Source organism: Aulonocara stuartgranti (assembly GCF_965226115.1).
Source record: "Aulonocara stuartgranti genome assembly, chromosome: 3".
Lineage (NCBI taxonomy): Eukaryota > Metazoa > Chordata > Actinopteri > Cichliformes > Cichlidae > Aulonocara > Aulonocara stuartgranti.
This window is the reverse complement of record NC_138941.1, coordinates 76219543-76352730: the sequence shown is the minus strand read 5'-3', so window position 1 is coordinate 76352730 and position 133188 is coordinate 76219543. Positions and strand designations below refer to the sequence as shown.

At 41.3% G+C, this 133188-nt stretch overlaps 3 protein-coding genes across 6 annotated transcripts; 2 read left to right on the top strand and 1 right to left on the bottom strand.

Annotated features, from left to right (window-relative positions):
* Nucleotides 1–14858: 14858 nt before the first annotated feature.
* On the bottom strand, nucleotides 14859–43552 carry LOC309703514 (uncharacterized protein). 3 transcript variants are annotated; one of them, XM_082528403.1, is made up of 13 exons: nucleotides 43318–43552; nucleotides 41235–41313; nucleotides 35608–35723; nucleotides 30119–30259; nucleotides 25312–25354; nucleotides 24951–25127; nucleotides 24634–24853; nucleotides 24123–24263; nucleotides 23920–24029; nucleotides 23477–23570; nucleotides 18870–18939; nucleotides 16711–16757; nucleotides 14859–16548 (listed from the first exon to the last, which is right to left on the bottom strand). In XM_082528403.1, exons 1-13 carry the CDS (start codon nucleotides 43338–43340, stop codon nucleotides 16013–16015), a joined length of 1797 nt encoding a protein of 598 aa, XP_082384529.1. In that variant the 5' UTR covers nucleotides 43341–43552; the 3' UTR covers nucleotides 14859–16012. The 3 variants fall into 3 exon arrangements, with proteins under 3 accessions (XP_082384529.1, XP_082384530.1, XP_082384528.1); XM_082528404.1 differs by lacking the exons at nucleotides 41235–41313; nucleotides 43318–43552 and adding exons at nucleotides 36569–36677; nucleotides 40400–40508 and having other exon boundaries at nucleotides 14860–16548; XM_082528402.1 differs by lacking the exon at nucleotides 43318–43552 and having other exon boundaries at nucleotides 14861–16548; nucleotides 18870–18927; nucleotides 41235–41751.
* Nucleotides 43553–46226: 2674 nt separating this feature from the next.
* Nucleotides 46227–106080, top strand: LOC309703472 (protein NLRC3-like). 2 transcript variants are annotated; one of them, XM_082528318.1, is made up of 13 exons: nucleotides 50476–50575; nucleotides 51502–51771; nucleotides 53137–53258; nucleotides 53343–53486; nucleotides 57514–57542; nucleotides 79801–80085; nucleotides 81574–83386; nucleotides 84243–84416; nucleotides 84683–84856; nucleotides 85016–85189; nucleotides 87643–87816; nucleotides 102964–103010; nucleotides 103155–106080. In XM_082528318.1, exons 3-13 carry the CDS (start codon nucleotides 53170–53172, stop codon nucleotides 103709–103711), a joined length of 3660 nt encoding a protein of 1219 aa, XP_082384444.1. In that variant the 5' UTR covers nucleotides 50476–50575; nucleotides 51502–51771; nucleotides 53137–53169; the 3' UTR covers nucleotides 103712–106080. The 2 variants fall into 2 exon arrangements, with proteins under 2 accessions (XP_082384445.1, XP_082384444.1); XM_082528319.1 differs by lacking the exons at nucleotides 50476–50575; nucleotides 51502–51771; nucleotides 84243–84416; nucleotides 84683–84856 and adding an exon at nucleotides 46227–46318.
* On the top strand, nucleotides 60025–68881 carry LOC309703661 (uncharacterized protein). Its single transcript, XM_082528607.1, has 4 exons — nucleotides 60025–63262; nucleotides 63568–63621; nucleotides 63719–64066; nucleotides 64175–68881. The coding sequence occupies exons 1-4, from the start codon at nucleotides 63247–63249 to the stop codon at nucleotides 64315–64317; spliced, it is 561 nt and encodes a 186-aa protein (XP_082384733.1). The 5' UTR covers nucleotides 60025–63246; the 3' UTR covers nucleotides 64318–68881.
* Nucleotides 106081–133188: the final 27108 nt, after the last annotated feature.

The following is a 133188-nucleotide window of genomic DNA, read 5'->3' as shown; positions in this document are numbered from 1 at the left end:
TATTTTACTCATTATTCTATTCACTGATTGAGTAATACCATAAGAAATATGGTTGTCTTATTATAGGGCAATAATAAATATTCTAAAGAAATAAAATGAACTGTTTAATACTTTCCATTAACTATTTTAATAATTTAAATGTACAAAAAGTGTTTAATTCATAATAAATGTTTTAAAGCTAAATGTCCTCTTTTCTTCCCTTTTTAAAAAAAAAAAGTCTCTCAGCCTAAGTTTTAGTTTTCTATTTTAATGGCCTGTGGAACAAAATGAGTACAAATGGTAAAAATTGTAAATGGTCTGTATTTGTATAGCACTTTACTACTCCCTAAGGAGCCCAAAGCACTTGGGTACACCAAATCCTTTATACATGAATCCAGTTTAATTAATATCATATTTTATTTATATTACACATGAATGTAACCTGCCAAATAATATAACCAAACACTTGAAATAAATACATCGAGAACACCCCATGCCCCCCGTAGACTAAGCCCTGCTTACTGCAGCTATCACTGCCATATAAAGAACCATGAGGTAGATCTTAAACATGATGCTATGCTGCTGTCTCCAAAAGTTGATTCGGTTCATCTGGACTGGGAGGTCAGTTCTTTAATCATAATTATGCAAATTCTCATGACCATTGATCAACAACCACTGACCAAACCCCACTGATCAAAGACCACTGATCAATGGCCATGAGGAACATTTGATGGGTGAAACTGGGGAGCCCATGGCACACCCATGTGCCAGGAGTCTAGCCGTCCATCTAAACAAAAGGCACTTAGACTAAAACTGACATAGATATATTTATCCTGCCATGTGGCAGGGTGGCGCTGTCACTTGGTGTTCGCTCGCTCTGTGGTAGAGTATCACTTCCCGTTCCTGCTCAAACACAGTGGTGTTTCTGAGTAGCTTATTTGCTTAGCGATTTAATTAACAACTTTTAAATACATTCTTCTTTCATAGTATAATCTTCACGTGCTTCATCCGAAGCACACTTTCTGTGTACTCACTACCTAATTTATAGCCAAAGTATTCACTCACTGTCTCTGTACTGTCTCGCTAGCCTAGCTTAGCTCGTAGCCAACTCATTAGCACCATGGCTACTTCACCTGTCCCTCCTGCACTTTCTTGCTCATTGTGTCAGATGTTTAGTTACTCCTCGGCCTCCTTTAGCAGTAATGATATCTGTAACAAATGTAGCATATTTGCAGCGCTGGAGGCCAGGATTACTGAATTGGAGACTCGGCTTCGCACCCTTCATTCACCCGTAGCTAGCCAGGCCCCTGTAGCTGGTGCAGCCGAAAATAGCGTAGGCCCCGCTAGCTGTTCCCCGGCAGGTCCCAAGCAGCTGGGGAATCAGGGAGGCTGGGTCACGGTGAGGAGGAAGCATAGTCCTAAACAGAAGCCCCAGGTACACCACCAACCCGTTCATGTGTCTAACCGTTTTTCCCCACTCGGCGACACACCCGCCGGGGGTCAAACTCTGGTAATTGGCGATTCTGTTCTCAGACATGTGAAGCTAGAGACACCGGCAACCATAGTCAATTGTCTTCCAGGGGCCAGAGCAGGCGACATTGAAGGAAATTTAAAACTGCTGGCTAAGGGTAAACGTAAATTCAGTAAAATCATAATTCACGTCGGCAGTAATGACACCCGGTTATGCTAATCGGAGGTCACTAAAATCAATATTGAATCGGTGTGCAACTTTGCCAAAACAATGTCGGACTCTGTAGTTTTCTCTGGTCCCCTCCACAATCAGACCAGGAGTGACATGTTTAGCCGCATGTTCTCCTTAAATTGCTGGCTGTCTGAGTGGTGTCCCAGAAACGATGTGGGCTTCATAGATAATTGGCAAACCTTCTGGAGGAAACCTGGTCTTGTTAGGAGAGACGGCATCCATCCCACTTTGGATGGAGCAGCTCTCATTTCTAGAAATATGGACAAATTTATTAAACCCCCCAAAATATGACTATCCAGAGTTGGGACCAGGAAGCAGAGTTGCAGTCTTACACGCTTCTCTGCAGCTTCTCTCCTCCTGCTACCTCCCCAAAAACCCATCTCCATAGAGACTGTGTCAGCTTCCAAAAAGACAAAAAACAAACTAAAAACCAGCAACAAACAACTTAAACATAAACAATTACAAAGAAAGAACAATACAGTATCCACATCTGAACCAAAGAGTAAAACAGTGAAATGTGGATTATTAAATATTAGGTCTCTCTCCTCCAAGTCTCTGTTAGTACATGACTTAATAACTGATCAACAAATTGATTTACTTTGCCTTACAGAAACCTGGTTGCGGCAGGATGATTATGTTAGTTTAAATGAATCAACACCCCCGAGCCATTCTAACTACCAGAAATCTCGAAGCACAGGCCGAGGGGGCGGTGTGGCAGCAATTTTTCACACCAGCCTATTAATTAATGAAAGACCAAGACAGACTTTTAATTCATTTGAAAGCCTGATGCTTAACATTGTCCACCCCAGCTGTGAAACTCAGAAACCAGTCTTACTTGTTATCATCTATCGTCCACCTGGGCCTTACACAGAGTTTCTGTCTGATTTCTCAGACTTTTTATCTAATTTAGTTCTGAGCTCAGATAAAATAATTATTGTGGGTGATTTTAACATCCATGTAGATGCTAAAAATGACAGCCTCAACATGGCATTTAATCTGTTATTAGACTCAATCGGTTTCTCTCAAAATGTAAAAGAACCCACCCACCACTTTAATCACACTCTAGATCTTGTTTTAACATATGGCATCGAACCTGAACATTTAACAGTGTTTCCTGAAAACCCTCTCCTGTCTGATCATTTCCTGATAGCATTTACTTTTACAATAATTGATTACACAGCGGTGAAGAGTAGACTTTATCAAAGTAGATGTCTTTCTGAAAGCGCTGTAACTAAGTTTAAGAATATAATCCACCCACTGTTATCATCTCCAATGCCCTGTACCAACACAGAGCAAAGCAGCTATCTGAACGCTACCCCAACAGAGGTCGATTATCTTGTTAATAATTTCACCTCCTCACTACGTACGACTCTGGATACTGTAGCTCCTGTGAAAACTAAGGCCTCAAATCAGAAGTACCTGACTCCGTGGTATAATTCTGAAACACGTGCCCTAAAGCAGATGACTCGTAATCTGGAGAGGAAATGGCGTGTCACAAATCTAGAGGATCATCATTTAGCCTGGAGAAATAGTTTGCTGCTTTATAAGAAAGCCCTCCGCAAAGCCAGAACATCTTACTATTCATCACTGATTGAAGAAAATAAGAACAACCCTAGGTTTCTCTTCAGCACTGTAGCCAGGCTGACAAAAAGTCAGAGCTCTGTTGAGCCAACCATCCCTTTAACGTTAACTAGTAATGACTTCATGAACTTCTTCACAAATAAAATTTTTATCATTAGAGAAAAAATTACCAATAATCATCCCACAGATGTAATATTATCTACAGTTACTCTTAGTACCATTGATGTTAAGTTAGACTCTTTTTCTCTAATTGATCTTTCTGAGTTAACTTCAATAATTACTTCCTCCAAACCATCAACGTGTCTTTTAGACCCCATTCCTACAAAACTGCTCAAAGAAGTCCTGCCATTAATTAATTCTTCGATCTTAAATACGATCAACCTATCTCTAATAATCGGCTATGTACCACAGGCCTTCAAGCTGGCTGTAGTTAAACCTTTACTCAAAAAGCCATCTCTAGACCCAGCAGTCTTAGCTAATTATAGGCCAATCTCCAACCTTCCTTTCATATCAAAAATCCTTGAAAGAGTAGTTGTCAAACAGCTAACAGATCATCTGCAGAGGAATGGTTTATTTGAAGAGTTTCAGTCAGGTTTCAGAGCTCATCACAGCACAGAAACCGCTTTAGTGAAGGTTACAAATGATCTTCTTATGGCCTCTGACAGTGGACTCATCTCTGTGCTTGTCCTGCTAGACCTCAGTGCAGCGTTCGATACTGTTGATCATAATATCCTATTAGAGCGATTAGAACATGCTGTAGGTATTACAAGTACTGCGCTGCAGTGGTTTGTATCATATCTATCTAATAGACTCCAATTCGTGCATGTAAATGGAGAGTCCTCTTCACACACTGAGGTTAATTATGGAGTTCCACAGGGTTCAGTGCTAGGACCAATTCTGTTTACATTATACATGCTTCCCTTAGGCAGTATCATTACAAGACATAGCATACATTTTCACTGCTATGCAGATGACACCCAGCTCTATCTGTCCATGAAGCCAGATAACACACACCAATTAGTTAAACTGCAGGAATGTCTTAAAGACATAAAGACCTGGATGGCCGCTAACTTTCTGCTTCTTAATTCAGATAAAACTGAGGTTATTGTACTCGGCCCTGAAAATCTTAGAAATATGGTATCTAATCAGATTCTTACTCTGGATGGCATTACCTTGGCCTCCAGTAACGCGGTGAGGAACCTTGGAGTCATTTTTGACCAGGACATGTCCTTCAACGCACATATTAAACAAATATGTAAGACTGCTTTCTTCCATTTGCGCAACATCTCTAAAATTAGAAATATCCTGTCTCAGAGTGACGCTGAAAAACTAGTTCATGCATTTATTACTTCCAGGCTGGACTACTGTAATTCATTATTATCAGGATGTCCAAAAAACTCACTGAAAAGCCTTCAGCTAATCCAAAATGCTGCAGCAAGAGTCCTGACAGGGACTAGAAAGAGAGAGCATATTTCTCCTGTTTTGGCTTCCCTTCATTGGCTTCCTGTTAAATCCAGAATTGAATTCAAAATCCTGCTCCTCACATACAAGGTCTTAAATAATCAGGCCCCATCTTATCTTAATGACCTTGTAGTACCATATCACCCTATTAGAGCGCTCCGCTCTCGCTCTGCAGGCCTACTTGTTGTTCCTAGAGTATTTAAAAGTAGAATGGGAGGCAGAGCCTTCAGTTTTCAGGCCCCTCTTCTGTGGAACCAGCTTCCAGTTTGGATTCAGGAGACAGACACTATCTCTACTTTTAAGATTAGGCTTAAAACTTTCCTTTTTGCTAAAGCATATAGTTAGGGCTGGACCAGGTGACCCTGAATCCTCCCTTAGTTATGCTGCAATAGACGTAGGCTGCCGGAGGATTCCCATGATGCATTGAGTTTTTCCTTTCCAGTCACCTTTCTCACTCACTATGTATTGATAGACCTCTCTGCATTGAATCATATCTGTTATTAACCTCTGTCTCTCTTCCACAGCATGTCTTTATCCTGTCTTCCTTCTCTCACCCCAACCGGTCGCAGCAGATGGCCGCCCCTCCCTGAGCCTGGTTCTGCCGGAGGTTTCTTCCTGTTAAAAGGGAGTTTTTCCTTCCCACTGTCGCCAAAGTGCTTGCTCATAGGGGGTCATATGATTGTTGGGTTTTTCTCTGTATCTATGAAGCGCCTTGAGGCGACTTTTGTTGTGATTTGGCGCTATATAAATAAAATTGAATTGAATTGAAAATTGAATAAAACAAAAAAACAGGTACGGCCTCTCCCATGCTCCCTGGATGTGGGTGTGAATGCCAGAGCACTCTGGAATGCACACAAAGTCTTTGCAGCCTATAAGGATCAAACCTCTACCAACATGACGTTGATTATAAAACTCCAAGCATGCCTGGGACGGTCTGCTTGCCTCCACCCCGGGGGGAAGGGTAACATCTCTTGGGTCTGGGTTCTGTTTCCCCCTCTGGGGGCGAGGGTACCTGGACCCGGGGTATAGAGTATGTTTGGGGAGTGTGATTGTGTGTACATGTCCATTTATGTCAGTCCTTACGTTGGGTGAGTGCTGAGTGTTTGTATGTGTGCATGAGGGTGGGAACGCATGTTTGTGTCTGTGTGTGCCTGTTTGTCCGTGTCTATATGACAGGTCGGGTCTTAGACTCCACCTCTCTGGGAACTCCCAGGCCCTCCAAGGCCTATCTCCCCTTACCACACTCCCTGCCGGTGACTGATGCCCTCAGGGGTCGGTGCATTGGTGGTTCTTGGTGTCCGGGGCTGGGCACTCAGGTATGTACCAGCTCACTCCCGGTGGCTACCTGGTGGGGCCTGGCGCCTGTTGCTCGGTCAGGCCTCCTCCGGGGTGCGGGGGGCCCTCGGGCCTCCGGCCTCTGGGCCTTCAGCTCGGTCCAATCTGGCACACCTGGCTGCCGGCAGAGCCGGCGGGCGCGCCGGTGCAGCCCCCTCTAGCTTCTGCTCGGTGGCAACTGGGTGACGCCTCGTCTGGGGATCCTCAGCCCTTCCCATGAGGGTGGCACGGATGCCCCTCCGGTGGTCCTCCTTGGGCTCTCGCACTCTGAGGCCTCTGGATGTCTGGGACCTGGATCTCCTCCATGCTTGCTTCATGCCCTGGGGGACGGGGCTATGGCTCTCTACATCCTCTTGCAGACCATTACATGTGGAAACCATTTGAATACAAGCACGCTGATCCACACAGGTGTGCACACGGATGTTCACTGCTCGTAGACTTAAATTACGCCTTTCTTGGCTGCTACTTCAAAGCACATTGTGCGCTGTCTGTCCTGCGTGCTGCACAACAACATTGAATATTTAGTATTTACTGCTGTTTACACTTAGCTAGATTAATGCGATGGTGTTGTGTTTAGTATGTTGCTTTGGGTTTTTTTGTTTTTGTTTTTTTTCTTGTTTTCTATTCTTCTCTCAACAGGTGATCCAGGAGATTTTTTTTTCCCTTTCTCACTGTCCCTCTCCCCTTCTGTTTTTCCTTTCCTTCCTCTTTCTTTCTCCCTTTCCTATCCCTCACTCATGTCTGTCCCGTCTGTAACATCTGAAAATAAAATATAATAAATAATAAAAACAAAGATCGACCAAATGGACCAATATGGCAATGCCACGATGATCCATTTGGCAAAGTAAATCCATTGGGTATCCTTGTTGGTCTTCAGACAACAATTCTGATGGCTAAAGAACCAAATGGGACATGCAAAAAAAATAAATAAATAAAAATAAAAAATAAATAAAACTCTAAGCATATATGAGTAGATATTTCTACGCATAAATGACAATCAACAATATAAATCTAACAACAACGCTACATCCAGATGAACAGAATTACCCATATGGAAAAGAAATAGTAAAAACTTATATGTGATTACTCATGAAAGTGGCCACTTTCTCATTACTTTCATACATTGTTTTAGTAAGTATCCAAAACATACAAGTTTCATTATATAATTTTTCAAGGGATCTTATATCTGTTTTCACTCTTATATGCTTTTCATACAAGTTTCCCACAAGACAGATACAAACTTTATAAGATTTATATATATCTTTTTCATATGGGTAATTTTGGGAGATTTACTTTCCTGGATGATTGAGAATGCATCAAGGTGATACTGCTGTGCTCGGTTCATGACAAGTATTTGAGTCCAGACTTGCTGTGTGTTGTATTTAGAAAGAAACAAGCTGCTATATGGAACGAGTCAGTGCTCTGCTTCTGATGGAAAAAGGGGTGATGAAATAATGGATGATGCAGAGGAGGGGGATTTTGACAAAGAGAGTATAGAATAGAGATGGACCGATCCAATATTACGTATCGGCATCGGTCCGATACTGACCTAAATTACTGGATCGGATATCAGTGAGAAATAAAAAATGTAATCGATCCATTAAATATATATATTAAAAAAAAAAAAAATCACAAAACTTGCAACACGGCAACTCAGTTCATAACCGTAGCACGTCAGAGCAGTGTGGTCACGTGATAGAGCAGCTGCGTGTTTTTGTAGCCTCGCTACCAAACCAGCATTTCATCTCCGAGGAAGTGATCCCAGAGAGAAGTAAAGCAAGTGTGTAAGTTCATCTCTGAGTGTTTGTAAAGCATTCCTGCGTTAAGCTTAACAACCGATATATGGAGCGACTGCCCCTCTCTCCCTCTCCTGCTGCTACTTCAATCGTGAAACTGATCAATGATCAGCTGATCGGCTTTTCCGTCTCTCTTCTTTGTTTTTGGCCCACTTTGCACCAGAAAGAGGAAACCAGCGGCTGAACAACAGCAGCACGTTTAAGCTTGATAAGCTGTTGTTACAATTTATTTAATATTACTGTCTGGCTTTTAACCCTCTGGGGTCCAGGGTATAATTGGCCGTTTTTGACTACTTTTGATTTTACCTCTATATTTCACCTTTAAAATGTGTTTTTCTTGCTTTGTTTGGTATCATTATTTTCAGTACAACCTCAAATATCTGAATTTTCTTTTTCATTTTGGTATTCTATATTAGCACAGTTGATCTAAATTCAGACAAAAAATTCAAAATCCGAGTAGAAAAAAGTTAAATCTTTTACTGTAAAACCCACAAAAATGTTTAACGAATCATTTTCATAAATTGAAATACAAATAGAAATTGTACATTTCTAAAAGAATATGCACAAGTTTTGCAAACACCAAAGTTATATGGTACTATTTACCTAAAAATGCAGCCAAGGCCTCAGTCGTTTTTTTAATATAACCATTTAAATCTATTTACAGAACACTCAGCTGTGCTGCATCAAAGAAGGCACACAAATTATTTGTGCCAGTCCAAAAAATGTAGTTTGTGTTTAGTATAAGACAGAGGAGAACAGCACAGGCCTAAACCCTGCAGGTCTGACAGCAGGAGGAGCATCAGTCCAGTTTTCCATGTGGGAACAGCGTTTACACTGGACTCTACCTTTGACGGCGTTTTTGGAGCAAATGTGACATTCAGCAGTATAACTGACACACAATACAACACAATAACTACATAACACACTAACTACAGCCTCCAAACACGCTAAACGTCACTAATGTCTCACATATGAAAACTAGCTCTCTCTCTTTCTTTCGCTCTCCCGCTTTCCTTCTCAGGTGTCACTCCTAAAAACTTCCCCTTCTCCCTAAACAACCAAATGTCACATGTTGCCTTACCAGTTTTTTGATTGGCTGACATGGTAAACTCTAACACCAATAGGGAAGGGGTGTTTTTTCTTTTTCTTTTTTCACTCACAAGCGGAGCGTGTTTGCTTGCGCTGTCTGTAGAAAACCCCGTTTTTACCGTCCTTCCCGCTCTAAACACCACTGTTTTATTAAAAAAAAAACATTGCGTGTATGTTTTATCATAACTCTGGTTTTACGTGGCCCATTGACACAATTCAAAAACTAGTATATAGTTTGAAGTCTGCACTTTCGACCCAAATTGAAATGGTGAATAGCTTTAGTGTTGTTGTTTATTTAAACTTGAATATGAACTTATACAAAATGCAGCAAGAAATAAAAAAAACATTTATTGATTAAATAAACACACTATATCGGATTCATATCGGTCTCAGCAGATATCCAAATTTATGATATCGGTATCGGACATAATAAAGTGGTATCGTGCCATTTCTAGTATAGAATATAAGCATTCCTGATCATATTTACTCCAACTCACTTTTCAGAAACAACAAATACTCCAAACACTTTAAGAAAAAAAGTGTCTCTCGCTAAAGCAGAAAAAAATGTTTCTTTGATGAAACAAAGCAGAGCTCCACTAACAACTTTTCCTTTATTGAAAAGCAGCTTTTTTACTCTCTGTGTACAAACCAATCTTTATTTTAAACATAGCTTCTCAAAGCTCAACCCAAATACAGAAAAACATCATTGTCTCTCTCACACTGTGTGACTCACACCTGAACAATGAGGTTGTGTCACACCTGCCCTGCAGCTAAACTGCTCATGTGAGTTTGACTGTAAATAATAGTGGTCATATGATTTACAAGGAGAACAGGCCATGCCAAGTGTCTTCCTTGTCTGTGCCCGTCAGCATGGGACCAACTTCTCCAACTTCTCCTGTTATCAGATTTGTGAGCAGCAGCAGAAACAGAAACATAAAACCATTTGATTCCAGTCAATCAACAACCAATAATCAAGTTTGAAGACAAACAGTGATCAAAGTTTGTCCTGGAATTGGAACTGAACAACTGGTCCAAACATCACAGAGCACAAAAAAGAAACAGTCAACCTGTTGAACTAGGAAACAAAGGAAACTTACAGTTTCTTCAAGTACACACACCATCAACAAGCTCCACTCCACACCAGGGGCCCGTTCTTCGTACGTCGCTTACTACATCCAAGATCAAATGACACATCCAAGACCAGACCATCGCGCTAACCGTGAGCTCGCTAATCCGGTTCCCCAAACACACCTGCTGTTGACGATTAGTACAGCTGGACGCAGTAATGTGACATCACTGGGTGTCGTAAAAGGGGCTACGCATCGATAGTAGAAACATTGATCGGCAACCCTCTGATTGGTCGGCGAAAATGTCGAAGGGGCGTGCTCGGTATTTTCCGGCAGCAGAGCAAGAACTCATGAGTGAGGGATTTCAGGAGTTTCAGAGTTTAATTAAAATGCAAGAGAACACTGCAAAGGCTGCAAAAGCAAGGAGAGAGGGCTGGCAGAAAGTTGCTGACAAATCAAACTCGTAGGTAATTTAATAATAATAATAATAATGGATTGGGTTTATATAGCGCTTTCCAAGGCACCCAAAGCGCTTTACGATACCACTATTCATTCACTCTCACATTCACACACTGGTGGAGGCAGCTACGGTTGTAGCCACAGCTGCCCTGGGACAGACTGACAGAAGCCAGGCTGCCATATCGCGCCATCGGCCCCTCTGGCCAACACCAGTAGGCGGTAGGGTAGATCTATCATATATCTATCATATGACACTATATTGTCCAATATCATATGGTATTATATTATATTATAATATGTTATATTATATCCCCTTTCACATTAGAGCCACAACAGGACCCACAAGAACATGGGAACAAGTAAAAGTGGAATACAGGAGTATTCTACAGAATGGTAATATTTATCTCTTAGATTGCTGTTCGTCTCTTGGCAAGGTAATACTGGCCTGTAATACTCTGTTAGTTTGTTCATAACAGCAACCAAGAAAAGGGCAGAGGAAAAAAAGACAGGTGGTGGTCCTGCACCCCCTCGTCAACAAGTTGGTTAAGTAAATAATACCCTCACGGGGATATCGATATCTCTCAATGAGCACACTGTCGCGCTGAGCTAAAGGATCCTGTCTATCCCGCAATATACGCTGAATTCTGAGGACTCTCCTTATCAATCTTGCACCTTCCGCAATGGGTTGGTCGCGTATACGGACAGGACATGGCTGCGACAGGCTTCCCAAATCCACCTTCGCTTTTATAGCCGTGGTCTCTCATCTTGATTACACGAAGTAATTTACAATTACTACTCTGAAATATGAATTACATCTGTAATAATCACATACATGTAATATAATGTTAATAGTACATTTCCCTTTTTTAGGAAATGACCTGTATGTATCTGTGTGACATCAATAAAAGGATCAAGTGCTGCATTATCTTTAGTTACATTGATGTTATTTATTTATGGTGAAACAGTGGTAAAATATCGCTGTTGCTTTCGTATAAATGAAGCGGACATACCTGCGTGGCCGCGATCTAATCCTGTTTACATAAAGTAAACCTGCTCCCCAGCAGGTTTACGCTTACGGCTCTGTTGCTATGACAGCAAGTCCCGGATGAGCTTCGGGGAACCGAACGATCCAAGATCACGCGAAATCGTCAACAATCAAATCCAGCTAACTTACTTAGCGAGGTACGAAGAACGGACCCCTGGACACTAAACACGGACACACAGGTGAGCTGCTTACTGGAAGGAGGCGGGATTTAATGCCTAAAGAGTGTGAGAGGGTCACACCTTCATGTGCTGGTTTACAAATATGTCATCTGACTGCTCAGACTGAACCTGTTTACCTGGTTAAAACCTGTAAAACTGGGTTTTCTGAGCTTCCCGCTTGAAAATGACATGTAGAAAATGAATTTAGTATTTTTTTTTTCTTACACTCTGACTAAACTAAATTTAAAAGTAGAATGGGAGGGAGAGCCTTCAGTTTTCAGGCCCCTCTTCTGTGGAACCAGCTTCCAGTTTGGATTCGGGAGACAGACACTATCTCTACTTTTAAGATTAGGCGTCAAACTTTCCTTTTTTCTAAAGCATATAGTTAGGGCTGGACCAGGTGACCCTGAATCCTCCCTTAGTTATGCTGCAATAGATGTAGGCTGCCGGGGGATTCCCATGATGCATTGAGTTTTTCCTTTCCAGTCACCTTTCTCACTCACTATGTATTAACAGACCTCTCTGCATTGAATCATATCTGTTATTAACCTCTGTCTCTCTTCCACAGCATGTCTTTATCCTGTCTTCCTTCTCTCACCCCAACCAATCACAGCAGATGGCCCCGCCCCTCCCTGAGCCTGGTTCTGCCGGAGGTTTTTTCCTCTTAAAAGGGAGTTTTTCCTTCCCACTGTCGCCAAAGTGCTGCTCATAGGGGGTCATATGATTGTTGGGTTTGTCTCTGTATCTATGAAGCGCCTTGAGGCGACTTTTGTTGTGATTTGGCGCTATATAAATAAAATTGAATTGAATTGAATTAAACAATCTTGGCATCAAATTAAAGCTAACACTTGTGAGATTTGATCAGAGGTGTAAATACTACAGCAGATGTGACTGTGTCAGAGTTCCTGAGGCTGGAACATAAAAAACGTTTGTAGATTTTCTTCAACTAAGTTATTTTTTATTTTATTTTATTTAACAAGTAGGGTGACCATATTTAATTTCCAAAGGAAGAATACACTTGGCACAGTCATAATGAACTTTAATTATACTGTTTGCTTAAAGAAGTTTTTAACATAAAAATGATGCTTTCTCTGTACGGTTAATGAATGGTGAAATTTAAAAAAAAAATAAAAAACGTCTTATAGGCTTTTCAAGTCAACAAGTTAAAAAAAGAAGACTTTTGGTCACCAATTTATAGCCACTTTGAAAATATGATTCCCTTCCCATTTAACCAGGAATCAACATGTGAACATTATCTGTGCAAGTAATGATGCTGCTGAAGTGAAACCATGGAAAATTACAGCACTGTTAATGACTACATAGCCATTTGGCACATTTTGCCAACGTGATGGTGTGATGCATTTTGTAATGGTGATTTATTATGTCAGAATCAGAATACATTATTGATCTCTCTCTCTCTTTACTAGTCCCCCCTAGGGACCCCAAAGCGCTTTACACACCCAGTCATCCACCCATTCACTCTCACATTCACAGACTGGTGGAGGCAGCTACAGTTGTAGCCACAGCTGCCCTGAAGAAGTAACTATATAATTAATTGCCCAACACTGGTCATTATAAACTGTATTTTGCAGACAGAGTTACAGGACTCTCTCCCAGACCACAGACTCATAATACAAGTCAGAGCTTTATAAAAGAAAAAATAAAAAGGAAAGAAAGAAAAAAAAGATGCGTTTTCAAAATTGGAATTTAAGTTATTTTTACTTCCAATAGTGTTTACATATTTTTTTTCATTGTAAGTGGGCTAAAGCATAAACATAAATGTAAATGCTGTAATTTGATTATTTTAGTGAACCATGTAACTTGGATGGATTCAATGCTGGCCTGACGACAGTGCACACCTCTGATGTTGCTCACCGTGGTCCAAGGGATCGCTCAGAGAGTTTGTGTGTTTGCTCAGACACATGAAAAATTAGAGGGAACATTGGTTGGTGCCAACCTGCAATAGAAATGTGAGATCAACTAAATATTTAGAATTGTGTGATTTGAAATGTAAATAGATGCTGTGTTACTGTAGGTGACAATATGTCATGATATTGTATATATTATATGTTTGTTACGTCTCCTCGAGGGCAGGAGGGGATAACACAACAACTCCGGAAACTCGGTACAGGTGTTATGAAAAAGGTTTAATGGCAGCGCTCTCACAAAATAAATAACCTAGATTCAAACAACAAATGTGGGGGAGAAAGGGACAGTTAGGTTGTGCCAAAAAAAACACCAAAAAGACAAAACCAAAACTTAGCTGAGCTGAGCTATTATCCTAGAAAAGCAACAAACAGGAGAGAAAGACCCTAAACCTCAACTTAAAACAAGCTCAAAATTACATGGGTGGCACCAACCTACTTACCTAGTGTTTCTAACAAAAAGACTCTACGTGAGTAAGTGTATGGTGTCCCCAAACTTACCTAGTCCACTTTACTCCCACCACAATCATCAAACAAAAGACAGCCTGCAGAGAACCATCACACATGTCCCAAACAATTCAAAGGCAGGAAGAGAGCCACACACAGCCACAGGTGAGTCTCCTTATCAAGGTGTGCACTCCTGGATTGTCCAATCAGGGCCTCCCTCCTCTAATTAGTTGGACGTCCCCAGATTGACATCAGCCTGCAGTCTGCAACCTAAGGGAACGGCAAACAAAAGGAGAGGGAAAGAAAACATGCAGCCTGCAGACACGTAACAATGTTACACACACATAACATAACATAATGTAATGTCTTCATATTTCTGACCAGGTGATTGTGGGAAAACGTGATTAACATATTTTTCTTGTTTGTGGATGAAAAAAGCAACGCTTATAAGGCTAAATAATTACTTGTCCTGTATCGACAGACAGAAGAGAAGGACAGGGCCCAGGTCCATATCAGTACTGTGTGGCTACTACTGGCATGTCCATCGAACTGGAGGTACTCCTGGAAAGTTGAGAAAGTCTCTATATTGATACAAAAATGTGACACAACAATTTCAGATAGAAAATAGTGTGAGTGGTGAGAGAAAGATTTTTTTGTGTGTGTGTATTGTTGAGAATGTTCAGAAAAAACGGCAATTATAGATTAGAAAAAAATGGACAACAGTCATTCACAGTTATAGTTTAATGACTTTTCAAATGTCGAGTGTTTATATGAAAATAATTGTAATAAAGAGTTGGAAATACATACATACAGTCTCAAGTTTATTACATAAAACTGAAAAGCATGATAAATACAACAATCTTTAATTCAATTTTATTTAATTTCATTTTATCTCTACAGCGCCAAATCACAACAACAGTCACTTCAAATTGTAAAGTAGGACTTACAATAATACATGTAAAGAAAAACCCAACAATCATTTTACCCCCTATGAGCAAGCACTTTGGTGACAGTGAAAAGGAAAAAAAACTCAAGCAGTATCAGGCCCAGGGGCAGCCTGATAGTTTTTGCACTTGGTAAAGCAGAGATGCTGATCATTTTATTAAACATGAAAGAATTTAGACACTTTTGAACTCTTAGTGATGCAACAGTGTTTTTTCAACTTTAGAACTGGAAGCAGAGTTTGGACCCGGATGGATCCTCGAGGCTCCTCACTACGATAGCCATAATGATTCATCGAGGTGTGCATCTTCGTAGCTTACCAAAGTCGCACTTTTTTGAAAGATTTTTTAGCGCCGTGTACCACATAAAATCGGTTGGGGTCAGTAAGCACAACCAGAATTCATGCTCAAGGCACACCAGATTATAAGACGCGCTGTGGATTTCTGAGAAAATTAAAGAATTTTAAGTGGGCCTTATATAGTTTCAAATGAGGACTGAAGCCTTTGCTGTTTATTAGATCAGCCACATGTATTATGATCTCTCAATACAATCATATTCTGGCTATAACTGCACTTAAAATCTATTGAGCCAATCATTTCGGCTTATATAGCCGAAACATTTTCAAATCATGAGCTCCCAACAATGAGTGAAACAGTAAGAGCATGTAGAGAGTGTGGAAACATCCCATTAAGAAAGAGAAATCAACTTTGTTTTAATGAGCTCAGACTTGTTGAAAATGCAGAGGAGCTGGTTGTGAACTGAGCTTCACAGAAACACAACATACTGATATTCACTTTGAAGCTTTGAGTGGAAAAAGACAGAAAAAATAATGGGAGCTTCTATCTTTAAAGGACTGAAGAGCAAGAAGTTTACAAGGAATCATTTAGAACAGTTTCAAACATCAACTGACTGAATGTATGAATCTGAAAATGTGTTTCTGGGTGAAAGAGACAGACATGTACAGACTGAACTATCTGTTCAACATTCAGAGTGTTTCTCTAACAGGAGACACTCTTTACACTCCACTCAGCACAGAGTCACTGAGGAATCAGAACTATCAGGCCAGAGTGTAAACCCAGGATAAAGAGTTTCAGTGAATGTGGTGTTGAAGGTGTGGAGGTGGATCAGAGTGTCAGAGGAGACTCTGTAGAAGGACAGAGTGCCAGCAGGACAGTCCATATACACTGCTACTCTGTTAGAGACAGAGGAGGAGGAGGAGATGGATGTTCTTTTTCCATTATACCAGACAGAACGAGGACCATCATCAGAGCAGCTCAGGCTCCAGGACTGATCATTGCATCCAAACCTACAGTCTTTACTGCCTCCTTTCCTTCTGATTCTTTTGTAACTCACTGATATAAAAATGTGTCCTCTCCACTCGACCTCCCAGTAGCAGAGGCCAGTCAGACCATTTCTACACAGCAGCTGAGGATAAAAATCAAATCTGTCTGGATGATCAGGATATGACTGAACCTCCTTGTCATATGTCACCTTCCTGTTGTTGTTAGACAGTTGGAGGTTTGTGTGAACTGTGTTTGTGTCAATTGTGAGTTGACAGGAATCTGATGGAGAGAACAAACACAATCCAGCTGCAGTTATTGATCCATCATCTGTTCATTGATTGACACTTTGATGATGACAGTCAGGATGAGTGATGTGACAGTTTGAAGATGGTTGAATGTGTGTTGCTTTGTTTTCATCAATCACATTAAAAACACACTTACACTTTCTCAAACCTGGTCTCAACCATTGGCCCCCAGCAGGCTCCACCCTGAAAGGAGAAAGGAAAGAAAGGAGACCAGATCAGACCAGCACAGTCTCTTTCAGCATGCACACATGGACACTGCATCGCTCTCATACACATACTGTTAGACACTAATAAAGGAACACTCCTACATTTTCATTGTCGTCATTATCTTTATATTCCTCTTCTGTTTAGCTAAAAAGAACACCTCCTTGCCTTTGCTGCCAGCTGTTTTCTTCTCTTAGTGTCAGTGTGGTTACTGTAGATGACCTCTGACCTTTGAGTGAGTGCAGCGTTTTAATGTGTTTTAATACTACCTGAAACCTGTTCATCTTGTGATTTGTCCACATGCACACAGAGAAATTTCTGCCTCTTTCATGATATTCCAATCAGCACATTAGAAACTATTATCAGCTATCTGTCTACATTTGTGTGACTGGGATAAAGAGAGATTGAAGTGAAGGGGTAAAGTGTCTTAATATATGTCTTAACATTAAAAATGATCAAAGTCCCAAAAAATTGGTTTTCCCTAACCCTAATAAAAAAGCATTTTCATTCTTAATGAAATATAAATAAAATGACAAGTTTGATCATCATGAGAAATGTTTGAGTAGTAAAATGGACTGTTCTAATATCTGAATTTTGTGTTTTCAGACATGATACAGCTTCAGGCTTTTCCACTTGTGTGGAGGAAAGTAGGAAGATAAGAACTATATCCCCAAGTTATCATACTCCAAATGGACCATGTTCAGCATCTCCATTGCCGAAGCTGCTGCACTGAGTTGCGGCCGGAAGGTGTTTGGTTTCTGTCGTGGTGGTAACCCCCCAACCAAATGTTGGACACCAGACGTGAAGAAGGAGTCCTATCAGGCTTGGTTGGCCTGTGGGACTTCGGAGGCAGCTGACAGGTAACGGCAGTCCAAGCTGAACGCGGCATGAGCAGTGGCTCAAGCAAAAACACAGATGTTGGAGGAGCTCGGAGAGGCCAAGGAAAAAGACTTTCGGACTGCCTCACAAAAATTCTGGCAACCCATCAAGTGACTCGGGAGTGGAAAGCGGTGCTCTACCTGCACTGTGTATAGGTGGACCGCTGCTGACTTAGACTGAGAAAATTGTCGGGCGGTGGAAGGAATACTTCGAGGACGTCCTTAATTCCACTGGCACGTCTTCTGTGGAGGAAGAAGAGTCTTGGGATGACCCCCCCCCCCAACCTCTGGGGGTGAGGTCACAGAAGGCAGTTAAACAACTCCTTGGTGGCAGTTGTGGCTGAGGTGAGGCTCTGGATGTTGTAGGGCTGTCCTGCCTGACATGCCTCTGCAATGTTGCGTGGAGATCAGGGGCAGAACCCCTTGACTGGCAGACCAGGGCGGTGGTCCCCATTTTTAAGAAGGGAGACCAGAGGATGTGTTCCAACTACAGGTGATCACACTCCTCAGCCTCCCTGGGAAAGTCTATGCCAATGTGTGAGAAAGGAGAGTCTGTCTGTTAGTCAAACCTCAGACACAGGAGGAACAATGCAGTTTTCTTGATACTGCAGGTACTTGAGGGCACATGGAAGTCTGCCCAACCAGCCTGTTTGTGTTTTGTGGACTTCGACAAGGCATTCAACCGTGTCCCTTGGTGTTTTCTGTGGGAGGTGCAGCTGGGGTGTCTGGCCCATTGCTACGGGCCATTCGATCCCTATACAACTGTTGCCAGAGCTTGGTTTGCATAGCTGGCAATAAGCCAATAAGCAACAATAGAGGCCAGTGTAAAACTATACCAGCACACTGCACATATGGCAACTGCCATATTATAATGTTGCAAGCAATCCCAAACTCCAGTCTTCTGTACTCCAATGTGCAGTAAGAAATCTATTATCCTCAACAGTTCTTTCCAGGAACATCATCTGAACAATTTTCAGTATAAACTTGCTGGTCCTGTCATAACTTTTTCTGGCATCACATGTTGCACAAATCTTTAAGCCACATTTAAACTGTTTGCTTGTCATATACTGTTTGTGTGTTTCTCCAGATATCACAGGATGTCTGATTCTTGATATGGAACTCATTTTCTGCATGAATCAACAAAAAGGCTAAGTTAAGGAGAGAGGAAATGTTTTTTAACAATTTCTCCTTTTTTAGGAGGGTTTTTGCATACCTGAGAGCTTCCAGTCTCTTGTGTAGTTGCTTCTCTTCAGGGAACCGGTGCTTAATTCCTGTAAATGCATCTTAAATCATAATTGGTCCATTAAACATTTGACAATGTTCTAACTAGCAAATCAAATCAATTCATGTTACTTTAGCAGTATGAGGGCTCTGGTCCCCCACAAGCATTGTGTTTTTTGGGCCTGTTGCAGTCTTAACCTAATTCTATCTGTAATTTTTGTTTTGTCAAATGACTATCAATGTGATGGCCATCATCATGACTACATATTACTAAACACGAGTTAGTCATCCTGTTTCATTCTAAAAAATTAACCCAGTCAATCAACAACAACAACAAACTTTATTTATATAGCACATTTAAAAACCAGTGGTGTACCAAAGTGCTTAACATGCAAGAGGGTAAGATGAAGTAACAAGGAAGGATGAGGGCTATGGCAAGGTACCAAAATGTGCTAGCAGGTTGAATGGAATTAAAACACACGAAGGCAAAAGAATTGCATATAAAAGCATAAAAGAAGGCTAAGTGTAGAGGATAAAACAGTCAATTTTTTTTTTTTTTAAATTATTTATTTATCTTTGTCCCGTTTGGATCTATAGCCATCAGAATTGTTGTCTTAAGGCCAAGAAAGATGCCAAGCGGATTTATTTTATCAAGTGGATCATCGTGGCCTTGCCATATTGGTCCATTTGATTGACCTTTATTATAATTATGAGTTTTTTATTTTCAGTTGTTACCAACGGGACAGACATGACTGTGGGATAGGACAGGGGGAAAGAATGAAAGAGAGGGAGAGAAAGAAAACTAAAGGGGAGAAGAGACAGTGAGAAGGGGGGGAAGAGAGAAAAAACAAACAAACAAACAAAAAAAACAAAACACCTGGATCACCTGTATGGAGAGAAAAAAAAAACAGAAGAGAAAGCAAACAACAAAGAGCAACATAATAAGAAAGAAAAAAAAGCACCATCACAATAAACTAGCTAGCAATAGATATCAATAGTTACTAAATAATAAACGATATTGTGCAGCACGCAAGATAGACAGCGCACAATGTGCTTTGAGGCAGCAGCCAAGAAAGCTGTAGTCCACGTCTGTGAATACCCATGCGTACACCTGTGTGCATACCTGTGTGGATCAGCATGCTTGCAATCCAAAGGTTTCTCCATGTAATGATCTGCTAGGGAGTGTGGGGGAGCCACAGCCCCGTCCTTTATGGTATCAAGCAGGTATGGAGGAGATCAAAACTCCAGACATCCAGAGGCCCCCAGAGCACAAGAGACCAAGGAAGACCCACAGAGGGGCAGCCGCGCCACTGTTCTAGTAAGAGCTGAGGAGAGTCCCAGATGAGGGCTCATTCAGCAGCCGCGGAGCAGAAGCCAGGGGGAGCTGCAGTGACCTGCCCGTGAGCTCCGCCGGCAGCCAGCTGTGCCTGAGTGACCGAGCCCCAGGCCGAGAGGCCGGGGGCACCCCACCTCCGAAATGGCCCGAGCGAGCCCCAATAAGCGGCCGCCAAGGAGTGAGCCGGTGTGTACCTGGACGCCCACCCCCAGACACAAAGAACCACCAACGCACCGACACCTGAGGGAGTCCGCCACCGGCAGGGGAAGTGGTGGTGGGTGGAGATAGGCCCTCCAAGGTTTGGAGGCCTGAGATGTCCCCAGAGAGGTGGCGTCTGATACCCAACCTGACATATAGACACAGACATACAGGCACACACAGACACAAACATCCATTCCCACCCTCATGCTCTCATATGCACTTACACCACACTCAACTGACGTGGAGACAGACATAAAGAGACGCTGTACACACAATCACACTCCCCAAGCGTACTCTACCAACCGGGTCTAGGTACCCCTGCCCCTGGAGGGGGGAACTGCACCCAGACCCAGGTGGTGTTACCCTTTTCCCTGCGGTGGGGAGAGGCAGACCGCCCCGACTCCGCAGCAGCAGGGAGGCCCCACACCCCAGACCGCAGTCGGACGGCCAACTCCTCCTAGCCCCCCCGCTCCAGCAGGCCGCAGAGAACGGGGGTGAGAGAAGACTCCAAACCTCCCTCCACCCGCTCATTGTAGTGTTGATGTATGTGTGTTCTAAGGTGCAATTAAAACCCAGGAGGGCATGGAACTACCTGCCAGAGAGCAGCAGGTAAGCGCATAGTCCCTCCTGCTAGCCCTCAATGTCTACGTGTATTTAAAATTGAGAGGTGGGCAACGATGCCAGGGGTGAGGTGTACACCTTGATGGTAACTTGGACTCCGTGTATCGTGCCCACCCCCAAGATCCTATATGTATGTGTAATGAGGGTGTGAGTAATGTGAATGTCTAAGTTGTGGGATAAAATTGAGGCAGAGGCAGCCAGAAGGGGACAGAGGGGGGGGGGGGGGGGGGGGGGGGTAGCCTCCTCTGCACCCTGGTGACATACCCCTACTCCAAGGCCCTGTCAAGTCAAATTTTTTTTAAAATGAATTAAAAGCCAAAGATAAGAATAAGTGTTAAGCTAACTATCAAGCAATCGTTAACTGGTAGAAAAGGTGAGGCTAAATAAGTGGGTTTTTAACCGCGATCTGAAGGAATGGATGGAATCAGACTCGCGTATAGCGATGGGGAGGTTATTCCATAAATCGGGTGCAGCCAAGGCAAACGCGTGGTCACCTCTATTCTTCAGCGAAGATCTCGGCAGTACCAAGAGTGACTGGGAAGATGATCTTAATGCTCTAGTAGGGGTGTATGATCTAAGTAGCTCAATGAGGTAGCTTGGCGCTATATTGTTAATAATTCGGAATGGTAAGCAGCAGGATTTTGAATTGAATGCGGTACTTCACGGGAAGCCAATGCAGATCAGCAAGAACAGGGGTAATAGAGACACGCCGCCCACTACCAGTAAGGAGACGAGCAGCTGCGTTCTGAACAATTTGGAGTCTATGGAGGAGAATAGAGTTAGACCGAAGTACAGTGACTTGCAATAATCCAACCTAGATGTCACAAAGGCGTGGATAAGCTTTCCAAGGTCCCTATGTGGAACATTATGTCTGGCCTTGCTAATAAGATGCAATTGATGGAAACAAGATTTAATAACAGAGGACACTTGTTTATCGAACTTAAAAGAGCTATCCAAAAATACACCCAGGTCACTAACAGTGTCAGTGAGGAAACTGTTAAAGGAACCGAGGGAATTCACGAAGTTGGCTACGGGGGACTCTACTGTCAAAGACGGTAATTTCCGTTTTCCTGTCGTTTAGATTAAGAGAGTTACCTACATCTGTATGTCGTCGACATAACAATGATGTGTGATGTTATACTTCTCAAAGATTGCGCCTAAGGGGAGCATATACAGTGAGAAGAGCAGGGGGCCAAGGACAGATCCTTGAGGCACGCTGCAGGAGACAGGTGCAGCAGAGGAGAAATAAGGGCCAAAATTGATCGAGAAGGACCAATTAGAGAGGTATGACTTAAACCAATCTAGGGCGGCACCTCCAATGCCAACTGTGTGTTCAAGCCTCGCTAATACGATGTTATGATCTACCATATCAAAGGCCGAGGATAGATCTAATAGGACCACGATTGAAGAGCGTCCGGAGTCAGCAATCAGAAGGAGATCATTGAGGACTCTGAGCAAGGCCGTTTCAGTACTTTAACAGGGTTTGTAAGTGGACTGAAATTTATCATAAATGGCATTCGCATCCAAATATGGCTGGAGTTGTGAAAGAACGATCCTCTCCAGTGTTTTGGACAGGAATGGAAGGTTAGAGATCGGCCTATAGTTCCCAAGATCGTTATGATCAAGGTTCCTTTTTTTAAGAACGGGCTGGACAACAGCGCATTTGAAGGCTAAAGGAACAGAGCCTGCAAGTAGAGATATATTCATTAGAGATAGGATGCTGGGTCCAATTACACTGAAGCAGTCCTTAACTAAACGAGATGGAAGGATATCATAAGCAGGAGAGGTGTTCTTTGATTGGTCAATAAGTTGCTTGAGAGTATGGAGTGACACCGGCTCAAACTGTTGAAATGATGATGAACAACCAGGGGTGGGAATAAAACTTGACACTGAGGGGAGCGAGAACTTAAGCTGTAAAACTTTACGAATAAAATGAGTTAAAAAAATTTCACAGAGAGCAGGAGAGCATGCCAGTGGCATTTCAGGACAGGGGTTAACCAATGAATTGAAAACATTCATGGTCTCAACTATGTTTTTGTGTGGGTAGAGCATTTGGGGGGTTAAACCAGGGGAGATTACCTTTTTGTGAGCAGGAAGTCACACAAATGCACCCATATCCACACACACTCACTCACCTGCACATATATACAGACTTACAGAGACACACATACACACACACACACACACACTCAGTGCCCCCCCCCCCCATGGACCATGTTGGGGGGGGGGTGTTGCAGTGAGTGTTTGTGTAAACTGTGTCACAGACTAAATGGTTGCAGCGGAAGCTGGTTTTTTGGAGTGGTCTGAGACCGAGGGCAGAGATGCTACTCTGAGATCCTCCCCTTGCTAGCATGTAAAAACCGGTTTTTGACTTGCTTTCTTCACAGAATAAGTCTGAATTTGCGGGCCTGTCGAAGCACAGACCAAACAGTGGTACTTACCTGGAAATAGGTAGAAGTGTTTTGTCAGTGTGTCTCTCTCTTTGGTTGGCATCTGCTTCTGTTCAGAGGGGAAATCTTCAAATTGTTGCATGACCTTTGAGATTAAAATAAAGTTACAGTGATGTCTGACACAGCTGCTCATATTACAGAAAATATATATTGCAGTCATAGAGAGAGAGAGATGGAGACATTATTTCCATCATGTTTAGAGACAGGAGGATCATCTCTTATTTTGCCTTGTTTCAGGTCACAACAAATGAAGGGCATTACAGATTTCTAGCCCCATTGCCAGCTACGAGCATGGGAGATCAACGTGGTATGAAATGGACTAGTAATAGTAGCCAGAAAGAAAATGCAAAAATATTTAGAAAAACTTAAACATGCAGAGAAAGAATTAGGAATAAATTCAGGTTAATGACCAGATAAAATACTGGCAAACTTACTTTTTTGAATAGTTCTTCAATATCATCTTGACAGCACCCCGTGAGGATCACATCACAAATGTAATGGAAGAAATTAGAACCATATTCTGGGTTTCTATATGAATAGGTGTCTACAAAGAAACAGAAACATAATTTGCTGCATTTAATTGTGTTTGTTATTATACACTATTATTATAATAGTTACAAGAAGCAGGATAACTTACGAGGTGTGCTCGAATGAAAACCAATGAAATCCTTTTCTATGTGTACTTTTCCAACTTTGGCAATGTTTTTTGGTGGAGGGCCAGTGTTTTCTGTCCCCATGGATTGTCTGCTTGCATCTACTGTAACTACTCCTTCATTCTCTGAAACAAGAAAGATGTGTGCAAACAACTATTCCTGATCATCTTCAGGTGCTCTGTTGTCATACTAAAAGCGAGAAAAACTGCATCATGTGTATTTAACATCATTACATCTAGTAAACCATTAGTTTTATTACATTCTCCAAATTATTTTAAAGATTTCAAAAGTTTTGGATTTTCTTTGCCTGTAATTAATTTTGTTCATGGTTTTCTTGTTTCTTTAAAAAGAGACACTGACCTAAATGAGACAAACTAAACAAAATATTTCATAACATCACTACTACAAATATAACTGGTAATAATAATAATAAAAACATGTGTAACAGTAATGTTCAGCATCTTTTTGGTGCATGTCAGGCTAGTTGATAATCACCTCCTCTACAGGCCTGAATGATTATGACCTTTGGCTTGTTCATTAGTGCAGGACAGTTCTTTGTGTTTAAGCGCTCATAAATTTTATCAATTTCAAAGTTCTTCAGGTCAGAGCCACGGATAGTTCCCAAGTCACCATGAGACATGAGAACCACAAACACACTGTCTGTGTTAAAGAGCTTTCGATGCTTGGAGAAACGAATTAGAGCCTCATCAATCTCCTGTAAACAGAAAAGTTGAACATAAATTTGATATTTTACTCAGTTTGAACAGCAGCTAAGTGGAAGTGAAATAATGCTTTCTGTCTGTAGAATTTACCTGTGCAGTCAGGTCTTGGTAATATACCACTGCATAGCCCAGATTATAGAGCAGGTTGAGCACGGCTTGTGCGTCATACTCAGCACCGTGTCGGTTTGATTTCAGATCATAAAAATGTCTAATATTGATCAGCAGTGCGATGCGATTTGATATGGAATATTCAGTCACCGGGTAAATCTGAAAGAATATATAATTTAAAGGAAAGTCTTGAGATCACTGTAACAAACTTTATTTTAATTTTTTTTGTAATGCAGTCAGTTACAAATAGACAGTAATTAGCTATAATTTAATATTAACTGCAAAAAGCTAAGGACAAGAGCTCAGTTAACAGATATGAGATGAGAATTATATGGTGACTCACCTTGTTACAATCTATGTCATCTGTGCACATCGCCATGTTTAATCTATAAACACATTGAAAGATATTTGTAGCTGGAGGACTGACTCAGCATCAGTTTATCAAATGATATCCATTTTTTAGATTATTCACTATATATCACATAATTTCTCTTCTTCGGGAACAGACAGGGAAGAAGCCATGGTTCTGGGTCAGTTGACCCAGCATTTTGACATTCTGTGTTTTGTCGTCTGTTATATATTAAGTTTAACTGGTTAGTTGTAAGTTCATTTTTATTATGTCTCTGAGTTAACTTGTAATCAGTTTAATTTCTTGACCTTTGGGTTCCCTTTGTGTCTCTGTCCTCTGTGTCCTTCTCTGTGTATTTGTGTGCATCCTTGTGTCTTGTTTCCCTCTTCGGTTTCAAAATGTGCCAGTCTTGCATTACATCTTTTCCTTTTGAGTCTTGTGTCACATGTTCAGGGTGTTTAGTTTTGCTTCTTCTGTCTCGCTATGTATAATTTGCCTTAGCTTTGTTTCCCCATTTGTTTTCTGTTCCTTGTCATTCCTTGTGTATTTAAGCACTCCGTTTCCTGTGTCCAGCACCCTGATCTCCCTCATGGCTGTGTTTAGTTTAGGTTAGTTTTGTATTTCTGCCATCTCAGTAATAAAGCTGTGTTTTGAGTTTAAGCCCTATCTGCAAGTCTGCATCTGGGTCCTATCCTGTCTGATTCACAGCCAGTTCATGGTAATGTCTGCCATCCATCAGGGGTTTTTCTTTCGGTGGGGGACTTCTAAAAACACCCTCCAAACTTCAGTATTCACATGTTAGCAAGAAAACAATGATATTAAATGTAAAGTTCGGGGATAACCTGTTAAATCAGCTCTGAGCTAAGTAGTCTGAGAGATGAAACACCAGAGCCTTTGTTTTGTTTTGGGGTTTTTTCTACAGCTTGGTAATAGAGTGGTAATAGTAGGGTTCCAATGAGAAACAACATAATTATGTGGTAATTTCTAAGCAATTACCACTCAATTACCTGTAGTAGTTTTTTGTGTACCGTATTTTCGGGTCTATAAGGCGCACATAAAAGCCTTAGATTTTCTTTAAAAAGTGCGGCGCGCCCTATAGTGCAGTGCGCCCTGTGTGTTGTAAGGAGGACGTAGTAGAGAACACCATGAGAATGCTAAAGGGTGAAGTGTGGGCGTTGATCGTATATACCGGGACAATCGCACATACCTGTATAAAAGGAAAGGTAGGTGCATTATGCGGAACATCGTTGTTTTAACAACCCTGAAAATGGCAAAGAGACACGCTTATGAAGCACAGTTTAAACTGAAGGCCATCAGCTACGCGGAGGAACATGGAAATCGAGCAGCGGCGAGAGAATTTAAGATTAACGAATCGATGGTTCGACAAACACATCCAGCCCAGCCACATCACAAACATGGACGAGGTCCCGCTCACTTTCGACATCCCAGTGAGTCACACTGTGGAGAAGAAGGGGACCAGCACAGTAGCGATACGGACAACGGGGTATGAAAAGTCTTCTTTTACTGTTGTGCTTGGCTGCCATGCTAATGGACAGAAACTGCCGCCTATGGTGATTTTTAAGCGAAAGACTTTGCCTAAAGAGAAGTTTCCAGCAGGAATCATCATTAAGGCAAATGAAAAGGGCTGGATGGATGAGGAAATGATGAAAGCGTGGCTGAGGGAGGTGCATGTAAGGAGACCAGGTGTTTGTTTTTTCCACGCATCACCATCGCTGTTAATCTGTGACTCTATGCGTGCCCATCTCACAGCCGATGTGAAAAAACAAGTGAAACGAATGAACTGTGAGCTTGCTGTCATTCCGGGAGGCCTGACAAAGGAACTCCAGCCGCTGGACATCGGTGTGAACCGTCCGTTCAAAGTAAGGCTGCGAGCGGCCTGGGAGCGATGGATGACCGATGGAGACCACAGTTTCACCAAGAGTGGAAGGCAGCGCCGGGCAAGTTACCGGTACGCCACAATTTGCAAATGGATTGTAGATGCTTGGGCTAACATGTCTGCTGGCACTGTTGTTCGAGCTTTCGCAAAAGCCGCCATCATTTCCGAGGAGCCGCACGGCACGGAAAGTGACTCTGACAGTGAAGAAAGTGAACCTGGCATGTTTGATGGAGATTTAGCGCAGCTGTTCAATTCAAACAGAGGATGAGGACTTCCATGGGTTTGATTGATGACAATTACCGGTAATAAAAATGTGAGTACCAAACTCAGTTTTGCTCCCGCTTTATTTTTAAACACGCATACTTAATCAGGTGCGCCTTATGTGTGTGTTAAATACAGTAATGGCACACATAACTGAGACTGCGCCTTTTAGTACAGTGCGTCTTATGGTCGTGAAAATACGGTAATAAGAAGGAAACAGAGCCGAAAAATGCAAATTATTTTTATATATATATATATATATATATATATATATATATAAAAACACCCAGCACGCCTCTGCGGGCGGTTTATCCTTCAAGCTCGGGTCCTCTACCAGAGGCCTGGGAGCTCGAGGGTCCTGCGCAGTATCTGTATTTTATTGTACTTTCATGTCTCTCTCTCTCAGCCGTTTTCCCCTTTCCTTTGTCTCCTTGGTCTGAACTCCCATAACTGTTTTCCGTGTCTCCCCAGTCCATCCAGTTTCCTTGAGGCCTCCTTCTTCCTTGCTCCTATATGAAGTTGCGTGATTTTGTCTGTTCATGTTAGCTGTGTCCCTAATTACCCTCATGTGGATTTATTGTGTCAGTTTCTTCTGTTCATTGTCTTGTCTCTGTTCAACATTTGCCAAGATTCGGGTTATAATGTTCAAATGGTTCCCATGACTAGGTTTGATGTTCTGTATTCTCTGTGTTTAGTTTTTCCCAGTATTGTTATAGTTTAGTTCCCTCTTTTCTTTTCATTTCTCTGTTCTTTTCAGACCTAAAAAAAAAAAAAGCTGCTCTCTTTTGGTTTAAATTACAATTTTTTCTCATACCTGATTTTTGTCTATGCTTGGTTCCACTCCACGCACCAGCCATCCAGCCTTGACCGTACTGAAGATGATAGCTCTCAACCACCTCTGTCAAGCTCAGGGAGGACATGATCTACACTGTGGACATACTGTGCTGTGAGTGGTGTATTGGGAGGCAATCACCCACCAGCTGCAGATACTTCTTTCTAGTGGACGGACTACAGTCATTGGTGCAGCTCAGCTGTTGCTGTGGCCAGAAATACAGAGTGGTGTTGGCACTTCAGCCTACTTGTTCGTCACCCATCACCTTTCTGGCAGGCTTATAGTCGGAGGATGAGGAGTGGAGAGCCTAGCTAGCACTTCCCTGTGTCAACTGGAGGGTCAGGCGTGCTCCGTTGCCACCGTCGGTCCCAGGGTTGGCCTATTTTGCCCATGCTGCCAACCTCCTGGTTGTCCCCCAGAACTGTGTTTTATTGTGGAATCTTGTGCTCTAATTGTTATTCTCTTTCAGATTTGTCTCGATATTTTAAATATGTCTTCCATAACCACTTTCTTTCCTACCCGATTTTTACCATATCATGTAATATTATCTAGATATAAACTATGCTGTGAAAAATGGTCCTCAACACTCATATGTGATTCTAATGTATTCATATGTAATATTCTTTTAAATGCATCACTAATTAAGTTTGTTTTAAAATGTTATTAACATGGTTATTCATTTGTTGTTGAATAGAAGAACCCAGTTTTAAATTTTGCAGCTCTGTTTCCTGGTTATTACACAAAAACTATCATGTATTAAGTGGTTATAACAACATAGTTGCTTTCTTGTTTCACCTAACCTGTTATTTGTTGTTTATTAACAAGCCTTAATAAAAAGTGCGAGAAAAAAAGTGGATGCGGGACTGACTGTATCAGCTCCCCACTATCATATCTCACTGCTTTAAAAAAAAATCACTTATTGATTCAGGCTTATTTCCTACAGAATCAGACTGAATGGGATCTGGTGGACTCAAAATCATCACAGTAAAAAAAAAAACAAAAGTAAACAGCTAACACTGATAGATGGTCAATAATATACTTATTCATATTCAGGAAGTATATCAAAACAAAACAGAAAATTAAGTCTAAAATATTTGACTTGAGCCCTGCGACAGACTGGCGACCTGTCCAGGGTGTACCCTGCCTCTCGCCCTATGACAGCTGGGATAGGCTCCAGCGCCCCCCGCGACCCTGAAAAGGATAAGCGGAGGCGAATGGATGGATGGATGGATATTTGACTTGATCATTAATTGCAGTATTCCCCATCCAAAATAAAAAAAATGTTAAGCGTGTGAAACTTTGCTGACAGTAACTGCTGTGACCTCTTTGTGCAGAAACTATAAACATTTTTGTAACTGCAACAGTACAGATTTCCCCACAGATATGAGCATCAATTTCAATTCAATTTCATTTATATAGCACCAAGTCACAACAACAGTCGCCTCAAGGCGCTTTATATTGTACTGTAGATCGTACAATAATAGATACAGAGAAAAACCCAACAATCATATGACCCCCTATGAGCAAGCACTTTGGCGACAGTGGGAAGGAAAAACTCCCTTTTAACAGGAAGAAACCTCCGTCAGGATCAGGGAGGGGCGGGGCCATCTGCTGCGACCGGTTGGGATGAGAGAAGGAAGACAGGATAAAGACAAATTTCCTTTTCAGGACAGCATCACTGTCCTGAAAGGAAAATGACCAAGTCTAATATTTTATCTTTGTTTTTTCATTGTTTTCTTTGTAAAAAAATTCAGGCCATTTTTGTCCAAGAAATCATAAACATCTAAGGGAGCTCATTACAATTCTCTGACCTTGTTGGTCCAGGCTCATCACTGAAGTCTGGAGGTTGACCTTTGGACTGGTCACTGGTCACACATGGACAGCTGGATCTTGCAGACTCTACTCTGTCCTCCTCTTCCTCCATCATCATCTGCTTGAGGACTTCAGTCAGTCTGAGAGGTAAACCACAAACAGTTCACATTAACAGAAGTAACTGAGTTAGTCGCTGACCTCTGACCTGTCATGTAATCTAGAAACCAGGTCACATGATTCATAGCAGAGATAACTGAGCTAACCTGCTGAAATGTAAGACTTTCCAACAACAAAACACAAAAACAAGAAATGGACAGAATATTAGGCACAGCTCTGAGTGTTATGTACGCAGTTCACTGCCATCTCTGACCTCCGTATGAAACCATATTAAAGCTCTTTTATGGCCACTCAGACACTTTAGGATAACATGATGTTCACACATTATATATGTGACTGTCATAGTTTAACATGTGAACTTCGTGCATGTAACATTCATGTTGAATCAGATCTCAGCTCCACATCAGCTTTGCTGAATAATCTAAAGTTTCTTTGACATCACGAATTAGACGCTGTCATGAACACACCTCCATGTTTCAGTTTTCTCTGATACACTGAACTAAATCTTAATAATGATGATGAGCTCCTGCAGGCTGTGGCTTTATTCCTGGATATGCATGAATCACATGTTTAATCCACATTTGGACTGTTTTGTCCCCTCAGTTTGAACTGAAGTCATTTAAATATGAGTGAAACTAAAGCATCAGCTGACAGCTGTAATCAGCACAAATCACCTGTCAGAGCTCACAGTATTTGACTCTGAAAGTCATTCACAGTCTGCAGGTCAAATTCTTCTTTGCTGAATTGGAGAACTTTGTTTCTGTAAGTTTACAGAAAAGTTCACCTGCACTGATGTTCACATGAAGTGGATCCACAGTCAAACGTCTCAGCGTAGAAACACTCAGACCTGATCATTCTTTCCATGCTGTCCTTAGAAATGCTCCAGTGTGCAGCAGTTTGTGCTTTAGCTGTGAGTGTGGACGCAGTTCACGGCAGGACATATTTGAAGCATTAAATTGTTCAGGTGTGTCCACCTTTACAGAGAGAAATATGCTGCATATGAAGTGGAACACAAATTGCTAATTTTACTACTTTGGGAAATGTGACAGCAAGGTCTGAGCAGCTTTAGCTTTTATTTTACACACATGGAAGCACCTGTCTAAAACTGTCATTCTATCCATCAGGTGGTGACAGCTGTGGTTGTACAAAGACTTCTGGTCCTTTACAAGTTTACAGGAAACACTTTGTTGCTGAGCTGATGGTCTGAGTCACTCATTTTGTCAAAGTGAATAAAAACTCTCTTTAGTAAAAAGATGATTAGCTGGGGTATTTTTTGTGTCGTCATTGGCTAATGATTGATCAATAAATCATTAGCCAATGAGCAAAAGGTTTCGCGGTCACACATCATCACATCTGGTTTCTTCTAACAAAGATTGTAAGAGTTATCACTTATCTCCTGAGTTAACACTTATCTCAAGGCCTGAACCCTGAGGTCTAGATTTGTTCTTATTCAGCTAACTTCAGATTAATCTGGGTTTTCTGTGCTATGATGAACATCAATAATAAGCATCTCTAGTAGCTCGTCGGTTGGCTTGGACTGATAACAGCACTTTCTTTGTTTTTTAACCCTTTAAGACCTACCACAGAACCAAGTCTGCTAAGCTTATCTTTTTTTTTTTTGCCTGTCCCGTTTGGCTCTTTTGCCATCAGAATTGTTGTCTAAAGGCAAAGAAAGATGCCCAACGGATTTACTTTACCAAACTGACCATCCCAGCCATGCCATAATGGTCCATTTGATTCACCTTTTATCGTTTATTTTATTTTCACTTACTGAATACGGGACAGACTTGACTGGGGGAAAGAAGGGGAGAAAGAAACAGCTGAGAAGAGGGACGGGGGAGAAGGGCAAAAGACAAAAACCAACAGAACGGGCAGAGAAAAAAATGCATATATCAATCACCTGGATCACCTGCTGAGAAAGAAAAAAGAAAGCAAGCAGAAGAGAACAAGAGTAATAGAATAAACAACATCACAATGATATATGGGAATATGACAGTAAATACTAAATATTAAACATTATTGTGCAGCACATAAGATCAACAGAACACAGTGTGCTTTGAGGTAGGAGCCAAAAAGGGTGTAGTTTGTGGGTGTGATCACCCGTGTGTACACCTGTGAGCATGGACGCGTTTGTTTTTTGTTTTTTTAAAAGGTTCCTTCATGTAATAATCTGCTAGAGGGTGTGGGGGGGGGGGGGGGGGGGGGCACAGCCCCGTCCTCCAGGGCATGAAGCAGGTATGGAGGAGATCAAAACTCCAGACATCCAGAGGCCCTCAGAACACAAGAGACCAAGGAAGACCAACAGAGGGGCAGCTGCGCCACTGTCCCAGAAAGAGCTGAGGAGAGTCCCAGATGAGGGCTCACTCAGCAGCCGCGGAGCAGAAGCGAGGTGGAGTTGCAGTGACGCGCCCGTGAGCTCCGCCGGCAGCCAGCTGTGCCTGAGTGACCGAGCCCCAGGCCGAGAGGCCGGGGGCACCCCACCTCCGAAGTGGCCCGAGCGAGCCCCAGGCTCCAGGCCCCGATAAGCGGCCGCCAAGGAGTGAGCCGGTGTGTACCTGGACGCCCATCCCCGGACACAAAGAACCACCAACGCACCGATGTCTGAGGGGGTCCGCCACTGGCAGGGGAAGTGGTGGTAGGGGGAGATAGGCCTCCAAACCTTGGAGGGCCTGAGATGTCCCCAGAGAAGTGGCGTCTGATACCCAACCTGACATATAGACACAGACATACAGGCACACACAGATACAAACATCCATTCCCACCCTCATGCTCTCATATGCACTTACTCCACACTCAACCAACGTGGAGACAGACATAAAGAGACGCTGTACACACGATCACACTCCCCAAGCGTACTCTACAAACCGGGTCTAGGTGCCCCCGCCCCTGGAGGGGGGAAACTGCACCCAGACCCAGGTGGTGTTTCCCTTTTCCCTGCGGTGGGGGGAGGCAGACCGCCCCGACTCCGCAGCAGCAGGAAGGCTCCACACTCCAGACCGCAGTCGGACGGCCAACTCCTCCTCCTAGTCCTAGCCCCCCTGCTCCAGCAGGCCGCAGAGAACGGGGGTGAGAGAAGACTCCGAAAAGCTTATCTTTATAATTTTACATGCTGTAGTGCCATTTTTGGGAACATTTCAAGTTGCTATAAATGAATACAACTGTTATAGCACAAATTTTAATGTTTTTTATTTTTTTCTATATATATATATATATATATATATATATATATATATATATATATATATATATATATATATATATATATATATATATATATATATATATATATATATATATATATATATATATATATATATATATATATATATATATATATATATATATTTATTTTATACAGGAAAAATGAAAATAAATATTATAGTGCTAATTTGCCAAAAAAAACCCAGCATGTGCGTCAAAATTAACTATTTCCAGCAGTGCAATTTGAGTTCTAAGCATTCCACAAATGATACAGAAAAGCATAAAGTCAGACATGATTTTTAAAAACACCAATCAAGGCTTATAAGGCCCTGAAGGTAAAAAAAACAAAAACGAAACAAAAACAAACCTAGGACAGGCTGATGGCATAAAATGTATGGAAAAAAAACCCCCGTTGCTCTAGCTCTAGCTTACTTGCTTCCAGTTTGCGGGGCCCCGCAAGGGACATGGGAGGAAAAAAAATTAAGTTGAACTTTTGCGAGATCTTGCAAAAAAGACTGCATTCATCACAGGTCGCATTTGAAGGCCGAGTTGCTGTATCCTTTGTGACCCAACCTATCCAGAATTCATAGCACGGCGCAGCCATTGGTTTGCCAACAATGGTGGCAGCCACTTAGTTTTAATATTATTCTTTCTGGGTCACAAAATAAACTTTTATGATATTTTCAGGCGTGAATGTAGCTGTGTAAACTTCAAATATCTGCTCAGTTTATCAAGACATCACATATTTGTCAAAGTGCTCAGACATTTTCGAAGATGTCTGTTACCCACCAGCTCGAAGCTAACGGGAGGTCGAGGCCCACTACAGCCAGTGGGAACACCACACTCCCGGCACATTGTGCCTCAACCTCCCGGTTGGCTTGGAGCTGGTGGCCTCCGAACATTTGCGAGATTTCTGTAGCAGTTCTACAGGGATTTAAAAAACCGAGCGAACCCTGCATTTTAAAGGGCTAAAAGGATGTCCTCTGTTATCAGCAGGGGGAGCAACCATAATGGAAGCTCATTTATTCCCTGCCTGCATTCATGGATTTTAAATGTATTCAGATTTTTCTATAATTATGCTCATATCACAGTGCTGAATGGGTGACGTGTTTAGCACCATCACCTCACTGTGAAAAGGTCCTGGGTTTGAGTCCACTGGCTGGCCGGGTGCCTTTCAGTGGAGTTTGCATGAGGTTAGGTTGACTACAACAAACTTTAACTGCTGGGATAAACTCAGCTCTATGCAGAAACAGCCAGAAATAGACTTGGTTTAAGTAGCTGCCAGAGAGGAGGGGTGAGCTGCTGCCGCAGAGAGCCAGCTGCAGAGCAGGAGCCGTGAGCACTGCAAAGTGCTGAAGTGCAGAGACCACAGTGAAAAGCGACAAAACATTGTGAATTAAAAAAAGCCACACATGAACATCTATGTGAGGTCCTTTGGGTTACAGTGTCATCAAATGTGTGAAAATTCAGCTTCAAAAGTTTCCACTCTTTTAGATTTAAATAATAATACTCATCCTACGACATGCAGCACAACATGACTGATGGAAGAAAACATGAGCACAGACATCCAACAACATCCAGCAGTTAAATTAAATTAGTTGTAATGGGGGAATTCTAGTTAACCCTCAAATTTAGATTTAGATGGATAAAACTTCACTGTATGATTTTTGTATAACCTTTGTATGCTTAGATGAAGTATGTGTATATGTCAGGATAATCTGGTGGAAAAAAAAAACTGCTTAGTTTTGCTTAACAATGTTTCACTATGGCATGTGCTAAATGTTGACCAGTGCCTGAAGCTTCCTGAGTACAGATAGTGGGAGTCTCTGCCCAGCAACAGCCTGTGGGACAGAAACCTGTTGTAACTAAAAGATACAGAGAGCTCTGTGTGTGTGTGTGTGTGTGTGTGTGTGTGTGTGTGTGTGTGTGTGTGTGTGTGTGGGGGGGGGGGGGGTATAAAAGGGGTGCTGTGATGGGTTAGAAAGCTCATTACTATGAGCCTGGGACTTTTGATGTGTGTGTCCGTTCTCCTGCATGCAGTAACAAATACCAATAGAAAATTCCATGACATAGTCCAGGCTGGTTCCTGTGAATAATGATGGAGCAGTGATGTGAGTGCTGAGCTGTGACATGGAGAAGAGTCATGGACAGTTAGAGATGGTCATCTCACCTCTGAGCTTTGGTCTGGCTCTCATGTTCCCCACACAGAGTGCTTTTAGAGGGAGGGGCTCCCTCCTCTCTGTCCTCACACTGATCCATGCTGCTCAGCTCACACACACTTTCTACCTGCAGAGGAAACAAATCATTCATGTGCACATCAGCTGAAACCCTCCTTTCCATCATCATCATCATCAGTGTCAGCTGAATGCAGTCAGGCAGCAGTGTGAGGCAGAGGAAGCTGCCATCAGCTGCTCTGCTTCTACTATCAGTCCACTAGATGGAGCCGTGAAGCACACACGATGCATTCACTGACACACGCTGATTATTTCTATTTCTATTTTCAGTTGATGCCACACTGGTGCTTTCTGACTGTGCAGCTTTAATTTAAACTGCAGGAGAAGTTTAGCAATTACAGCTCCCCCAACTGCCTCCCCTCCAACCAAAAACTGGAGGTTACAGAGTGAAACATGCTAAGATTTTTATTGGGAGTGAACAAGAGGGACTCAGTTAGAAATGTGTATCAGAGGGACAGCTAAGTTCAAATACTTTGGACACAGTGAAAAAGAGAGACTGACATCTGCACTTGATGAAAATCATGTCTGTGTACAATTTGTACAGAGACATGATTTTCCATATAATTGTATTATATAGAAATACACTAGTACTTTTTTATATCAACGGTAATATTAAAAAAAGATTTTTAAAACATTAAGTTCATCAATAATTTTATTCATTTGTAACACATTACATCTGTTGACATGCCTGAAACTGATATCTAATTATCTTTACATGTTCTCAGTTATTAACAGAAGGCTGCAAATTTAATATAATGATTTTGGTTTGATTGACTGTGATTAATGTATTAATTAATTAATGCAACAACTACAACTTTTATTCACTCAGATATGCTGTGATGTTAAAAATAATCTGTTATGCTGAGTTTTATTCTTGGACTACAGGACTAACTTTACCTTTCTGTTCTCTCATTTAACCCTGTTCATCCTCTGTTTGGAAGTCTTTTGAATTCTCGTCTAAGACCAGCCTCTCTGCTGACTTTCATTCTACAAACAGAATGTGGTGCTGTGGAGATTTAGAGAAATAAATCTACCATGAACAAAAGAAACAAAAAAGAGCAAAGAGACTGATTTTCTTTTGGAACACAGATATATACACTGAACAAAAATATAAACGCAACACCTTTGTTACTGCTCCCATTCCCCATGGGATGGACGTAGAGACCTAAAATTCATTCCAGATACACAATATAACCATCCCTCCCAAACAGTGGTCACAAATCAGTCCAAATGTGTGGTAGTGGGCACATCTGCTATATTGAGATAATCCATCCCACCTCACAGGTGTGCCACATCAGGATGCTGATCTGACATCATGAGTAGTGCACAGGTGTACCTCAGACTGCCCACAACAAAAGGCCACCCTGGAATGTGCAGTTTTTTGCGCTATTGGGGGTCTGGGGACCCAGAACCGGTCAGTATCTGGTGTGACCACCATTTGCCTCATGCAGTGCAACACATCGTCGCATGGAGTCTATCAGATTGTCAATTGTGGCCTGTGGAATGTTGGTCCACTCCACTTCAATGGCTGTGCGAGGTTGTTGGATATTCGTGGGAACTGGTACACGCTGTCGTATACGCCGGTCAAGCACATCCCGAACATGCTCAATGGGTGACATGTCCGGTGAGTATGCTGGCCATGCAAGAACTGGGACATTCTCAGCTGCCATCTGCCCTGAACAATGTGAACCATGATTCATCTGTGAAGCGCACACCTCTCCAACGTGCCAGACGCCATCGAATGTGAGCATTTGCCCACACAAGTCTGTTACGGCGACGAGCTGGAGTCAGGTCAAGACCCCGATGAGGACGACGGGCATGCAGTTGAGCGTCCCTGAGACGGTTTCTGACAGTTTGTGCAGAAATTGTTTGGTTGTGCAAACCAATTGTTCCAGCTGTCTGGGTGGCTGGTCTCAGACGATCTTGGAGGTGAACCTGCTGGATGTGGAGGTCCTGGGCTGGTGTGGTTACACGAGGGCTGCGGTTGTGAGGCCGGTTGGATGTGCTGCCATATTCTCTGAAACGCCTGTGGAGACGACTTATGGTTGAGAAATGAACATTCAATGCACGGGCGACAGATCTGGTTGACATTCCTGCTGTCAGCATGCCAATTGCGCGCTCCCTCATTGCTTGTGGCATCTGTGGCATTTTGCTGTGAGACAAAACTGCACATTCCAGGGTGGCCTTTTGTTGTGGGCAGTCTGAGGTACACCTGTGCACTACTCATGATGTCAGATCAGCATCCTGATGTGGCACACCTGTGAGGTGGGATGGATTATCTCAATATGGCAGATGTGCCCACTACCACACATTTGGACTGATTTGTGACCACTGTTTGGGAGGGATGGTTATATTGTGTATCTGGAATGAATTTTAAGTCTCTACGTCCATCCCATGGGGAATGGGAGCAGTAACAAAGGTGTTGCGTTTATATTTCTGTTGAGTGTAGAAATGTTTCAAAAATCTTTAAGGCAGTGAAATAATGATCCCTATATTTATTATATGAACACAATCAGAGAAGAAAAGAGGTGGATCCTGAGCTGTTCATTAAAGTCAGCATTAGTTTTTCTCACATTCAGGTTTGTGAAAAATGGAGAGAGGATCCAAATGCAGGACTTGCAGACTGGTTTAAAGTGTACAGGGATTTATTATGGAAGCTAAAGTGAATTAAACAGGAAGCACACAGAAGGTGTTGACGACGAGACGAGGAACTGGGGCAAAAAAAAAAAAAAAAAAAAAAAAAAAACAAAAAACCAACCATCAGCTGTCAGCAGAGCAATGTTTAACTGAACACTTCCTCGTGTTTCAGTGTCACACTATGTGTTTCTTGCATATTAACCAAGTTATTAACATTATATTCCACTCAGTTCCTCCCATTTCCATTCTTCTCTTTTTCATGAATAAATCTGCGTTCTTGTTAAAAGAGTGCATGGACAGTCAGCATCAGGCTGCTTGCTGCTCCGCAGGTCCTCATGTCTGCTGACCATGACAGACTCAGACCTGATATTCTGGACACAACCATCTGATCGGTTCCATAGCCGTTCTGATCTTCACAGCTGAACATTTCCATTTGTCAGACTTATTTTTCTTTTGAACAGTTAATTTGTGTTTAATTTGAAACTGATTAAACGCAAGTATCGGGGCTATGTTCAGCACTTTACACCTCACACATTCATTATGGAGGCAGAGCTATAAGTGTGTTTGAGGCTGAGACACGTTACTCTGACCTTAACTTCGTGAATCAATAAGTATACTTCATTACAACAAACAGAATTTTACCATTTATCAGTTCAGCCACTTAACACATCTAAATGTGTAACTGAGACACCATATAAATGTATTTGACACAAGATTAGAACCACTAACTTAAAAAAAGCATCAAGTGGAAATTCATTCAGACTGAAAACAGTTCAAAAATGAGAAAATTCAAAGTGTTTAATACTCTGGGACTAATAATGATCAAAAGCTTCAAACACTAGATGAAAACTCAGACTCAAATCCAGTAATTAAGAAACAAAAAGCACAATAGGCAAATGACATCAAGACAAACACATGGGAATGCTGAAGAGTCCAAATAATGTCATGCCTCCATATGCAGATATACTTAACAAGCACAGGATTTCAAACAGGCTGAAAATGAGGTCTGTGAAAACCTTTATTTTTTCTAAACAGCTTTTTTGCAGTAACTCTGAACTGAGCTGGTGCTGCCTCACCTCGTGCTGTTTTTCACATCACTTTAGTAAAACCTGAATGCCGACTTCCTCAAAACAGGTTTTATTTTCTTTTTTACAGTTTAAAGGGAAGAGCAATGTTCCACCAGTGATGATCAGTATCTGATGGCTCTAAAGGTTTATACAGATTGATTTAAACCGGTTATCTCGGGAACACATGTTTCAGTGCAGAGTTACTAACTGTCAACCTGTGTGGAATCAATAGGTTCAAGATATATAGCTATACAAGTAAAAACACAGGGAAATGTAACCTGACACGCTCCTCGACTTGTGCAAAAAAGGTGGGGGGGTATTATACATTAGATGAATGTGCAGTAGTAGCATTGTATGCAGCAAGCAGCTGAATTCTGTAATCATGCGACTTCAAGCACAACAGTGGTCCAATGTTTGTCTCGAAATATGAGCTGAACATTTGGTCCAAACATCATAGAGCAGAAACAAACAGTACAGTTGTTTTTCCTCTTTTTATTCTTTTTATTTTTAAAGGCACATTGCATCCAACAATGTTGCACTACTGCCATCTCCTGGGTTTTACTGCTGCATCACTTCCATTTCCTCAGATCACCTTGATAAGTTTGGTATTCTTCAAAAAATGAAAAATCTTTCCTTTCCCTTTATCATGAATTTACTGATTAATCACCTTTTCATACTGGAATTGACTAGTTCTACCCATTTCTACCCTCATCATTCTCGTTTGATCAACATACTTCCTGCAGCTAATAAGCACATGTTTAATCGTTTCCTTAGCATTGCACCTACATAAACCAGTCAGATGTTTCCCCATCCTTAAAAAAAAAAAAAAAAAACCAAAAACAGGCCATTCATAAAACAGTGGCTTGTTTTAGTTTTTGTATTCTATAAAAATATCTCCCTTTTACTTCATTATCCCATGCCATTTTCCATAACTTCTTACTTTCTATCCAAACTATACTTTTGCTTTCAGAACAGTAAAGTTCCTAAAGACACACTGTTAAAGGAAGAAACAAAGCAAACTTACGGTTTCTTCAAACACACACATGAACAACAAGCTCCACTCCACCTGGACACTAAACATGGACACACAGGTGAGCTGCTTCCTGAGAGACGAAAGAACTCCATGTGAAGACTGTGAGAGGGCCACACCTTCATGTGCTGGTTTACAAAAATGTAGTCTAACTGCTCAGACTGGCTCAGAGTGAACAAGCTGATCACAGTGTGTCTCGTCAAACCATAAAAGAGTTTTAGCATACAGGTCAAAAGGTTATTGTCCCACAGATGATTCTGCTTGTTGTGGTTGGGACAGGTGCTATTTAGGAGAGTTTGTTTTTTAGGAGGTGGAGATGTTCTCAGAATGAGTGCATAATCAGACGCATGAAACAGCAGAAATGAGCTGAGCTTCTTTTTCTCAGCAGTGTGCACACAGTGAAAATGAGTACAAAGTAAAAAAATGAGTGTGAGTGAAATCAGCCCAAAGTAACAGAATGAAGCTCACATGTAAAGAAGCACTAGAAGAAAACCTCCAGAGCTAACTGGTACTGGTAGGACTTCTCTGGCCGGGCTCCAGAGAGGCTAGCTCCCAGGCCAGGCCAAGCTCCACCACCAGCCGCCAGGCTGGTCACAATCAGCCAGGGTTTCAGGTGAGTTTAAACAGTAACAGCTTTACTCCAATATAAGCTAACGTTTACACTGTAACTTTAAGCTAGCACCATAAAGACGGTAAAACACGTAATAACATCTACAAATGCATCTTAAAGCTGTTATATTAGCACTCGGTGTATTACTAACATAACCACATTAACATTACTGACTTTTAACAGTCATTCTATAAATGCTGTCCGTTTAAATGGTCTTACCTGTACCCACTGCATATCCACCGATTCCAGCCAGAGTGGATTCTGGAGTCTTCCCACGCTCCTGTTAGTGATCCTCCATCTGGATGGATGAGAACAACCTTCTGAACAATCTAGCAGGAGATGGTCCATATCTATGGGACTGATTTGTGCTAATAATGTCCATTGTATGGACTGATAACAGCCGAAGCGGGTGAATAAAGTCACCCAGTAGCTAGCTGTGCCATTACCCAGCATACATCACTCCCTCCATAAATGCAATAAACGATACAAAAGTAACAGCCTATAATTAATTTCTCTGCTGTATCTGCTGGTTCTCAGGTAGTTGTTTACATTATGTAATTTATTGTGTTCTGTATACGTCACTACAATGTGATTTTGGAAATATATAAATATATGGACAACAGGCTCTTCCGCAGCAATCTCTTGTCGTCAATAAGCAACGTTTAGGGAGCTCTATAGTATTCAATGAGAGGACCCTGCACATCAGTTCTTGACGCGAGAGGGGTACCCTGCGCGTCGATAAGTGAAGCAGAGGGAGCCTGACCATGCGTCACACATTTGAGGAGTTGGGAGTGAGAACGTGTTGCTGGATCGAGCTCTAACTATAAGCTTTATGAAAAAGGAAAGTTTGAAGCTGATCGTCAAAGTAGAGAGGGTGTCTGTCTCCTGAACTCAAATTGGGAGCTGGTTCCACAGCAAGTTCAACAAACAGGACAAAACCTCAAATCCCAGTAGGGGATGATGAGTATCATCACAGTGATTATCATTTCTCTGTTAACCTAGGCTTTCTGGTTCAGGATATGTGCACACTCACATAACAAGGAGCACTTTAACTCTTTAAGACCTACCATAGAACCAAGTCTGCCAGAGCTTACTTTATATTTTTATAAAGATGATGTAGAGCCATTTTCGGGAGCATTTCAAGTTGCCATATGTCAATACAACTGTTATAGCCGAAATTTTAATAATTTGTATGCATTAAGTCCATAGTAACTACATAAGTTGCAAAAAAGTGCAAAAAACTACAAAAAAAATAGGAAATCGTTTTTGGGGGTTTTTTACATGTATTTCTGCTTAGAGAAATTTAAGAGATTTATCTCTCAAAACTTTAAATACAAAAAAGTTGCAAAAAATAGTTTACAACAACAGGAAATTTATGTTGAGTGTCTTCATAGTTTTATTTTTGAGATACACCAGTTTTTATATATTGTAGAAAAAACGAAAAGCCATCCTATAATGCAAATTTGGAAAGAAAACAGCATGTGCATCAAAATATTTAAAGCAGTGCAATTTGAGTTCTAAGCATCCCAGAAACTATTCAGAAAAGCATAAAGTCAAACATGACTTTTAAAAACACCAGTATAGGCTTATGAGGCCTACAGGTAAAAAACTACATTTTCTGCAAAAATGACGTCACTTCCGGTTTCGGGCAGGTAATGGCGGAAATGCGACAGCTCACCCTGACATCTATTTCAATGTAGGAAGTGTTATGAACAGCTGATCGGATCGGCAAAGCGTGTTTCTGGAATATTATGTTTTTGTTCCTGCAAGCGCTTTTCATGCAATTTATGCAAAGCTATATGTGGAAGGAAACCGTGACCTAGAACAAGCTGATGGGTTAACAAGTACAACTACTCCGGTTTCATATGCAAAAAAAAAATTATTGCGCTAGCTTATGCGGTTCCAGTTCTACAGGGATTTAAAAATAGTTAAGCAAAACGGAAGTGACCGCTCCGACCAGCTTTAAAGGGTTAAACATCATTTCACTCATTTCACTAAATGGATGGAGCACGGCCTACAGATGAACTGGTGCTAGAAATCATAAAGAACATCAAATAAAACAGTCAAATCCAACCCTTTAGATGGAAATATCAGATTAATGCTTCAGACAATCATTAACCTGCTGAATTCATGAATATCAAGAATGCAGCGAGTAGTAATATAAAGATTTGAGCTCAGTCTGCTCAGTGTTACTGTCTATTCCTAACATATTCCTAACATGATAGCTTTAGAGCTCTAAAACTGGAATTGACACATATTGAAACACTACATGTTACTCAGTACATTCAGTTCTGTCACTCACCCACAGTCCAGCAAAGGAAACATGGAGCTCACATCAGTTTGTCACCAAAGTCTAATTATTAGGGCTGGGCAAGTGTTAGGTGTGGCTGTGTGCAGGCAAGAATTGGACCCAAAGTGCAGACTCCGGAGACAGACGTGAACTCAAAAAAAGGCTTTAATTTAATACTCCAAATATAACATAACTGAAAAAACTCAAAACAAACTTAAACTAGAGAAATAACAGAACACACAGCTAAGAAAACAGTAGATCGCGACACAGAGAAACACTGGGCTTAAATACACAGAGGGAGCAATCAGGGAATGGGTAACAGGAGGGAAACACAGCTGGGGCAAATCAGAACTGACGAGACAAAAGGAAGCGTAAACTGAACACACTGAGATAAGACACAGACCTTCAAAGTAAAACAGGAAACGCATAACACAGACTGAACAAAGACACAGGCTCATAAGCAGGCACTACAAAGGGAACAGAGACGTGGGAACAGGGCAGACACAAACACTGACTGAACACGGGGAAATAGGAACTAAAGATACACATAGATGTGAACTAGACAAGGGGATGCAGGTGATAGGGGAGACAGAGCAACTAAAGAAGACAGAGACCTAAGCCATAAGACAGAACTCAAAGAAACCACAAACTAGAAAGTATAAATAATATTATAAACTCAAAAACCCTGGGTCCACGACCCAGGCATCCTAACAGCAAGTTAACCTGTTATTATCTCGCTAACTCATTAATTGATTGACACCAAGAATTATTTTATCGCACATTAACACAGTTTTTAAAATCACGATTATTGTAAAAGTGTGTGCCCACTGGCTCTGTATATGAATTTGCCACAGGAGGGATGGGATTTTGATCAGTGCTGGCTTATGTTAACCTTACACACATAGATCTGACAGTACAGGATCTGAGGAGGTTCTGAGGTAACTGTTTACACGATGTTGTATCCTATCCAAAAGTTCTTTGCAATTTTACATTGAGAAACATTATCCTTAACACATTTGACCCACATAAAGTACTGTGGTCATCACACTGTCATTTATAATTATTTAAATAACTAAATAAATTAATCACACTAAAGCCGCCTCTACGTCATTTTGGAAAGGTCCAGAGCCTTTATACATATGCCAAGCAGACTCAGTGCGAGATAAATAATATTGTAGCCTTAGAATTTAACATTTACAGTTTAAAGAGACACACAGCTCAGTACCTTCGCTATTGTCTCTAAACATTAAGATCCATAAAAAATCAGTTTTATCAAGCTGACAGTTCTGAAGATCACGGTGCACGCTCTCATTTCACAAGTTGGCCTACATTTTCCAGTGTCACACTATGTTTCACAAAGTTAAAAACAAATCCAGCTAAGCTGCTTCTACCACAAACATTTATCTTTCAGGTCGCCTGTCTAAGAACAAAGTCTTTCTATAGTGTTAGGATAAAAAGACAAAGTAATTCCTGTTTGTGTAAATTCTCACTGAAAGCCAAAATACACACAGCAGTTGATAAACAAAATTAAATAATGTATTGCACCTCTATGGTTTAAAGATGGCATCGAAACTCAATGCATATTTTGTCTAAACAATTTGAAATTTAACTTTGAATTCACGCAAGCTAACAAAAATGTGCGTAGGTGTCGGGTTTAACCCCGAGGAAAGAGTTTGCTGGCTTTTATCAACCTTTATGCCTCTTCCCCACCCCAAAGCGCAGTTGTTAAAACACACACAATTTCCTGTTTCAGGTCGAGTGTCTAAAAAAGCACCATTAAAGAAATTTCATGCTGCATTTACAAAAGTAAATCCTGTTTGTATATATTCACACTGAAAACCAAAACACACACAGCTTTTGATAAACAACATTAAAATAATGTATTGCACATGTATTGCACATCTATGTTTTAAAGATGGCATCAGAAGTCAACGCGTATTTTCTCTAAAAAAAATTAAATTTAGATTGTCAAATACACAAACTAACGTGTGGGTGTCAAGGAAAGAGTTCGCTGGCCTTTATCCCTCTTCCCCCACCATTAACAGCAGACAAAAAAGCTGTTCATCTCCCCATTTCTTGAGATACATGGCGTGTTAAAGTCTGAAACAGTCAACAATGCACAGTTGTTAAAAACAATGTGACAATGCAACACGGTTGGGCAGTCACTTAACTAACCGTAGAAAATCTGCTTGTAAAAGACACACACACACACACACACACACACACACACACACACACACACAATTTGCCGTTTCAGCTTGACTGTCTAACAACAAAAGTCTTTCTATAGTGTCAGGATAAAGAGACAAAGTAATTCCTGTTTGTATAAATTTACCATGAAAAGCCAAACTGCACACAGTGGATGAGGAACCTAATTAAAACGCACCCCCGCTAGGAGAAGACAGAGCGTGCACAGTGGGACCACAGTGGGACTCTGATGGATCTGATTGGCTGTTTCATTCACAGGAGGTCAGGGTGTCACACAAACAGCTTTAATTGCACAACAACAGACTTTAAATCATCTACAGACAAGCCTGTGTGTTTGATTAATGAAAAAATCATAAAGAAGTGTCTACAGCTGTCCATAAAGCAGCCTCTCACACAGACTTTAATTCCTGAAAAGCTGTGTAATAAAGAGCTGTGACTGCTATGAACTGCTTGTGATCACTGCATTAAGCTCTCAGCTGAAGTTTCATTCATTTCTTTTAATGTTAATGTCGCCTTTTTAAGTGTGAGGATTTTAATGACATGTCCCTTTTAATTAGTATCTACCCAGATGGACTGCAGGTACAAGCAGGTTAATTATTGATCAGATTTATGTTGACCTTTGACCTGTGAGCTCAAGGAAAACACCCTTTTATAATTTGTTAGAGATGAGCTCTTCACCTGAACCTCTCCCACCTGTCCTGCTTCAGGTGGAGTCCCGCCTCCTTCCAGGAATCAGCTCACCTGTGTGTCTGTGTTTAGTGTCCAGGTGTGGAGCTTGTTGTTGGTGTGTCTGTTTAAAGAAACTGTAAGTTTGCTTTGTTTCCTCCTTTAACAGTTTTTCCTTTAAGAACTTTATTGTTTGTTTAGCTCGTGCTTTTACAGCCTGCTGTTGTGTTTGATCAGAGTCGAGTGTTCCAGGTTTACTGGCTTTTATCGTAACTGGTTAGATTAATTTAAATATTCTTGTTTCACATGAGATGTTTTTTTTCTGCAGATTTATGAATTTCTGTGATTATGTCACATCATTGACAAGATTAAAGAACTTGCAGAAAAACAGTTAGTGTTGTAGGTTAACTATCAGCAAGTTACTTGGTGATGGTCACAGTTTAACACGGGCAGCTGCTGCTCAGAATAATGATATGCCATTCCATTATTATGTAGAAAAAAAGCAAACATGCTTCATCTTTATTCAGCTCAGACAGCTGCTCCTGCATGCTCACCTACATAATTCACAACAACCATCGAGTCTCTGAAACTGTCACGTGTTTCAGTATTTAACATCGATGTCTTTCCTGAATTTTCACGTCTTCAGAGGGTGACCTCCAGTTATTTGAACAGATCAGTGACAGAAATATATTATTGAAGTGCACACACGAACATGATCAATGGCTTTTATTTATTAAAACAATTCCATTTATAAAACAGTTATCTGTAATCAGCTGGCTTAGCTGATTACAGATGAGGTTCATTTGGTTGTTATATATAAACTAATGTGATGATTTGTCCGTGATGTTTAAGGATGTTTGGTGTTTTAGTCTTGGATTCATGTGTTTTGTGCTGTGAATCTTTTACCACCATCAACAAAATTTATAAATAATAAAAAATAGTTTTCAGTTTCACTACCTGCCTTGTTTTGTGCATTTGGAGCCTTTAGTTGTATTTAATGACAGTCACAGTTTTCCTCTGTGAAGGATTTGTACAGCAAACCCAGTGTGGACACAAACTCTAAAACAAACATAATTATTTTAAAAAGCAGCCTAAGAGGCTTTGGTTGGGAACTGAGGACATGCCATATGTTTAAAAACTGCACTAAAAGTGCTGCGAAAAACATCAAACTTCACACTAATAATTATCTGTGTTGCTGTAGCTCTGCGTGGAACATCGTTACAGGCAAACAGACACACACTGGGAGTGAATCCACACACTTGTCACTTGAACATTAACCACAGTGAACCAGACCAGTTCAAATTTGTGAGTCACTCAAATTTTAATAACTGTCAGTTTCTGTTGAGCTGCTCAGACAAGTATAACATGCACACTCACGTGCACACTGTTGCTACCTGCATGTTTCCTCAGGGCAAAATTATTCTTCTGAAGCTGCAGTTCATAAATCCTAATTTTGTACTTATTTTGTACAAAAAAACATAATAATGTAATCTGTCTATGCCTGCAAAGTTGTAGCTGTAATGACTATATTATTTCTCCATATGCAGAATGTGGAGTCTATATAATCGATACCATAAATCACTGTTAAAATCAATCATTATATATATTATTATTTAAAAGTTGAATGTTCAAAATACTATTATAAACAAAACTCCACTCCATTACAGTGATTTCCCACTTCAAACCTTTAGTAAACAAAGTGAAGCCCTATTTTATCTTGCTCTTACCTGGAGACTACTTTACATGCATTTATTTCCTTACCCTTGGACTATAGTAGCTCACTGTTTATGTGTCTAAGCAAAGATGGATCGTCTGCAGGTTGTGCAAAATGCTGCAACTCGGTTTTTGAACAAGTCCTCAAAGTATTCGCACATGACACCGTGGCTATATCAGTTACACTGGCTTCCTGTTAAATTTATAGTTCATTTTAAGATCCTGGTGTTGACTTTTAGAGCTTTGCACGGACTGGCAACAGCTTACATCTCTGCTCTTTTACAGCCCTATGTCCCTGGCAGCTGCCCGTGCTATGAAACGCACTAAGATGAGAACTAAGGGTGACAGAGCTTTTGCCACTGTGGCCCCTAAACTATGGAAACCTCTCCATCAAAGCTTAAGAATTGTGGACTCAGTAGCTGTTTTTAAAAAAACAAAACAAAACTCAAGACTTACCTTTTTAAAATTGCTGGTGGTTAAATCTTGCCTGTTTGGTGACTTTTATCCCATGTGCAGCACTTTGTGTTTCTGATTAGAAAGGTGCTATATAAATTTTTAAAAATGTATTATTATTTATTTATATTGTCCTACACAGTGCAGGGCCCTATTTCAGGAAGCCGGTTTAGAAAACTCAGAGTGAAAAACGATACTCAGGGTTGAGTAACCCCGAACTGTCCAACTCGGAATATTCGGTTTCAGAAAGGCTGATAACAATTAGTTCAATCAACGCGGAGTTGCTTTAACCCCAAGTTAAGCGCGTGCACGAGGATACATAAAGCCCTGATTAGTGGAGCACAGATTAAGCGAGTCACCATGGAGACGGAGGGAAAGAAGGCGCGGTCAATGTATTTTACAGCGCTTGAGGCTGAAATTCCGATGGCAGTATATGCCGATAACATGCAAATTTCGCAGAAAAAAAGTAACACAGCCTCAGCTGCAAAAGAAAGGGAGCATGCATGGCAAAACATAGCCGACAGAGTCAATGCGTGAGTGTTAATTTAAACGTTGATCTAGGGATTTCCACCCATTTAACACGTTATTTTATTATATTTTATTTTTTATTTTATGTACCTGTACATTAATGCTGTGGAAAGACTTCCTGTTCACATAGTCTCCTTCATTTACTGAAGGAGCAATGATTGGAATACGAGTGCCATCTATACAGCCAATCACGCCTGGGAACCGTGAGGATAAATGTAAAATTTAAGTAGTAGTTCAAGTATCACCACATCATGAATTAAGTTTCGTTCATCCTGATACCTGCAATTTTGTGGCATCCCTCTTTGATAAATCTTGTGGCATCCCTCTTTGATAAATCTTGCGGGTCTATGACCGGGGAACACCACAAACGAGTACAGGAGACGTTTCAGTGCAACTGTAACATTCCTGACTGCCCGACAGACGGTAGCCTTGGAAACGTGCTCAGCGTCACCAATATTATACAGAAAGCTCCCGTTTGCAAAAAAACGAAGTGCAATACAAATAATATGTACAGAACTGAGAGAATGTCCGCGATGTGTCACATGAGCAATATTAGGCCTGAGGATGTTATTCAAATAAATTATAGATTGTGCTGAACAACGGTAACGTTCACACAGGAAATCATCAGGAAATGATAAAATGTCCAAATGCGCTCTAATCACTCTCTCCCGGTGGAGAGCTCTGCGGAGGATTTGGGCTTCAACATCTACTGGCTCTTCAAGGAAGGGACACGCCATGTCTGACACTTCCTACAGTCAGGTTTCTGACAAAGGGGCGGAGAAAGTCAGGGTTATTTGAAGTAAACCTGCTAGGGGGCAGGTTAGCTTCACGGAGTGTGTCGTCATAGTAACTCACTGAGGCTTCATCTGAACTCGCTTTGTGAAACCGAAAACCCAGAGTTTTTGTTAACTCAGGGTATACTTACTCAGAGTCTGCACTAAACCGGCTTCCTGAAATAGGGCCCAGCTCACAGGGATCACACTTACTCTCACAAACACAAACACTCACATCTGCAGATGAAATTTATAGTAAAATGATTAATTCTCAGGAAATATTAAAGCAGTTTTTGGAGAGAAGGAAGTTCAACTGCCTGTTTTTTTTCAGAAGTCCCAACATGATGTGATCACAGCAGCTTCTGTAGGTCTGTGGACAGTTAGATGTGCTACCATTAGCACAAGCAGACAGCTGTGCTGAGCTTTTGGACTTTAACAGCAGCTGTTGGCTCCATTTGCAGCTGACTCAGAGCAGATGCTGATCTTCCATCAGTCCTTCTGTTTCTCCCACAGAGCATCTTCCATGATTAGAGCCAGTGTGGATAACCACGTTTTAAGAGCTTTCTTATTGTGCTCTCCTTTTTCTTCCCTTCTGTCTCAGAGGGAAAGTCCTGTTCTCACTGTCCTGTGTCCTGCTGTTGCTTAAAACTTGAGCTTCCTCAGATCCATCATGGTTTAGTAAGAGGACAGAAAGCCTCCAATAAACATTTCTACATGTTTATAAAGCCCAGACTCAATTTCTGCTTTTGTTTCATCCAACCTTCCTCACACGATTTCACTTCTCCTTCCTGATCTCAGTATCACATGATTGCATTATCACATGATCATCTCCAGCACAAACAGCGCAAATCTGCTGCTCCATAGTTCACAGCAATGGACTCACAGCTGGATCAATGAGGCTGACCAGAACCTGAGAATCAGAGCAGCAGGTTTGAATTCATTTTTGTTCTCAGACATTAGAGGCAGTTTGTTCTTGAAATGTTTAACCTGCTTCGGTTACGTAAAGCCCTAAAAGTTCCCCAGGACTTTGTTCCTCTCTTTAAGTCCCTCTGTTTTATTTGAATGTTTCACCTTTTTGCACCTTCACATCCAGGTAGAAAATCAAAGTACAGCTTCTACAGTCCCTATTGTTTTCCTTTTAGTTTAAATACTTCTGAATTATACTCCAATAATTTTATTTTAGAGTTTTCTATCACTGCTGACTTTGAGTTTATTTTCAACACAAGAGGAAGTACAGAAAAAAACAGCCTAACAAACTATTTTCAGTCATTCAGCCACTTTGTAGTATGATTTGAAGCTTTACTTCAAGGACATGATAGCTCTCATGCAGGAGGCTCATGACATTTGAATGTCATGTATTTTAAAGCATTTTAGGCGAAAAGAAGAGAAAACATAAGAGAAAAAAAGTACTATTAATAAAAAAATTGGACAAATAGCAGTAATCACAGCTGGTCTGATGTGATTTATTTATTTTTTTGTGTCCCGTTTGGATCTTTAGCCATCAGAATTTTTGTCTGAAGGCCAAGAAAGATGCCAAGCGGATTTACTTTACCAAGTGGATCATCATGGCCTTGCCATATTGGTCCATTTGATTGACCTTTATTATAATTATGTATTTATTTGATTTAATTTTCGGTTGTTGCAGACAGGACAGACAAGACTGGGGGATAGGACAGGGAGAAAGAATGAAAGAAAGAGAGGGAGAGACAGAAAAATAGAGGGGAGAAGAGACGGTGAGAAAGGGGGGAAGAAAACAAAAAAACATTTAGTATCTACTGTTATCAACTGTTATCTAGTTTATTGTGATGGTGCTGTATCTATTATGTTGCTCTTTTTTTGTTTGTTTTCTTTCTAGGGTTTTTTCTCCATACAGGTGATCCAGGTATTACATGCTATTGTGCAGTACAGAAGCCAGCTGTGCCAGAGAGGACCGAGCTTCAGGCCCAGAGGCCAGAGGCCTGAGGGCATCCCACCTGCCGGAAGGAACCCAGCCGGGCCACAGGCGCCCGGCCCCGCCAATCAGCTACCAGGAGTGAGCCGGTACATACATGAGCGCCCAGCCCCAGACGACAAGGACCACCAACACACCAACGTCTGAGGGAATCAACCACCGGCAGGGAGTGTGGTGAGGGGAGATAGGCCTCCATACCTCAGAGGGCCTGAGATGTACCCAGAGAGGTGGAGTCAAAGACCCAACCTGACATATAGACACAGACGAACAGGTGCACGCGGACACAGACGTGCATTCCCACCCCGTATGCACCACCAAATACTCAACACTCACCCAACATGTAGACAGACACAAATAGACACTGCACAGACAGTCGCACTCCCCAAACATACTCTATATCCCAGGTCCAGGTACCCCCGCCCTCAGAGGGGCAAGCCACACCTAGACCCAGCAGATGTAACCCTTCTCTCTGGGGTGGAGGCAAGCGGACCACCTCCTTATCTGCAGTAGCAGGGAGGCCCCGCATCCCTGACCCCAATCTGATGGCCAGCACCTCCTCCCAGCCCCCCAGCCCTGACTGTTAACAGAATGGGGGGTGAGTAAGGACCCCAAACCTCCCTCTGCCCGCTCATATGTAGTGTTGCTGTGTGCTGTTCTAAAGTGCATTTAAAACACAGGAGGGCATGGTGGTTCCTGCCACAGAGCAGCACGGCTCCTACCGAAAACCCTCAGTGTCTATATGCATTTAAAATTGACGGTAGGGCACCAGCGCCAGAGGGGGGTTGGAGTACACCGACCATCCTCTGGATGCTGTATAACGTGCCCACCCCCAAGGCCCTATATGTATGTGTTTTGAGAGTATGAGTAATGTGGATGTCTAGGTTGCAGAATAAACTGATGTGACTGATGTGATTTTTAATTTACATCTGAGAAGTTTATAAAGAGCTATACTGAAATAAATATTTTATGATCCACAGACTGTAACATACATGTGCTCTAAATCTAGAGGTTCTGTCTGTTATTTTTGAATAAATTAAGCAGATACTTGAAGTTTTCACATCTACACGTTCACCTAAAAGCATCTTAAAACTTTAGTGACACAGAAACAGAGTTATTTAAAATCTTTACTCAAAGTTTTATCCGCTCTCCTTCACTTAGTTTCATTTGAAATGCATTCAGGGAGACTTGGCTGCCACACAAGTCCCCGCCTGATGGTCTTCGACAGCAGTAGTAAAGTATATCCCAGTATATTTAGTTAAACTCACAGACACAGAGCATTACTGGATGGACGCTTCCAATCACAGTGAATCAGTGTGTGTCAGTGAATGGATCATGTGTACTTCAGGTCTCCATTTAGTGGACTGACAGTAGAAGTAGAGCAGCTGATGGCAGCTTCCTCTGCCTCACACTGCTGTCTGACTGCATTCAGCTGACACTGAGATGAAGCAGGAAAGAAGCAGCTGATATTTGGACAGCACACATGATGGAAAGGAGGGTTTCATTTGATGTGCACATGAATGATTCGTGTTTCCTCTGCAGGTGAAGGTAGAAAGTGTGTGTGAGCTGAGCAGCATGGATCAGTGTGAGGACAGAGAGGAGGGAGCCCCTCCCTCTAAAAGCACTCTGTGTGGGGAACATGAGAGCCAGACCAAAGCTCAGAGGTGAGATGACCATCTCTAACTGTCCATGACTCTTCTCCATGTGACAGCTCAGCACTCACATCACTGCTCCATCATTATTCACAGGAAGAATCGTAGAAGGAGAAGGAAACGTAAACCTAAATCTGAACCAGAAACTAGACCTTCACCCAGCTGTGTGTCCTTAAAGAGTGACGCGTCTAAAGATCGCACCATTGATTTTAAAGTCCAGCAGTCATCTGCTGCAGAGAGGTGAGCTGTTAGTAACATCAACTCTTTGATTTAACTTTTTGATGTTGTTGGATTGTTACTGCAGTGCAAAAACGTCATTCCCTCAATCCCATTTAAACTTTCTCTTAAAAAAACAAGCCTTTGGTTTCTAGACAACTGAAAATCCGCTTAACCCTGTGAGACCCAACCCTTCAAAAAATAGCCAGAAAATTCAGATTTTGTCATGGTCCCAGGACTTCTGACCCAGTGTTTTAAGTTTTGTGTGGTTTTGGGGCATTCTGTATTCTGTCCCTTTGTTATTCTAAAGGTTTTTGTAAGTTTCCTAGGTTATTCTGTTCAGTATTGTTCATTATTTCCCCCCTCTCTTTGCCCTCTGAAATGTCCCTCTGTGTTTATCTAGTTGTGTGAGTTCTTGTGTCTTGTTTTCCCTGGTGATTCATTCCATCATGTTTACCCATGTTCCCCCCTGCCGGTCATGTCTGTGCTCTCCCTTGTGTTCCTTCACTCCCTCTTGTCTGCCTCTCCTCTACTCCTGCATCATGTTTCCCGTTTCCATGTTTTTTCTTGTCAGTTTTGCTTCTCCTGTCTTGCTATGATCATTCGTCTCAGCTGTGTTCCCCATGTGCTCGCATGTCCATTATCTTATATGTATTTAGGTCAGCGTCTCCCTCAGTTCCATGTTGCGTCCTCCCTCATAGCTGTGTGACTCTCCCTGTGTTTTCCCATATGATTTATTATTAGTTTACCCAGTTTAGTTTTGTATATTTCTGCCTTTTTTCCCATTCAGCAAATGAGAATTGTATTTTGAGTTAAGTCCTGATCCGGTGAGTTTGTGTTTGGGTCCTTCTCCTGCACACAGCCGGGTTTAAGACAGATTTTTTGGAACTGAGATGTTTAATAACCCTTATAACAAAATCCACAAAAATGTTTTTGCTATATCATGTTATTTGATATATTTTTATGATATATTTGTTATATATTTTTTTGTATGACATTTCATAGATTGGGCGTTTTTTGGCAACTGTTTTTTTTTTTTTTTTTAACAACAATGTTAATTCGAAAACAAAAAAGCTTTGTCCATAACATTTTGAAATTATGGATCGTATTAATCATGTTGATGAGATACAGCACTCAGAAACTCATGTAGCAAATATGATACAAATATATGTATTATTATAGGGTTAAGTTACTAAAATTAAATTTAAAACAAAAGCCATTCAGAAAGCCATCTGATGGTCCATGTTTAACACGTAGTATGGTTGTCATCTTTTAGATGGTCCTGAGAGTTGACCAATCATGTAAGTTGTTAGAGTCACATTGGTGAAGTTCTGAATGGGGACAGTGTTACCAGTGGTTGATAGTTGGTGTTGTAGGTCTCCAGCTCTGTCAATTAATGTTTTTTGTTAGTGGCCCTTACTTTGAGTTCATAATATGGATTTTTGTAATTTTGCCTCTGTATACAAGCACTGTGGATTTAAAATCAGAGTGGGGGTGGGGTGGCTGACAGACAGATCAGTGTTGAGGCTGTGGATGAGGGATGAGTGTAAAAGCGCATCTCTCACTTTACCATTCAATCTACGTCACTACCCTTGAAGGGTTTGTCTGGCACAGACCCACCACTAGAACGAGACAATTCTACTTGTTACGGATTCAAATATTGGGGATGGAGACAAGAGGAAAAAACCACAATAACCACACTGGTCCGGCCGGGTTGAGTCAAACGATGATTTTAATGATCACACGCGTGGGAGATGGACACCGTACGCAGGCAGCATCAGATCTCAAAATGGTGGAGCATTGATCAAACTCTTATAGCCTCTGGTTCTCCCACCTTATCATAAAAGCCTAAACATTCACATGCTTTCTCTCACACGACGCCTAAGCTACGACCTTGGCTCCCTGTTTATCTGCTCCTGCTGAGATGGGGCAGAAAACTCCAGCATGTTCTCTTCTAATCAGACAAATAAGGCGATGACTTTCTGCGAGCAGTATTTCTTATAACTCAGCAGTATAATGCATCATAAAACAATATCATTCATCCACAATCAATCAGCAGTCTAATGTAATGCAAATCAGTTTAACTAATGCAATAGTTGTCAGCTTCTTCTAATTCAGGAGAATAATGCAAACTAAAACTACATAATAATTCACAATCTTTAATTAGGGGTCTAACATGGCATAAAATAACATTATAATCCCACATACTACAACAGCAAAAGCAAGACGCAAGTCACCAAAGTTCTTTGTGTTGCTCGTGCACGAGTGAAAGAACTGTGACGAGCGCCATTACTTCTCGAACCCCATTCACTCTCAGTTAGCTCCCCTGTAGCACTGCTCTTTATTGTGGTTACATGAATATGCATAGTCTTGTTAACATATGACGTCTTACACAGGCATACATATGAACAATGAGTACCGTCTCTCTGTGTGTGTGTGTGTGTGTGTGGGTGTGTGTGTGTGGGTGTGTGTCAAGATGTGACCCTGTGAATGACTCCCAAAAGCTGGTGCTAGGAGCCGAGCGGTCCACCTAAACAAAAGGCTCTTATACTTAGTATAAATCAGTAAGAGAAAGTACAACCTCTCTCATGACCTTTGGATTTGTGAGCATGCCAGAACACTGCATCTTGTAGCTGTGTTATCTTAAATTGGTCATGTGATTTTGACGTGCAGACGTGTCTGTCGACCCCAGAGGGTTAAGAATCAGACCTCTATCATTATGCAATCGATTATAAAACTCTAAGCATATATGAATACATATTTCTAAGCATAAATGACAATCAACAATATAGACCTAACAACCCTCACCTCACAGGCTGTGGGTGGTGACCAAAAGAACGAGATTGCAGATAAAAGCGGTAGAAATGAGATTCCTCCCAAAGGTGGCTGGCCTCTCCCTTAGAGATTGGGTGAAGCGTTCAGCCATGCATGAAGGGCTCATTGCAGAGCCACTGCTACTCGACATTGAAAGGAGCCAGCTGAGGTGGTTCAGGTCTGACAGGGATGTCTCCTCAGCGCCTCCTAGGTGAATTGTTCCGGCGCATGTCCCACCAGGAGGAGGTCCCAGGGCAGACTTAGGACATGGTGGAAAGATAAATGGCGTGTCCAAATTCAGGGTCTGCATCCTTGGAGGACGCGGCCTTCGTGGTCTATGTGGGCCTTGTCCTCGAAGGTCGAGAAAGCCGGAAGTGCGAGGCTTGTAAAATTGGAAGGTCTAGCCTGCGTCGCGCTGCTCAGGTTGCCTAGCAACCACGATACTCATACCATGTCATAACTGCTTTAAGTCATACAGAATAGATATCAGAGCCTTAAACAGGCTGACTTCTGCTAAATGGGTCAAACTGGGCAGAAAGTCTACAAACACAGAACATCCTTATAGAATATGATGTAACACTATAGATCAACTTACCTCAGAATATATAAAGCATTTAAACAGTTACAGCAATATGATCAAACACAGCAGTGCTACTGATCCAAAATACTCAAAGCTTCATATAAATGAAAAACAAACATGGAAAAAAAATTTTGGTTCCATTCTGCTGCTGATAAATACTTTAGATTTCTGAATATTGAAATTGTTTCTGTCTTTCATAGTGTGTAACTTGAAGGCCCTGAGTACTTTCACCCACACTGAAAACACTGGAATGATAAAATTATTTGAACATTACCTAACAAGACTGATTCAGGACAGACAATTAGTTATTTTAGGTTTCTTCTGCTTCAGGTTTCTTCCTCTTAAAAGGGAGTTTTTCCTTCCCACTGTTGCCAAAGTGCTTGCTCATAGGGGTTCATACAATTGTTGGGTCTTCTCTTATGTATTATTGTAGGCTCTACCTTACAATATAAAGCACCTTGAGGTGACTGTTGTTGTGATTTGGCGCTGTATAAATAAAATTGAATTGAACTATTATGAGGTTTCTACAATTTTCAGATCTGTTTTGGGTCTACATGGCCGATAGACTAAAACTTTAACATAAATGAATTTACAAAAGACACACAGACGTTGTGCGTTGGTTTTTTCTAATAAGATTGTCTTATTGTGCTTTTATAGAAAGACGATGAACGATCCTTCATCAGCAGGTAGGAGTGTTTTTATTGTGATAAGTGTATCTCATTCAAATGTGTTGCAACATGTCTTTGAGACATTGTCTTTGATTAACTCTCCACACTCTGGAGTCACTGTTCAGTTTAGATATGTTTCCCCTGGTGTTCTTTACAGGCAGCAGATTGCCCATTTCTCTGTGTGTTTGGTCACACACCCCCTGCTCTGCTCCAACCCAACATGCCAGTGTCAATGCGGCACAAATTATTACTCTTTTATAAGATAAGATAAGATAACCTTTATTAGTCCCACACGTGGGAAATTTGTTTTGTCACAGCAGGAGTGGACAGTGCACAAGTTATGAGGCAAAAATTAGAATACAATAAGAATAAATACAGTACACAACTGTACAGAATAGAATAAAATAAAATACTATATACAGTAGAATAAAATAAAATAAATATACAATAAGATAAAAATAGAATACAAATACAAATACTATATACAACTGAGTAAAAATACAACGATGACAGAAAGGATTATTGCACTTAGTATTATCTACGGGGCTCTAGAGTGCGACCAATTTGACAGCATATGCAACCTAATTTCTCAGTGATGTGACTAAAGCACCAGTGCAACCAGCCGTTCAAGTACGTGTCCACAACTCTGAAAGTCTCGGTGTGGTCAACAACAGACACACATTATGCCAATATCGTGGTCTAAACCAATCAGTGATATTCAAGGGCTGGACCTCTCTGACTGGCTGTGGTCTACATATTCCTGTAGGCCTATTCGGTATGACAATATTGTGGGTATTTTGCAAGCTCATTTTGCTCTCAAGCCCCTAGTCATAGCTGAAAGGTTCTGGTTCCACAAGAGGAACTGGGGGAAGAGGAAACAGTATGTGGCGGTATTGAAAAGACTGTCAGAACATTGTGAGTTTGGCGAGTATCTGGAAGATGCTCTATGGAACAGATTTGTTTGTGGATTGAAGTGTGAAACTGTGCAAAAGCATCTTTTGACTGAGAAGGATGTCATGTTTCTCAAAGCATTTGATTATGCCGTGTTGGCAGAGGTTCAGCAGTTAAGTGGTTCTCTGAAAGGTTTTTTTACCGTTTGCTGTCGCAAAAAGGTAATAAATGCCACCACTGCATGAAAATGAATCATACTGATGATGACTTCTGGTACAAAGACCATGTATAAAACTAGAGCCAGAAGCAGCCAAGATTGGAACTGGAAAGAGAAAGAGGGAAACTCTGAACAGAAAGGTAATGCAATGAACACAGAGTGAAGGACAAAAAGAGAAAAATTCATCATGTTGCAGCAAGTTAATGTTAATAAGTGTAAAGATAATGTGAAGGAATCAGACCTGACATTGATAGTGATTTGAATCTGCATTCTTTGTCTTGAAAAGAGATATATTCACAAATCTCAGTGATGCCTGTAGTAAACGGGAAGAAAATGGAGATGGTTTTGGATACAGGGGCTACTGTGTCTTTGATTGCATGAGAACAGTACAAAAGTGTGCTGAGTCCGTTGGCGCTGCAACCCACTGGTATCATGCTGAAGACATACACTGTGGAGCCACTGGCACCAGAAGGGGCCATCAAGGTGCAAGTCAAATTGAACAAGCAATTTGCAAAGCTCCCCTTGCATGTGGTGAAGGTGGATGCCCCACCGCTGTTTGGTAGGGAGTGGTTGGGAGTTAATTATCTGAACTGGAAAGATTTAAAGATTATTCATGCCGAAGAACAAAGAGAAAATGATAACTGTGGCTGAGGCTACGTTAAAGAGACACTCAGTTGTTTTCTCTAAGACATTAGGCACAATGAAAGGGATTAAAGCCAGATTGACAATTAAGCCTAAAATTGTACCCAAATTCTGCCAACCACGTAACATACCTTATGCTCTTTGACCTTGAGTGGAGTCTGAACTGAAATGCCTGACTGAGCTTGGGGTGATCACACATAGAGCATAGTGACTGGGCCACGCCCCTGGTGCCTGGCAACAAGAAGGATGGCCTAATGACACTGTGGGGATTTCAAGGTCACTCTCAGTCCACAGTTCTGCGTGGATAAGTACTTCCACACACCGAGGACCTGTTTGCTTCTCTAAAAGGAGGTCAACACTTCAGTAAGCTGGACTTAGTAAATGCCTATCTACAGATGGAAGTAGAAGAAGAATCTAAGAAGCTGCGGACTATTTTGATTTAAAAAGGGCTATTCTGCTTCAATCATTTACCTTTTCGAGTATCATCAACACCAGCCATATTTCAGAAGGTTATGGGTCAAGAGCTTCTCGGACTACCATCTACCCATTGTTATCTGGATGACATCCTTGTCAGTGGCCCTTGTTTGGTCCAAACATGTGACCCTGCTGGAATTAGACCACGCAGAGAGACTGCAAACAGAACACAAGAGCCACTCAGTTTCACAACCCCCACCATAAAACCCCTGTGGCGTGCCATAAAAACTAAGGCTGTGTGTGTGTGTGTGTGTGTGTGTGTGTGTGTGTGTGTGTGTGTGTGTGTGTGTGTGTGTACATGACTTCCTGCCACACAATATATGCTTACAACTGTTTAGCCACATTTCCTGATTATCCAAAGGTCATCTCCCCACACCCGTATATGGCTTAACTTTAATGGTTCACCATATGCAAGCATAGGGGAGCCACTAAATGGCTGTGGGTGAACATCCTTCACAAGATAAGGAAACCAGGATCTCAAATAGAATGTGCCTAGAATGTGTTAAATATTACGGCCTCCTCACCGTTCAACAGGCTGGGGAGGAGAACAAAAGAATATCTAAACATGCTGTTTAAGATAGGTTTACAAACTGAAGCACAACAATGACAACATTTAACAAAATCACTCCAACAGCCCTGACAAGCTCACACACCCCAAAACCCTTCAGGCAGTCTTGTGCAGGCTAGAGGACTATTGTCTACATCTCAAAGGGGAGAGGTGCCAGTTTTTCCAGGAATCAGTGGAATACCTGGATCACATAATTGACACGATGGGGTCACACAAGTCACCAGAAAAGGTGACATTATGGAAGCTCCAGCACCAGGTTATGTAAGCCAGCTACGTTCTTTTCTGGAAATGCTACACTATTATTGACGTTTCATACCTGATTTAGCTACAGTATTGAAACTGCTGAATGAGCTCCTCAGTAATGAGAAGAAATGGCTGTGGACAAATCGCCTGTGAGTCAGTGCTGAGTGCTTTTGTTAGCGCATAATTACACCTTGCAGTACCGCAAAGGTATGTGTCATGTCACTGCTGATGGACTGTCACAGCTACCTGTGCCTCTTGCGCAGAAGGAGAAACAAGGACCAGTAGAGGTATTCTACGCATCTCAACTGAACACGTTACCGGTCAGTGTCACCAAGATCAGATGTCACACTATGTCTGATGTTACTTTTTCTCATGTCCCGGGAATGGTAACAATTGGATGTTTCCCAGCTGCGAAAGACGTAGATCATGTGCTGTCACCCTATCTGCTGTGCAGACAGCATCTCACGATACAGCAGGGATCCTTCATATGGGGCGTGAGAGTGGTTCTGCCACCTAAGCTGCACCCTTTTATCCTGAAAGGGCTCCACGGTCATACAAAAGGAGTTCATATATAAAAGGAGTCATATAAAATGAGTTTTTTATGTAGGAGCACAAGGAGTATGAATATGCCATGTCGATCAGATGCTGACACGCCCTGAGACAATTTCTCAGCAGTTTGCAGTGGAGCCTCCAACAAGCTCTCAAACTTCACTAACCCAGAGTGAGTTACACCATGCTTCACCCTTGTATATCTAATCAGGAAAAGACTGCTGAACAAGTTCTGAGGACCACAATACCTCTAGAAACACACCAGTCCATTGAACCACCATCATCTAAGTGTACACAGGTTACAGAAACTCTAAGACATTACCCGGTGAGGGTCACTAAGCCACCTGTTCGTTACCATGATGGATGAGCGTACTGAGAATGCATAGCTTCTCAGAGCATAGCTTAGTGGGGAGCATTATACCTCAGTGACCTCTAGTGGCCATAGGATTTATGACAACAGTATATGAGTAGATGCCGATGCAAGATAGAGTTGCCTGTGTCAAGGAAATGGCATTTTTGTGTGGCTTTTTTCTTGTCTTACTGGTAATGACAACCCAACACTGGTGATGACCTTAATATAAACTGAATATTAGTGCATTTTGGTGCCATGTACCAGTTCATACATTCAACTACAGGAAAGAGTTCATAAATAAAACAAAATCCACAGCAGCAGCTGAAGTAAAGAGAAGATTACTTTTATTTCTTCCACAGAAGAGACCCTGTAATCACCAGATAAACTCAGTAGAAGGCATTGGTTGAGTTGCCCCACTCACACAATGTTTAATGTTATGTATGAGTCGAAACATATTGTGTGAGAGAGTGATATTATACCCCTTTCGTCAAACTGACAGGTCATTAATTATTCACGAGCTCCGGAAGTAATTAAATTATTCATGAGCTCCGGAAGTAGGAAGTAATTAAGTAATAAAAATATGATATTCATAAAAATATGATATTCATAAAAATATGATATTCATAAAAATATGATATTCATAAAAATATAATTGATTATTTAGAAAGTTTCTTATATATCAAAAAATAGCATTCTCTTATTTCTTTAAGCAATAAATTTTTTTTTTTTTTTTATGCTCAAAAAACGCCATCTGGTGGCGGGTCAGTGTGTGTGTGTGTGTGTGTGCGCGCGCGCACCCGAGGCTGTATTTCTGGGCGCGCGGGGGCGCGCCCGTGTCTCCGGACCGTGCTCTCTCGGGCTCCGTGCTCATGTGTTTAAAAATGTATTAAACCATATTAAAATTGTTTAGTTAAACTTGTGCTTTTGTAACGTTCAGTATGGCCACAAACACATGCTGCATGCCTTGGGGGAAAACTTTATTTCGATTTATATGCATTTGTAGATTTAGAATAAAACTCATACTCAGAAAAAATTCGCGATCCCCTAACCCTCCTTAGAAACATAAGCAGGGAAAACTCCTTAAAAAACCCTCCGCGTTTTCTCCAAAACCCTACAATAACTTGTTAGGGTACCCCCTCTATTCCCAAAACCTTATATTCGATAACAGGGGAAATCCTGAAAAAATCCTTAGTCTTTTTTCTCAAATTCAGCGCCCCGCGGCTCCCTTCATGCTCAGCCAAACAAAGCCAAAACTCCTTTAAAAAAAAATTCTCCGCGATTTCTCCAAAACCCCCAGAATAACTTGTTAGCTACCCCTCTATTCCCAAAAACCTTATATTCGATAACAGGGAAAATCCTTAGTCTTTTTTCTTCAAAAACTTCCCTCTTACTAACAAGCTCTAAAATTCAACGCACACTCTAAGTTCTACCTCGCTCTTAATCTCCGATCCACAACTTCTTGCAGAGCACAATTTTTTTCCTGCTTGTTCGCTCCCTGCTCTGCTCCCGAATGCGCTGCTTACCTCGTTTGAAAATTCCCCCCTTAGACCAACTCCGCCTCACTGCGCCCCCGCTGCCAATCACATAACCCTTGCACCGCTCCCTTTGCACCCCGGTTAGCCAATCCGCTCCAGGCTTGATTTTATGATCTCCCGCTGAGGTTAAGACTGCCATCAGCTCCCACAAGACCTCTGACTTCAGACATATCAACAACTGGCGCCGCTCAGACTGCTTGCGAGCTCAACAGCCATGAAACCAGGGATCAACAACTACCTTCGCGTGCCCTATGTGCACATCACTCGGTAAGTGTTAATCTTCCTCTCTAACTACATTTTCGCATTTTCCTTTTTTACCATTCTGTCAAAAAGCTTTTTCATCTTCAAAAGCCATGCAAAATAGGCTCTGTAACACTTGGAATACACTTTTTAAAACATATATAAGCTCGCCTCTAACACTCAGAGCTAAAAAGTGCGTTTGTAAGTTAAACTATAGCAGCGATCATGGCCTCATCAGGTACCTCTTTTTTTTTTCTCACTCTTGTTCATATAATGTTTATATTTTTTACTGTTTTTCCCGTTTGTAAATACTCAATGTTATTTCTTTTCAGACTCTGAGATAAGCCTGCTCAACTCCTCTTTTTTTGAGTCTCTCGATCGAATTGGTAGGTTTGGTTCATTCTTGTTCCCCTTCTTAACAGCTAATTGTACAAGAAAAACAAAACATTTACCCTCTTTTTTCATTTTTATCAAACTTTCTAGATATCTCTGACTTGGACACCTTTATTGGTACGAGTTCCCCGAATTCTTCACCACCAGTGCTTGTGCGATCCACAGGAAAGAATATTCGTCTCTCCACACGGGACAGACAGCATTTGCTCTCTACGCTAGATCGCCCTGCTTCATCTGGCCCCAGTTCCATTCCCGCCGGAGCTTGTTCTCTCCCGCAACCCTCTGGGAAAAACTTGCGCCTGTCCGCCGGGGACAGGCAAGATTTGCTCTCCGAGCTCACTCCCGATGCTCCGGCCAATCGGAGCCCCAGAAACGCTTCTTATTCTCCGCCATCAGTCACACGAAATGCACCGCGCCTGCCTTTGAGACCCAATCACGGTCAGTCTCTCTAGGTTCTCGCTATTTTCTCATTTTTTAAAAAAATAAAAACTAAACCTTTTCTATTTAACTTTACTAACTGTTTGTATCTTACCCTCAAATTCTCAGGGCGTCTCAGAAGGAGGAGTAGCAGGCCCCGCAGGATCGCAAGGACAACGAGGACAACGCGAACACGCACCCGAAGGCAGCTGGCTTCAATCGCTCTTCGCGCGGTATCTCTGTTCGCTGAATTAGTTCAGCTCATCTTATAAAAACTTTGTTTTTTGTTTTTTTTTCATTTTGCTTTTCAAACATACTCTCTTTTGTGGTTTTTTGTTCTTTTAATATATTCCTGTTAAACAATAATAATAAAATAAATGGATAACCAGGAACAAGATATTACAGACCCGTTTCTTGCTTTAGAAACAGCGTTAGCTAGGTTAAATGAAAATATACACCATTCTCAGATTACATATTCACAAAACAGTGAGCAACCTGAGGTGATCAATAATAATGATCCTTTAGAATTGCTTAATTTAGCTCTTGCCCGATTAGCACCCAATGAAAGTGCCTTTCAAAATAATTCTTTGAGTTTGGGATTGGATCATGATGAGATCCAAACAGAGTCAGACGCGGTTCATTCACAAATGAGTCTGACACAAAACATCTCCTCTTCTGATCCGTTTTTAGCAATTAATAGAGCTTTAAAAGCTTTGGCCCAAATACAAAATGAGGTTCAAATACCGCCAGAGTTATTGAGTCAAATAAACAGGCTAAATCAAAATCGTTTCATTGATTCTCAAAGCCAGCATTCGCTAGTCTTTTCCCCAGACAATGCGTGTCCCAACGAACCGCTCAGCCGCAGCCCCCCGGTACAGCTGTCAACCACTTTCAATGACTCTAATCCTCATCAATTACTCAGCTCTCCCGCAGACATTGTCTCTGCGAACGAGCCACTTAACCCAGTAAACCATGATCACTCCTTTCAACAAGGGGGTAATCCAGACCAGAGTTGCGCCAGTAATTCAGCACAACCCTCTATAGTTATTAGAAATAAATTTAATAACGTTGAAATTAGAGAAATTTTGAATTTTCCTCCTCCAAACGATATACCCGACTATGCGCATTATTATCAAGGCGTAATGTCTAGTGCACGTGAAATATCAAACAGGCTTTTCTCTCACGCACGTCCAGGTGATTATATCCAGTTAGAATTGATAGGCCAGCAGTTACAAAATAATGTTTCAGTGATTTTACGTGATAATCATGATTTATCTGAATTTGAAAATTTATTCTTGAGAGCGGTACAGTCAAACTGGTCAGTAATGTGTGATGGCTCGTTGGAGGTTGTAGCTCAGATTGTTACACCCCCAAATGGCAGTGGGAAAAGATTGCTTAAACACATACTCGACAGCGAAATTGTGAAAAAGAAAAGACGTTTTTTATACGTGGTCCATAACCCCTCGAATAAGTTGTGTTTTGCTACAAGTGTTGCCCACCTTCTGCAACCCGATTTTAATAACTATCAAGCACAAACATTAGCTAGAGAAATTCAACAAAAAGCTGGTCTAAATGATCAAACGCCTGTTGGGTTTAATCAAATAATTACATTTGAAAGGTTACTAGGATGTAAAATTATAGTATTTTACCGTAACGAGCATGATCGCACCCTTTGTAAATTTCAGACTAGTACAGTGAATAGCGCAAAAGCCTTGTGTTTATTTTTATTTGACAATCATTACTACGCTATCAAAAATCTTAAAGGATTTTTGGGCACAGCGTATTTGTGTACTCATTGTTACATAGGCTTTAACCATGTGTTATCCCATTTCTGCCCTGCTCGTTGCTCAGTCTGTATGCAGCCTGACTGCAACGAGCATTTCCTCTCCCCTATTGTATGTACCGATTGTAATCGCACCTGTAGATCTCGTTATTGTTTTGAGAGCCATAAAAAACTCGTTGAGAGGCGTGAAAGGTCTGCCAGCAACTGTGACCTCTACAGGAAATGTATCAAGTGCTCAAGGCTATATTGCTTAGCAGCACATGAAAAACCTCACAAATGCCAAAAGAGAAAATGCCAAATCTGTCGTCAGGAAATCTCTAGTGATCATCAAACACATCAGTGCTATATGCAGGTTTTACAACGCGAAACAAAACATAATAATGATTTTGAAACTTTTGTTAACGAACACGGTGAGCACAGCCCTTTTCTGGTGTGTACAAAAACATCAGATGGTAAATCTTGGAGCTCTCAGGGTGAGCATTGCGTTGAAAACTTTCTTGCTCATTTTAGATGCCCCCACTTCAAGGGCTCAATCTTTATCGCTCATAATGCAAAGGGTTTCGATGCGTACATTATCCTTCGCGGGTTAGTTAGGCGAGGATTAAAACCAAACTTGATAATGCAAGGTTCCAAAGTGATCAGCTTTACAGACCCAGACTTTAATCAACGTTATATAGACTCGTCATGCTTCCTACCTATGCCATTGTCAGCTATCCCGAAAGCGATGGGATTTTCAGATAGTGTTAAAGGTTTTTTTCCTCATTCTTTCAGCTCCAAACAAAACCTAACTTATGTTGGACCGTACCCTCCCCCTTCCGCATTTAGTCTCGAGCGCATGACATCAGAAATTAGACAGGAATTTTACAAATGGTATGATTCAGTCAGCTCTGGCCCCTTCAATTTCATGAAACAGGCACTGTTATACTGTAAAAATGATGTTGAAATTCTAGCTCGGGGTTGCACATTGTTTAGAAACGGGTTTATTGAAGGGACAGGAGTAGATCCTTTCAGTCGCAACACGCTTGCAAGCGCTTGTCTTAAAACGTATTTGACAAACTTCATGCCTGCCAATTCTCTGGCCCTGCCCTGTCCTTTAAATTACCATAATCAGGTAAAATCATTTTCCTCATCCTCAATTCAATGGCTTGAATATCTCTCGTGTACGCAAGGTGTTTTTATCAGACATGCGCTCAATCAAGGAGAAAAACAACTCGGTAGTTATTATGTAGATGGATATTCCGAAAATAATGGTAAAACATACGCGTGGGAATTTTTGGGCTGCTACTTCCATGGGTGTGTTAAGTGTTTTTCCAATCAGTCCGATGTTAACCCCCTGCTAGGTTCCTCTTTTGCAGAGTTAAACAGCGCCACTCAAGACAGGCTCGCTAGATTGAGAGCTGAGCATAATGTCTCTCTTGTTATAATCTGGGAGCATGAGTGGACCGAGTTAAAACGTAGTGATGAGAGTGTAATCAGCTTTCTCAAACGTTATGATCCACCAGAGCCTTTGATCCCCCGCCATGCTCTCTGTGGAGGCCGTACAAGCCCAGCACAGCTTCGCTGTAGTGCCGGGCCCCGTGAGAAAATCAACTATGTCGATGTCACATCCCTGTATCCATATGTAAATAGTACATGTAGTTACCCCTTAGGTCATCCTCAAATAATCTTTCAAAATTTTCAGCACCCTAAAAACTACTTTGGGTTTATCAAAGCCACTGTTCATCCCCCGAGAGGGGTCTATTTCCCCGTTTTACCATATAAAACAAAATCAGGAAAACTTCTCTTTACTCTCTGTCGCACTTGTGCTGAAATGAACAACCAACATGGAGCCTGTAACCATAGTAACGAGGATAGAGCACTGAGAGGGGTTTGGACCACTCCCGAGTTTAACCTCGCATTAGAAAAGGGTTATGAAATAGGTCGAATCACAGAGGTATGGCACTTTGAGAGACAGAGTAACACAATATTCACAGACTATGTACATCATTTCCTGCGCAAAAAACAAGAAGCTTCAGGCTACCCATCAGATGCTGTAACTGAGGAGGCTAAACAGCTTTACATTAAAGACTACCAGGCTAAGCAAGGAATAACTTTAGACCCTGAAAACATAAAACTAAACCCTGCTAAAAGACAAATGGCCAAACTGTGTTTAAACTCTTTTTGGGGAAAATTTGGTCAGAGAAATAATCTCACACAGAGCAAACTGGTGAGTGACCCCGAGGAATTCTTTAACCTCATGTTCTCTCCAAAATACAAAGTGAGCTATTTCTCTTTTGTCAGTGATGATGTGGCTCTTATTCAATGGTGTTATGGTGACCTCTGCACTCCGCTCCCAAACTCGACAGATAACATCTTCATTGCGGCCTTCACTACTTCATATGGGCGTATGAAACTCTACAGTTACTTGGATCAGCTGCAGGAAAGAGCTATTTACTATGACACTGATAGCGTAGTGTATCTCACTAAAGAAAATCAATCTGAACTAGAAACAGGCAGGTATTTAGGCGAGCTAACAAATGAGTTAGACCAGGATGATTTCATTACAGAGTTTGTTGCAGCAGGACCTAAGAGTTATGGTTACATGACCAGAAAAGGTAAAGTTGTTTTGAAAGCAAAAGGAATAACACAAACACATGATGTCTGCGAGAAGGTCAACTTTGAATCTGTAAAGATTCTTGTTGACAATTACATTGATAACTGTGAAGGAGGGTCTACACTTGAGGCCCCTCAGCACAGTATCGTTCGTAATAAATCAGCCTTTTCACTACAAAATTCATCATTTCCCAAAAAATTCCGGGTTGTTTATGACAAGTGTAGATTGCTGCCAGGAGGTCTGACTTTACCCTTTGGTTATTGATTTTTTGTTATTCGTTTTTGTTTGTTTTTAAAAAATGTTTCAGCCTGCTTTAATCGAGTTTGACCCCAGACTTCATGTGCCATTTTCCTGTATGGTTGTCGGGCCAAGTGGCTCTGGAAAGACCTTTTTTGTGAAATCTGTATTGGAAAACTGTGTACATGTTTTGAACAAGCTTATTGAGAATATTGTGTGGGTTTATACATCCTTTCAACCTTTGTATTCTGAGCTTCAAGAGAAAAATAAAAACATTAAATTCATCGAGGGCATTCCTGAATCATTTCAAGATGAGACCTTGTTTCCCTCACACCAAAGTCATCTCATTGTACTGGACGATGTTATTTTTCAAGCAGCTAATCATCCGGAAGTGGTCCGGATTTTCACTCAATACAGACACCATAAAAATATGAGTGTGATGATTTTGAGCCAGAACGTGTTTTTACAAGGTAAACACAGCAGGACGATCAGTCTGAACAGTACTTACATGGTGTTGTTTAAAAACCCTCGTGATAAATTACAAGTTAATACACTAGCTAGACAAATATACCCAGGACGTGTGCAATACTTTTTGGAAAGTTTTGAAGAAGCTACAAGAGAGCCACACGGATATTTATTGATAGATTTAACCCCCACCTGTCCAGAGCAACTAAGACTGAGAACAGGGATACTACCCTCAGAAAAGCTGTGTGTTTTCTTGCCCAGGAAAAAATAATAGAAACAATGTCTGTAAGAATGAGAAGAAACTTTGCTTTACTGAAAACACTAACCACAAGCTCCCCTAAAATCCGTAAGGTTATTTTACAACAGTGCTCGCCCGATTTTATTCAGTCTGTTTGTGAGATTTGTATGAATCTTTTAAAAGGAAATATTCCAGTCACACAGTGTCAGCATAAGAAGTTGAGACGGTATAGAGAGAAGATCAGAGAGATGGCCAGCAGACGGGACAGTGTTAGGAAGAAAAGGAAGCTAATGAGTCAAAAGGGGGGTTTCCTGTTACCTCTTCTCACAACAGTTTTACCCATTGTGGCAGACTTAGCTATTGGGGCAATTCGCAAATAAAAATGCAGAAAATGTATCTGATCTCACCTGAGCAGATCAAACGCTTAAATGAAACACATGCAAATGCTTCTCGAGTGAATATCAGAGAGAAGGCGGAGGATGATCTGGATAGTCAAATGAGACAAGTACTGGAGACTCAAGGTCTAGCACCAGATGAGAAAATTAAAAAGTATAATATGCTTTTACAAAAGTATCTGGTGCTTGAGAGACAGAAAGCAGATGAAACCAGAGAGATAACACTAAGAATCCCCAGAGAGCGTAAAGGGAGTGAGAGTGAGAGATCCGATGAATATCATCAGGAAGAAAGCGCAGAGGGGGGAAAGAGGGGAAGTGTGAATAAGGTTTTACACGATGTTTTAACCCACATAAATCCACGTTCAAAGAGAAACACTGAATATCTAATGCGTAGAATATTAGCATCAAAAGGTCACATCGGATGGAGTGAGGAGGGCGAATTGATGCATAGAGAAAAGCCCATTGTAGGTAGTCAAATGTTGGACCTGATGAAATTTTTAGCAAGTCCCCGTGCAAGTGTAAAACCCATAGGCTGGAGCTCGCTCGCGCGAATGTTGGCGGATGTAAAAATACCCCTATCAACTATTGGAAACTTATCAGCTAGAAGAGAAATAGCAGCGTTAAAAGGAGAAACAGGAGAATACCACACATCATCTGAGGATGATGTTATTGTTAAGAAAAAAAAGAAGAAGAAAAGCAAGAGCATCACACCATCTTGGGTGTATTTCTGATGTAATCAAAAACCAAAAAATAAAACCTTATTGTTTTTAAAAGTTAATTGTTTCTCATGTTTTTATATAACAAATAAGCACAATACACCACTTTTTTTTCCGAAAGAAAACGTTTGATAGTTTTATTGAAATATTTTTAGCACAAATGACAATCATTAAAAGCTTTCAGAGAACACGAAGTTTGATTAAAATTGCTAGCATTACATATTAATACACATCTGATAAATCGTTTTACAAAACACGAGACCATGCTATCATTTTTGATTTGGTCAGAGCTATATAAAGCAAGTACATCCTCATAACTCTTTCCACGCGATTTGTTAGCCAGAAAAAATATGCAGTGCTGGCCACATACAGTCGAGAGTGTGGCTTGTAGCTGTCTTTGATGAAAAGATACTCGTTTAGCATGCTTTTTCAGAAATGTTACAATACTTTTCGGGTAAAAAAGATAATCTGGTGGGAATCCAAACGAATCGTAAAAACTAGCATCTCCATCTTCATCTAAAGTAATAGCCAGCCAGTGAGTTCCAGGTTTGTTCCTCGGATCTGTATTTATGATCATATATGTAGGTCGTTTAAACGAGCGTTTGAGTAATGTTAATAATTCATCTTCTGCATAAACTCCAAAAAAACTATCGCCCACTAACAGTCTCATAATACTTTCCAATTGGTGATTGTTCATGATTCAATTAAAAAAAAAAAAAAAAAAAGTGAAACCTTAGTAATAATCAACCAAAACTTGTCTTTTGGAATTGATCTCGAGAATGGAATCATAACAAGCATAAACGATCAGTGTCGTTGTGTGAGGTAGTGGCACTCTGAAGCGCATTTCAAGTCTCAAGTTGCCATTTATCACAGGTGACAAGGCCTGATTGTCATCTGAAGGATTCATATTGAACACAAACAGTGTATATCCTTGTTCAAACTCCTGTCTGTCAATGCACAAGGACAAATCTTTCAGGTTTCTCCCGGTAGCAGTGTACAGGCTGTAAAACTCTCTTACGGATTGATTTTCAGCAAAATTGGGTTGAAACGCTTTGGCTGGTATTTGCTTACTTTCATGACACAGAGCCAAAAACTCTAGATTGTTGTGCTGGAAATTGAAAGGGCATAAATCATATCGACCTGTAAAAGCCTCATGGTTAACCATGCCTATGACCAGGTAACGGGGAAGTGAGCCCAGAAACAGATTCTCATGATGTGATATCCGTGAGTTCTCGGGTATTGAAAATGTTTTTACATTAATCCGGGAGATGGGATACAATGCATTCGCATGCATGAGAGCGGAGGCGTGGCCAACACGGACAGCGGGGGACACCGTGACTTTCCTTACGAACAATGATGCCCCAACAATATTGAGATGGTAATTGGAATTTTCAGGCGCCATGAGGGTGAAAGCATCGTTTGCTCTTGTGAGTTTAATCCGTAGATCCACATTATTTAGTAAGAGTTTTTCGCAGAAAAATATGTCCGAATGTAGCGGACCGATCACATGGAACTCTCGCGAGCGTTCACTGTAAACTGCCCTCCGGACTAAGCCCCTATTCGGCCCGTTATTGATAACATGGGAGTCGTGTGAGCCAGCAGTATCTTTGTAAAACAGACCTGCAGTAAATTGAGTTTTCAGAGTTTCTTCTGAGTAATTTAAATATGTTTCAATTATGGCTCTATATGCATGTGTCGAACTCGCTTGTGAAATCAGTCTGTCGCCCAATGTGACGTCACACTGACTGAAGATGGTGTTTAAAGGGTAATTTATAATTCCAACATTAGCGTCTGCTGCAATATTGCTACCATCATGGTTTGTTATTTTCATTCTTAAACTGAGCAGTGTATCATTCAGATCTAAGTAATGCAAGCCATTTCCGGGGACATAAAATTCCAGAGGTCCCCGATCTGTGAGCGCTGTTACTGGTAGAATTTCTGAATAACATTTGTCCTCGATAGACATCTGAGTGAGTGGGGCTGTAAAAATATCTAACTCACTCAAGGTGCATTCGTTTGATCTCTCGTGAAGTAAAGACATTGCTGTTTTGCTTCTTAGTTGATGTTGTTTTTAGAATATATCAGTCTTGCGTCCTGTCCGTCTGACGGTTTTCCCACTCTGTCTCTTTTTCACCGTTTTCCTGCGCTTTTTAAACTCTCTCAACCTCTGACCTGGGGGCCGCTTCAAGGGTCTGCGCGAAATTAGGGTCAGCCCCGAACCCTCTTGCTGTTCTGGTGTGTTCGACCGAGTTAAATTTGAGAGTGATGAGGTGACAATATCAGAAGCAAAACCTTTGACAGCAGATTTGAGGTGAGGCTTTGCGATGCTCACACCCCTCTTTATGAACGGGGTTACAAATCTAAACAATTTAGAGAAAATAGACGCTATTCCGCGCCCGTAAATTACAGGCGCACCTGAAAATCCGGGCAGACCGTTACCAGCCTGCGTTTGATAATACCCTATAAATCTATTATTATCCTTTTTTTTTTTTTTTTTTTTGTTATGAGTTATGCAAGATCCTTGACAGGCCGGAAATGTAGCTTTACTATCGTTTTACCGTAGGTAAAGTTTACAGGCTCGTTCTGATCGGTTTTGATTTCAATATGGATATTTTCAATTTGTCTTCGTGCAACTGGAATATAGTCTGGTTTGTTAAAAGATAGGGTCACGATATCTCCGTAATTGCCCTCTATTTTCACAGTACGCAGTAGCGGGGAGTAGCTATCACCCACGAGCTGTAAGGCAGCTATATCAGAATAACAGAATAGATGATAACAGCCAGCCTTTATATCTGAAGGATATGGGGCAAATTTGCGCTCAAATCGTTGCCATACACCTGCTGGTACACCAAGCATATATGCGAGAGGCGGAAAAAACCTTAGTTGATATATTCCCCCAGCTGTGAATTCAAACTTTTTAACAATGGGATGATATTTTAGATAAATATCAGAGCCGATACGCCTCAGGCAGGCCTCAATCTCAGCTCTCAAAGTTTCAGCATGCTCATAAAACCCGGCGCGTATTTTGGTTTTAACCACGTTATCAGGCTCAGCATCACCCTTTCTCCTACATTCAAAATAAGCCTTATCATTAGGGAGATTAAGCCATGTATAGGGATATGAAATTTCAGTGAGAGCAACCTCCCATGCCCCATCGAGATTGAGATGCTGGGCGAGATCCACACGGAAACAGCTGCTGGTGTTAGTTTTAAATACATTCAAACTTGCATTTAATGGAAGCGTGACATAAAAACCCTGCGACCTGACAGTCATTGCTGACCCGTTACCAAGGTTACCAAGGTGCGTGTGTGGTCCGAAGTTTGTTATGCGATGGTTTTAAGCTCACTGGCTTTAACCCAGCTATTAAATTTCTCAGGCCAGCTCCTCCATTTGACCAGGAAATAAACCTGTCCCCTCTGTTTACGTTTTGAGAGAATTTTCTCTATGTGATAGAGCTTATCCTTGACAAGAGTGATTTTCTGCAGCTCATGCTCATAAAAACTACCGATAATTTCTTCCCCGTCATAATCTTTGATTTTATAAACGGGAGGATCTCTAGGTATGCATTGGTCAATAGTAAACACCTCGCTTGTGAATGTTTGCTCATACCGCTTATCAAACACACCTCTGACTTTAGAGAGCCTAACGTGATCACCTTTTTTAAATTTCATGGGGTTTTTTCTACAGCGAGAAGAGGTGCCATACAGGTTTTGAAATACTAAGGCTGTGTTGTCTGAATTTACTTGATTCGGGGTCATTTTTATGGAACGATGGTAACTACTGTTATAGCTGTCTAATAAATCTTGTAACACATCGATATATCTACGTGTATTTGCAGCAGTGAAATATCTATACATTTTACTTTTAAGAGTTCTATTAAACCTTTCACAAACTGATGCTTTTAGATCGCTCCCTGTAGCAAAATGATTTATACCATACTTTTTCATTAAAGATTGAAAACTGGAATTAAAAAATTCCTTACCGCTATCTGTTTGGAGTTTTTGTGGGATTTGGCCATGTTTCAAGACAGATTCAAATGCCTTAGTGACTTGAACGCCTGTTTTGTTTTTCAAGATTCTTGCATAAGCTTTTTTAGAGAAAACATCTATAACTGTAAGTAAATATTGATAGCCATCATTATGCTCGGCTAACGCTCTCATATCACAAAGGTCTGCTTGGTATTGATTAAGAGGTCTGGGGACAAACACACGGTTTCTCGGAAAGCGCAGGCGTGCAGCTCGGTGTAAGGTGTAAGCGTCTTGTCCAGAGAGGAATTTCAGTGCTGTTTGCGCGTTAATCTTTGTACCAGTTTCATCCTGTATGCTTTTAATCAATTTTTCCACACCACAAAAGCTACCAGGGTGAGCTGGGTCATAATATGCACGTTTCAATAGATTCTGCTCTGCCATGTGTGATCTTTCAAGTTATGTTTAACTATGGTTTTATTTCATTATGAGCGGCTAGTTTTATGTCATGTAACGAGTTTGCAAATATATTTTTTATTTGATATAATTAATAACATTATAGTTTGTTTCTTTTCTAGTGAAAAAAAATAATTAGTTTGATTTACTGCAACGCTTTTCCAAAAAAGTTTTATTTGATGTAATGGTTTTCCACAAACTATTTAATCTGATGTCATGGAAGCAAGAGATTTGAATGGGTGCGAAACAAATAACAAGATTGATTGTTGCAATGCTTTTCCAAAAAAGTTTTATTTCAGGTAATGGTTTTCAACAAACTATTTAATCTGATGTAATGAACAAAACAATAAACATGAACAAGAAAAGTTATAAAAACTAACAGAGAAAAACATTTAAAAGTAAAAAATAAGAAAAATAAAAAAACATGTTAAGAAAAATAAATGGTAAAAGAGGGAGAGAAGAAAAAACGATTACTAGGGGAGCCAAAGGGAGTATTTGTCATATAGTACTTTATCAATTGTGGTCCGGGTAACTTCTGTAATGCTTGAGTCAATTTCTAACAGTGCGGTCTCTATATCACGGGCATCTCGGAGTTCAAAGAGATATGCTTGGGCCACACCTCTGACTTGAGCCGCTGGTGGTGAAAAACCCTCTAACCGCAAAATTTGTAATAATGTGTTGGTGAAATGTCCATTCCATAATCTTCTGCTGAGTTCATCATAGTACTTGAAAAAGTAATATTTTTCCAGTGGGAAAAGACATGAATGTCGTCTTTGTGAGGGATGTGACACCTCACATCCTTGACAGACATCTTGTCTGTGTTTCTGGAGCAAGGAGTTAACGAGGTACTTTACAGTCAATTTTATAAGTTCAAAAACAGCAGTAGGGAGTAGAGTCGCGGCCTCATCGTTGTCTGCGGGCGAAGGCTCGTTGTCTTCAGACTCTCGGAAAAGAGCCCGGTGTAGCGAGATCCATTGGCGGAGTGGGTGGCGGTGTAGCGAGATCCATTGGCGGAGTGGGTGGTGGTGTAGAAGCAGCTGATGGTCGGAGGGATGATGGAGATAGAGAGCTGAGGGGTCCAAAGCTGTGGTTAGTCATGGTTGTTTTAAGTAGTGGATGAGAGAGCGATTGCGGTTTTTAAGGGTTAGGGTTAGGAGAAGGCGGGGTAAGGGGGGACCGGAAGTGGGGGTGGGGGTATGTTGACCGTGGCGGGTTATTTCCAACCATCACCAGCTCAGTTGTACTTTTACTCATTTTGAACAGGTTTAATATTGTCGCATTGTTCTCGGCCATCATGTTGAGCCAGTGCTGAGTCGGAATCCGAAGCAATGTGCTGAAAACCCCGGACTGGGAGTTTGTAAGGTCGATCACAAAATCATCTGTGCAAGCTTGCTCGCATGTTTGTCGACTAACTCTACATACCCATCTGCAAAATGGAGTGCTCTTGGTCTCCCACTGGGTGTATGTGACGGTTTTGGTCACCGTGTTTTCAGTCCGGAGTCGTTTGTGTTCTTGGGTGAATGGAGGGAACGAGTATTCCTCTTTGAAAACCCGATGCGTCTGTGTTTGCTGGTCTCTGGTTCGCGGTTGCTGAGAGCTGGTTTCCCGCACGCTTCTCTCTATTTCAGGGGTGGTAATGAGTGTAATAACCGCCCAGTCAGAGCTAGTAAAAGCGATCCGCGGTGTTAGCGGACCAAAACTTTCACCGGCTTTGAGCTGATAGAAAAAGATTTCACTCTGTGGTAGGCTGAAGGCATAACCCCAAAACCTGCCATTGTTGAGGCTGAATCTTTGCTCCAAACGGTTGGCCGCTGCTGTTGGCTGCACTCTGCAGAGATGTAGTCTTCTGAGTTCAGACGCCGTGGCGGAAGCTCTGTAGCAGTTTACAGGAGTTTGAGAAAGCACCGTTAGGTTGGTAGGTCTCACGGCCATGCTTCTTTGTGAAAAAAGAGAAAACTTGCTTGTTTTTTCTGAGAGAGAAAAAAACAGTTAAATTTAAGCTGAAATGTTAGATTATTTATCCTGAATGCCAGTAAGTGAATTAACCTATGGCTGAGAAGGTAAATCGAGCCTGGAGCGGATTGGCTAACCGGGGTGCAAAGGGAGCGGTGCAAGGGTTATGTGATTGGCAGCGGGGCGCAGTGAGGCGGAGTTGGTCTAAGGGGGGAATTTTCAAACGAGGTAAGCAGCGCATTCGGGGTCTGAGCGCGGAGCGAACAAGCAGGAAAAATTGTGCTCTGCAAGAAGTTGTGGATCGGAGATTAAGAGCGAGGTAGAACTTAGAGTGTGGGTTGAATTTTAGAGCTTGCTAGTAAGAGGGAAGTTTTTGAAGAAAAAAGAGTAAGGAGCTTTCCCAATGTTTTTGGATTATAGCGCTTTTTTTTTTTTGGGAATAGAGGGGTAGCTAACAAGTTATTCTAGGGTTTTGGAGAAATCGCGGAGAATTTTTTTTTAAAGGAGTTTTGGCTTTGTTTGGCTGAGCATGAAGGGAGCCGCGGGGCGCTGAATTTGAGAAAAAAGACTAAGGATTTTTTCAGGATTTCCCCTGTTATCGAATATAAGGTTTTGGGAATAGAGGGGGCACCCTAACAAGTTATTGTAGGGTTTTGGAGAAAACGCGGAGGGTTTTTTAAGGAGTTTTCCCTGCTTATGTTTCTAAGGAGGGTTAGGGGATCGCGAGTTTTTTCTGAGTATGAGTTTTATTCTAAATCTACAAATGCATATAAATCGAAATAAAGTTTTCCCCCAAGGCATGCAGCATGTGTTTGTGGCCATACTGAACGTTACAAAAGCACAAGTTTAACTAAACAATTTTAATATGGTTTAATACATTTTTAAACACATGAGCACGGAGCCCGAGAGAGCACGGTCCGGAGACACGGGCGCGCCCCCGCGCGCCCAGACACACAGCCTCGGGCGCGCGCGGGCGCGCGCACACACTCATACTGTCCCGCCACCAGATGGCGTTTTTTGAGCATAAAAAAATAAAAATAAAAATTTAATTGCTTAAAGAAATAAAAGAATGCTATTTTGATATATAAGAAACTTTCTAAATAATCAATTATATTTTTATGAATATCATATTTTTATTACTTAATTACTTCCTACTTCCGGAGCTCATGAATAATTAATGACCTGTCAGTTTGACGAAAGGGGTATAATATCACTCTCTTGTGTGGTATACAAGCTAACACCAGTAGAGGGCACCACCCCATGTTGTTTGTGTGTGTGTGTAACTCTTGGAAATAAAGGAGGAAAATATAACAGTTTGAAAGTGCAGGCAGATAGAAAGAGGCGAGTAGCCTGGGCAGGGTAGAAGTGGATACAGCTGTGGGTAATGAGAAAAGATGAAAAGAATGATTAACAACTTTTTCATTAAGTCCTAATCCATCTGAAATTCATAGCCAGTGCTCTGACACGGAGCCATCACCTTTTCAGGTTATGTCTAACACTGGTCCGGAAGAAGCATCAAATAATGAGCCAGATGCGACCGACTCTGAGCCAGAGCCCACTGACAGAAAAGTGAGTAAGTGTATACGAGACAAGGGGAAGCAAAGCCAGACCAACTAAACACAGGACAGAGACTATCAAAGTAAAACAGGAAAAACAACAACAGGTATGCGGAGACACGAGCTTGACACAAGACCTCAGACATTGCAAGAGGGAGGGAACACACGGGCAGACAGAGGAAGCACAGAACCAAAACCCAAAGAACTTAAAAAGTCTAAACCCAAATACATCATCAGAATAAACCAGAACATAAAATCATAATAATGATGAACACAAAATGCTGGGTCAAATGTCCCAGGACACTTGCTGTGCCTTCTTTCTGCCTCACCACCATGGGAAGCAGAGCTTTCAGTTGCTTTGCCTCAGCTGTGTGTAAACCAGCTGTGGAACTCTGTGGAACTCTCTACTCCCAGATATAACAAACATTCCCCCCATTCCCCCCACATTCTCCCCCAGTTTACATCTCAACTACTAACCCATCTGTTCAAATCTACATATTAACTGTGAAATTTGTTTATTTTATTGTGTAATTAATTTGATTTTTGTTGTTCTTCATTGTCATTGTTGTATTACGCATTTTATTCCATTATTAATAGTCCATGGGTGTCTTGATAGGTGCTTTTAAATAAAATGTATTATTATTATTATTATTATTATTATTATTGTTATTATTATTATTCCTCCATATAGATTTTTAAAGGGCACAAAGAAAAATAACATAAACATAAACAGCATAAAGTGCCCATTGGAAGATGTATTGGGGATCTTGGCTCAAGAGTTGGGAGTTCGCCTTGTAATTGGAAGGTTGCTGGTTCGAGCCCCGGCTTGGACAGTCTCGGTCGTTGTGTCCTTGGGCAAGACACTTCACCCGTTGCCTACTGGTGGTGGTCAGAGGGCCCGGTGGCACCAGTGTCCGGCAGCCTCGCCTCTGTCAGTGGGTGGATGACTGGATGTGTAAAGCGCTTTGGGGTCCTTAGTCAAATGACCCAGGACCCTGACAATCCTTTTTGCAGAGCTCTGCTCCAAATAAAGAACTTTGTCCTGACAAGATTGTTAGTAAATCATTAACAAACCAATATTGTCTGTTTGGACAGCAATTTTCAAAAACAAGTGAACATGTAAAATTGCGGTTTTAAGCGATGCAGTTGAAAAAATTGGGTGCACCTCACTTTTGGGCTGGTGTACCTAAGAAAAAAAGGTTAGGTGCACCAGTGCAACCATAGCAAAAACTTAGTCTTGAGCTGTGATCTAGCTACAGTCCCCTGTATGTTTATTTATTAATCAGATATAGCTAGCTCTGGATTCAGCTGTTCTAATGTTAAAAGAGAAAATTTCTAGTTTTAAAAGGGCAATGTTTTAATGGGATTTGTGTTTACATCTCTTTCTATTTCCTATAGAGGAGAAGCTTTCCAAGGTGCGGTCAGCCTTTGTTTGGAGGGTATCAACAGAACTCCTTAAACAGCTCCTTGAGGCCCTTGTAAGTGATGGTGTTTTAAATGAATTGGAGAAAGAATCGATACTGGAGAAGAACCCTGTCAGAGCAGATAAGGCACGCTGCTTCATTGACACAGTGAAGAAGAAAGGGGACAAAGCCTGCAGGATAATGATCAGACATCTTCAGACTGTAGATCTCTCTCTTTTCTATCAGCTACGTTTATACTCTGATCCATCTGTTCAGCAAGGTGAGTTCACTTTTTGTGTAAAAATGTTTTCTTTGCATGATTTGTTGAGATGTGAGAGTGTATAACCTCAGAATTCAATTTAAGAAAAAGCAGACAACAGGAGCTCAATTCTACAGCATACATAATAGACTATTGTCTATACCTAGTAACTTCAGGTGTACCCCGTATGTCAGTCTTAGGCCCTCTTCTCTTCCTAATTTACATCCTCCTTCTTGGTATAATTTTCCATAAATTTGATCTTAATTTTCTCTGTTTTGCTGATGACACCCAGTTATATCTCTCCTGCAGGCCTGATTCCTCTCTCCCACCTTCTTCCCTTAAAGAATGTTTATCCAAATTAAATTTCTGGTTCAGCTCTAATTTCCTTAAGCTTAATGAAGATCAAACTAAAATACTCCTTATTGGCACTTAATTTAACCTATTGAAGGCAAATCATTTCTCACTCACTATTGATAACTCCAGTTTTCCCCTCACCTCAGGTTAAGAGCCTTGGTGTCATCCTAGACAGTTCACTATCCTTTAAATCTCACATCAATAATCTCACATTCTGCCTATTTCCATCTACGCAACTTTAAAAGAATACCTCCTACTCTTTTCACCCAGTCTACGTCCATTCTTGTTCATAGTCTTGTTACCTCCTATAAAAATTCCTTCATAACCTTCAACTGGTTCAAAACTCCACTGCCCGCATTATTACCAGAACCCCCTCTTACTAGCACATCACGTCCGTTCTTCAGGAACTTCATTGGCTGCCTGAGAAATTCTGGATTGTGTACAAGCTTCTTCTGCTCACCTAAAAGGCCCTTCATAACCTTGCTCCTCCTTACCTTTCTGACCTGTTAAGCACTACCTCTTCTGCCCACTCACTTCAATCCTCTTCCTCCATCCAGCTTGCTGTGCCTTCTTTCTGCCTCACCACCATGGGAAGCAGAGCTTTCAGTTGCTTTGCCGTTTATTTTTTCTTGATCACAAGGTTTAAAACTACTTTAAAAAAGAACAGAAACACACAAAACTAAATCTGCCAGAGTGCCTGTTTTGGGTCAGTTTGGTGGTCACAAGTCCGGATAAAGAAGGAGGGTTGAAATTGTGACATTAAAAAAGCAATACTTGCTAAAATAAATGTGATTTTTCCAAAGGCATTTAGGGTGTTTTTTAATCAGTTTTTCTCTTTCACAATGTCATTTCTCTCTCTAACAGTGTCTGTTACAATGATACAGGCATGACCAATGATGCAAATTAGGCAATGATTTCATTTAGCGACTTCTAGCGACTTTTAGGACAGCCAATAGCAATTTTCCTTACTGAGTTGGCAACACTGGACTTTAACAGCAGGGTGGTACAGTTAAAATTTGTAAGATTTCTTCATTATTATAATTTCAGATCTGGACAGAATTTTTACAAAAAATATAATATATGTAAAATGGTAAATTAAAAACAGAAGAAAAAGAAATAAACATTTTTTTCCGCTATTTTAAATGATTTGTTCAGAGACTCTTCAAAGTTGTCAGCATCATCTTAAATCCAAGCTGAAGAAGAAGTTCCAGTGTGTGTTTGAGGGGATCGCTAAAGCAGGAAACCCAACCCTCCTGAATAAGATCTACACAGAGCTCTACATCACAGAGGGAGGGACTGCAGAGGTCAATGATGAACATGAGGTCAGACAGATTGAAACAGCATCCAGGAAAACCGACAGATCAGAAACAACAATCAGACAAGAAGACATCTTTAAAGACATACCTGGAAGGGATGAACCAATCAGAACAGTGCTGACAAAGGGAGTGGCTGGCATTGGGAAAACAGTCTTAACACAGAAATACACCCTGGACTGGGCTGAAGACAAAGCCAACCAGCACATCCAGTTCATATTTCCATTCAGTTTCAGAGAGCTGAATGTGCTGAAAGAGGAAAAGTTCAGCTTGGTGGAACTTGTTCATCACTTCTTTACTGAAACCAAAGAAGCAGGAATCTGCAGCTTTGAAGACTTCCAGGTTGTGTTCATCTTTGATGGTCTGGATGAGTGTCGACTTCCTCTGGACTTCCACAAAACTACAATCCTAACTGACCCTAGAAAGTCCACCTCAGTGGATGTGCTGCTGATAAACCTCATCAGGGGGGGACTCCTTCCTTTTGCTCGCCTCTGGATAACCACACGACCTGCAGCAGCTGATCAGATCCCTCCAAAGTGTGTTTCTATGGTGACAGAGATCAGAGGGTTCATTGACCCACAGAAGGAGGAGTACTTCAGGAAGAGATTCAGGGATGAGGAGCAGGCCAGCAGGATCATCTCACACATCAAGACATCACGAAGCCTCCACATCATGTGCCACATCCCAGTCTTCTGCTGGATCACTGCTACAGTTCTGGAGGATGTGCTGGAAACAAGAGAGGGAGGAGAGCTGCCCAAGACCCTGACTGAGATGTACATCCACTTCCTGGTGGTTCAGGCCAAGGTGAAGAAGGTCAAGTATGATGGAGGAGCTGAGACAGATCCACACTGGAGTCCAGAGAGCAGGAAGATGATTGAGTCTCTGGGAAAACTGGCTTTTGATCAGCTGCAGAAAGGAAACCTGATCTTCTATGAATCAGACCTGACAGAGTGTGGCATCGATATCAGAGCAGCCTCAGTGTGCTCAGGAGTGTTCACACAGATCTTTAAAGAGGAAAGAGGACTGTACCAGGACAAGGTGTTCTGCTTCATCCATCTGAGTGTTCAGGAGTTTCTGGCTGCTCTTCATGTCCATCTGACCTTCATCAACTCTGGACTCAATCTGCTGGAAGGACAACAAACAACCTCTATGTGGTCCAAATTATCTGAAAAACAAAAATCAGTAGAATCTGCAGAGTACCATTTCTACCAGAGTGCTGTGGACAAGGCCTTACAGAGTCCAAATGGACACCTCGACTTGTTCCTCCGCTTCCTCCTGGGTCTTTCACTGCAGGCCAATCAGACTCTCCTACGAGGTCTGATGACACAGACAGGAAGTAGATCACAGACCAATCAGGAAACAGTTCAGTACATCAAGAAGAAGCTCAGTCAAAATATGTCTGCAGAGAAAAGCATCAATCTGTTCCACTGTTTGAATGAACTGAATGATCGTTCTCTAGTGGAGGAGATCCAACAGTCCCTAAGATCAGGAAGTCTCTCCACAGATGAACTGTCTCCTGCTCAGTGGTCAGCTCTGGTCTTCATCTTACTGTCATCAGAAAAAGATCTGGATGAGTTTGACCTGAAGAAATACTCTGCTTCAGAGAAGGCTCTTCTGAGGCTGCTGCCAGTGGTCAAAGCCTCCAACAAAGCTCTGTAAGTAAATATGTCTTTGTACCTTCATTCTTAAAATCATGTTCCTACAAAAAAAAAAACCCAAAAAACAAACAAACAGTGTCCTCATTTCCAGGAACCTAGTTTTGTTTCAAAACATAAAAAAAAATGTTGTTAGCCCTATGACAGACTGGCGACCTGTCCAGGGTGTACCCTGGCTCTCGCCCTAAGACAGTTGGAGGGCAGCACAGTTTTACGGTGGTTAGAACTGTTGCCTCCCAGGAAGAAGGTCCTGAATTCAATTTCACTATCAGGTTCAGTTCTTTCTGTGTTGAGTTTGCTTGGTCTCCCCGTGTTTTCGTGGGTTCTCTCCGGGTACTCCAGCTTCCTCCCACAGACCAAAGACATGAACTAAGTGGGGGTTAATTGGAATCTACAGGCTTTACAGGCTTCTTTTAGAATTCTAAACCAAATGGTGGAGGAGCCTATGATGACTGGCTGCTGCCCTTCAGGATGTTTTATGAAATCAAAAAGAAAATGACAGAAAATGAAATGAGTCTCAACCAAATCCAGCATGTGATAAATTATTTATAACTAGATTTATACTAATCACAGATATTAGAATTAATAAAGTGACCAACAGTACTTTAGTAACTGTAGTACCCACACGCCCATGTCAGCAGACTCTGAACTAATGTCACTAAAACTACCTGCTCTTCACTCCATTTAGATATGTTGGTATAATTGTGTTTCTACAAATTTAAAGTGTTTTTCTTCTCCGGCATTTAAATTGTATGTATTTTTTAGTTAATTATACATTGTACTGTACACAGACTTATTATATTGATTATTATTGTCACAAATATTGTTTGGTTTTGTGCTTGTTTGTTTTTTTCAGGTTGAGCAGTTGTAACCTGTCAGAGAGAGGCTGTGAACGTTTGTTATCACTCATCAGCTCCCAGTCCTGCAGTCTGAGAGAGCTGGACCTAAGTACCAACAGCCTGAAGCATTCAGCAGTAAAGCTTCTGTCGAATGCAGTGGAGAGTCCGCACGCCAAACTGAATATTCTGAGGTCAGATCAATTTTTTTTGGTTTGTTTATTTCTTTGTTTGTTTGCTTTTTTGTTTTTATCAACTGACAAAATTAACCTATCCAACAATTTAGCCAGTAAAAGTTAACTTTATCCATTTATTGTTGTTTCTTAGCATTTTCAATCATTTCTAAGTTAAAGAGTTTTACTAACCTGTTCAGTTCAAGATAAGAGGATTCTTTAAAATACAGGATTAGTTATTGAACCCTGATCCCACTTTAACAACAGTCTCATGTTTTTATTTTCAGACTCAACGTCTGTGAACTCTCATTGGAAAACTGTGAAGCTCTGTCCTCAGTTCTCAGCTCTCGATCCTCTTGTCTGAGGGAGCTGGACCTGAGTATCAAAAACCTGCAGGATTCAGAAGTGAAGCTTCTGTCTGCTGGACTTCAAAGTTTAAACTGTAAACTGAATGCACTGAGGTTAAAGCAAATGACTTTTTTTAAAAACAATTAAGTAATTTATCCAAGTTCATGCATATGACGATGTATGTTAAGTTTAAAAAAAAAAGATGAGATATACAATTCTGAAATATATTAACAATCTTTACATGAGTATTTGTCTTGTTTTGTTTTTTTCAGACTGAGTGGCTGTAACCTCTCAGAGACAAGCTGTGAAGCTCTGTCCTCAGTTCACACTTCTCAGTCCTCTAATCTGAGAAAGCTCGACCTGAGTAATTCTGACCTGCAGGATTCAGCAGTGAAGCTTCTTTCTGCTGGAATAAAGAGGTCACATTGTACAGTGGAAACTCTCAGGTCAGGATTCAAGCTTTTCCACAGATGCTCATTTAAAATGTGATTCATATTATTGCATAAGCAGGTAACCTTTAAAGAGCTGTCAAGTGAACATGTATTTACATTTGAGTGGATTATTAGACACTGAAATACAGTGTAAAACTTTTCATAATCATGTGTTTGTTTGTTTAAAAAAAGGAATTCACTGGCTAATTTAGAGATTTAGGCCTCGTTTGTGCCCAAAATATATAAATGTGATTTCTTTGGGAATAAAATGTCCAAATTACATGTTTTAGTGTCTATTGGGCATTAATGAAATTATTATGTCTTTAATGACATCACATTTCGATATTTAGGGGGTTACTGGTGTTATTGCTTCACTGTTTGTGTCTTCCTTGCAAAGAAAAATCTTGAATTTTACAATCATATTTTAAAAGCTATTTTCTCAAAAAAAGATTTGTATCTGACTCTCTGAGTCAAACGTCGTCACTTCAGCAGGACTAAAATTCAAATCTTCCAGCATGATTCCTATGATTCTATGTTATGCAGGTTTTTCACAGAGCTGTTGGATATATTATAATTAGATTTTTTGAAGATTTCCATCCTGAAAATATAATCAAATTTACTATGACTGTCTGGAAAACAAGACTGTCACTTCAATCTTCACCACAGGGCACTGTTGCCTGCATCGTCCACATCTTATTGAATCCTCTCTTAGCTCAAAACATGTGTCAGTGATTTGTCCGCCAGATAAAACCCAATTTTGGGGTTAAAAATATGAATACAAGTGTTAACCCAACTGACTAAAAAACAAACCAAGGCAATGTTTATACAACAAAAGTATGATTTTGAATTTTGTTTTACTTATATATTTATTTTAAATTGTACAGTATATTACCAGTACCTTAAAAATCCATTGTCCAGAAGCAGGTGTGATAATATTAAAATACAGAAAATAAAATTAAAAGTAGTGTAAAATTAAACATCATGGTTCTCGTCACTAAGTTTTTAAGTCAACATCTTATATAATATCAAAATATGCAATTGAAAATTTATTTTTACATATTAAGTGATTAAAATCGTGTTCAGAGTTTTTGTCAACACCATCAAGTAAAAAAAAAAAATCAGGAATTATTGTGGGTAGCTTACACTCTGGGGACCCTTTTACCAGTTCCTGTTTGATACATATGCCATGAGGTCACTGCTGTCATAATTTTTTTGTTTTTATTTCATTTATGGTATACCTTTCTGATAAAACTCTGTGTCACAACCATAGTGCATCAACACCAAAGTTGATGTAATGCAATATTTAATTATTTTTATGTAAAAGGAGTTTCATTTAGGTAGATTGCAGAGGCCATAAGCATCTGATGAAAAACAAGATGGCTTCTGTCAGAAAAACATGTGTTATGAGAGAAAGTAGGGTATTTTGTCAGCACCATCAGATGTCAACACCATCAGGATTTTTGTCTGACGGTGTTGACCCTTTTTCTAATGGTGTTGACAAATGCCACAAAAGTTTGCTAGTCATCAATTATATTAAGTTCTTTTTTATTAATAATTCAGTCATATTACTTACTGTGTATTTTACTGATATTTCTACTTTACAGGTGTGTCGAATATTATCGAATTTGACCCATCTTGAATCTCATTGTTTATGTATACATTATTAACCCTTTAAGACCTACCATAGAACCAAGTCCGCCAGAGCTTATATTATATTTTTACATGCTGTGGTGCCATTTTTGGGAGCATTTCAAGTTGCTATACATCAATACAATCAGTATAGCCCAAATTTTAATAATATGTATGCATTAAGTGCATAGAAATTACATAAATTGCAAGAAAGTGCAATAAACTACAAATATTTTTTAAATCGTTTTTCTTTTTTTTTAACATATATTTCTAGTTAGAGAAATTTAAGAGGCTTATCCCTCAAAACTGTAAATACAAAAAAGTTGCACAAAATAGTTTCCCACCACAGGAAATTTATTTTGAGTGTCTTCATAGTTTTATTTTTGAAATACACCAATTTCTATACACTGCAGGAAAAACGGAAAATAAATATTATAGTGCAAATTTGCAAAAAAGCAGCATATGCATGAAAATAAACTATTTCCAGCAGTGCAATATGAGTCCTAAGCATCCCAGAAACGACACAGAAAGTCCAACATAACTATTAAAAACACAAGTATAGGCTCATGAGGCCCCGATGGTAAAAAACTACATTTCCGCAAAATGACATCACTTCCGATTTCAGGCAGTGCTGGTCTGATGGTTGGCTCTCTCTCTAATATTGTGGAGTGTTAACGTACACTGTTAAACAATTTGAGATGACTGTTGTTGTCTGTTGGGAATTTTCACTTATAAACAAGTTAAATTAAATTTAATGGCTGGAAATGGATAGATGTTATTGTATCTGACCAACAGAAAATCACTGTTCACATATGGATTGTTGTTGTGTGTGTCTGCAGTCTTTCAGGCTGTCTGATCACAAAAGAAGGCTGTACTTCTCTGGCCTCAGCTCTGAGCTCCAACCCCTCCCATCTGAGAGAGCTGGACCTGAGATACAATCATCCAGGGCACTCAGGCATAAAGCTGCTGTCGGCTGGATTGAAGGATCCAGGCTGGACACTGGACACTCTCAGGTATGGAGAGAATGTCTGATAGAGGAGGAAGAACTGGAAACATTTCCTGTATCCTTCACTCACTTCCTTTTTGTTTCCAGCAGGTGAGACATGAACAGTCACACATGCAAGACAGACACACTAGTCTAGCCCGGATAGTACATGGATATTTATCTCCAAGGAGTGTGTTTGCAGGAACATTTATGATAACTCATAAATCATGTTGAGAATTTAATTAAAATTAAAACTACAGTTAGGTCCATAAATATTTTGACAGAGACAACATTTTTAAATTTTGGTTACTACAGGGAATTTTAAATAAAAAAAACTGAGATGTAGTTGAAGTTCAGACTTTCAGCTTGTGCTCAGTAGGTTGAACAAAAAGATAAAAATGTGAGGAACTAAAGCATTTTCTTAACAAAATCACTTAATTTCTGGGGCGCTTAAGTAATTGCACGAATTAACCCTCTGGGGTCGCCGGACGCGCCGGCGCATCAAAATCACATGACCAATTTAAGATGACACAGCTACAAAATGCATCGAGTCAAAGTCTCCATTTCAACTTGGGGTTAAAAGTGGGGACTTCAAACTACATACCACTTTTAGAATTGTGTCGATGGGCCACGTAAAACCAGAGTTATGATAAGAAATACACATGATATTTTTTTCTGAAAAAAACAGTGGTGTTTACAGCGGGAAGAATGGTAAAACGGTGTTTTCTACAGACAGCACTAGCAAACACTCTCCGTTTGTGAGTGAAAAAAGAAAAAACACCCCTTCCCTATTGGTGTTAGAGTTTACCATGTTAGCCAATTGCAAAAATGATATAGCAACATGTGACATTTGGTTGTTTAGGGAGAAGGGGGAGTTTTTAGGAGCAACACCCGCGACGGAAAGCGGGCGAGCGAAAGAAAGAGAGAGAGAGAGTTTTCATATGTGAGACATTAGTGACGTTTAGCGTGTTTGGAGGCTGTAGTTAGTGTGTTGTGTAGTTATTGTTTTGTTTTGTTTGTCAGTTATACTGCTGAGTGTCACATTTGCTCAAAAAAAAATCCATCAAAGGCAGATTCCAGTGTAAACGCTGTTCCCACATGGAAAACTTTCAGGTGTTCTTCGATGCAGAACACCTGACTGTCTAGCATACTCCCTACAGTTGAAAATTACTTTCCGCTTTCTTTCTTTTCCTCTTATTTATTTCTTTTTGTCTACTTAGTTAGTTTATTTAGTTTATACTTCTTGTGTTGTCGAGAAATTTTTATCCATGTTTGGACTAGAAACTCTTTGTAAAACTACTGAAATGACCACGACGCCACACTGCCCCTTTGTCTATAGCCGGGACCTGCTGCTGGGACTAAGACAGCATAGCCATGCCGGTGTTCAGCATGAGACCTCCGCGTTGATCAAGATCAACTGCGGCTGCAGAGCTGGGAAAACACGAAGACTGAGGAGGAAAAGATTCCGTCCTGCTCTCCCATCAGTAGTGACCTGCAATGTCAGATCGCTGATTAATAAAATGGAAGAGATCGCAACGCTAACAAGGACAGAGAAAGTTTTCTGAGAATGCAGTGTTATATGTTTCACGCAGACATGGCTGCACAAAAACATCCCGGACCAGGTGGTGGATATAAACAGATTTACATGTGTGAGAGCAGTCAGGGACCCAGGCAGCAGCGAGAAGAATAGGGGAGGAGGATTCAGTCTTTATGTTAACAACTGCTGGTGTTCCCCCAGTCACGTTATCATGAGGATGGCTGTGTGTAACAAACAAGTCGAACTGTTAGCAGTCGGTCTTCAACCATATTATTTACCGGGGGAGTTTTCCCTCATTATCGTCATTGTTTACATCATCCCTGACGCCAATGTGGCGCAGGCATATGATGTCATCAGCTCTGTGACAGCGGACCTACTAAATCGTAGTCCCTCTGCGTTTATGGCTATAACGGGTGATTTTAACCACACAAACCTCTCCACTGTTCTACCTACATTCAAGCAGTATGTGAACTGCAATACAAGAGACAATAAAACACTAGACGTGTTTAATGCCAATGCTACTGAGGCATACACCTCCAGCCCTCTCCCTCCTCTGGGCAGGGCTGATCACAACCCAGTCTACCTCCAGCCCCTTTACAGACCTGCCATTCAGAGACAACCTGCAGCCATAAAAACCATTACAACATGGACAAGGGAGTAGGAAGAGACTCTGCAGGGATGCTTTGAGTCAACGGACTGGGATGTTCTTTGTGATTCTCATCAAGACAATATTGACAAGGCCCTCAGGTGCTGTGCTTCCCAGCTGTCTGGAGTTCTACAACGCATCTTCAACATGAGTCTGGAAATGCAGAGAGTCCCATCACTCTGGAAGACTTCCTACCTGGTTCCTGTCCCTAAAAAGATCAACCCGTCGACCCTCGGTGACTACAGGCCTGTGGCTCTGACCTCACATGTCATGAAGACGCTAGAGAGACTCATCCTGAAACATGTGCGTCTGCTCGTGGAGCCCTGGCTGGACCCCCTGCAGTTTGATTATCAACCTCGTATCGGTGTGGAGGATGCCATCATCTACCTGCTGGACCAGGCTTATTCTCATCCAGACATTGTTGGGAGCACTGTGAGGGTCATGTTATTTGACTTCTCTAGTGCTTTTAACACGATCAGACCATCACTGCTGGGGAATAAGCTCACAAGTGGACGCCCCACTGGTAGGTTGGATTACAGACTATTTAACAAGTCGACCACAGTATGTACGACTGAAGAGCTGCCGCTCAGATAACATCCTGAGCAGCACAGGGGCGCCGCAGGGGATGGTGCTATCACCCTTCCTCTTCACCCTCTACACATCTGACTTCAGGTACCAATCTCAGTCATGTCATCTGCAGAAATTCTCGGATGACTCTGCCATTGTGGGCTTTATCAGGGATGGACAGGAGGAGGAGTACAGGAGTGTGGAGAACAGCTTTGTCAAGTGGTGTGAGCTTAACCACCTACAACTTAACATCACAAAGACAAAAGAACTGATTATGGACTTTAGGAAGCAGGCTCCTCCTTCTAACCCTGTCACCATCAGAGGGGCTGATGTGGAGATTGTTGAGGACTACCGGTACCTGGGGGTACACTTGGACTGTAAACTGGACTGGACCAAGAACACCAATGCTATCTTCAAAAAAGGGCAGAGCCGGCTTTTTCTACTGAGTCAACTCAGGTCCTTCAATGTTGATAGGAAAATGCTGACCAAGTTCTATCACTCGGTGTTGGAGAGTGTTGTGTTTTTTGCAGCTGTGTGCTGGGGAAGTGGGGTGAAGACAGCTGATGTCAACAGGCTGAACAAACTGATTAAAAATGCTGTTTCTGTCCTGGGTGTCAGATTTAACAACCTGGAGGAGGTGTCTGAGAGGAGAATGCTAAAAAAAGCTTCTTTCTATCATGGACAATGCACCCAATGCACGCCCCCATGATGGACCATTGGAGCAAACACAGCAAAAGACTCATTGCCCCAAAATGCAGAATTGACCGCAACAGTAAATCCTTTGTGCCGGTGGCAATAAGACTGTATAACTCTTCCTCACTCTCTAGGTGATTTTCCTGAGACGATTACCAATGTTATTCTTTTCCTTTTCAGAGCATGCAATATTACCCAACAGTAGCTTATTGAATATTGAATATTTGTTTCATCCCCCCATCAAACGCTGCTACTTCCTTTATTCTATTGCGCAATACTATGTCACTTTCTAGAATCACCTGCACTGAGAGTTAAGTCATTTATTCTCCAGGATACAGTCATTTATATTACTTCGTTAGAGATATTTTTTTAATACTTTATCTTTATTGATTTTCATCTTATTTTACATACAGAACTAAAGAGGGCAAGGGAAACCAACACATTCACATATGTTCACATATTCCAAAATACACAACGCCTTGTTTTACTTACAGATATTACACAGGTGCATGTCCCATTCAAACAAATTTGCAGCTGTCCCTCTGCATCACAGAGGTATCAGTTTCTAGTCTCTTGACGTATAACAATCCCATCGGTCCCAAAGTCTCTCTCCTTTCTCCTTCTGTAGCCGCAGTGAAAGGGTAATCAGTTCCATATGATGAATTGTGTTAATAATGTCTATGACCAGCTTCCGTGTGGGGGGGCTTGTCTGTAACCAACACTTAGTAATTGCCTTTTTGCACGCAATCATAATTATTTTCAGTAAGTATGAGTCTCTGTTTTTTATATCCTCAGGGATATTCTCAAGGTACATGGTACTAAAGGAGAAGTCCAGTGTTACTTCCAGCACATCCATCACCATTTGTTTAATCTCCTCCCAAAAGGTCTTCAGTTTAGGGCATGACCAGAAGACATGGAAGCAACCTGCAGCGACCTCCCCGCACTCCCATGAAGCGCCTGAACCACTTATTTTGGATTTCTGCTTTGGTGTGATGAAGAATCTAATTAAATTCTTCCATCCAAAATCTCGCCATGTTAAAGAATTTGTGGTAGATAACACATTCTTCCACATCCGCAACCAATCTTCCTCTGAGATAGTTATACCTGCTTCTTTTTCCCATCGATGACTGACATATCTTGTTGAGGTCGTTTTTATGGCTGTAAAACTTCTATATATTTTGCCTATAGTACCTCTTATAATGTTCTCACCCTAAGCATCCATAAATATTTGGATCACCCCACTAGCATCTGCGTCAAGCATTCTAATTTCCTTCCGGAAGAAGCTCTGAACCTGTAGGTAACGATAAAAATCTTCCCTGCCGATCTCGTAAATCTGACACGTCCTCAAAATTGATCAGCTCCCCATGCTTAACTATCTTACAGATTGCAGTGATTCCATGCCTGGACCACTCCCTGAATTTATGGTCTAACAATGCTGGAAGGAAGCGTGGGAGATACGCTGGCCATCCCAGCAACCCTATTTCCCTATTAAGACCAAAAATTTTAATCACATCTGCCCATTTTTTCAGGGAAAAACTTACACATAAATTTTGCACCTGATATGCCTGTGGCAAACTCTCAAGAGACCCCAGAACAGACTGTATTGGGAAATCCATCAAAGAAAGCTCAATGTCCTTCCATTTTGCCTCAAACTTAGAGTTACACCAGCACACTAGAGGTCTGATCTGGGCTGCCAGATAGTAATCCTCAAAGCACGGTAGAGCCATGCCTCCCCACTCACCAGGCAGCTGCATTGTTGCATATTTCACTCTCGGCCTTTTATTACCCCATATGAATCTTGAGCAATGCATATCCCATCCCTAAATTGTTTTTCTGGAACCTCAACTGGAAGTGTTCTCCTGTTGTTGCCTCCTGAGTCTCCATGATAATAGCCTAGCAGCTTCGGTCCTGCCTCATACCACCGTTGTCTATTATATTTTATTTTTTTTTCAATTTCCTCACTTAAAATTTTGTGGATCTCCTGTTTAACCAGCCTCAACTACTCCAATACCTGGGGGCACCTTGTAACGGTGTGCAGTTGTTCCAATTTTTCCAAATTTTCCTGGAAATCTGACAGCTTTTTTGCTCTCACCTTCTTTAGGACTGCACATTTTGCAATAATTTTACCCCTAAGGTATGCCTTAGCCACATCCCATAAAATTGTAGGATTAACTGTTCGATTGTCATTGAGTTATAAATATGTTTGTAACTCCTGTCCCATTTCTCTTTTAAACGAGTCATTATTTAACAGACCTGTGTTAAGCCTCCATAAGGTGTTTTTGGGGCTAGCTTTAAACCCAATCTTCATAGTTAATCCCGAATGATCAGATAAATCTCTCTGTCCTATTATACAATCCTTCACTCTGTGGAGATCTTTACTAAAAGTAAAGAAATAATCAATCCTCGAGTACATATCATGTCTCGCTGAATAAAATGTAAATTTGCGTTCATGTTTGTGTAAATATCTCCATATATCTATAAGCCCCAACTCAGATAACATTGTTTTTACTTGTTTCTCTAATTTAGTTCCCCTCCGGTCTCGGCTAGTTGTATCCCATTTTGGATGGAGAAGTTAATTGAAATCTCCTGCACATATACATGTACCAACACTTTCTGCGGCAATAAGACTGAATATCTCCTTAAAGAACCCTGTACTACTACCAGGGGGTGCATATATATTACACAGCGTGACGTCTTCCTGTTCCATTTTCCCTTTCACCAACACAAATCTTCCCTCTTTATGTTCTCCAGAAAACTCAAAACCAACCTTGTTCGGTATCAGAATGGCCACTCCTCTTTTTTTGCCAGATCTATGTGAGGCATAATAAATATTTTTGAATCCCATTCTCTTCCATTTCTCATGTTTCCAACTTATTTTCCTGCACCAACATAACAATACTCAGAACACATAATAAACACACATGAACAAAGACAGAACTTGTCTTAACCAAATAAACCAGGTCTTCCATAAGAGAGGTTTTTTTCTCTCTCCTCTCAGTCTGGGGGAAATGCCACAGTGTGGGGCCCCTCTTGTTTCATATTTTAAAGGAAAAAGGGAAACTAAAAAACAAAAACAACAAACATATGAGTCACCTGCATTGGACCCTCACCACTCTATGATCAAAGGGAGATCGACGTGCCATATTCCATCACGGCCAGGGGAGGAGGCCATCCAACCATATACCCCCCTGTATTGATCAGCAGCCCGGTGCACCTGTTGTTCCGTTGGTCTTATGTTCATCTTAACAGCGAAACGGGGCGGGTGGGGCACAGGTGTTACTCCTCCGTACCGACATCCTCCGTGCGCTGGAAAACCTTCAGCTTTTCCCGTGCGCTCCCGCATAGATCAGCTGTATTCCTGGCGCGCCGCGGCCCAACCACGCTCGTCGGTAGGATAGTGCTGATCATCTCCGCCGTAATGCCTTTGGGCTTTCTTGTGGCCACCGGTCCCACCGTGTATCCGCGTCTTCTTAGATCCGCCGCAGCTTCCTCCGCGTTATTGTATAGGACCATTCCCGAGTCAAAATGAACCCGCATTTTAGCAAGCGGGGTCTGGAACCGGATGGCGTTTTCTTTAAGTACTTTTTTAACCGGGCCATACTCTTTTCTCTGCATTTGTATTTTTTCGGCATAGTCGTGATCAAACAAAATCCGTTTCTCCTTTATATATACAGGCTTCTTCCATGCAGCGCGTAGGATGTGTTCTTTAATATTGAACTTTAAGAAGCGCACCACCGTTGATCAAGGGGGCGCCCCCGGCGGCGGCTGCACTCCCAGCGCCCGGTGAGCTCTCTCTATCCCTAGGTTCTTCTCGCTGCCCAAGTCCACACCGTCCCCCAACTCCGATATCATCATGCTTTCCACATACCTTAGCATGGAGGTGCCTTCTATGTTCTCAGGGATGCCATATATCCGTATGTTATTATGGCGTGAGCGCCCCTCCAAATTCGTAACCTTCTCTTGGAGCTGCCTCTGGTTATCCAGCAGCTGAACAATGGCATCCCTCAGTCCAATGTCCCATTTCTCCTTCCCTACCATGTTTCTTACCATTTCTTCCAGACGTTTCCTCACCTCCTCGATCCTGCTTGTGGCAGTGGTAACCTGTTGATTTATCTTGTGTGTTAACTCGCTCAGTTGGGCTTTCATGTCCTCTTTCAAACTTGTTCTCACAAGCGATAGCTCCTTCTTCATCTCTGCCTTAAGGTCTTGCATGCCCTCCACCAGTACTTCACTCACCACCTGTCTGAGGGGGCCTAGCGCTGATGTTGTGGCCTCCGCCGCCATCTTCTCGCCCTCTTGCTCAGAGCGTGTTTCATATGTCTTACTCTCAAGTCGCGTTTCTAAGCTTCGGCCTGGGGCTCGTCCCTTCTTATTTTTATCTTCCACTCATTATTCTTGAGGGGAAAGTCGCTTTTAATGAATTATATTCTTGAATTGCAGATTATTTTAGCTATCGATGCAGGAGCTCCTGTTTATGCTGCTACTCTCGCCACCATGACACCGGAAGTCCCCTCGTTAGAATTATTTGATACTATGTCTTGCACTATCCTACCACTGTATATTACTGTAAGCAATAAGCAACCAGCAGAACTCCCATCCAAACGCAGTGCACATTATAGCTGGGGACTTCAACCATGCTGATTTAAGGTCAGTATTCCCCAGATTTGAACAGCATATTAAATGTGCAACGAGGGGGAAAACACATTGGATAAAGCCTACAGCAACATCCAAAAAGGCTACAGAGCAACCCCTCTACCACATCTAGGTTTGTCAGACCACATGTCCATGCTGTTGATCCCTGCATACACTCCCATTAGGAGAAGAGCCCCCCCAGTCACAAAAACTGTGAAAACCTGGCCAGAAGGTGCATCACATCAGCTGCAGGACTGTTTTGAAAACACGGACTGGAGCGTGTTCGAACATCAGGACCTTGAAGAGCACACAACATCAGTGCTCTCATATATTAACTTCTGTGTCAACAGTGTCACTGTGGACAAACGTCTCCGGGTGTATTCCAACCAGAAACCCTGGATGACTAAAGAGGTCCAGGTCCTGCTGAAGCAACGTGACGCCGCTTTTAGATCCGGTGATGGTATGCAGTACAGTGCAGCCAGATCTCAGTTGAAAAGAGGCATCAGAGAGGCCAAGGCAGCGTACAAGAGAAGGATCGAAGACCACTTCACCACCAACAACTCACGACAGGTATGGCAGGGAGTTCAGCACTTAACCAACTACAAAGCTGGCAATACCACGTTGACTGAGGGTAACGCGGAGCTTGCAGAGGAGCTGAAGCACTTCTTCGCACGCTTTGAGGTGAAGGGACCAGAGGCAGCAGCAGCAAAAACATCGGACAGCAGCAGCCCAAGCCTCATAGTGCAGGAATATGAGGTGAGGCGCACACTGAGGGGAGTGAACCCCAGGAAGGCCACCGGACCAGATGGGGTAACCGCAAAGGTCCTAAAAGAGTGTGCAGACCAGCTGGCTGGGGTCTTCACTAAGATCTTCAACACTTCACTGTCCCAGTCCTGCATCCCGCCGTGCCTAAAGTCAGCCACAATTGTCCCACTGCCAAAGCGTACTAACATTAGCAGCCTCAACGACTACCGACCAGTTGCTCTAACACCTGTTATAATGAAGTGCTTTGAGAAACTGGTCCGACGTCACATCATGTCCTGCCTGCCACCCACACTCGACTGAAGAAGGAGCTGCTGACCGTCTTCTACCGCTGCTCCATTGAAAGTGTGCTGACATATTGCATCGGTGTGTGGTTCTCCAGCTGCACCACAGCACACAGAAAGGCACTCCAGAGGGTCATCAACATGGCCCAAAAAATCATTGGACATCCTCTTCCCTCCCTGAAGGACCTGTACAGCACTCGCTGTCTCAAGAGGGCACGCAGCATCCTACGGGACTGCACACACCCAGGACACCGGGTGTTTAAGCTGCTGCCGTCTGGCAGGAGGTTCAGGCTGCTGAGGTCCCGAACAAATAGACTCAAGGACAGCTTTTACAACAGGGCAATAGCCCTGATCAATGTAAATAGCTGACCTCCCTGGACTTTTTAGGGGGAGGTAACAATGTTTAAAACGATAACAATAATATTTATATTTATAACAAGGTGCAATAATAATTAATGTGCAATAATAACAGTGTGCAATACAAATACACTTATTCTTCTTTTTTATACTAAGTTAATATACTGTGTTGTGTTGTTTGTTACGTTGTGATGTGTCATATCGTGTCGTGTTGTGTTATATGTAGTGCCGACGTAGGACAGTTTTTCCAATTTCATTGTACTACTGTACTATGTATGACTGTGCAATGACAATAAAGAGTTATCTTATCTTATCTTATCTTATAGTACTATTCTTATTGTATATATTGTATATCTTATTTATCTGTTTCTCTGTCTCTCCTGCTGCTTTGAGCATGTACATGACAAAAGAATTTCCCTCAGGATAAATAAAGTTATTCTTATTCTTAAATAGATTTAAATGGTTTTATAAAAAACGCCTGAGGCCTTGGCTGCATTTTTAGGTCAATAGTACCATATACCTTTGTTGTTTGCAAAACTCGTGCATAATTTTTTGAAATATACCATTTCTATTTGTATTTCAAGTTATGAAAATGATTTAAACATGTTTGTGCGTTTTACAGTAAAAATAAATTTACGTTTAAAAAAATAAATAAATATAAGTCTACTCGGATTTTGAATTTTTTTGTCTGAATTTACGTAAACTGTGCTAATATAGTATACTAAAATGAAAAAAATAACTCAAATTTCAGATATTTGAGGTTGTGATGAAAAAAAATTGATACCAAACAAGGCAAGAAAAACATATTTTAAATGTGAAATATAGAGGTAAAATCAAAAGTAGTCAAAAACGGCCAATTATACCCTGGACCCCAGAGGGTTAAATAAGTGAAAATAAAATGTTCATTTCTAATAGAGCTTGGAAAGAAAAGCATCTGGACTTCTTTAAGTTGCTTGAAGACGTTTCACCGCTCATCCGAGAAGCTTCTTCAGTTCTAAGGTTTAATGGTGGTGAGTCCCAGATTTAAGCCCTAATGAAGTGCCCCTAAAGAGGGACATGTAAGTGAGTAAGTAAACTTTATTTATATAGCACCTTTCACAGACATATGTCACAAAGTGCTGTACAAGGTAAAAACATAATACAGTCATAAAATACACCATGAAAACCCTGGTCTAATTAAAAGCTTTTTGAAATAAAAATGTCTTTAGCTGCTAAAGGACCCCCTACTAGTTGTTTAGAGTGGCCAGTAGAGGTCAACCCACCCAGTGTTGCCAACTTAGCAACTTTGTCGCTATATTTAGCGAGTTTTCAGACCCTCTTAGCGACTTTTTTTCTAAAAAGCGACTAGCGACAAATCTGGCGACTTTTCATGGTGTTATTGGAGACTTATTTATGACGACTTTTTGACGTGAAAGCGGGTATCGCTTTTACTCTCAACAAGCAGCGGGTGCTGCCGTGGGCACCTCGCCCGTTCCAAAGCACGGGCGGAGGATAGTCCTCCCCCAGCTTCTATCAGGGCATAAGATGTTCACACCTATGCGTCCAAAGTGCCAAAGAATCGCGCATGAGCGAAGTCGCTGCTCCCGCACTGACTGTAACGCAGTCAGTTCTTCTTTAACTGTTATGCTGTTTTGTGTATCACAAGGTTTAAAACTACTTATAAACACACACACACACACACACACACAAAGTAACTCCACCAGAGTGCCTATTTTGGGTCACTTTTGCCGGTCCAAGCCCAGATAAAGGAGCAGGGTTGGAATTGTGACATTAAAAAAACCAATAATTGCTAAAATAAATTTAATTTGTAGTTCTAAATAAATTCTAAATGCATGTAGGACGTTTTTTACTCCACGTTCCTCTGACAATCCCTGTTACCTTCAACCTTGTGAAGTCAATACAAGAGTCTGCACTATCCTCGGTGTCTTTATTGTCTCCCTTCTGAACATTCATCCAGCCGACACTCCGGGGGGTGGTAGCTGCAAATCTGAACTAGCACCTTACAGTCCTCCCAGTCCAAGCTATCTACCCAACACTTATACTGACTGCTAAGTACAATTTTACATTGACACAGAGATCATACAAATCCACTATTCTTAAAATCAAAAATTCTTAAATTCACAGATCTGGTTCATTTTCTCACTGCACAAATTATGTATAAAGCAATAAATAACCTGCTTCCTGACAATATTCTAAAACTGTTTTCTAAAAGGGAACGGGGATACAATTTGAGGTGGGAATTAAATTTTAAACATCCTTGTATCCGTACAACATTAAAAAGTTTTTGCATTTCTGTGTGTGGAGTGAAGCTGTGGAACAGACTAAGTAAAGATATGAAGCAATGTCCAAGCATGGCGCAGTTTAAAAAGTGGTTTAAGGATATGGTTTTTACAGGGTGCAGGGAGGAGGTAGAGATTTTATAGGGTGTTTTTGTCCAATTGTTTCATGTGTGCGGGTGCACGGGTATGTTGGTATGGGTATATATATATCTGTAGGTTGTGTATCCTTTGAGGTGTTACTGGGGTTATTGAAACACTAACACTAATGCGGTTATGGTGTTAATGTCCTTTTAACGCGATTAACGCTGCCAGTACTACTTTAAATCCATCACAGTATGGCAAACTAACCTGTCTATCCTGCACTAACCTGCAGAGGATTTTCATGCAGCCTGTTTTATTTTGTGTTGTAAACTAGTGCTGGTACAAAGGGTCCAGGCGTACCAAGTTTAATTTTTATTACCAACTAGTCATGACAGCAAGCTCTTCAGCAGTGTCTATCTTCCTGTGAGACATAACCCATTATGTACTGGGATGACGTCACCAGCAAACATAAAGGAGCAATCCGACTCCAAAACTGACTTATAGCAATGAGCTGTGTTCAGGATCAGCATGTTAAACATATTGCAGAATATTACACAACCTTTAAATGATGCAGTTAGTCTAGTTTAGTTTGTTTTCAGCACGTTTCACAATATTTCTAGCCTCAAATCAGTTTGATGTGTAAAGGCACGCAGTGACGCGAAATAACTCCCCACAAATGTGTTAAACCAAAAGTAATGAGCCTTTTCTGAACATGTAAGAAGTAGAAATTAAGGATACTTGTTTAAAAATGAACAGAGTAAAAATAAATATTAAAGTGAAGATGCCTGAAAATTCTTAAGTACTTCCCACCTCTGGCCACTGTGTACCTAATAAAGTGTCAGCCATGTTAAATATGTGTTTCCCATGTTTATGTCCACAGTCACAACGACAATCAGTGGCACTGACAGAAAGATGAACAGGTTTACATAGGTTGAAAACGTGTTGTCTGAGAAAGAAACAAGGCTGTGAATTATTTCTGTCTGTGTGTGACAAAGAGGCAGACAGGAGCAGCTAACATTTGGAAATGGCAGCTTAAATACTTAAAACTCCCATTCTGTTGTTTGATAACATTAACAGAAAAATATGGTGAAACGTCTTCAAGAAACTCAAAGAAGTCCAGACGCTTTTCTTTCCAAGCTCCTCAGTGTGACATGGAAACTTTCAGGTTCCTGTTGTCATGGCTGGATGTCAACATTTCCTCAGCTGCAGTTAAAAGTTTACGGTTTACGTCACCTGGCCTGGAGGGCGACAGGTCAAGTGTCCAGTAGTAATGCAAATCTCCACTGCCCTGATAAACCATTGTCTCAGCAGTTTCTCCTTTTCCTGCAGCTATCATCCCAGTGGATGTCGGAATTATTGAAATTCCAAGTTTTATCATCATATCTCTTCCCAATAGATTTACAGGACATGTGGAGCGCATCACAACTGAGCCCTGAGCTGTCTCATCTGTATTTGGATCACTGATCCACACTGGCTTAGAAATTCTATGTTGATTTAATTGACCGTTGGTAGATTTTACATAAATTGTGCCACTTGAGGGGTGTACTTTGGGCACGTGATCTTTCAAGACTGTTTTATCTGCTCCTGAGTCACAGAGAAAGTGGACAGCTTTGCCCTGTACTATCAAAGTGTGGACTGGTTTTGTTTCCTTTCCTGATAAGTTTAACAATACTTCAGTTGAATCTATAGTTTGAGGGATGGGCTGTTGTTGGCTTTGGCAATCTAAAAGATTATCTAAACATGTCTGGGTGTTGGCAGTGTCAGCAAGTGCTAGTCATTTGTTGTATGAGGGGTTCAGGGCGATCATATTCACCATGCTCTTCTTTAATCCTATTGTCCTCCTCTCTCTTTCTCTCTGCTTCCCGCTCCTTTGCCTCTGTCTCTCCGTCCTCTCTCTCTCTAACCTCTCTCTCCCGTTTCACTCTCTCTCTCTGCCTGCACTCAGTGAGCTACAAGTTTCATAATCTTGCTTCAATGCTGCCACCTGCAATGCTGCTCTCTTCACTCTCCCTGCTTCTTTGCATTTTTGAGCTTGTTCTAGCCATAACTTTGCAGCTGCCACCTGTAACTCTTTTCGTTCTCTGTCTTTTCCCTTTGCACATGCTGCACTTACTGTCAACTTATCCACTAACATTTTGCATTTCCCCTCAACAAGTTTCCCTTCAAATTCATATTTTTTACGCCAACATTCTAAATACTTTGTGTTGCCGGGGGTGAAGTTCTGCATAAACTTAACGTCCCCTTCTGAGGCAGTCTTACTTGCTTGATTACCCATTGCAATGACAACAATTAGTGCTACAGACTACGTGTCTGTTTCTGCACTCACTCACATGAACACACAGACACACATATATATACACAGCAGTGCACTTCTACTTCACTTTTTGTCGTTGTCAGCCACACGGCGCCTCCAACACCGGGCTACGAAGGCCACACGATCCTTGATCGTGGCGTTCCTTGAAAGACTTCTAGTTGTCCTTGACGGCGGCTTTCCTAGAAAGACTCAGTAGTACCCAACTACTTTTCGTATACGGAACACGGTTTACAGGGCCATCCCCTTTGTACTTGCATGAAGTCATTCCCGTGTGAGTCCTGCCTCGAATTCGTGAATCTGTGCCCGTCGAGGGGAAGGCAGACGCTATGCAGCCGGTCCAGCAACAAATCTCGCGTCCCGGGTCTCTTAACAGGTACCTAAGGTCCTGGCTGAAGTCAGACTTCGGCCCGTCGTTTTCCTCCTCGACGAACTAAGATCCCGAATCCGGCTCGAAGGACCAGTTAATGTCAGAGTTTTACCCCTGATACTGCTGGATAAACAGAAGGTCACTCAGGGATGAGGCCACACAGAGCTCAAGTTTTCACTTGCGAGAGGGAAGCAGTTGTCTCCAACCCACTTCAACTTGCTTTCCCCCCTGCAGGTTGTTTTTATTGGTTACACACATGAATATTCATAAAGCTTGTTGCTGTATTACCTATAAGAAATTACTATAACTGGTTACAAAGTGTGATTGTGCTGTGCAAGCGTGATTGTGCTGTGCAAGGATGATTATACATTGTGTGTGGTTATATGATGGGAGTACAGCTCTCCCAGATTGTTGTTGGTAGAATCTGTTCTTCTCAAGGCTGCTTGTTCCCCTTATCAATGTCATGCACATATTCATATGCGTAGGTTACCTAGATAGCAAACAGAAGCATTCTAGCATTATAATTGGCAACACATACATTAAACCTAACAGTTGGTCTGTTCCTTTATCAGTGTCTAACAGTATGTGTATGAGAGCCTTGTAATGTCCATGTGTGCATGCTGACTGTGCTGGTCTGACCCCCCTCCTCCTTTCAGGGTGGAGCCTGCTGGAGTCCGATGGTTGAGACCAGGTCTGAGGAAGTGTAAGTGTGTTTTTAATGTGATTCATGAAAACAAAGCAGCACACATTCACATCTCTGATGTCAGGAGTCATCATCAAAGTGTCAATCAATGAACAGATGATGGATCAATAACTGCAGCTGGATTGTGTTTGTTCTCTCCATCAGATTCCTGCCAACTCACAATCGACACAAACACAGTACACACGAACCTCAAACTGTCTGACAACAACAGGAAGGTGACACGTGTGGAGGAGGTTCAGTCATATCCTGATCATCCAGATAGATTTGATGTTCGTCAGCTGCTGTGTAGAAATGGTCTGACTGGTCGCTGTTACTGGGAGGTCGAGTGGAGCGGATATGTTTATATATCAGTGAGTTACAGAAGAATCAGAAGGAAAGGACGCAACGATGGCTGTTGGTTTGGACACAATAATCAGTCCTGGAGTCTGAACTGCTCTTATGATGATCCTCATTCAATCTGGCATAATAACAGACAAACACGGATCTCCTCCTCCTCCTCTGTCTCTAACAGAGCAGCAGTGTATGTGGACTTTCCTGCTGGCACTCTGTCCTTCTACAGAGTCTCCTCTGACACTCTGATCCACCTCCACACCTTCAACACCACATTCACTGAACCTCTTTATCCTGGGTTTTGGGTGGGTACTAAGTCCTCAGTGAGTCTGTGCTGTGTAAAGAGTGTCCTACTGTTAGAGAAACACTGACTGTTGAACAGATAGTTCAGTCTGTACATGTCTGTCTCTTTCACTCAGAAACATGTTTTCAGATTCATGGATTCAGTCAGTTAATGTTTTAAACTGTTCTAAATGATTCCTTATAAATCTCCAAAAGTTGATTCTGTTCATCTGGACGTAGCGTTTTGTGGGAGAAACGTTTCATCACTCATCCAAGTGACTTCTTCAGTCTTCAGTCTCGACTGAAGACTCCTCCTTTCCTCTCACCGCTGTCTCTCGTCCTGTCCGCCCGCAGCAGACACTCATGTCCGGAGTTTGCGGTGTTAGCCAGGACTCCATTAGCATCATAATGCTACACTGTGGTAGCGCAGCGCTAATAGCTGATCCCTCAAGTAAACAAGCGACCCATGCCCCACACAGTTAAGGTCTTGTTTCAGAAAAAGCATTTCGCCGTTTGCTTGTTTGATCATGCTTTAAACACATCAAAACGCATAGTGGGTAACAAACACTGGTACCGAATAGGCTATCACTTAGCAGCAAGGTGAATCGGTGATGCATTAGCGTGGTCTGCACTTCCTCTTCTTTGATTGGGTGAAATGAGTTGAAAGTAATTGGATGAGGGAACCATGTGGAGTGCCCTGCATAATTTCAATAAAACACGAGGGGGGGCGGGCAAGATGGCGGACTGAGCAGTCGCATCTGTCTGAACTCCTCACTAAAGTCCCGATGTTTTAATCTTGAAGTTATAAAATCCACTCCTTTGAGCTATATTGACGACGTTTCAGCCCGAACATGAAGAAAACCAACAACACGAAACCTCCGGCAGTGAAAAACCTCCCTTTTACAACCCAGAGAAACAGCGAGCATGACTACCAAGCTCCGATGGAAACGGCTAATTCTAGCAGCAACAAGAGGGACAGACTGTTAACAACCCCTGATAATACTCCTGAGAAACCACATATGGAGAAAAAAGCAAAAGGTACGGCTAGTGATAATGACTCCAACACATCCACTGACACTATACTGAAAGCTATTGAGAGTCTTGGAAAACGTGTTGATGACCGCATGGACGAAGTTAGCAAACAAATTCAACAAAATAGCGCCATGCTGGCATCCATCGCTAAATCGGTGCAGTCTAATTCAGAGGAGCTGCAAGAATGCAAAAAGAAAATAAAACACCTGGAAAAAGAGATGGAATCAATCAAAAAAGATAATGACGATATTAAGGATCGTGTATTGAGCCAGGAAAGATACAAAAGAAGATGGTGTCTTCGTATCAAAGGGAAAAAGGAGAAAACAAATGAAAATATCAGAGAAGAAGTGGTGGAACTTCTAGGAAGGATTGCTCCGGAAGTAAAAGATGAAGATGGAAGAAGCAGTTGATGTTGTCCACAGAGTGGGAAGAGCGGTGGAGAATAAGCATCGACAAATCATTATTCTGTTTGTGAGACGTGCCGTGAGAGATGACATCTGGAGGCGAACAAAGGCTTCTCCCGTATGCAAAGAAGAAGGCATCCGCTTTGCTGAAGACCTGACCCCAGAGGACTGGAGATCCAGACAAGCGTTGTGGCCAAAAATCGACCAGGCTCAGAAGGAAGGCAAGGCTGCAGGCTTCAGGGGCCCTTTTGGTTTCATAGAAGGCAAACGTATCAGGGTAGAGACTCCAGGTACGGGCTGACATCTGACTACGAAAGGAATATACAGTGGAACATTTCGGATGATGGGACTTTTATCTCAAGATTTTCCTACTCCATCTCCTAAACTTCCTCTTTAAAGCTGTTCATGTGTTCCGTGTTCCAACTAAAAACTAATATTTCTTTTTTTTCCTTTAACACAAGGGGACTTAAAGACACAATTAAGCGCAAAGCTGTTTTTCCGTTTTGCAAGGGGCAACAGGCAAATTTTTTTTTCTCCAGGAAACTCATTCTGAGGATTCTGATGTGAAATTTTGGTCACAATGGGGAGATAAAACATTTTTTAGTAATGGTACAAACAGGTCGGCTGGGGTTGCTATTTGTTTCAACAGATGTCCTGGTAGGTTTTTGTGCAACATGGCAGACAAAAATGGACATTGGGTTGCCTGTGTGTAAAATACTGATAATACTCTGATTATTTTGGTTAATGTTTATGGATACAACAATGATCAAGAGAATAAGAACCTGCTGCATCAAATTTCTACAGTTATAAAGGAACTTTATACCAAATTCCCTACTGATTATATACAGCGGGGAAAATAAGTATTTGACACATCAGCATTTTTATCAGTAAGGGGATTTCCAAGTGGACCATTGACACAACATTTCCACCAGATGTTGCCATCAAGCCAAATATTGACGTCATACAAACAAATCAGAACATATAAGTATACAAGTTAAACCACAATAAATAAAGTGAAATGACACAGGGAATAAGTATTGAATACATGGAGATAACAAGGGGCAAAATGACATAGAAAGCCAGGAGATCACCTGAAATCTGTCAGTATTGATAGAGAAATCCTGTCCCCTATCAGTACTAATTGATATCAGCTGCTTTAGTCCTAATTGATGGCCTATAAAGGCTCCTCATTACCCAGAAGGCACACAGGAAAGACTTCATGATGGGTAAAAGCAAAGAACTCTCTCAAGATCTTCGTAATCTTATCGTTGAAAAGCATTTTGATGGGAATGGTTATAGGTGCATTTCCAGAATGCTGAATGTTCCTGTGAGCACTGTGGGGGCCATTATCCGGAAATGGAAAGTGCATCAGTTCACCATAAACCTGCCACGATCAGGTGCTCCACGCAAGATCCCTGTCCGAGGAGTCCAAAGAATAATCAGGAGGGTTCTCCAAGAGCCAAGAACCACTCGGACAGAACTTCAGGAAGACCTTGCATCAGCAGGTACTGTTGTTTCAAAGAAAACTATAAGCAATGCACTGAACCGCCATGGCATCCATGCACGCTCACCACGCAAGACTCCATTGCTGAACAAAAAGCATGTCAAGGCTCGGTTAAAATTTGCGCAACAGCATTTGGAGAAGCCTGTGGATTATTGGACGACTATAGTATGGTCAGATGAAAGCAAAATTGAACTTTTTGGCAGTCATTCTACACACCATGTTTGGAGAAGAAATGGCACTGCTCACCACCCCAAGAACACCATACCAACAGTCAAGTTTGGGGGTGGAAGCATCATGGTTTGGGGCTGCTTTTCAGCAAGGGGTACTGGCAGACTTCATATTATTGAAGGCAGGATGAATGGAGAGATGTACCGGGACATTCTGGATAAAAATCTGCTGCCATCTACCAGGAAGCTAAAAATGAAAAGAGGGTGGACATTTCAGCAAGACAATGATCCCAAACACAAGGCCAAGGAAACAATGAAGTGGTTTCAAAGAAAGAAAATCAAGTTGCTTGAATGGCCCAGTCAATCACCTGACCTAAATCCCATAGAAAATCTATGGAGAGAACTGAAGATTAAAGTTCATAAAAGAGGCCCAAGGAACCTTCAAGATTTAAAGACCGTTTGTGTGGAAGAATGGGCCAGAATCACTCCTGAGCAATGCAGACGACTGGTCTATCCATACAAGAGGCGTCTAGAAGCTGTAATCACCAACAAAGGCTTTTCTACAAAGTATTGAATAAAGTGTGTTCAATACTTATTCCCTGTGTCATTTCACTTTATTTATTATGGTTTAACTTGTATACTTATATGTTCTGATTTGATTGTATGACTTCAATATTTGGCTTGATGGCAACATCTGGTGGAAATGTTGTGTCAATAGTCCACTTGGAAATCCCCTTACTGATAAAAATGCTGATGTGTCAAATACTTATTTTCCCCGCTGTAGTAGTTGGAGGTGATTTCAATGTGACTCCTGATGAATGGTTGGATAGATGGCCTTCAAAATTTTCAAGAGAACATAAAAACCCAATATTTGAAAAATTCGCTAATGATACTAAATTAATAGATGTATGGAGAGTGTTAAACGAAGATGTAAAACAATTCACTGGCACCAACCTAATGGTCAAAGCAGGTCACGTATTGATTATTGGTTGGTATCCAACTCAATTTTACAAAATGTTAAGGAAACAGTCATCTCTAACAGTCCCTTAAGTGACCATTGCGCCATTATTCTGAGACTACAAAGCAAAGACCAAAACAACACATTTAAGGATTATTGGAAATTTAATTGTCAGATGCTGAGAAATGAGGAGTATTGTAATTCTATTAAAAAATTAATTTTAGATATCCAGAATGATGAAGCCATCAATACACCGATATTCAAATGGGAATATCTTAAATTTAGAATCAGAAAAACCTCAATTGCATTCGGTAAAAAGTTAAACAGACAAAGAAAAGAAGAGGAATCAAATGTAGTAAAAGAACTTATGAATCTGTATGGCAAATTGAATCGGACTGAGGAGGAAAAAGGAAAAATTAATAATTTATAATCTAAATTGGACGAAATGTACCTTTATAGAGCCAAGGCTGCTTATTTGCGATCCAAAGCCAAGTGGATAGAAGAGGGTGAAAAGAACACTGTCTATTTTTGCAATCTAGAAAAACGTAGACAAGAATATAACTCAATATGTAACCTAATAATCGACGGAGAGGAATGTACAGACCCTAAACGTATTTCAAATGAAGTATTTACTTTTTACAGTAACCTTTATAAGTCTTCATACTCAGAACAAAATGTCACCTCCTTCTTTGACAAAATCAGTAATTGGATTCCAGTAATTGATGATAATTTTAGAGAAATTTGTGATGAAGACCTGACTATAGAAGAATTTGATTTTGCTATTAAGAGCATGGCATCTGATCGTTCACCGGGACCAGATGTTATAACAACTAATTTCTATAAGCACTTTTGGGAAGACCTAAAATTACTATTATTCAGTGCGTTAAATGAATGTATAAATCAAAAGGAGCTTATGACAACAATGAAACAGGGAGTTATAAAATTAATTCCAAAACCGGGGAAAGATAAGAAAAAACTAAGTAATCTAAGACCTTTAACACTTTTAAATACAGAATACAAAGTTTTTACAAAAGTTTTAGCAACAAGACTAAAAACAGGTATTTCTGAAATAATTAGCCCAACACAATCAGGATTTCTCAAAGGACGGTTGATCCAAAATAATATCCGCTTCGTTTTGGACCTCATCGATTACAATTACCTAATTAAGGATGATGGTTTTATGTTGTTCTTGGACTTCCATAAAGCATTTGATTCTATTGAACACACTTTTATTATTAAGACATTTAAACATTTTGGGTTTGGTGATGCATTTCTGGATATAATCACTATGTGATATACTGATATTAATAGTTGTGTTTCTCTTTTAGAAGGCACATGTCCCAGGTTCAGGGGTATCAGGCAGGGCTGCAGCATCTCACCTCTTTTATTCATTGTAGCCACTGAATTACTTGCTATTACTGTCATAAACTCAAACATCAAAGGATTATACATAAATAATCACAAATTAATAATAAGTCAGCTTGCCGACGATACAACAACCTTTCTAAAAAATAAAGAACAAATTCCATTGGCCTTAGATACAATAAAGATCTTTTCTGATGCTTCTGGACTACGCCTGAACCTGGACAAATGTGAACTCATGAGCATCCACAATTGTTCTCACTCTTCTTTGTATGATATACCTGTCAAAAATGAAATCAAATATCTTGGAATCTGGATAACTAAATGCATGGCTGACAGTGAAGAAAAGAATATTCAGAATACAATTGACAAATGCAAAAAATCTCTGAACCATTGGCTACAGAGAGATTTAACGTTGTTCGGCAGGATAATGTTGACCAAGGTTGAATCTTTGTCCAGATTAATCTATCCAGCTTATTCCCTAGCCATCCCACCAAGAATTATAAAAGACATCAATAAGGTGAATTTTAATTTCATATGGAAAAATAAACATCATTATGTTAGTAACAGGGACTTGATAGAAGATTATGAAGAGGGGGGTTTAAAAGCAATCGATTTTGAAATAATGAATGGCATTTTAAAGATTAATTGGCTACAATCTTTCTTGAAAAATGATAATGAGATCTGGTTCTTGATACCATCTCTTATTTTCAACAAAGTTGGGGGGATCCAATTCCTTTTAGTGTGTGATTTTGAAATTTCTAAACTACCCATAAAACTTTCCAAATTTCATCAACAAGTTTTGTTAAATTGGAAATTAATGTTTAAACATAACTTTAGTCCCCACAGTGTTCCATTGTGGAATAATAGGGTGATATTGAATCGGGGGAAATCTATGTTTGTGGAAGAATGGATGACAAAACAAATTTGGTCTGTGACACATATAATGGATGAAAATGGAGATATACTTGAATTAAACAGGCTTAATGAGAAATATGACATGAGTTGCTCGTTCGAGCTCTATAAAAAGGTTTCACAGAATATCCCAACAGTCCTTGTAAATACGGTAAAGAACAATTATAAATAATTTGGAGTCTAAATAAATAAATAAAGTTAAACTAGATGGTCTTGACTTGGTTAATGGAAAATGCAATAATCAGTTTTTGATGAGGTATTTGGTTAACACCTTATATCCAGGTAGGACAAAACATTCACTCATCTTTAAAGATTATAACAAATCTGTGATCTCGTTGATCAGAACCAAATATTTGACATTTCCAATTCCCCCCAAATTTAAAGAAGTCCATTTTAGAACTACAAAAAATATTTACCCCTCCAATTAATTTATGAGAGACAGATTTAAATTTGTGTTAGGCAACTGTTATATTTGTAAAACAACTTCGGAAACAACAGAGCACATGTTCTATGGATGTGTGACAATCCAGAATTTATGGAAATCTCTCCATGTCCTAATATTGTCCCAGTATGGATATATTGATTTTTGGTCTTTTCAAAATATTCAAATTGGAGTAATCCTTAAGGACAAAAATAGTGAGTTTTTAGTTAACAATCTCATTATTATAACAAAGTATTACATACATAAATGCCGATATGCTAAATCCCCCCCTTCATGGCCTGCTCTTAAAAACGACCTCTCCCTGTTCCGTAAATCTCTTAAGCTAATAAATAAGCCCCAAGCAATCAAATTGCATAGATTTTTAGAAGAGTTTGATTTTTCTTAGCCCCTTATTTAAGTTATGTGTCTTGTTTATGAAACCTCACTTTTAGAGATTTTTTGATCCCCTTTGTCTTCTTTATTTCTGTTACTTCTTTTTTCATTCTATTTTTTATTGTTATTTCGTTTTGTATTTGTTATTCATCTTTTTATATTATTATTATTATGTAGATGTGTGAATATGGATGTGTATGTATGCATGTGTATATGCATATATATGTATGTATGTATGTTTACTTTCAGTTATTGTCGATTTCATTGTGGTGTACAGGAGATGTGATTCTGTACTGATTGATTTAATATGTCGCTTGTCTCTTTGAGATTGTCATTGTTATTGTTCTAAATAAAGTTCATAAAAAAAAGTTTCAATAAAACACAGTTTTAAACGCCGTTACAGCTATCACAGAACGCCGTAAAACACGGTGTTTTTATGCATCTTTGAACGGCGTTTTCTGCTGAGTGACGTAAAAAGCAGCATTCAAAGACAGACGGAAACGCCGTTTTTTCTGTCACTCGGATGGTGTGTTCAGTGCGCCATGTGAGTGTCAGAAAAAACTGCGTTTGTTGCAACAGAACGCCATTTTTTTCGGCATTTTAAATAATTAAACTGCGTTTTTTACGCCATTTCTTAACCAAACAGGTTAGAAAAGTGGCGATATTTGGCACTAATGGCTTGCCATACACGGGCAGTCCATACCATGTGACTGATTCAGGAACTGGCTCGCTGGTTCGCACCAGATTCGAAATAAAATGGGCAGCAAAACACAGCTGATTTCCCCATCACACTGTGTTGTGGAACTGGATTACATACGTGTTACATAGTTACTTGAGCATTTCTTCTTCGATGGAACCAGCAAGGAAGAGATTTTTTTTTATTTCATCTCTCCTAATAAAGTGGGCAACTCCAGGCCTCAAGGGCCGGTGTCCCTGCAGGTTTTAGACGTGTCCTTGAACCAATACAGCTGATTTAAATGGCTAAATTAGCTCCTCAACATGAAGTTCTCCAGAGGCCTGGTAACGAACTAATCATGTTATTCAGGTGTGTTGACCCAAGGTGAAATCTAAAACCTGCAGGACACCGGCCCTCGGGGCCTGCAATTGCCCACCGCTGGTTTAGAGGTTTACACATCAAATCATTATAATCACAGAGCCCGCTTCACTTGAATCATCCACTTGATGGCACAGTAGAGCCAATGAATCATCACAATGCTTCGAACCATGAGTCAACCAGTTGGATGAAAGCTTCAGTTCATCACGAGGCTTCATCTCACCATCACTAATGAAAACTATCACAAAGGGTCCTGGTGAAGAGTCTGATGGACTTTGGTAACAGACATTGAATTTGCTTTGATGTCAAACGAAGCTGTTTCATTGATTTTTATGCAGCTCTAATTTCATAAAGCACTGCATCACAAACCAAGAGGAAGTTATGTCACATGTGTTTATGTGCACAATGCAGAATGAGCTCTATTGCTGACAATAAGTGATTTTAAAACAGAGTGAGCATTTCTGATTATATTATATTAAACCCCGATTCTTTTGTCCCCATGATAGAACAGAGAAAACCCGACTCATAGCGGTCAAAACATTTTATATTTCTTTTTATTCAATCATCTTCCGGAAGAGAGAGACCCAGCCCCAAAAGCCAGTTGCAGGATCTCTAACATTTTTAGCTCAACATGTGTCTTATATGTAGGGATAGGTATGGTTTAGGTTTTATCCGATACCGGTGCCAAACCGGTACTTTTGAAATAGTGCCGGTGCTTAAACGGTGCTCAAACCGGTGCTTAAAGAATGGACAACACAAAATTGGTCCAAAAACATCTCATGTTCAGCTGTTTTTTTTGTAAAAAGATAACAATGTTAGCCTTTTCTGCAGCTATGGGGCATATATGGTATCACTCTTGGCTGGAAGCAGTGCTTAAACAATGGAAAAAACACAAACTTTGTCCAAAAACCTCTCATGTTCAGCTGTTTTTCACTTTTTCTTTGGTCATTTTAGCCTTTTTGGCCAGGGTGAAGGGAGTATCTGCCATCAAACAAGAAGACAGCCGCATGTAGCTATGATGTTTACTAGTTCACCTTACGTGCATTAATGTAATAATGTGGTTAGCCTACTCAACGTAAATTACACACGAACAACATTAAGCTACGCAGAGAAGAACGGCTGCTGCTGCCATCATCATTCTCATCATTTCTGCTACACTGGCAGGGCTAGGGGTCAGGACTCTACTCTTTGGGTTTTTGGGGATGTTGCTAACTCCGGCTCCGATAACAGGCACCACACCTGCAGTAGATGTGCACGGTGTGAGGTCTCGCAGCAAGCTATCAAATACGGCGCATTTCTCGGCTTTTAAAAAAAAACGCTATGCGTCGCCAGGTGTTTCATCGGATTTGAGGTGTTACCTTCTTTGACAGTATCACAGTATCAGCTTAAAGCACTTGTTGCTGCTGAGTTTGCATCTTTTGCTGTGAAGTACAGCCAGACTTTTGACCGCTTCGCCTTGGACATTTTTAATCTGTAGCTCTGCTCTAAAAGAACGTACGTACCTGGACCCGCCTACTATCCTCGGAAACGTAAAATGATTGGCCAGAATCTAAAGTGTATCACAGCTCAGGGAAAAAAAGCACTGAAATGTGCGCTGCTTTTCGGTCTGGTTACTACCGTTTATGTCAGAACCGGTACCCATCCCTACCGGTACCCATTCCTACTCGTGAATCATGATTCACAAGTACAACTGACTCACTGACTAATCACTGTTGCTGTTAGCAAACTAATTCCATTAGTAGAAATATATCTAGCTTATAATTAAAATTGTGGGGGAAAAAACAACAGCCAGTTTCTTAACAAAAACATTTCTGCTCTGAACTGGAAGAAAAAACCCTGAGTAGAAGCTGACATCAAGACAATAGCTCCTCCGATCACAGTAGCATCGCTCAGCTAACATGCTAACTGCACATTTGAGTTACTCACCCCCCCTTGCTGTGCTGAATCAATGGCTGTGTCCCAATTCAGGGTCTGTACGCTTGAAGTACGCGCACTACGCGTACTACGTACGGTGCGTACTATAAATACGAGAAGTGCGGAAGTGAGAGGCTTGTGAAATGGGACGGTCTAGCCTACGTCACCCTGTTCAGGCTGCCTAGCAACCATGATACTAACCGCGAGAAACATTACATACAGCTTTGTGTGACAGAAATGAAGGAGAAAAATGTTTTGTTGGTCATTCATTTTTGTTCTGACATCACTTTGATTAGTTGAGTGTCTGAGGCTTAGACCACGGGACTGTAAAACATGATTGTTGGGCGTCATTTTTGTATTGAGCAGTCATTTCATTTCATTGTTAGTACATAACAATTAGCTAATGTTGCTCATGAGACTAAAATCATCTCACTGTGGTAATGTAAATATAATATGGCCAGTATTATATGTATTGTCAGATTATTATGATATATATATATATATATATATATATATATATATATATAAATAAAACACCCAGCACGCCCCTGCGGGCGGTTTATCCTTCAAGCTCGGGTCCTCTACCAGAGGCCTGGGAGCTTGAGGGTCCTGCGCAGTATCTTTGCTGTTCCCAGGACTGCGCTCTTCTGGACAGAGATCTCCGATGTTATTCCCGGGATCTGCTGGAGCCACTCGCCTAGCTTGGGAGTCACCGCACCTAGTGCTCCGATTACCACGGGGACCACCGTCACCTTCACCCTCCACATCCTCTCGAGCTCTTCTCTGAGCCCTTGGTATTTCTCCAGCTTCTCGTGTTCCTTCTTCCTGATATTGCTGTCATTCGGAACCGCTACATCGATCACTACGGCCGTCTTCTTCTGTTTGTCTACCACCACTATGTCCGGTTGGTTAGCCACCACCATTTTGTCCGTCTGTATCTGGAAGTCCCACAGGATCTTAGCTCGGTCATTCTCCACCACCCTTGGGGGCGTCTCCCATTTTGACCTCGGGACTTCCAGGTTATACTCGGCACAGATGTTCCTGTACACTATGCCGGCCACTTGGTTATGGCGTTCCATGTATGCCTTGTCTGCTAGCATCTTGCACCCTGCTGTTATGTGCTGGATTGTCTCTGGGGCATCTTTACACAGCCTGCACCTGGGGTCTTGCCTGGTGTGATAGACCCCAGCCTCTATGGATCTTGTGCTCAGAGCTTGTTCTTGTGCTGCCATGATTAGTGCCTCTGTGCTGTCTTTCAGTCCAGCTTTGTCCAGCCACTGGTAGGATTTCTGGATATCAGCCACCTCCTCTATCTGCCGGTGGTACATACCATGCAGGGGCCTGTCCTTCCATGATGGTTCCTCGACATATGGCCAGCTCCCCCGCTGACCCCAGTAGGCACTCCCATACTCCGCGACCCGCCAGGGAAAGGGGGCCCAGGCCCATCCAGACCGGGGCCCAGCGCAGCAGCGCCCCCCGGCCCCACAGAGCCCGGGACAGTCCACCCAACCCCACCACAGAGAAAACTGCACCCACCCCATCATCCACTCATCTTCCAGACTACATGAGACAATAGACGCCCAGGCTGAGATCTTCCTCCACCTCTCCTGTATCTCCCCCTCCTGCAGAGAGTTCCTGAGGAGAGGAAAGCTCCTCAGCTTCTTCTTCTTCTTGGTTGGCAACCAATGTTAAGGCACATTACCGCCCCCTGGCTCAGAGCTCAGTGGACATTTAGATGAGAAAATATATATATTTGACACATTTAAGGAAAATACTAATAAAATAAAAATAACTAAATGTTCCCTTTAGAATTTTTGCGTTTTTTTTTTTTTTGCTCTATAAAATAGTTGAGAGTTGCACTCTCTGGTCAACTGACTCAGTGACTCAAACAAACCTGATTCACTTTGGTAAGTGACTCATTAAAACTCGATTCAGTAAAAAAGAATCAAATTTACCATCACTAATTGAGGGAGACATGGACATAAATACACAGAGGGTTAACGAGGGAAGAAGGAGCACATGGGAACACAGGTGACACTGATAACCATAATGAGACACGGCAGGAGTAAACAACACTGACGGGAGACTATCAAAGTAAAACAGGAAGCACACACAGAGGCAGACCACGGGGAGAGAGAGAGAGCACGGGGAGAGCACAGACATAACGGGCTGGGGAAACATGGAATAAAAAACAAGGAGGGGAAAAGAGGACTCATAGATACACAGAGGGGCACACAGGGGGTAAAGTCACAAGGAGAAATCAATAGACCCTGTGCCCGAGAAAATGCTAACTTCCTGGTTTGAGACCGGATGTAGGGTTGTACATTTCCGGTAGCTTTACTTTGCGGTCAATCGCTACTGCGAAGATATCCTCCAAAATCATGTCCAAAACTCGAAAACGGAAAGATCACGTTAAGTTACAAAGAGCAGAAGGTGGGAACACTCACCACTGTTGTGTCATAAAAAATCTAATGATCAATTTTGACGTTAAAAAATATTTTAGATCGATCAGTTGTTTATGTCACTCAACACAACCAGAACTGCATCACTGCAGCAGAAGACACTTCGTCCACATTCAGAAGCACATCTCTGTATAGTGACTGGTCTCATGATTTAAACAGGCAAATGTGTGCAAATGTGTGAAAATTGTGTCCTGCGTCCTGATCGCTGCAGACGATCTCCTCCGTGACGTCTCTCCTGTAAAGTACAGAATCGCTGCATCAATCGCTAGCAATGTGACTCTGAAGTGCAGTGCTGTATGTCCACGATGTCCACGAAATGTTTTGCACCGTCAAAAAATAAAATTAGCTACTTGATTTCACCTATCACTGGTTATTTTTAGAACATAACACCCGCGATAAATGAGGGACAGCAGAGAAATATAACATTTGAATCCTTTTCTCTTTTGCTCTGAGGCGCGGGGAATAATATCAACAAGTCGATGAACATCATTTACAGATATATTGGGTAAATGCCCGAGACATCTATAGAAATGTAAATCGCCGCTTGATTCATTCATTTGCTTAACTTGTTTTGGACCGTAAACAAGTCATGAATAGGACACCGGAAACAAAGCTCCCCACAGGAGTTTCCACACCAGAAGTAGCATATGCTAACGTGCACATAGTCTATAAGCAACATCTTAACATAACAACTGTTAAGGTTCAAATATTGAGGAAGGACAGTACAAACCACCAGGTCCAGAAGAGCTTGGTCAAACAATTGATTTTAATGAATACACGCGTGGGAAGACCAGTGCCTGTTCGCAGACAGGAACTGATCTCCAACTTAATCAAAGCATAAGCAGATATTTATACCATCAGGGTTTGAATTAATGACGCCCCTTCATACGTCACAGATCCATTTCATACATAGGTCACATCAAAACCACAATGACTTTTAACACAGTTTAGAAGAACATTGTCTTCATCTTCATAGCAGATGTTTCCTGTCAGGCTTTCTGATTAGCGCTTCTTCAAAACCGCAGACAATGATTTTGCAGTGAGCGAGCGCTTCTGCAAGCCCACAATTACAAGCAAACATGATATCTCACGACCTTACGTGGCACTCTGTGTCACCTCTCGCCTACTAACGCTGACTGTGTGTGTCTTTTTTGCAGAGACAAACATGACTAACCTCTCACCTATAAATGAGTCTAACTAATGTGTGTGTGTGTGTTTTATTTCAGTGAACGGAGGACGTGCCAGTGGCCCTGGGACCTCAGGTGGTGGGTCGTTTTCACACTTTCTTTTGTACAGCACCGGGTGGGCTGCAGTGATTTTCTTTTTGTGTGATTTTCTTTTGGGTCCACGGCTGCTGGTAAGTCCAAGTTCCAACATTGTTTTATTGTACTTTTAGGACACTGTCACCAAAGACGCTACATTTTGTTCTCCTAATATTTTATTCTTTATTTCTTTTACTATAAATAAAATTGTTTTAATATTGGAGAAAACCTGCCTTAGTGTGCATCCTTGAATCTGTGCGGCCACTTTTTATTCTTTTTATCTTTTTTTCTTAAACATATGTTTCCTGGGGGTGGAATTCCCCTAGGTGGCGTTGTCATTTTATTATTTCTTTTAGAACCCCGCCGACCACTTGGTCACATACTTGACAAGTGCAAGTGTTGCAAGATATGTTAATAAAACAAACTATTTCCTATGTGTTAAGCAAAACTGACCCTTTTTTTTATATACATCGAGGTATGTAATCGATTTAAGATAATAGATTAGACTATTGATCCCGCAGCTGAGAAATTCAGTTCTACATTATGATTGCTAGTCTTTGTTAATATGTTTAATAGATGAACAATTTGCTTTACCTCAAATGTTGTCAGCCATTTCTTAATCTTAATTTCTGCTTTAAAATGCTGTTGAAACATACAGCTTGCTAAACAACAGCAACATGACATTATGAGTTTTGTTGTCAGAGTGTTAGTTTAGAAATAAGTCATTTACCAGCTTAAAGACATACCTGGTTGTGCATTGATGTCCCCGTTCTGAAACACCTCCATGCCTGATTCCCAAGATCTGAGTGTGAGTGCAGGTCTGTGTCAGGGTACATGTGTATGTGTGCGTGTTCCATGTTCAACCGGTTAAGCAAAAGTCAACAATCTTCGATCAACGCAGATGGCCTTGAAGGAGGGACAAAGAGTTCTGACAACAATCCTGTTATTATTGAGAATTTTGTTGTTCAAGTCAGCTTCGACCTTGGCAGGCCTTCAGCTGGTGCTAGTGGGATAGGCGCATGAGTGAAGATGGTGAATGTTTGGGTTTAGTGTGAACAACTACATCTAATTTTACAGTTGGTCTAATGTCCATCACTGGTCACCAATTCTCTCAGTTCCCATTGTTCTTCTCCAAGATGTAATCCATATTGCAGAGCCATGAGCTTCTCCAAGATCTTATCCATATTGCATTCAAAACACAGTCTGAGTACTCACAGCCCTGCCAATCGTCTATCGTGTCGGCAAGCCTGATGGGATTTTGAACAGCTGTAGCTGCTCCTTGTACTTCGATAAGCCAGGTCCGAGCCAGCTCCAATCAGCCAGAATAGTAGTTACTAAATAAGTTGCACTTTTTTCATTTATTTTTAATGCTCCTTTAAATATAGGTATTTTTGGAAGAGCCATAGAAACCAGCCAAAATTGGATACTCCTTTCATCATCGTCAGATGACATATTGCACCAAAGTCTAAAAACAACCAGTGATGGGAATAACAGCATTACAAGTAACGGCGTTACTTTTTTCAGTAATGAGTAATCTGACTAATTACTATTTCTATCGTTACAACGCCGTTACAGTTACTAACAAGAAAATGCGGTCCGTTACTATTTTTCAACAAACAGTAATTTGAAGCTGTGTTCAACTTAGTGCATCTTCTATTAGTTGCACGGAAGTAGCTGACTGCATAAGTAATCTGGACGCTACAGCTTTAAGCAGCTGCGCGCAGCTGATTGTTCTGTAAATAGTTTGAAATGGTTATTTAAAAAAATCAGGGTAAAAGGTAAATGGATGCAAATGACTTTGTTGTTTGCAAAACTAGTGCATAGGATTTTAAAATTGACCATTTATATTTGCATTTAAAGTTATGAAATATGATTCATTAAACATGTTTGTGGTTGTTACAGTAAAAAATATATAACTTTTTCTACTCTGATTTTGTTTTTTGTCTGATCTTAGATCAATTGTGTTAAGACAGTATGTCAAAATGAAAACATAACGATAAATTCAGACACATGAGGTTGTGCTGAAAAGAATGATACCAAACAAGGCAAAATCGTTTTGTTTTTTTTTTGTTTTTTTTTGTTTTTTGTTTTTTGTCCCGTTTGGATCTATAGCCATCAGAATTGTTGTCTTAAGGCCAAGAAAGATGCCAAGCGGATTTATTTTACCAAGTGGATCATCATGGCCTTGCCATATTGGTCCATTTGATTGACCTTTATTGTAATTATGAATTTATTTTATTTTCAGTTGCTACAAACGGGACAGACATGACTGTGGGATAGGACAGGGAGAAAGAATGAAAGAAAGAGAGGGAGAGAAAGAAAACCAAAGGGGAGAAGAGACGGTGAGAAGGGGGGGAAGAGAGAAAAAAACAAACAAACAAACAAAAAAAACAAAACACCTGGATCACCTGTATGGAGAAAAAAAAAACAGAAGAGAAAGCAAACAGCAAAGAGCAACATAATAAGAAAAATGTTGCATATAATTACATAAGAAAAAAAAAGCACCATCACAATAAACTAGCTAGTCATAGATATCAATAGTTACTAAATAATAAACGATATTGTGCAGCACGCAAGATAGACAGCGCACAATGTGCTTTGAGGCAGCAGCCAAGAAAGCTGTAGTCCGCGTCTGTGAATACCCATGTGTACACCTGTGTGCATACCTGTGTGGATCAGCATGCTTGCATTCCAAAGGTTTCTCCATGTAATGATCTGCTAGGGAGTGTGGGGAGCCACAGCCCTGTCCTCTATGGTATCAAGCAGGTATGGAGGAGATCAAAACTCCAGACATCCAGAGGCCCCCAGAACACAAGAGACCAAGGAAGACCCACAGAGGGGCAGCCGCGCCACTGTCCCAGTAAGAGCTTAGGAGAGTCCCAGATGAGGGCTCATTCAGCAGCCGCGGAGCAGAAGCCAGGGGGGGTTGCAGTGACGCACCCGTGAGCTCCGGCAAAATCGTTTTTAAAGGTAAAATGTCGAGGGAAAATCGAAAGTAGTTAAAAATGGCCAATTATAACCTGAACCCCAGAGGGTTAAACGTAAACGTATTAAAAGTAATGCAATAGTTACTTTCCAAGTAATTAATTACTTTTAGAATATTGTAACTAAGTTACTAACTCAGTGTTACGAACGTGTATGTCCATGTGTTTGTTTTGTGCAGGTGTTGTGTCTTTTTATGTTAATTTAGCCGTGCCAGGGCCCTGCTCCGATTGGTGCGTGGATATACTGCCCCGACGTGAGTGGATCCAGCTGGAGGACCCGCCCATTAAAAGGAGGCTGGAGTGCTACAGCGGGGAGAGGTCCTCGCGTTTCTCCTCATCACCCAGCAGTAGTCCTGTGGTAGCCGCTGGCTGCAGTACGCTTGAAAGTTGTGGAAGTGGAGTGGGTAGGGGTGAGCTGCCGTTTCTTTTGATCACCCGTTTTCTCCTGTTTTGAGTTAGTTAAGGAGGTCAGACTCTGTCTTTATTTTTGACTTTGTTTTGGTAAGGTCAGGGGTGCGGGATTTGTGTAGGTTTGTTTTGTTTATTGTTTTGGCCTTGGCTCACCCTTAAGTGTTGACACTCCCGTTTTGGTTCTCTTTATTCACATTGTAAACAAATCACCTCATATCTAACGGATTTGTTTCGTGTGACTGCTTGGGTCTTGGGGGGGAAGCGAGTGCCTCGCTCATGTTATGGCCTGGCCCTAGACGGGTCAGTTACTTTAATTAACTGAGTTAGTAACTTTAATTTAAGTAACTACTAACTATAATTAATTACTTTGTCAAAGTAACTTGCCCAACACTGAAAACAACAACATATCGGGTTCACAAAATATCTCGACAGTAACAACAGGAAAAAGAGAAATATGGAAAAAGAGCGACAGAAAGGATTAAGGCTCCTTGTAAGCTTTCAGCTTGTCCATTTGCTGAAATATATACAAACCAATTACTAACCAGTTTAAATTAAAATCATATCACTACCACTGTCGCTAGCTAGAACAAATTAGCCAGACAAAAAAAAATGCTGATTTACTGATTTTTTGCTTTTCGGATATGCATTATGTAACCTTCACAACCTAACCACAACTTAATAACACAACTGTGGCAAAAGTATGGACAAAAGGCAGAAGTTCAACTTACCTTGTGTCGTTACGAGCCTGAAGTATAGTAGCATTCTGCTGAGGTCAATGACCTTATGTCCTTCCACTGTCATAGGATGATGACATATGGGTAAATAGGGCTGTTCGATATAACGATATATATCGGATGACGATATAAAACCATCTATCGTTTCATTTTACGCTATCGTTTGTTTCGTGGTGTCGCAAAATAAACTGTTTACGGCAATATTTTTTCATGGTTCTGATGGTCACTGTAGTGGCTGTATTCATTTCTTAAAGTTCTCTCTTTCTCTTATATTTAATATAACCACACTGCGGACGGACAAGCGCCTGTTTTTATGCGTTGTGGTTAGCAACAATGACGGTAACACCATCGCGTGTCCGCTTGTTTATGTTCCACATAAACCTTTCACAATAAAGATCAAGATCCTGTTGAGACTTTTCAAAATAAACTGAATCATGTGAAAGAGCAGATTTACGGATGAAAAGCAAAAGAAGAGCTGCCAGGTGCTAAAAAATAAACCTTAGACTCAGACGTTAGAACAGGCTTTTCCCCGCAGCACACCGTGTAATAAATACTCACAAAGAAAACGGCGGCCGTTACAACTTCTGCCTAAAAATGTATAGTTTCATGCATCGGTTAAAACACTCGACTCCAGCTACATGACGCGCAGCAGGAAACACTTCCCACAAGTCGAGCTGCCCGAGATTCACAGAATTTACAGAAAATGTTGTTCCTCTCACACGCTCCTGCACACCAAATCTGGAACTACTGTCCATCATGTGTCGCCCTTTTTATCTACCTCGGGAATTTACATCGGTCATTGTAAGTGCCGTTTATATTCCACCACAAGCGGACACGGTCACCGCCTTATGCGAGCTGCATGAGGCACTCACACAGCACCAGACACAACACCGGGACGCTGCGCTTATTGTGACGGGGGACTTTAATAGCGCCAACCTCAAACGCGCAGCGCCGAACTTTTATCAACACATCACCTGCCCCACCAGGGGTGAAAGGACACTGGACCACTGCTACACTACGGTCAAGGACGGCTACAAGGCACAATCCCGCCCCCCGTTTGGCAAATCTGATCACGCCGCCATCTTCCTCATGCCAAAATACAAACAAAGGCTGAAACAGGAAGTTCCGGTTCAGAGGAAGGTCGCGCGCTGGACGGATCAATCGGTGTCCGCGTTACAGGACGCACTCGATGACGCAGACTGGGGCATGTTCAGAAACAGCTCCGACGATGACGTCAACGTGTTTACAGAAGCGGTTGTGGGATTCATCGGGAAACTAGCGGATGATACCGTGGTGACAAAGACTATCACAACGTTTCCCAACCAGAAGCCGTGGGTGGATAAAACCATCCGCGACGCTCTGAGATCCCGCACCGCTGCCTACAACACGGGACTCATGACGGGGGACATGGACCCGTACAAAGCCGCGTCATATAACGTGCGGAGGGTGGTGAAAGAGGCGAAGCAGCGCTACGGGAGGAAACTAGAGTCACAACTCCAACAGAGTGACTCTAGGAGCCTGTGGCGGGGACTAAGGACAATAACGGACTATAAAGCACCAACAACCGGTATGACGAACGTGGCCGTGACTTTGGCAGACGAGCTGAACACTTTCTATGCTCGCTTCGAGGCTGCAGCTAAGGTCTCCAACAATGCTAGTGTTAGCGGCGCTAACAGCTGCAGACAGGAAGATACTGCCAGCACCGGAAACGTGCTCGTCATCTCCGAGCATGAAGTAAGGAGAGCCTTCAAGAGAGTGAACACCAGGAAAGCAGCAGGACCAGACGGCATCCCAGGTCGTATCCTAAGAGACTGCGCATACCAGCTAGCTCCTGTGTTCACTGAGATATTCAACATCTCTTTATCTCAGTCGGTGATCCCCACATGCTTCAAAGAGTCCATCATTGTTCCTGTCCCGAAGAAACCCCACCCTGCTTCTCTCAATGACTATCGCCCTGTAGCCCTCACCTCAGTAGTGATGAAGTGCTTTGAACACCTGGTCAGAGACTTCATCATTTCTTCACTACCAGACACACTGGACCCACTACAGTTCGCTTACCGTCCAAATCGTTCCACAGACGATGCCATCTCTCATCTCCTCCACACATCACTCACTCACTTGGACACTAGAAGGGGGAATTATGTTAAAATGCTCTTCATAGACTACAGCTCTGCATTTAATACCATAATTCCCTCCACACTCACCACCAAGCTGGAGCATCTGGGACTCAGCTCATCTATGTGTCAGTGGATCTCCAACTTCCTAACTGGCAGACCACAGGCAGTAAGGATGGGCGGACATGTCTCAGCCTCCACCACTCTCAGCACTGGAGCCCCCCAGGGGTGTGTTCTGAGCCCCCTGCTGTACTCTCTGTACACATATGACTGCGTGGCCACTACCAGCTCCACCACCATCATCAAGTTTGCTGACGACACCGTCGTGGTGGGCCTGATCTCTGATAACAACGAGACGGCCTACCTGAAGGAGATTAGGAATCTGGAGAACTGGTGCCAGAGGAACAACCTCCTTCTAAACGTCAGTAAGACAAAGGAGCTGATAGTGGACTTCAGCACTAAGCAGGAGAGGAACTACCAGACCCCCGTCATCAACGAGTGCCCAGTGGAGAGAGTGGACAGCTTCAAATACCTCGGAGTTCACATCACGCAGGACCTGTCATGGTCCTGTCACATCAACACCGTGGTGAAAAAGGCCCGACAGCGTCTCTACCACCTCAGACGCTTGAGAGACTTCCAACTGCCCTCCAAGGTGCTCAGGAACTTTTACTCGTGCACCATAGAGAGCATCCTGGCGGGAAACATCTTAACCTGGTTCGGGAACAGCACCATGCAGGACAGACGAGCTCTACAGAGGGTTGTGCGGTCAGCTGAGCGCACCATCCGCTCCGAGCTCCCTGACCTGCACTCAATCTACAGCAGGCGGTGCTGGACTAAGGCCAGGAAGATCGTGAAGGACCTCAGCCATCCCAACAACAGACTGTTCTCTCTGCTGAGGTCAGGAAAGCGATTCCGCTCCCTGAAGACCAACACAGAGAGACTGAGGAGGAGCTTCTTCCCGCAGGCGATACGGTCTCTCAATCACACCACCACACAGTACTGACCCACACATACAGTTCTTACACACACACTGGACATTCTGGACATTGTTTTTGCACAACACTGGTCACTATATTCTTCATTTCCAGTTAATACTTGTACAGCTGCTGTTATTGTGTATATATTTATTTATATTTAGATTTCTTCATACATTCTTATATAGTTCTATATTGTGTATTGTGTATTTTGTTGTACAGTTATTTTATTTTCAACTTTAATTTATATATTTTATCTTATTCTTCCCAGTTAAATTTACCCTTCATTCTAATTTGTGTTGTACAGTTATTTCATTTTTAACCTTAATTTATATTTTATTCCTTCCTAGTTAAATTTACCCTTTTTAATTTTTCATATTTATTTCCTATCTTATTCATAGCCTTTCCTTTTTTTGTTTTCTTTAGGTCACGAGCAGTTGTCCAAGCATTTCACTACATATCGTACTGTGTATGACTGTGTACGTGACAAATAAAATTTGAATTTGAATTTGAAAATGTTACATTTTTGTGATTTATATCATTATCGGGATGATAGAATTCTTATATCGGGATATGAGATTTTGGTCATAATGCACAGCCCTATTGGAAAATCAATTTGGCTGGGACATGACAACAGCGCCACCTGCAGGAAGCGTCTCTCTCTGTCTGTGTTCTGAGACCTGGACCTGACAACTTTTTCCCTTAGACCGGATATTTTTTTGTCTGAGACCTGACAAACCTGACATTTGTTTTTTTTGTCTGAGACCTGACTTTTTTTTTCTGAGACCTTACGGCTTTTTGTCTGAGACCTGATGACTTTTTTCCCTGAGACCTGAGGATGTCCTAAAATGTACACCCTACACAGGGCTGGACTGGTACTAAAAATCAGCTCGGGCATTTTGACTGGAGACCGGCCCACCAGATATTATAGGAAAAACCATAAAGCCTTTGAATGAAAACAAACATCGTTGTGATAGTGATGTACACTGTCTTGTTGGTACAGATGTATGAATCTAATAAACTTAAACCTACACCATCCTCCCTATTCTGGTATTCTAAACAGTACTTAGCTGAAACCCAAAGACTTGGTTGAGTTAACCTCCGGAACTATCTACAACACATGATGGAAACCGGAAATTAAGACAGAGAAGACTAGAGGTGAGACATGATCATTAATGGATATTAAAAATAATAAATGACATAAACTATTCATTTACCACATCAATAAACAGCATGGCGGGGAAAAATATTTTTTCTAACATGGCAACCTGTGAAAGGAGACAGAAAGACAGGTGAGAAAGAATAAATCTTAATTGACTTTTTGATGGCATTTTACACAGTACTGGTACAGAATCTAGAAAATGTGGGAAAATACTGGCATCACATACAGTACTTACTTGTGAAAACATTATGTTGGCACCCTCAAAAAATTACTATGAACAATAATGGATTTCTATATATTTGACATCAGATGCAAATTTTGGTTGTAAGATTTGGATAATTATTTGTTAAAAGCTGGAAATTTTAAATGAGAATAAGAAAGAAAAGTATTTCTTTGTACCCCCCTTCTTCCTGTTAATGTCCTACCTGGCCCCCTGGCAAAACTTTGCTCGATCCGCCCCTGCACAGTTACCAGCTGTCAGCTACATAAAAAAGGATCCTGGTGTTATTTGTCTCTCAGAAACAGTTCATAACTTTCCTTCAGCCCATTCATGTCACCTAAAAGGTAAACCTGTTTCTCCATCACCTGTTCAGCTCTGATGATTCAGTAAGGACATCTCCTGGTTTCATCTTCATGTTTCCTTCTCGCCACATATCCATACAGCTGTGGCTCCAGCCAAAATCAGCTGATACTAGAAATTAATATTAAATAAATTCTAACAACAGCTGATCAAGTTTAAAAGGTACTTATTCTCCTCCGCCGCCTCCCCTTTCCCTCATCCACCTGCTGGCTTCCACCACTTGCTAATTGTACTGCGTCTGTGAAAGCTACGCCATAGCCACCACCAATCAATTGAGTTATTTTTATACATCTGTCAGCATCTGTCCAATCCGCCACCTTTCACTGTCTACACCGTTACGGGAAAAACAGACAACAACAAAAAAACATTGGCCCATAACAACAAAAAATTACCATCGGCCCACCGGGCAAATACCCGGTATGCCCGATGGCCAGTCCAGCTATGGTGTCAGTAACAGTCAGAGAGGAGGGACTAATTGAACGCAGCACATAAGATTTTCTATTAAAAGTAGAAAAACACAGAGAATACGTTTAGTCTGCATTAAATCTGTTGATTTGAGAATCAATGGATCTTTGTATCAAACTGGCAAGACCCCAGATACTATAATACCCAGCTTGATGAAAGCTTCATTATAATTGTCACGGTCTGGCTGGGGCAGACCGTATGTGTTGCAGAGGAGGACTCAAACGCAGACCAAAACGTGGTGTGGATTAACAAAACAAGCCGTTTATTGAGGCTAGCAACGAGGGTACAAAATAATAGGGCATCGGTGAAAACTAAACAATAACCTAAACTGGGTGAACTAATAACAAAACATGAAAAACCTTAACCATAGTGAACTGACATGGGTACCTGGAGATGAGACATGGATGAGCAGACGACCTGACAACGAATGACTGAAAGCACACGGACTAAATAGACACAGGAGGATAATGAGGAAAGTGGCAACACATGGGGAACCAGCTGACACACATGAACATAACGACGTGACAAGGGGAGCGTAACAGTAACAACATTGAACCTAGGGACACAGGAACCCTTCAAAATAAAACAGGAAATCTAATGAAACGCAGACCTAACAACATAAGACAAATAGATAAGAAACACACAAAGCGAAGGGCAAGGGAGACTTCACAGGGTATGACAATACAAGGGGGAGCTAATAAGCAAGCGAACATAGGAAACCTAATGAGCTAAAACATACACTATAAACATCAAAAGAACTAAAACTCAAAACACTGGGTCATAAGACCCAGGACCATGACAATAATGAGTTGTGTCTTCAGTAACCTTTGATTTGACGTGAATTCTCCTGTCAGTGAGCAGCATCTCTAACAGGGCTTCTTCTTTTAAAGCTCACACAGCTTCATTCATTCGATTCAGCTCAGGCTGAAAACCCTGCAGCTGTTTCAAACACAGCAGAGTTTAGTGGATCTTTACTGGCTCACAGTCACCTTCACAGCTCATCTCATAGACTGGACTTCAGGTGTTCAGTCAGAGTCAGGAAGTCTTTGTTCATGTGCTTGATTCAGTTTCTCAGACTCTTCATGTTGATGCTTTGATTCTCTGTGTTTACTCTCACTGAAAGCTTTACGTGGATTCATGTCACCTTTAAATTAAAGCAGGCGAACTTAGAAGCAGGACAGCCTCAGTTAATGAGCACAGACTGCATTTATACTCAGATACATGTCAGGAGGAACAAACTGCAGGACCAGGTTTGATTCCCTGCAGTGACACTCCTGGAAGAAAATATTTGACCGCAGAAATCAAAGAATGATATGTTGTGTTTGTGGAGCAGAGCTGTGAATATTAGGAGTCAATATTACTATAAACAGAATAAATCCTAAACTTCAAACTGTGACAAAAATAAAAAAGTTAGTTTAGTGAATATTTAAAATATCTTCCCAGAACCTGATAAAGGTAATATTTTTTGCTATGAGACAAACTCCTGAACATCTGAAAACAGTCAGTGATGGTGAAGGATCACATTTGTGTAACAGTCACAGAAAAAGAGGAAAATCCAAAGTCCACTCTTTAATCTGGGCGGAGTCATAGAAAGAAAAGTCAACAACTCCATACATGGAATAATAACTGCTGCTTAGCAACACATTCCTTTGACTGTGACCACAGGAATGAGCTGTTCTGCTGGAACTCCTTTCTGTTCTGCAGGCTGATTCACGGAAGCAGATTTCCTCTCTGTAAACAGTGAAACAAGAGCTTGTTCATGTGCTCGTAATAAACACTCCTACACAGTGCTGTGCAGACATGTTAAAGCTAAAAACAGGCGCATAGAACCAGGCTGAATAACATCAACCCACACTCATAAAGAATCTAATATGAATCCCACTATATCTATCATGGTCCCCCATTTTGATGCAGTGTTTTGAATTTTCATGCAATTTTAATAATTCTCTATTATTTTTGAGTTCACTTGTATTCTATGGTTCCTAGGATATTCTGTCCAGTATGGTTTATTATATTTTCCCTTGTGTCTTTGCCCTCTGTATTTATTTAGTTGTGTGAGTCCTTGTGCCTGGTTTCCTCTCCTTGTGTTTTATTCCATCATGTTTCCCCAGCCTATCATGTCTGTGCTCTACCTCATGTTCCCTCACTCGCTCTTGTCTTCCTCTCCTCCACTCCTGCATCTGCAGCCAGGTGGAGTAGGTACCAAAACAGTAGCTGGTACCAGGAACTAGCACCTAATGGAAAACCATAAGAACCAAGTGGAGCTGTGATGAGCCGAGCTAAGTACTAATGGAAAAGGCGTAACAGAGACTGTGAAGATTTAAGGTGATAGGAAATATAAATAACTAAAACTTGAATCTTTACTGAAGCTCAGTATTCGACACAGAGTTCAAGTTCACTGCTGTAATAACTAATAACAATTAATGTTATAATAACTTTAATATTGGCCATATTATATTTTTAACTGGCAGAAGGAAATTTGATCACATCACTCCGATTTTGGCCTCTTTACACTGGCTTCCAATTGAATTCAGGATCCATTTTAAAGTCCTTTTATTGGCTTTTAAATCTCTAAATGGTCTGGCACCTGTTTATCTGTCTGACTTGTTTTAAGTCCCCACTCGTTCCCTTCGATCAGCTGAGCAGTTGCTGCTTTCGGTCCCAAAGTTACGGCTGAAACTTAGAGGAGACCGAGCGTTCTCTGTTGCCGCGCTGATGCTTTGGAATAACCTTCCTCTCCACATTAGACAGGCTACATCAGTGCCCGTTTTTAAGTCTTTATTAAAAACCTATTTTTATTCCCTGGCTTTTAACTCTGTGGGTAACTGACATTTTTTTTTTTTAACTTTATTGCTATGTCTGGTTTTATGTGCATATTAGTATTGTACAGCACTTTGGTCTACCATGTGTGTTTTTAAAGTGCTATATAAATAAATAAATGATGATGATGATGATGATATTTACATTACCAAAGTGAGATGATTTTGGTCTCATGAACAACATAAGCTAATTGTTATTTACTAACTAATCTTAAATAACTGTTCAGTACATAAATGAAGCCCAATAATCAAGTTTTACAGTCATGTGAAAATACATATAATTGCAATATTGACTTTGTGACAGTTTTATTTGTCATATGCTAACTTGCATAAAACTGAAACTGATTGTAGTGGAAACACTTTAAAGTATTTGTATAGATGATAGCTGAGTTTGCATTTGCATCATTTCATGTAAAGCATGTATATAGACTTGAAGCTTTGAAGTTCTAAAAATGATTCATTAAATACATTTGCTGCTTTTAAAAGTCAAACTTTTCTACTGTCAGCTGGGATGATTTCAGTGAGCCTCCAAACATGACTGCTGCTTCGTTTTCCACCTGTGTTTACGTCCAAAGTTTGACACATCTGTACACATCTGTATGTTTCAGCTTTGTCCTTCAGTCACAACATGGTTCATCTTCATCTTAACTTCCTGCTTCTATCATGGTTAAAGCTGATGAATCCTCTGGACATCAAACACTGATGGTGTTATTGGAGCTGGGTGAAGTTTGATGGCTTTATTATCCAGGCTGTGACACATGGCAGCTGTCAGAGCAGAACACAGGAAGTCAGCGGCTGTGTTTGAATTCAGCCTCTGCTTCCTCTGAAGGTTGATGACATAACAGCGAGGCCACAAAGGCCGTCCAGAATCCCAGGCTCCCACAAACGCATCCTCCTTCTCCCTGGATTTGAAGGACAGGTGGGCCCACCCGAAAAACCACCGTAAAACAAAAAACTGTACTTAAGCTGCGGGCTGCCTCTGTCCGCCGATCAAAAGACCCTGACCCTAACCCTTTAATAAACGGTAAGCAGAATTGATATTGTCTTTGCAACATTGGAATTTCATAATGGCTTGGCGCGCAAAAGAATAACGTCACAACAATGTGATTGGTCACTTGCAATGTTGAACCTGGAACAATATTTTCATGATGATCTGGGAACAACACCAACACGAGGATATCAGATCATCCGTCTATGATAGAAGTATAAGTGGCGATAAAAGAGTTAACGAGTTCGTTAACCGGTGTAGCTGTATTACAGTTAGCATCGTAGAAGGCAGAGTTAGTCAGGGCCATAGAGAACTGGGCAATAGTCTCCGAATTGATCATACATAATATTTATACATATTTAATGGTGATGGTAAATTTAAATCGAGTTTTAATGAGTCACTCACCAAAGTGAATCGGATTTTTGAGTCATTTGATTCACTGAGTCAGTTGACCAGAGAGTGCAAAAAATGTACATTTTCACTCAAACTTAATTTGTTTCTCTTTTCATGTAAATCCTACTGCTAAGATGAGTGATTCTAAAAGAAAAAAACTATTCTATAGAGCAAAAAAGAGCAAAAACATTTCTAAAATTAAGCAATTTCCTATCAAAATTGCTTAATAAACATTTATTTTGTTTATTTTAATTTTATTAGTATTTTCCTTAAATGTGTTAAATATATATTTTCTCATCTAAATGTCCACTGAGCTGTGAGCCAGGGGGCGGTAATGCGCCTTAACATTGGTTGCCAACCAAGAAGTTAATATACTATATTTAAATTACTATTTTAACATGATTCATTTTTTCCATCTTAACAGTTCATTTCTCAAATCAAACAAGATATTTGATCAGTCTGTGAGGTGTTATCTAATGATTTCCATCATTAATACACATTAAGCACAAGTATTTATGAAGCAGATAGCTGAGAGTTACAGACTCTCTCCCAGACCACAGACTCATAAAACAAGTCAGAGCTTTATAGAAAAAAAGAAAGTTGTGTTTTCAAAATTGGAGTTCAAGTTATTTTTACTTCCAATAGTGTTAACATACTACACAGGTCACGAACAAGTTTTTTTTGTAATTTTCATTGTAAGTGGGATAAAGCAGTTAAATTAAAAGTAGTCTAACATAAATGTAAATGTTGTAATTTGATTATTTTAATAAACCATGTAACTTGGATGGATTCAATGCTGGCGTGACCACAGTGCACACGTCTGCTGTTGTTCACAGTGGTCCAAGGGACGCTCAGGGAGTTTGTGTGTTCGCTGAGACACACAAAAATTTAGAGGGAACATTGGTGGTGACAGGAAGTTTTAAAACAGAAAGTGACACCACTCAGAATAAACTGTTCAAACAAGTCAAAGACATTTCTACATCAGGGAATAAAGACGAGTTTACACATACTGACAGCTCTGCAGTGACAGGTTCAACACAAAAAACATGAGTCAGGTATGAAGCTGACCTTTGACCTCAAACGCAGAAACAAATGGTGCTGATAACATCACTGCCCTGTCACTGTACACTATGATCATAAATGTGCATTCATCACATTAATATCACCTCTCATCTGCTCTTGTAGAACTGCTTCATCCTTTTATTTCAGCTGGTGGCTCAAAAAATATAAAAACAAAATTCAAAGAGCTTGTAATAGCTATTGTTATTAACAACCTGCTTCAAGGCTAAATCAGCTGGTCTGATGCTTGTGGACATTAAAAGCTTACAATAAACAACATTTTTATAGGTCACAGGAGGTCAAAAGTCAGAGCTCCTGTGGGTCTGAGGGCGGCCTCAAGCTGGAGAAGGATGAAGGAGTCTGACCTGAGCCAGTGTTGGACATGAACACATCAGCACTGCTGTCAGTGAGCCTAACGACAGCCGTTAGCATCATTTCAGTGTTTCAGTCATTTAAAAACACTTCCTGTCACTCTGGTGGTTACAGTGACATCATGCAGTTTGTGCTTTGACCTCCAGAGGGTGACAAATCAGCACAGACAGAGAGATCCATTCAAACGTTGCTGCCATCAGGAATAATTTTTCAAATATAATCATCAATTCAATTTTATTTATATAGCGCCAAATCACAACAAAAGTCGCCTCAAGGCGCTTCATAGATACAGAGAAAAACCCAACAATCATATGACCCCCTATGAGCAGCACTTTGGCGACAGTGGGAAGGAAAAACTCCCTTTTAACAGGAAGAAACCTCCGGCAGAACCAGGCTCAGGGAGGGGCGGGGCCATCTGCTGCGACCGGTTGGGGTGAGAGAAGGAAGACAGGATAAAAGACATGCTGTGGAAGAGAGACAGAGGTTAATAACAGATATGATTCAATGCAGAGAGGTCTGTTAACACATAGTGAGTGAGAAAGGTGACTGGAAAGGAAAAACTGAATGCATCATGGGAATCCCCCGGCAGCCTACATCTATTGCAGCATAACTAAGGGAGGATTCAGGGTCACCTGGTCCAGCCCTAACTATATGCTTTAGCAA

Bases quoted from the DNA above. Each gene is read 5' to 3' on its own strand.
- LOC309703514 (XM_082528402.1), bottom strand. From the start codon at position 41,468: ATGCTGGGTAATGGCACAGCTAGCTACTGGGTGACTTTATTCACCCGC. The intron at 30,260-35,607 runs GTGAGATGACCA...TTTACCTCTCAG, and splicing joins AGCCAGACCAAAGCTCAGAG to ACTGACTGAAGTCCTCAAGC. The intron at 24,854-24,950 runs GTAAATTCTACA...TTCTGTTTACAG, and splicing joins ACCAAGACCTGACTGCACAG to GAGATTGATGAGGCTCTAAT.
- LOC309703472 (XM_082528318.1), top strand. From the start codon at position 53,170: ATGGATCAGTGTGAGGACAGAGAGGAGGGAGCCCCTCCCTCTAAAAGC. The intron at 80,086-81,573 runs GTGAGTTCACTT...TGATTTGTTCAG, and splicing joins TGATCCATCTGTTCAGCAAG to AGACTCTTCAAAGTTGTCAG. The intron at 85,190-87,642 runs GTCAGGATTCAA...GTGTGTCTGCAG, and splicing joins TGTACAGTGGAAACTCTCAG to TCTTTCAGGCTGTCTGATCA.
- LOC309703661 (XM_082528607.1), top strand. The intron at 63,622-63,718 runs GTAGGTTTGGTT...CAAACTTTCTAG, and splicing joins TGAGTCTCTCGATCGAATTG to ATATCTCTGACTTGGACACC. The intron at 64,067-64,174 runs GTCAGTCTCTCT...TCAAATTCTCAG, and splicing joins GCCTTTGAGACCCAATCACG to GGCGTCTCAGAAGGAGGAGT.